The following is a 144,179-nucleotide window of genomic DNA, read 5'->3' as shown; positions in this document are numbered from 1 at the left end:
AAATGAAGTCAACTTTTTGTGATATGCCAGAATAGTAAAGATCAGTATTTTATCAACTGGGATGAAATAACGTAAACAAAACTTGATGAAAATTATGTATATTCATCTTTGCCACTTGTGCTACAGTTGTTGTGCAAATGTGTCCAAAAATATAAAATAATCATCTCTGTACAGCAAAATATACTAGAGATTTTGCTGAGAATTAAGTTTTCTACAACTGTACAGTGCTAATAGCTGTGTAACTTTCATTCAGATTGAGTGATTCAATTTTGAGTCATCACAGGCTTGCATCCTGATACACAATAACACAAAAATGATCAAATTGTTTTCAGGAATGCCTAAAACATTTGAAATTTTAACCCCATCAAATTTATGTCCCAGATTTAACATGCTGATGAGAAGAAACACAACACATGCCACTGAGCTGAAATTTAAACTTTCATTACTGAAATCTTTTGAAGTTACTAGCCATTAGCAGGCAGTGGGTGTTGTGATCAAGGACATCCGTATAGTGCACTATAGAAATATGATCAGGATGCCAGGGCAACAGCTACAAAGCAATATTCATTCTTCACAAAAGTTGTGATTATTGCAGCTGTGTTTGACCTGCATTGTCCTGCAGGAGGGTCCATTTGTATAGGTGGTGTGAGCATAGGGTCTCTTGCAGGTTCTTTTGCTCAGAGGCCAGCAGCATGGAACCTGTCAGTATCTCTTCTGTCACTGATTTCAATTTTTGTATGTGCTGGTAGTATCAGAAGCAGTATATATGGCAGACTTGAAATGATATCTGCGATGGAATTGTCAGTTGTGTCAGTCTTACTCCGGTGTTGTTATTCAGGGGCAACCAGATCTTGAATGTCTATTTGTCCTGCCAGTGGTCTGAAACCATGTATGCAGTTGTGACACAGTAGTGGGGCTTAATCCATAGTGCCTAGCAATACTGGCACATGATATATCTGTCTGTACCATGCCAATGACTCCATCACATTATAACAAAAGTAAAATAATAGAATACTGAATTACATACATAAAATTCAGGAATAATTTCATTAAAGTTGTGTGACTGAGTAAATATTGTGATTGGCTAAATTCAGCTGTGGAAATTTAATAGGTTTAACAAGTACATATTAACCCCTTAAACTATTAACTTAATTTTCTTAAACAGAATTGTCTCCCATGGATGCTGCAAGCCTGTCATCTCAGAAAGACGAGAATCGTTTGAGAGTGGTTGTTCGTGTGACTGACCATCATGTGTTCAGAGATGTGAGAATCTTTTTTTTTTCCTCATGACATTTTACACGGTATTGCTGCTTAAACAGTATAACAGTAGGTCATGTTTATAGTTACTAAATAATTAGTAGAAGATGAAGTAGTTCACTTCCTGAACAATCAGCAAAGGATAATTGTCAAAGTGCTAAGCTTTTGCAATATTTCTGTCAACTGAATATCCTTTAGCAAGTCAATCAAGATACTATCTTTCTTACTCCAAAGTTACTGGCATTATTATAACCAAAATCACTTATTAGTCTGCATTTTGGCTATTGTTACTAACTTATTTTACTATTAGGTTCATTAAGTACATTGTCCTGCGGTGGGTTGGCACCCTGCCCAGGATTGGTTCCCTGCCTTGTGCCCTGTGTTGGCTGGGATTGGCTCCAGCAGACCCCCGTGACCCTGTGTTCGGATTCAGCGGGTTGGAAAATGGTTGGATGGAAGTACATTGTAATTGGAGAACCTTAACTACTAATTTTATTTAATATATGAAGAATGTCATTTTTTATGTTTTACCTTCAGGAGGTCAAACAACAAGAGTTCTTTATTGGCTATGTGAAGTTCAGCAGCAAATCAGACTGGAGCTTTCTGGATTCACTGGTCTGTCAGGTTTTCAGGGTAATGTTTTGATTGTTTTATTCCATAAGTCAAAATATTTCAAGGTTCACTACATGACTCTGTACAAAAAATAAGCTAGAAGTCTTGATTCCTTCAAAAATGTATAATTAATCAACAGATATACCTTAATGGAAAATGAAAAGTGTTCAAGTTTTCATTAACTCACGAAGCAATTGTCTACATCACTGATTTACTTGTAGTAAACTTCAAGTTACATCTTACAGAATGGTGAATCACCCATCTCTTCACACCAAATTTAATCTTAGTTAAACATAATTCTGCAACTTCCTAGCAAAGGCAAATAACATCATCACTGTGATGGCCAGCCACATAAGCCTCAAATCCTCCTGGAACTCTCAAATCTCAATAGATGTTACAATTTTTAACAGCATCCTTCTGCTGTGATTTTTACAGGATATTATACAGGTCATCCCACCTGATCCACAGGTAAATCATTCCAGGACCCACTGCTCAGGACTTACATAAAAGCATAAGTAGTGAACACAAGGGCCGATAGAGTGCAGCTGGGTTTGCCTGGGCTTGAGTACACCATGCCTCAGCAGCATTAGCCTGTTGTTTCTTGTGCATATTTAGTAGATGCTAAATGTGTGGGGAAATTTCAGATGTTACTCTTTGAGGATATTGTGGATTATTTTTAATTTTGAACCACAGTGGTTTAAAACTGTGGATGTGGATAAGGCAGGTCAGTTGTTTTTAATAATTCATACTGATTACCCTGCCTAATAAATTACGCCTCTTAAACTAACTGTGCTGTTCATATAACTGACAGACACAGCATCAAATTTTTGATGGTATACCTAACATAGCTTTATACAGTTGTTGCCTTTTTTGTGACTAGCATGAAGCTTGGTGCTGGTTATTGTAAGTAAAAAAGACATTTAAAACTAAGCCTTTGGATATCTGGCCATGCTGATTACTTGTGTGCTAATTTTCAGGCACAATAGAAACACTGCTTCTGTGTGCTTCTTTTTCTTACATAGATTATGCCAAAAAAAACAAATCAACTTCTGTTTAGTTGCCTTGTGCATTTAATTGATAGAGCCTTATCTTACGTAGAACACTCTTGTCCTCACTCTTAATTGCCAATATAATTCTTCTTAATTCTTCTTGTGAAATTTGTTGTAATAGAGCTTGATAATTAAAATGTACTATTAAATTTGGTACTGAATGATTAAAAGAATAAAGGTGATTGCCAGTTTTATACATAATTTTAGTTTTGTAAGATTATTGATAAAGAATCTGTCTGACATATTGTTGTTTCACTCAAAATGGCTGAACTTTTAGAAGGCTTAGAGATCTTTTAAATCTTAATCTGTTATATACTCAAGAGTAGTGCATGCAATAATATGAAGAACAATTGTGTTAGTCTTATTTTTAAAGTTTGTAAGTCCAATTTTGTTTCACTCTTCTTAAGATCTCTCTCTATTCCATCACAGGATTACATTAAAAAGGTAGACCCTGCCTCGACCCTTGGCCTTTCCTCTGATTCAATTTACAGTTACAGCATCAACCATGGACGAAGGGTACTGGGAGCAGATGTCCCAGAAATGATGCCTTATCGGTGTATGGGCAAAGGAACTAGTTTTGTGGCAGTGGTACTGAAAGGTCAGTTTTCCTTTATAATGTGAGGTTAATGGAGGATTTGTAGTTTAGATGTTTTGTTAGTTGCACATATGCTCAATGATTTTTATATTAGATGATTATTCTCTTTAAGGGCATTTTGTTTGAATATAATCCAAGGAAAGATTTTAAGAGGTTTTGTAAAGTAAAATTTAGTTTTTGTAATATTAGAAGTAAGTTTTCTTTGTCCCAGTATAGGGAAGAGATGTACTGTATACAGTCTGTTTGAGATAAAGTTTTTGAAATGGTTTATAGTAGAATATATCATATTAAAATATGATGACCACATAACTACATCACAAACCTTGGTATATTTACATTTTAATGTGTAGTAAGTTAGTATATGGCAAAATGTGTCCTAATTTTTACTATAACTAAGTTAACTATTAAATATTGAATGTTACAAGCAGTTCAATAAAATATTACTTCTCTTTAAATTTAACTGTGTGGTTTCATCTTGAGTGACGTTACAATTTGGTGATTGCTTACAATTTTTAAACTTGGGCATGTTGTATGGCCAGTTTATTTTAGCTTGTAGATTAGCTTCAGATGGTCAAATTTTGTTTGTCAAAAGTTTAAATAATGTGTAAAGTATAACACTGAATTGGTAGCCTATATTTGTCATGTGTAGTGTACGTGATTTCTATGTGTGTGGTGTAGTACATAATTGATATAGATAATTTAATATGGTGTCAATTTAAAACATATGCACTATTAATTACTGTAATACATGTAATGATGTTACAAGTTTATCCCCGATCAGTATAATTCTCTTCTTAAATCATCTTCCTACACTTCTGCTGAGTGTGATAACACAGAATCAAAAATTTCTCAGTTTAAGTTTTGATTATGCAAATATGATTAAAAGAAGATTCGGCTGCCTCAAATCAAGAACAAAGCATATAAAACCGTCAAAAAACAAAAAGTTTCCTAGAGTACTGCTGTCCACTTAGATAACTCCAATCTAAACCTATGCTAAGATTTATCAGGTGGTTTAACCATCGTCATTGAGTGCTAAGGTAGACAGTTCACGTGCTATTTCAGCATCGTTATTTGAAATGAAGCAAAAATAAAGAATTAAATAGAGATGTAGTGTTTAAAAAAGGAGCAGTGATAGAAGTCACAAACAATTGATGAATGAAATAAAACACATGCTAATCTGTTGTAAAAGCATGGTAGATATATTAAGCAGAATGATGTTGTTTACATCATAGTGCTGTCTAGACCAAATTGCCACAAATAATAAAGTTTCTTGAAGTTTTATAGATGAAGTGTGACCAAAGTATTTTTTCCTTATCTGTTAAAGTCTATTCTTAGTTGCAGCCAAACAGAGACATGGAAATAGAATCAAAGTGGAAAAGAAAGTCTGAAAGTTTATGGAACTGCACACTAGAGAACCCAACTTCCACTGCTATAGAAAATAGTAACATCGGACAAGAGAAAATGAATCACGTGTAGCTCTCTGCCAGAAAGATCTTTTGAGAGCAAGTCAGTTTCCTGCACCTAACCCAGAAACGCATACAAGCAGAACTCCTTCAGATCTGACTGGAATTTTTCTTCCACAAGTTTTGCAGCTTTAATGTAAAAAATATTTTGAAACCTGTTAAACGTTTGCATTAGTCTGGTATGTGAGGGAGGCAGAAAAACAATAGAATATTGTAAAATTGTAATATAATTTCATGCTCTTAAAAAAGAGCAGCACGGTTGCTCAGTGGTAGTACTGCTGCCTTGCAGTAAGGAGACTTGGGTTCGTTTCCCGGGTCCTCCCTGCGTGGAGTTTCCATGTTCTCCCCATGTCTGCATGAGTTTTCTCCAGGTGTTCCAGTTTCCTCCCACAGTCCAAAGACATGCAGGTTAGGTGCATTGGTGATTCTAAATTGTCCCTAGTGTGTGTGCCCTGCCGCCTTGCCCAGGGATTTGTTCCTGCCTTGCGCCTTCTGCTGGCTGGGTTTGGTTCCAGCAGACCCCCGTGACCCTGTGTTAGGATATAGTGGGTTGGGTAATGGATGGATAGATGGATGCTCTTGAGAAATACATATTAAACCTGCCAGAGTTATTTCCAGTAACAAAGGTTTAGTCTCCGAGCCAACTTTTTCCGTCTTGCTGTGCAAGGGTTAATGCAGCTACAGTATTCAGGGCAATGCCCTTTTCCTTGAAACAGAATCTCAATCAATTGAATCAACCATGAAAATATATATTCAAATAGTGATTTCCTTTTGTGATGCATGGATGATCTGAACACACAAACATTAAAAAATATAGTAACAGACAGTCTTTGCAATGGAACATAACTCAAAAGTAAAATAAAAGAAAAAGCACATTTATCTATCAGAATATATTTATCGTGTGAATAATAAGATGATTAGAATATTCTGTCTTGTCCTCTGAACATATAGATAAGTTCATCTCAGATTTTACAAAGAATTGATAATGCTCTTAGAAAAAAAAGGTTTAAGATGAAGATAGCCAAACCATATTTAGTTATCCTATTAGGATATCACTGAATGTTTACTTTTGTTCACTCTTGGTTTAAATCTCAGTCTTGTTACTTCCTTCTGCCTTGCCTTTTTCTGTAGGTCTTAAGGAGAAGTGTGTGGACAGCCTTGTGTTTGAGACCCTGATCCCTAAGCCTATGATGCAACATTATATAAGCTTGCTGTTGAAACACCGCCGTCTTGTTCTTTCTGGTCCCAGTGGGACAGGTAAAACGTACCTTACCACACGACTGGCGGAGTATCTGGTGGAAAGATCAGGCCGCGATATAACTGAGGGTATTGCTGTCACCTACAACATGCACAAGCAGTCCTGCAAGGTAATTCGTATATAGAAACTATCGCATGATTCACCACCATTATCAATGAGACAATGAGTCCAAATATTGCTCAATGAAGATAGCTTTAAAGTCTTCACTACACAGCAAAATTGCTGTAATCTATAGTTTATTATCATGTTTAACAATAGGTAGGAACTGTATTGCTTTTCCATATGTTGAGATTTTTCAAGAATACTTGTATTCTTAGAAAGATGTAATAAAAATACCAGTTTTATAGAATTTGATTTATGTGTGCTTTATGTTATTTGTTATTAGATCAATGTCTTGAATGCATTTCCCTTGAATTCCTTCACTTTAAGTATGTGGTTCTCTGTTCACAAACTGAAAAATTGGAAGAAACAAGTATTGGGATACAGCTAATCAAAAATGGAAAAAAAATAGCTCTTGCTGCTATACTTCCAAATTGTTGTAACTGGTTTAAATAGTAATGTGATACATACTGTATGTTCATTAAGCTTGTTGATTACAAAAAGGGACTTTAACAAGAATGCAGAAGCACCTTATTCATTACAGGTGAACACTAAGGACCCGTTTATACTTCACGCTCAGAACATGTATGTGCACGCATCATGGCTGCCATGTATTCCCAGCATTCATTTGACGTGTACTCTGAGCACATCCTCAGAAATTAACATGACTTATGCACGAGTTGCAGTGCTAGCAAAATTCAGGAGGAGCAGTGTGCTGAAGTCTACATGTGACAGAAAGCCACTTTGAGGATTATACAGGATCGATATGCTATGCTTCAATGTTTGATGAATGGTTCAATGTGGTGAAGCAAAATGCCAACATACAAATGCATTTATGGTGTTTTAATATTCAAACGTTGCATATTCCCCAAAGTAATGACACAATACCTATCTTCTGTGCCTTTTTTTTTTTTTTTACACCTTCACAACAGCATCAGAATTGTTGGCAACGTATTTGAGCCACAGAGAAAAAAATTAAGGACACAATGAAAAGGTCTATTTTGTGATTTAAAGTTGAAATTTCGGCTTTAATCTCGAACTGTTCACTTTAATCTCATAGTTTACTTAAAGTAGATTGTCGTAAACGTTATCTTAAAACCGACCAAGTTGTTAATCGCTACATGCTTCTGAAGCTTCCTCCTGAACTGACAGCAGCAATAGATCACCACACAGAACACATTACATTTATGATATTCCAGCTCTCTGCACATTTGGAATCCTTAGATTTACACTTGCATGAAAGTGATATTATTTAAAGTATGCATGTTACATTTTACAGATAAGTCGTTAACTTCGTTTAAATAATGAATTCTGTTAATAATTGCATATGTGGGGGTGGCAGAGCAGTAGCACTGCTGCCTCGCAGGGAGTCACGTCCCTTGTGTTCCCTGCCTGGAGTTTGCATGTTTTCCTGGTGGGTTTCCACCTTGTGCTCCGGTTTCCTTCCAAAGACATGAAGGTTTGGAATTTGGTGACGCTAAAATGACGCTATTGTGTGTGTATGCTTGTTTTCACTTTGCGATGAGCTGATGCCCCGTCCGGGGATTGTTTCTGTCTCACGCCCGATGCTTTCTGGAATGGGCTCATCCCTGGATTGATGGATGTAATCATTAAATATCCTTTTCAGAGATATTGTAGCAAGGTGTCCTTGGAATTTAATAGATGTTTCAGGCAATTTACAACACAGCAAAGCCGAACATTTGATGATATTTCGCATTGCCACCTTGTGGAATCTTCCAGATTTACGTAAAGTACGCACACAAGTATAAACGGAACAATGCTTGCATAGCAGTAACATCCGCTGGAGCTTGTGTCGCGTGAAGTATAAACCCGGCCTAAGAGTAAATGTAAAGATGAAAGATTGTTAAATATTACAAAATAGATGTTGAAGATGGAATTTACTTTTTATGACAGTTAGAGAGCTAAAGCCAATGAAAAAGCATCCATTATGTGTGATATGGAACCTAAAATAATTTTTAAAAAAGTGTTCTTGATACATTCCTAGAGTGTCTTCATGATTTTTGTAGCTCTTCTGTTTATCACAAGGAGCAAGTATTATGCAAGTTCACAATAATGTTACCATATTTACTTTAATCTGGATGGCTGCTGACTTTTTGAAAATTTAAGTAGAGTAAAGGAAAGTTGGGTTGGATGCTGTTGTAAAATAACTTCCACATATTTAGACCTTTTCAGAGAGAATATTTTACACAAACGTTTTACTCAAAGACTATTAACGCTTGAAAGTAAATCCCTACTATTGTGTTATATAGAATTTTCTGATCAAAATATTTTCCATGAGATGATGCCTGTTGTAAATCGTATAATTGGTTTATTATTTTCAGGATCTGCAGCTTTATTTGTCTAACCTGGCCAATCAGATTGATCGGGAAACTAGCACAGGTGAAGTGCCCCTAGTAGTTATTCTAGATGACCTTAATGATGCTGGATCTATCAGTGAGCTGGTCAATGGAGCTTTGACGTGCAAATATCACAAATGGTAAGGGCATACAATTTTTATTTGTGTACAGGGCTGGCTATCTTAGGTTCTGTGACTGCTGCCATCTCATTTTAGATGTAGTACATGGCAACATTTACTCTTCAAGTATATTAGGATTAAGCTTTCTATCCTTGTTTGTGCTTCAAAATTAGTTGTTTGATAAATACTTCATATACATGATAAAGTGTAGTTTTGAGTGACATCACATATTCTTTGTTTCTGAAACTCATATAATCTTAGACTATTGTATCAGAGATGAAGGTAAATTCTGAGACAGTAATGTCATGGGATGCAGTGGATGGTAGGGAGTAATTTGCAATTGTTCCTAAACTCAAATTAAGCCAAAATGACAAAAATAATTAAATGTTAAGAAATGTTAATGATAGTTGAGAGAAGGGTATAGAGTCTTGGGAATACAATGATATAGAAGTAAATCACAGAATAACTAAACAAACTTCTCTCAGCCCTATTGGCCTGTCTACATAAGTATGCCCCAGACTGCTAGGTAGTGTGGCTGCTTGCTTGCCTGTCTAATGGTACCTTGTTGCACCAGTTCCTTCCTGCTTATTCCTTTCTTCTCTGTACTCTGGCTTCTCCTCCTTCCTCCAAACAGGTTCTTGCCAAAACCCATCTTCCTAGCTCCACACTCCATAGAAGTTTGAATAGAATAACCTTTTATTATTCTGCCAGGAAATATTTTCAGTATAGGCTCCAGAAACATTTCCAGCATTAGAATTGACCTCTAGAATCCCCAGGGAAACCCAGTATTCCTGCATTCCTGAATCCTACCTCCTCCAAAAATGACTAGGCATATCTTAGGTTAACTATCCATAAGGACATGTGTTAGAAAGTCATATACAGTATCTGATATAATAGCTCCTTGCTGAAACCTGTCAAACTGAGGAAATACAAACTGTATCCTGCACTCACCCCATTGACATTCATCTAATCAGTGCTGCAGATACTAGTGCTTTGGAAGCACCCTGCATAAATAGGTGCTTTCTAACAATGGCACCCAATTATCTCAGTCAGCTATGTTAAATGATATTTAGAATGCCTTCTTGCATCCTGGATGTATAAGGGTGTCCTGAAGGTACTGACACCAAGACACGTTCCTTCTCTGACCTTAAAGAAACCCTTTGTGATGAGCGGCTGGGGGTGGTACCCAGCCGGGATGCCTGGAAGGACCGGAGAAGGGATTACGCCTCCTCCAGACCACGAGGGGGCAACCACCGTGGTGGCTATGGGAACCACAGGAAAGGAGCTTGGAAGCTCAACCCTATAGGGGCCCGTGGTCACCGCCAGGGGGTGCCCAAATGCCAGAGGAGCCCTGGCCCTCAGCACTTCCACCACACCCGGAAGTGCTGGGGGAAGAAGACCAGGGACACCCGGAGTGCTTCAGGGTGCACAGCCAGCACTTCTGCCACACCAGGGAGTGCCGGCAGGCGCTCACTGCGAGGCACCTAGAGCACATCCGGGTGGACATAAAAGGGGCCACCTCCCTCAATTCGATGGCTGGAGTCGAGAGGACGAGAGACAGAGCTCAGGAAGAGAGGAGTGGACGTGGACCTGAAGAGAGGCATTGATTAGAGGCCTGGACTTTGGGTGTGAAAGTGAGATGTGTGCTGTGTTTCACTGTATATAATAATGAATAAACGTGTGTTGGGTTTTGTACCTACGGTGTCCACCTGTCTGTGTCAGGGTCATAACTCCACACCTTATTAATTAGTTCCTCAGAGTATCTTACCCTTACCTTAGTTCTTTTTGCTAGTGGCACCATCCCAATATAGTGTTTACAAGTTCCAGCTACCTTTATATAGGCTAGTGTATGTATCCACTTTCACGAATTGTCTTGCATATATTTTAACTATGCAGAAGTGTTTTTCTAGTATTCCACTTCTTTTGTTACTACTCCTTTTTCCTGTTATTAAGACCATTAATTATCCTTTAGGTGGTTCTTTGTTGAAAGTATGAAAGGAAACAAACTAACAATCAAACACTTAAACAGGATACTTGTCCATTGCAGGCTAGTTTACAGACATCATTCAGAGTTGCTACAGGAGGCACACTAAAGTACAAGAGCATGTACACCAGAGTCCAAGCCCTGTGAGGCAGCAGAACCATTTAGAGGCCCACAGGTCCACCCACACAAGTATATCAAAGAATCAAAAATCATGTTCTGCACCACTCCTCATTGGTACCAAGTGTCCTCTGAAGGACAATCAGAAGAAGTGTTGCAGTTCAGTAAGTTAAGTGCAAATAATATTTGTTTTGATTATGGAAGCAAATGTCAACTACCAGAGCAGCAGCTCAGTTCCATTCTTAGCAACTGCATTTAGTTATAATTTGACTGGAGAGACACATACTTAGTTCTGCAAATGTGATGTTTTGTTAGAAGGTATTCTTTTTTTAGACACAGGAAGGTACTGCAATAAAGTATTCCTTTTCATTTTTTGTCCTGCCTTCCGTTTTTGGCCAAAAGCACCTGTATCTTAGAAGGATAAAGATATCTCATGGCTCTTCTCCTTTTCAATTATTAAAGCTTCTTTATCACTGCATTGTAATTTTAATGTTAGTATTTTGTTTAATTTAGCCCCTACATCATTGGAACAACTAATCAGCCAGTGAAGATGACGCCCAATCATGGTCTTCACCTCAGCTTCAGGTACAAGCCTCCAGACTTTACTACTCAGATGTAAGGGTAAGAAAAGTAAACTGTTAAACACTAGAAGAAAACATCATTTATTTTGATTTTTCCTGGGATTTCTGTACTCCTTAGTATGGATGTGTATTAGTATGGTTTCCCATGCCCTCTAAGATAAATATATAATTATGTATCTTTTTGTTTCAAAGGATGGTCACATTCTCTAATAATGTTGAACCAGCCAATGGTTTCCTGGTCCGATACTTGCACAGGAAACTTATTGAGGCAGAGAATGAATCCACTGTCAACAATCAGGATTTACTTCAGGTCCTCGACTGGGTGCCAAAGCTCTGGTATCATCTTCACGCTTTTTTAGAAAAGCATAGCACTTCAGATTTTCTCATTGGTATGTAATCTCTTCTTCTTCACATCCAGTCACTACTTTCTCAGTTTTCACTTGTATTATGATACATGTTAGTACAGTGATCCCTCGCTATATCGCGCTTCGCCTTTCGCGGCTTCACTCTATCGCGGATTTTATATGTAAGCATATTTAAATATATATCGCAGATTTTTTGCTGGTTCGCGAATTTCTGAGGACAATGGGTCTTTTAATTTCTGGTACATGCTTCCTCAGTTGGTTTGCCCAGTTGATTTCATACAAGGGACGCTATTGGCAGATGGCTGAGAAGCTACCCAACTTGCTTTTCTCTCTCTTGCGCTGACTTTCTCTGATCCTGATGTAGGGGGTGTGAGCAGGGGGGCTGTTCGCACACCTAGACGATACGGACGCTTGTCTAAAAATGCTGAAAGATTATCTTCACGTTGCTACCTTCTGTACAGCTGCTTCCTGAAGCGACATGCTGCACGGTGCTTCGCATACTTAAAAGCTCAAAGGGCACGTATTGATTTCTGACTTTGTTTTTCTCTGTCTCTCTCTCTCTCTCTCTCCCTGCTCCTGACGGAGGGGGTGTGAGCTGCCGCCTTCAACAGCTTTGTACTGGCGGTGCTTCGCATACTTAAAAGCCAAACAGCCCTATTGATTTGTTTGCTTTCCTCTCTGTTTCCTTTGAAGAGGAAGATATGTTTGCATTCTTTTAATTGTGAGACAGAACTGTCATCTCTGTCTTGTCATGGAGCACAGTTTAAACTTTTGAAAAAGAGACAAATGTTTGTTTGCAGTGTTTGAATAACGTTCCCGTCTCTCTACAACCTCCTGTGTTTCTGCGCAAATCTGTGACCCAAGCATGACAATATTAAAATAACCATATAAACATATGGTTTCTACTTCGCGGATTTTCTTATTTCGAGGGTGGCTCTGGAACGCAACCCCCGCGATGGAGGAGGGATTACTGTATTATCATGAATGATTTTGTAAGGTCTAGTTTTATTTTATGAAGAATTTGATCTTTCCTGTTCTGTTTGTTTTATTTGCCCCCTTACACGCCATCACTATCTATACCATTTTACCCACTCCTAGATTTAGATTGATCTCTTACTGCTGTACTGTACAGTGAAAGAAGCCTGTAGAGTTGTTCTTTGCATTTGCATCTGCATTGTTATCTAACTTGTGGCATAAATGTGTTTGTTCAAAATCTGTATGTTTATGACACAATTTCTTACCTTAACTCCTTGCTAATAAATTGCATGAACAATAATAGTCAGTACATTGCAAAATATATCATATTACAAAGTCCTTGGCAATCTCTACCCTTAATAACCATCTGCTAATCATCTGCTAATGTGGCTCCTAAGCATATTTTAAGCACAAATATACTGAACTCTAGATTCAAGCATTCATACTGTATGTGGTTATGATCAGTGAATATCACAGATCTAGAATATCACAAGCATTCTGCTGTTGAATACAACTGATATTGCTCCGAATTTTTTCATGTGATGTTTTTTTTTTCTCTCCTGATATATTGCACGGTATAGAGATAATTTCCCTTTTTCATTTTTACCCTATTATTTATTGTTGTCAACACAGATTTGTAATTTTCCTTTTTCATTTTTACCCTATTATTTATTGTTGTCAACACAGATTTGTATGGTACATGTGATTCAATGTCTTGACTAATAGCTCATAATATCAACAGCAAAAATAATGCTTTGGCATCTCACAAGTATTAGGTATTTAACTGTTGTCCTTCGGAATGAACCGTGGTCTGAGGAGGTGTGGTAGCAAGCGAAAAACCACAATATCGAACAGTTATTCAGTATTGAAGTAACATTAGGAATTTTGAAATACTTGCATATTACCCATGCCCTGTATGCATTAACTCTGAATACATGGTATCTTTTAAGCTAGTATTACTTCAAGTGCATGTGTGCCAGCTAGTCTGTTTACTTTGAAGTTCCTTTAAAACTGTTAGGCAGATATTGCTGTTATAGGCATATACTCCATTCAGTCATTTTATAAATATTAGTTATGGGACAAATGTACTCTTGATGCTTTACCTAGCAGTTACATTAAATTATTCATTAATTTGATCTGACACTGGATTTCTACATATTTCTATCAATTGTAACCAAGAAAATTTTTGAAGAAGCATGTTAATTGAAAGGTAATGCAAGACTGAAATTAAAATATAGACTCATACTGTAGATGCCACCATAAATTTACCTAAATTTATTGAAGATGCAAAGCTTCATGAGTGGTTTTCACTTTATTTCGTCTTCCCATATACAGCATTTGTCTAAATTTTCTCGATTAGGTCCTTGCTTCTTCCTGTCCTGCCCAGTTACAGTTGAGGAGTTCAGGACTTGGTTCATTGACCTATGGAACCATTCCATCATACCTTACCTTCAGGAAGGAGCCAAAGACGGAATCAAGGTGAGATATCTTAATTCTCACCAAGTTTTTTTGTGTGTTTGTTTGTTTTTTTTTTTTTAATTAAGTTTTTTTGTTTTTTGTTTTGCTCCTGATCTTGAGGATGATTCAGTTTGTTCCAATTTGCAGGTACATGGGCAAAAAAATGCATGGGAGGATCCAGTAGAGTGGGTGAGAGGTACTCTTCCATGGCCTTCTGCTCAGCAGGATCAAGCCAAACTTTTTCATCTGCCTCCTCCAAGTGTTGTAGCCGCTGGGCCGTCTGTAGGCACAGGGCTGCAGAGTGAGGAGAGAACCCCTAAAGAGACCACACCTAGCTCCCTGGAGTCTGATCCACTTGTGAGTAATACTAAAATGTTTTTATTAGAAAGTCACCTTTACTTGTCTCTTTGATTTCTCGTTTTGGGGCCCCTGAGACTGATCTAAGGCATTTTGAAATGTTTGCTTTGCTTTGTTCAGATAAGGAATAACTTCTCCTACTTTTTGTTTTAGATGGCTATGCTACTTAAACTGCAAGAGGCAGCCAATTATATTGAATCTCCTGAAAAAGAGACAGATCTGAACACAAGCCTCCAGCCAACACTCTGAATTCTCCTGTGCAAACAATAGACTATTTGCCGCTACCATGGCTAGAGCTGTTAAAGAAACAAAGGAAAAAAAGTACCAGAGTTCCAGGAATGGTCACAGCCCAGTTTTAACAGTGGAAACACAGACCGCAGACTTCACTTGTACTTTAACTATTAGAAAGATTAGATTCTGCTATAAAGGATACACATGGATTACATCTTTATTAATTAAGGAAGTGAATTGACTGTATTTGTATTTTTGTTATTTAATCTTCAAGTGCATGGCAATCATTGCAGCTGAATTCAAACGGTTTTTCAGTTATGTTTTAATAAACATGCCTTTTATGAGAGATCTGCAAGAAGACAATACATCTGTAGAATCATATACCCTGCTGTTGCCCTTTCACATGGCTGGTGGCCATGTTACTGTTGCTACATCTAACTTATCCTTGCAGTTAACGGGCAATAAAGCACACGTAGGAAATACAAGGAAAGGGGGGAAAAAGCACATTCTGCATTTAATGTTACTTTTTGTGCTTAATCATTGGCTGATGGCAAGTTGAGCAGTGTTTCACTGCTGTAATTATTCAAACTTCTTGTACTATTACAAATTAAGAAGATGGTACTTTTTATTCCCAGATCCAGCAAGAACAAATTTGTTAAATATTATGTTATAAATGGTTCTCTTTAAGTCAGTCCTCAGGTTAACATCTTCTTAAATACCATTCCTTCAGTTTAAGCCGTATCCTGTCTCTGGGAACTACTGAGGTATGCAAGCTGGGAGCACTTAACCTAGGACACGTATGCAATTTCACTCTAACACAGTAGTTTGAAAATATTGAAGCGGTCGGTGCTTTATAACAAAGCCTTAACTAATTCACCTTACTTCTGTGAATGGAGAGCAACTTAAGTAAGTAATGATGCTAACATATAGCAATGTTTGAACATTGTATTTTATTCAGTGTCCTGGTATTATCAAAGTAAAGGTGGCTACCAGTGGGTGATGCAGGATTGGATTCCTTTTAAAAAAATTATTCCTAGTTTCATGTTCTTTTAAAAAAATATGTATTTTTTTCAATGAGATGAATTGTGACTCACACACACCCAGTTTATTCCAAAATATATTTATTCTTGGACAAAGATTTAAAAGTACAAAACTCCAAATGATATCAGTCTGGGCATACCCCTCTGAACCTAAAGCCCATATTAGCTCATTGACAGCAGCTTCTCCTTAATAGCTTTCAAGAAAAAAATCTGAAAGCATACATAGTAAGTAATTTAAAAGTTTTGGAAGCTATAAATGCTATATGTGGGGGTGCACCCTGTATGCATGTCCATCCTGACAAAGTAAACAAAAATTAATATTTATAGTAAGGTTCCAGTTGAAAATTTGTAAGACCTTTAGCCCTTTAGAGCAAGTCAGATTGTAAATTTTAATATTAGTTTTCCCAAATACCGAACCAGATTGGTGCCTTGTCCAGAGTGGGTTCCTGCCTTGTACATGATGTATTGAGGATAGACTTTGGTTCCTTAGGACCTTCAGTTAGATTAAGGAGGTTGAGAAACACTAACATATGTTTGTTTTAAATGTCTATCCCTAGTAGAGATTTAATATCATATAACCATTGAGTGCTTATTCCAAAAGGAATCCGCACACTACAAGTTAATTATTATAAGAAGAATTGGTGCTGCTGCTTCACAGATCCAAAATACTAGGTTTGGGTCTCACCACCCCACTCCACCAAACCCCCCCCCCCCACCACCCATTCACTGAAGACATGCAAGTTAGGTTAATCAGTTGCTGGCTTGAGAGTGACAGGGCTACATGAAGGACTGGTGCCGTGTCCAGAGCTGTTCCCTTTACTAAACCAAAAGTAATTGGTTTTGACATTCCTGCAGCCTTGCCTCATTGTTCTTATTTTGAGTTTTGGGTAGTGTAAAATAGCATGAGAATATAAAAAAAAATGTCCAGAAAAATGTTGAAGTACATTGTTTTCTTACTAGGTGATAGTCTCCGGCTCACCTAACTGTGCTTACTCAAGTTCACAGTAAACCACAGCCTATCCAGGCAACAGGGAGTGAAAGGTGGGAACCCACCCAAGACAGGGCAGCATATAATATGTGCATTTTATAGTTAAACTATTTAATAAAGTGGGAACGAGGACCCCAACATAGAGTGTGAGCCTGCAAAACTGTACATGTATGGAAATCTTGAATTGAAATATTAATTAGAAATTAATTTTGAGTTTTCACAATTTGAAATATTTATTGTAACAAATTATAAATCTGAACAAATAATTTGTATTATTTTAAAGAGAATTCCCTGCAAAACCACTGATACTCGTCCATCTTGAAGTCATTGCCGGTTACATTGTCGGCTCATTGGGTGACAGCATTTCTTTCAGTGGTCACGGATAGGAAGCTTACTTGGGTGAGCCCTGTGGGACTGGCAATTACAGACAGTAATAATATGGTGCTAAAATGTGTTTAGAGACAATTTAATTTCCAAAGCCTGAGAATTGTGTGATCATTTGTTGTTTCATCAGCTCATTCTCTTTGACTGAATAGGGGTTTTGGGGTAAAATCTATATGTAGTATTTGCATTATCAGACTCGAGCTGCCTACTGAGCGCTCTCTGAAAGCAAACCACTCACTATTACTGTAAGGTTAAAGTTATTTTAGTTTCTTAGAATTTGAGTAGAATGAGAAGTGAAGTTTGAGTTAAAGCAGGGTATGGGCTGACTAAAAGTTAAACTGTGGAAATTTTAAAATGTAGTTGTAAGTCTACAGTAAGACAAAAATGATAGTTTCCCCTAACCCTGCTGATCTAGAAAGATGTAAAATGTAGATAAACTACCTCAAACTTCACTTCATAGCAGCAGCCTCCCAGCATAAGACCAGAGCAGCAACAGAGACTCCTCTGTGGAGCAGCACACAGAATAGCGACTGACACATTCTCAGGCTAAGATGCCAGTCTTCCATTTGCTGAAGGTCAAGCAAGAGAGCACCACATAAGCAGCACTTGTGTTTCCATAGAATATTACTCGGATATTTACTGTGCAGTTAAAAAAAAAGTGATAGTGATATTAAATCCGTCTATTTCATGCATTCCATATTTGGAGCAGTGAATGTGTCATTATGTTCATGGTCTTTCATTTTTATCATGTTTGAAATGAGGGGAAAGAAGACAGTTTTTCTTCTATAATAATAAGTAGCCTTACCTATAAAATACACATCATGTTTGGGTATGAAGGATATTACATTGGGGTGGGGGTGGTATCTTGCCATATGGTGCATTTGTTTTGTTGGCAAATGGTGAATAGTGAAGTATTGGTCAAGATCAAGGTCTAGTCTGCACACACCACAAGTAGAAGGTCCTGAGGTCCTACACTGCACCCTTGTAGCCACGGACAGTGCACACCCTGGCAGTAGGGTGACTTTACTCTGTTCCCTCATGACCCAGAAAGCCGAGGCAGGGAGAATTATTTTGATCTCTTACTGAACACCTTTACCACTGCAACTACAGTGTCAAATATTTCATGCTGTCTAAATCTGTAAGACAGGCGCACAGATGTCTGGGCTCTTTTTTTACATCACTGACGGCATTAGAGGGTGTTTGCTTGTAACCAATTTTGGTGAGACACGTTTCTTGTGATGTCCAAAAATGAAAATAGCAGCCCAATGCCATACAACAAGAATAAACCGCTTTAAAAGAATGTAACAAGCAAAATGTTTCTCTAGTTTCAGAATCGGGCATTCATTGCACAATTTCTCTGTCTCAACGCAGTGGTGCTGCTCCTGAATTTTAGCTTTCTTTACTTAAGAGGTTCTCGTGGATGTCAAGGGAAGCAGGTGCATGGCAATCTGTCAGAAGAAAAAGGACCCCAGGTTACAGGTGCTACTGCTAGTGAAGACAACCTTCACTCCTCCTACTCTGACCAGCATTGTTCTTTACCTTGTACAAGACAGAAACATAGCAACCTCCTCATGGTGCTAAACACCTCAAATCTCTGGGACCTCCAGAAGTGTTAGACCAACTGAAGTAAAGCAAGTGCTTGAGCACAAACGAAAGCCAGGCTGTGAATAAGACCAGAGCTGCTATGTCTGAAATTTTCTGTTAATGTATTTTAGTAGTGAAGCGTAAGTGTTCTCTTTCCCAAAAAGTACATTTGACTTTCTACTGTCTATTAGACAGTGAGTAAAATTCAAATGGCAAACTTAGCAAAACAAGAACTCTCTTTTCAGAAAGCTTCCAGCATGCAGCTGGGTATGTCGTAAACTTGAGAAGTTTGTGCAGTGTGGCTCCTGATTAGAGGAATGATTTTTTTTCAGGGCAGGACCCTGTTGTGCTCGTGTTGCTACCTAGTTATAATTTGCCATCTGCACAATGATGGCGCCCTTCAGTTAGGTCTCATGCTTCCTCCTCAGAAATGGAGCTGAATAGTAATCTCAACTCAGTGTGTAACCGGGCTTGAAAGAGTCGGGTGCCATTCAGGTAGAAAGGCTGCTTAGGAAACGCAAATGAATGCACCCTGCAGGCAGACGTTTCCTCAAGTGCCTTTGCTAAATATAAGTTTGACAAGAGAGGAGCGGAGTGTGCTTGTGATCTTCAGCTGCTAGCATCCCAGTCCCAATGTAAGCCTTGCAAAATAAGAAGTCCTTAATAGAAGAAGGACCTCCTTACTGTTGTGCATTTAGCTGTTTTCTGCAAAAACAATGGAGGAAACCAAGCTTTTTTGTGGTTTGTTTTTTATTCCAGATAGTACTTCTTTTGGAAATTAAACTCCTCATGCCAACCAAAAATGAACTTCTCAGCTCATCCGAGTCCCACAAACCTACATCAGAATCCTTTGTTGTCCCTCACCCTGCAAATGATTTTGCAGCCTTAACCAGACGAGTAGCTGATCCTGACCTCATTTCCTTTGTCTCCACTGCCAAGTGATGTCTTCAACCTCTCCATGGCGTAGGTGCATTTGAATCCTTACAGAATTCCTCTTTTACATTTAGTTTGGATTTTTCTTACGCATTGTAGGTTTTAATGTGACCCCAGCCATAAAAATTGGGGGGATTTTTGCACAGTTACAGGTTTAGTATTTTTCAAAATAATGCTTTATACAAAGTAGCATTTTTCTATTGTGTGGATTATTTTTATTTCATAAACTGTGGACATTAAATGAAAAGTATGGAGTTTGGAGCAGAGTGTATTTGGGAGGACCAGGCTGCTGAAGATTCTGTAATGAACTAAATTTTAAAGAAGTAAACGGCTGCACTTGTCCTCAAGTCAGTATTCGCATTCCAGAAGAGTAAGACATAGCTGGGAAAGAAACTTAAGATTTGTATTTCTAGATTAGAGGCCTGCCGCAATTGAAGCAGCTTATTGAACCTGCCTCACATGTGTCTTGAGTCGACATGCATTGTGGATGGGAGGCCTACACGGACACTTGCACGGACCGTGGGAAGTTCAAACCATCCTTCGGAAAAGGGGAGAGTGACCCATGTCAGAAATGAAACTCCTTTGCAAATTTTTCTCTTCTGTGTAAACTGAAGATAGTTCTTCAAAAGGTAGTAATAAGAAAATTGAGAATTGTGCCCAAACTGCGGCCTTCTCCTAAATGCACTTGTGCTGCTTAACTGGCTACATACCATGTAGCTCTTCTGATTGTCAGTCCTCTCTCTCTGTGGGTTTGTGTGTTGTACTGATGCGGCGCGATTTCTCCTGTGTCCAGGCGCTATGCCACAACTTGGACTGGTCCTCCCGCGTGCAGCTTAATCCGCCATGCACGTGTCTCACTTTTAGAGGTGCTGTTTGCAGCTACTGGAGCTCATCATTCCCCCCGCTCTTTGGGGGCCAGTTCAAGTTGCTGCATAGTCACTGTGATGTCTTAACCTTCCAAAAAGGTTTTTTTAAGTAAGGAAATTTAAAGAAAAAGTGTTCTAATGTGCAACTTTGATAGACTTTGTGTTGTAAATGCATGTCACCTTGATGTTTTTGCTTAAGCCCTTCATAGTTTTTTTTTTGTGTTTCAGTTGATTTTTATTTAAAAAAAAAAAATCCCTAATATTTTGCTTTTCTTAAACATTTCTTTGTATAACTTGCTTTCTATTTTGTACAGGACATTATAATTGTAAAAAAAAAAAGAAAAAACATAAAAAAATAACCCTGTGTAAATAGTTAACACATCCGCGGCAACAATCATTTACTTGGGGAGGGAGAATACATTTAAGAAAAGCTTAGGATTTCAGTGAAGAAATTCTTTTTATTACTTAACTGCTGAGGCAGTGCAAAGAAAAGGGTGCAGAAAGGCATGTTTCTAAAAATACAAAAGAAAGTATATTCATCTGTCTAACATCATTTGTTTGTTTCAATAAAGTCATGCCATCTACCGTTTTGAAGGCCTGCTTCCTTTTTTTTCCCCCCTCAAACGATGTAAAGGCTGTACGGTTGCAGTCATAAGCCCACGGCATTTCATAGCACTGTTTTCAAATACACCTGTAACTTCTATTTGATTCCTTCCCACTTTGAGAAGAACAAAGAAGCTGAATGAATGATGTACTTTGTGGAGTATTCAAGCAAATGTGTTCCATGAAATGCACTCCTGAACAAAACAAAGAATATCGCAAAGGTTTCCATTTTCAGTGAAGACGTTCAAAACCAATGTGGTTTGGTTGTGGAGCTTGTGACAATTTTGGTGTAGCAGTACAAGAAAGACGTTAGCCCCCTAAGCACTCTTCTCTTCATAATTCAGCAACTGTCAATGTTCATTTCAAAGGTAGTGTGGAGGTCACTAAGCCTTGTGTTCTGGTAGCCTACAATAACTTGAGGTGCATGTTGGACATGCGGATCAGGCAACGACTTTCTACCTTCTTGTGTACACAGAAAAAATATAATAAAAATGCACAAAGAAATAAATCTCTACTGTCCCAATTGCAATATTGGACTGTGCTTTGGTGACTGTTTCAAAACATATCGTACTAAGGATGGGTAGTAAGTGCATCAGTACAGCCATAGGCGCTAGACATTCCTTTCCTGTGGGATTTATGCTGACATTTTGGTATTGATGTGTTTCAGTTATGCATAGTAACATTTCTTCTTGTTGAAAAAAAAAAACAGCGTTTTTGGTTTATTTTTCCAAGAAGAAACACAATGCAGTTTTCTTCTTTAAGTGTTCCATTTTGGAATGTGAAAAAGACGAAGGATGGATGCCTTCAAGTGGTTCAGAGAACAAACCCTGTGAAGTCCATCAGATTTTCTCAGAATTTGATAAAGTCTGTTGTCAGGTGTGTTAGCCAAATGACAGCATTGTTTGTCTTTGGTTTTTGTTTGTTTTTTATTTTTTGTATTTATTTAAAGTTTTCTTCTATTTTTCTGTAATTATTTATTTGTTTACCAGGATTCAAGATGGCTGTTAGGTCTTTATGTCATGCTGTAGACATTGCCAGGTGTGCCAGTAAGTAAAATTATGGCACCATGCATCATATCAGAAGACCAGAGAACTTGATGAGATGATCAGTTCTTCTGATTCTGTTTGAACATAGGTTAGGGTCAGGTTAGGTTAGATTGGGGTTAGGGAGATTTTTATTATCCCAGAGGAACATTTATTGGGAAAGTACAAACATTCACTACCAGTCAAAAGCTTTAGATCACCTCAGTTTTTTTTCAGTCTTTATGGAAATGCACATAGTTTAATGTTTCATGAAATCAAGGCATTGAACAAATAAACAATGGTAAATAAAAAAATAAGTCAAGGAATCATAAAATGTACAACATTTTATTCACATTTTTGATTCATCAAAGTAGCCACCTTTTGCTGATATAACAGCTAAACAGTGGTAAGCCTTTTTCTTCAGAATGCCAGTCACGCTAAGCAAGTCACCATCTCTGCCTCCAGCAAAAGATCCCCACACCATCACACATCCTCCTCCATGTTTGACAGTCAGTGTCACACACTGAGGAACCATCCATTCACCAATTCAACGGCATATAAACTCCCCGTGTGATAAACCAAATATTTGAAATTTTGATTCATCGGCTTACAAGACTTTTTTCCAGTCTGCAATAGTCCATAGACGATATTTCAAGGCCCTGTTTTGTCCTTTATGGGATGGTTTCCTTACTGCCACTCGCCCTGTCAAACCTGCAGCACAAAGTCTCCATGTCACAGTAGAAACTGACACTTGCTTTTCTCGACCATTGTTAAACTGCGCTTGAAGCTGTCAGGTGGCTATTACGCAAGTTGCTGACCCCCAGAAACTTGTCTTCTCATTGGTTTGTGACTTTGGGTTTGCCAGATTTCTTCCTGTCAGTATTTCTTCGACTTTCCAATTGCCTTTGAGTTGTGTAGGACACCATACTCACTGACACTTCGATTTTTTTTCTTTTTTAAAATTTCTCTAAATGAAAGGCCTATACTTCTACTATTAATAATGCTCTGTCTCATTTCTTTTCTTCATTGTCTTTTTCTTACATTATCACTGAAATGTACAACTTTCTACAGTTTAATATTTTCCAAATAGTACTACAGAGGGTGTAACACAGTCTGTTCCAACGCTGCTTTAAAACAGACACAGTTTTTTAAGTAATCGACACAAGTTGGAAATTGCTCCAACATGTAAGGCATAATGCTAACTTTAATGCCTGCAGAACATCTGTAGGATATAATCCATTAGTTGTTCAGTGAAGGAGGTCAATTTGTAATATTCTGAAATTTCCTGTTTTTCAGTTTTTCCTAACCTAAACTTTAAATTTAAATCTCTGCTAGTTTACTTCTTACCTGTTCATCATTTTACCTCATTCATTGCATTTCAACTTATTGAATTTGAAGAAAAAATGGAAAAACCGAGGTGTTCTAAAATGTTTGACCAGTAGTGTAAGACATTGTTACATAGATAAATCAAACAAATAACAATTGTTATTATCTGTAAATACAATCATACAGCAAGAATATTTCACTTTAACAGAACACAATTCAGCATTCAGCGGGATTCCTACAACAAAACCGTGTCAACGTTCTTTCTAACTAGTTTCTGGCACAGCTCAGGGAGAGGGGACTGCTGCAAACCAATATTTTTACTGTTAATTTTGACAATTTTGTTTAGACCTATTCTTAAAGTTAAGGTTTTCATGACATATAAAAATGTGTCATTATAATTTCCTTAAGCCCTTATCTCACTAAATAACTTTCCCAGTGATTTTCAGTCCTGGTCTACATTTCCATAATGGAGGCATTCTCAGTGTGCGCCCATGAAGACCAGTCGTGTAGTTTGACATTCCCAGTGACAGTCATACCAGTCTGTGACTCACCCTGAAAAAATTAAACTGAGTTGTAAGTGTGGACCTGTGTTTGTGCTAGAGCTGACAACCAATGAGCGCTCTACGGGAGGACCATGCATGTTATTTGGCCACAAAGGAAGGTGTTTTAAACTGTACAAACCAAAGAGAAGCTTGTCTGTCGCGGATAATTTGCCTTTTACTATTACACGAAGACAATTTCCTGTTAATACTTCGTTACATTGATATAGTGGTGTTCTCAGTATTCAAAGCGCTATCCACACAGGGATGAACCGGGAAGCGAAACCACAACAGAATGCAAAAAGGGAAAAGACGGGCTGAGACTGCAGCTGAACTCACCATATCTGGAAAACATTTGTGCAGACCACCGGCACATCAAATGGCAGTCAAAAAGCTTCAAGCTTACAATACTTTGAAAATTTGAAACTGCTGAGAAGTTGTAAAGCACTTGTGTAATCCATCATTCCTTGTGATTTTGAGTCATATAATCTGACATTCTGAGATCCAGAAACTGCAGGGGCTACACGTGATGTGCTTTTCTACTCGAAGTCATGTTGTGTGACACCAGCCTAACAAAAGCTACAGTCAGTCTGTGGAGAGGCACATCAGAGCTTGGTGCACCTTGTTACAGATGGGGAACAGCAGGCAATGACCCAGTTGGGTTCTCTCTGCCATCTGCAGATATCCAACAATTTCTCTGACAGAAAGTCATATAGTGTGACCCCATCCTTAAGAAGAATAGCCATTTCTGTTCTGTCTCACAGATTCCCTCTGTTGAAATCAAAGTTCAGTGTGTTGTCAATGATTGTTCATAGATATTTGCATTTTTCCAGCAGTCTACCTTCTGCAGTTTTATTTTTGCTGAGAGAGGAGGAAGGAGAAAGGAAGCACTTAAAATCTACGGCTAGCCGTATGTTCGGTCAATGATACTGTATATTTAGTAGTAAAAACAAACAATCACACTGCTGAGCAAATTCATCAGCAATATGTGCATGACCATCCCTCCATATTTTGCAAATGATGCATAATGACGGAGTCATCCTTGGATAAGCTCCTGCAGTCAAATGTGTGCAGAAACACAATGGAAGTGTCGATAAAGAGCAGATCTGAGACAAATTAGTGGACGGTGTGCGGTTATTAGTGAGAGGGCCATCAACACTCTCTGCTCTGTAAGTTTAAGAGTATAAACTCCAGCCAGCTGGAATGGAGTCGAAACAAAATCATTCAGCTGACATGTGGTAACTCTTTTAGGGTGGATGTTGACTTTTGTCGACACAAGGGGTCGAGGGCAGATGTCAACTAAAGTCAACATCCTGGCGCAGAGGGCGATAAAAGCTATAAACATTGATAAAACTCAGCGTTACATTATAGGTAGACCCTCTTTGCTAGGAGGACTGTTAGACTAGTTGACTTGACGTCGGATCCCTGCATGTGCGTGAGTAGCATAGAGTAAACAGCGTCTAGAGTGGCAGCAACATCAGACAAGAGAATGAAGCAAAATATTCTGTGCATATTATATATTTATTTTTGGTGCATTATTGCTGAATCATATTCTGGCTTATCGAACTGCAATTTTGATGCAAGTGATCTGGAGATCAAAAACGAAAATCAGTTACCTGCATCGGCTGAACATGCAGCTGACATTCACCTGAGAGGACTACACAGACATTGATCCACAGGAGGCAAGCTGGCTACTGGACTTCATCAAACGACACAGTGTGCTGGTGGACACTACAGATTACCAGCCAATCGACTAAAATGCCTTTCAGCTTATGAGTGATGAAACAAACAGGTATGTAGTAAGTATGTGGATTAACATAATGTACAGGCTCATGGGACATAAAACAGAATGACATTTGTCGTAAATAAGTATTTTATGTTGATTTATGTGTTAAACCATTGCTTTGTGTGCTTTTTAAAAAGTTTAGTTTTCTTACCCAGATCTTTGTACACACGGAACACACATGAAATGCATGTATTCCAAATAATGATATACTGTATTATTTACCCTATACAACTCCAGGCACCCCACAAGCAGATAAGGAGCCTTGGCTTGAGCTGGGAGAGTTGAGCTTCGTCAAGGGAGGGGATGGGACAACAGGCTGCTTGCTGCTTGTACTGATTGACACATTTACAAAACAAAAGATGCTGATGGTAGAGGTGCGAAGGGATTTAAGGTGGGCCAAAATTACGTTTTTTTCGTAGGCTTCGGTAATTCTAGTGTTAAAGGGACGGGACTTTAAAATGGTTTTATATATTATGGAAATGTTGCCTGAGTACTCAGGACTGATCAATATTTCTTCTGGAATAGAAATATCTGTTTGCATGGATAGAATTTAACATCATTCTGGACAAAAAATTTAAATGCCTATCAGACAGCCTTGGAGTCACAATCCCTCCTAATCCACTAACTGCTGTGTTTGGTATAATACCAGATGGACTTAAAGTGGAGAAGGACAAACAAATTGTTATTGCCTTTACTTCACTATTACCATGTATTCTTATCTTGCTCAACTGGAAGAATCCTAACCCACCCTCTTTTAAGTCAGTGGTGTTATATATTATTTGAAATTGGAAAAAATTAAACTCTCGCTTAGAGGATCTGTACAAAACTTTTTTTTAAATCAATAGCATTTTAGAATAAGAATTTACTGTATATTTGGAGAAGGACTCCTTTCCCTCTTTACTACTCTCAAAGTTTTACTCTAGCTGTTGGCCTTCCTCTCTTTCTCATGGGTGGGGGTTGAATTGAATTTAGGTTTGTTAAGTTTGACTTGATTGTATGGAATGTTTTATGCTTTTAATAAATTCAATACAAAATTTTAAAAAAACAAAGCTTGTACTTACTGTGCACAACGTCTGGTGGGGCTGTGCCCCCACTGCTCTTTAGGACAGAAAAGCCAATGATTATCACACCACTGCATAAAACAATTGTCCTGCTTCTCCAGTTTATCTTGTATTCGAATCTTTGCCAGATACCCCACCTTAACTGTTACCATCTCTGCTGAGCTGGTTTCTCCAAGCGTGACCTGTGCTTTAGCCCCTCTGATAAAAGGATCTGGAATGCCTGAACTTTCATGAATTTTTCCAGCTTTATTACTGTGTGATCAGAACTAAAGCTGGTGTTTCTAATGGGAAATGGTGCCCTCCCTTGGAATGACCCCCTGCTTTTAATTTTCCACTGATCTAGAGATGTATCCCAACATTTGGTGTGTCTTAGTGGCGTCATCACATTGCACAGAGAGCTCCCCACTACTGCACTCGTCCTCCCCTATGGGACGGTGCGCCCTGCCCTTTTCAGTTTATATCTTGTGATTCTTTATGTGACGTACAGATCTTTGTGGATTGCAGCCACATCACTTTCACTTACTTAGGTCATCTGTCGTTTCCTAAAACCAAATAAATTTGGCCTAATCTGTTACTTTTCGCACATTTTTTTTCCAGATTGAAATTATATAATTGCATCACAGACAGGAGGCTGCAGCTAAAATGCTGTGAGAAATTTAGTGATCCGATCACTGCATAATATTTAAAAAGGAAATGCCCAGCTTCAAATTGATTATATTCCTTGGTGTTTGGATCAATGCAGTATCACACAATTTGTGCTGTTTCAATCAGCAAATTTAAAATGCTATTAAAAAAAAAAAAACTATTTTCTGTCATTAGCTTTAATCATTCAAATGGATAAAAATGAGTAGAGGCTGAAACATTGAATCATGGTATAGATGCCAGCATCCAGTCTAATAATAATAAAAATGCGTTTTATTTAAGGGGTGTTTCATGACACTCAGAGTAAAATCCATGGTAGTAAAACAACAGTAAACATTAAAACAAAAGTAAAAGTTAAAGCAGTAAGTAAACATTATTCAATAGTAAAATCAGTATGACTGAGCAATAATGGACAACTGACAATCATCTTAGAATCCATTTAATTCAGAACAGGGTCACGGGGGTCTGCTGGAGCCTACCCCAGCTAGCATAGGGTGCAAGGCAAGGAACAAATCCTGGGATGGACATGTGATGCTACAATATATTGTATTACTAATGTACTAATATGGATATACTGATATAAGCAATTGACTAATATAAGTGTGTGTGTAAGTAAGAATATTTAAAGCAGGATGACAACAACTATTAACAAAAGAATGTTTTGTAATTTCCTAAAAGCAACCGTTAGCAAAAGAATGTTCTATGTCTAAGAATAAAAATGTGATGACATACGAAAAAGCTTTCAAAAAGAGGAAACACTGAATCAAATGTAAAAGTATTTTGGAAAAGGGCACAGAGAAGTAAAAAAACTATATAAGCAGCCTGAAGATGGGCAAGTTAGAGTTTTTGTGACTTGCAAGCAGAAAGCTACAGAGCTTCCATAGAACGCTCCATACTACTCACCTGTTTATTAATTCTTTTAATAAACTAATTTTGATTAATTGCACTCCTCTCTTCCTCGGTGTTCTTCTTCCACAGGCACCAGTCCTTTGCTGGGCAGACACACAAACCCACACACCAGCCACCCACCAGGGCCAATTCAACATCGCCAGTCCACCTAACCTGCACGGCTCTGGACTGTGGGAGGAAACCGGAGCACCTGGAGAGAACCCACGCAGACACGGGGAGAACATGCAAACTCCACACAGGGAGAACCCAGGCCATTAACCCTAGTCTCCTTACTGCAAGGTAGCCGCTCTACAACTGTGCCGCAGTGCCCCCCAATTTTATTAATTTAAAACTCCAAAATTAGATAGAAAAATGACAAGAAAGCCGCAAGAACTGGAAATGTCAGTTTCTGTTCAACATGGCAGTCATCACATGAGTGTGACCAACACTTACATAAGGGCTGGTTGCATGTAATATACACACAACTGGCATCTGGCTGTCGAATGCAAGCAAGTTAACTGCTTCTTAAAAAGGAAAAAAATTAACATAAATTAATAAGATCAAAGGCAATATGGTGTAGTGGTTGAGATATTTAACTTTAAAACTTGCTGGTTCAGCCCTTACTGTGCGACTCATTTGTGCTCAAAAAAAATACCCATCAGCTATTTTACTATATTTGTGTAATGTGAAACAAAACAATTGTCCAGCAGAGGGCACTAGTTCCACAGATGGACCAGGCACAATGCTGGGAATCCCAGTGTGTTCTGCTTACGGTGCCACTTCAAAGCACCAATGGTGACAACATAACCACAACAGCAACACAACTACTAAGTATATACTTAGCTTAGATTGAAGAATCATTTTGCTTACAAATTCACAATCGGCCTCTACCAGAAGATCCCCCAATAAAAGTAGACAGATGACTGGAGCAGTTAGCTGAGGGCCTTTCATTACGTTCTTCAGGTGGTGCTGTAATGTGCAGAAGTTTGTTAGATGAAAGATTATGGAGGGCTGCGATTCACAAGTCCCAGGGGTGTTAAGGGACATTGTGAGGTCTCAAATGCCTAGGCACTGTTTTAAAATGAAACTCATTTTTCTTGGTAAAGATTTAATTTGCTTTCTATAATTTCCAAGGCATTGGCATTAAAAGTGTATGGCATTACGATGGGATTGATTTACATAAGAATGACTGAAGCATCAACCTTGGTCATTTTTGTCCACAGAACCATTTGCCCACCTAACTGAATTTGGAAAAGCCGATTGGTCCTTCTGCTTCTACTATAACCAGTGGATAAGACGCTCTGGGCTTTTGTAGTTCAGGAAAAGAAAAGTTATCAAAGTGTTCATGGAGCATCTGACACCCTAGTGCAGCTCGGCACTTGTCCAGCTGTACCCCTGTTTAGAAGCTATGGAGTCTGTGTGAGAGACAAGGACAGATTTTGATTCTGTCTGTAACACGTGAAGTGGGATGCCTGATTTGAGATGAAGGTATTTGCTGGAATCTGAGTTTGCCAAATATATATGAAGTGTTACACTTGACACTATAAACACTTTTAGCAATGGTGTTCCTATTTGGCACAAAAGCTGGATAAACTGCTATTGGAGATTCCCAGTGAAAGGTAAACTGGGTTCTGTTTGTGCCAAGATGAAGCCAAAGCACTAAGGCACGCTGGGTACTGACAGCCACTACTTAATTCTTTTTAGAAGATGACACCTTCTTGCAGCGCAAGGCAGACAGTGTTAATTTATGTCTTGCTAGTTATAAATTCTTCTGTGGAACCACTAAGGCAAAGAGCAATGCTGGCAGATGTTCTGGGCACCAGCACTTGGCTATCAATTTGCCGTGCCCAGCACAAGCCACATTATAATACATGTGGCTTCAAAATCTGCCTGACTTGATGCATTTTCTTTCTCAGAACACCATGTTCCCCTCGCTTGTCACAGACGCAACAAGACATTTGTTGGCATTTCCTTTACCTTCCTACTTTCTTTGTGCCCACTGTAACTCAGGCATGCGTATGGTCAAGAAACCATGGCTGCCTTCTTATAACATAACTTATGGAATGGTGCTGAACTTAATAAGCCGCATTGAAAATCAGCTTGTGAAGCTCCTTTATTTGAATCAGTTCTTAAAATTGACATCAGTTATTAACGTAGTTAAAGAGTTGGTCGTGTCCATGTTCAGATTATGGTCATTTATATAACGAAAATTCTAAACAAATGTCAGGGACACAATGTTTCAGTTGTTTAGCCATCGGGTTTCAAAAAATAAACAAGTAGATGAAGGTACAGAGGGGGGGAAGCACACAGAATCCTATTGTTGACAAGAGTTATCAGCAAATTGACATACACAGCCATCTTGGTCACAGGCCCCCTCTTCAAGCCAGACTCACATGCCAATACGTCTCAGAAGATCCTGGTCTATATCTGGTTGTATTTAAGATCACGCAGATGCAGGGCTGGATTATGACTTTTCGAGACCCCAAGCACTTCAAAGATTGTGGTGCCCCAATATATATGTATTTCAAAATATAAACAATAATAAACTGTAAAATTTTGTTTTTTGAAATGAAACAAAATTTACAGTAACATGGAAAATAATGTTTATTTTGCAGTTTTACACCATATTGCCAATGGTAAATCTCGCAGTGGAAAATTTCTGTGGTGCCCCCTTCCTTAAATGCCCAAAGCACGTGCATGTTTGGCTTAATAGTTAATCCAGCCCTGCGCAGATGGCCTCCTGACGGTTCTCTGACATTCTTGTACAAACTCTCTGACAGTCTCCATAGGTGAAACAAGAAGATGACTTGTAGACTCTTCTAGGGAATGTGCCTAAGCCGTCTACACTCATAATACTTTGAGTCCCAAGCACTACAGACTTACAAATCATGTCTCTTCAAACACTATCAGTAATGCCCACTAGAGGGAGACGTTTGCATTCCAACAAAAGCAATTGTGAAGTTTCTTGTATCTATGACTGTGCTTTTTGTACTAAACAGGCATCCATAGAAGACACAGTGTGAATACGGTTTACGAGAGCATTTCCCAGCTTGTTGGTGGGCCGCAGCAGCATTGCAGGTGGGCCATGAATGAACAATCGTTCACAATTCATAGCAGCCGCATCACAGCAGATTGTAGCTGATGTCAGACAAAACTGCATCTACCAGTCTGATCATTGTACTCCATTTAAAGTGGCAGTGATCCTGGACGACCTACCCAACCACAGCTGTGATGATTGTGTTCGATCAACCTACGAGGAAAAGTATGGACGATCGTGCTTGATTCATCTAACGCTTTGACTCTCGTGCGGGACAATGGGATAACCTTGCCTAACCACCCCCTAAACACACACATGCACGCCTTGACGCCCACCACTTTGACAATCACTAAATTCACAGAGGAGAGTGACTGCAATTGGTGGACATGGTGGCTTTGAATAAAGAGCATTTATGGATGGATAGGTTTCGTATTTTTCAAGTCAGTTATGTTTTCACAACCACAGTTTATATGTGTTTGCCTTAAGAAATTGTGTTCAAAGGTTAAACGTTTTCTATAAATTTAAAAAAACCTCATGCTCACACTGGCACTTTAGAATGGAGGCCATGGGACATGGCATACCACCGAGAAACGAAACAAAAAAAAATTACAGATGAATCAGCAAAAGTTTCAGTATAAATAAATATGCCTTCCATGTTTCTGATGCATGTTTGTAACAACAAAGGGGTTGCGAAAGTAATCGTTTTATCACATGTTCCTGGTACTATTTTTCTCGTGGTTAGGATACATCTTCTATTCGCTTGTGTGAGTTTTCACATAAACATGGAAGTACACTAAAATAAAGCCAACCACACGTTATTCACTGTGTTTTAGTCTTTCAAGAGGAAACCAAAACTGGCTAAATCTCATAATATTGGTTATTTTTTTGTTCAAAAATTACATGTATAAACTATTTTATAAAGTGTGTGTAATCATAAGGCAGAGACCAATATTTGACAACTGTCTTGGCTTGAGGAATGGATGAATTTAGTAAGTTTTTAAGTTTTTTGCTTTGTGCCCCAAACCCTGTAAAGCACCAGTGGGGGCAAGATAACTTTTTATTTTACAGAAAATGGTTAACTTAACAAAATTTCGCATGGTGAATGCATATATAAACTGCTCAAAAAAATTAAAGGAACACTTTGAAAACACATCAGATCTCAATGGGAAAAAAATCCTCCTGGATATCCATACTGATATGTTCTGGGTAATGTGTTAGGAACGAAAGGATGCCACATCGTCTGATGGAAATGAAAATTATCAACCTACAGAGGGCAAAATTCAAAGACACCCCGAAAATCAAAGTGAAAAAATGATGTGGCAGGCTAGTCCATTTTGCCAAAATTTCATTGCAGCAACTCAAAATCATACTCAGTAGTTTGCATGGCCCCCACATGCTTGTATGCATGCCTGACAACGTCTTAATGAGACGATGGATGGTGTCCTGGGGGATTTCCTCCCAGATCTGGACCAGGGCATCACTGAGCTTCTGGACAGTCTGAGATGCAACCTGGCGGCGTCAGATGGACCAAAACATAATGTCCCAGAAGTGTTCTATTGGATGTAGGTCAGGTGAGCGTGGAGGACAGTCAATGGTATTAATTCCTTCATCCTCCAGGAACTGCCTGCATACTCTCGCCACATGAGACCGGGCATTGTTGTGCACCAGGAGGAACCAAGGACTCACTGCACCCACTGACAATGGGTCCAAGGGTTTCATCCCAATACCTAATGGCAGTCAAGGTGCCGTTGTCTAGCCTGTAGAGGTCCGTGCATCCCTCCATGAATATGCCTCCCCAGACCATCATTGACCCAAACCGGTCATGCTGAACAATGTTACAGGCAGCATAACGTTCTCCACGGCTTCTACAGACCCTTTCATGTGTGTCACTTGTGCTCAGGGTGAACCTGCTCTCATGTGTGAAAATCACAGGGAGCCAGTGGTGGACCTGTCAATTCTGGTATTCTATGGCAAATGGCAATCGAGCTCCACAGTGCCGGGCAGTGAACACAGGGCCCATTAGAGGACGTTGGGCCCTCAGGCCACCCTCATGGAGTCTGTTTCTAATTGTTTGGTCAGAGACATTCAAACCAGTGGTCTAATGGAGGTCATTTTTAGGGCTCTGGCAGTGTTCATCCTGTTCCTCCTTGCCCAAAGGAGCAGATACCAGTCCTGTTGAGGGGTTAAGGACCTTCTACAGCCCTGTCCAGCTATAATGGAGTAACTGCCTGTTTCCTGGAATCTCCTCCATGCCCTTGAAACTGTGCTGGGAGACACAGCAAACCTTCTGGCAATGTCACGTATTGATGTGCCATCCCAGAGAAGTTGGACTACCTGTGCAACCTCTGTATGGTCCAGGTATCACCTTGTGCTACCAGTAGTCACCCTGACCGTAGCCAAATGCAAAACCAGTGAAAAAGCAGATGGGGAGGGAAAAATGTCAGTGGCCTCCACCTGTTAAACCATTCTTGTTTTGGGGGTCGTGTCAATGTTGCCCCCTCTAGTGCACCTGTTGTTAATTTCATTAACACCAAAGCAGCTGCAACTGATTAACAATGCCCTCTGCTACTTAACTGACCAGATCAATATCCCAGACGTTTCATTGACACGATGCTATACTCTGATTAAAAAGCGACCCATTTCAGGGGTGGGGGTCGACTTGTTTTTCAATCCTATTTTTTGTAAAAATTGATCGATTTGTATGAATGATTACAATAAAAATAACAAAACTTAAAAAAAAAAAAGTGATCCATTAATTTTTTTGAGCAGTATATTATGCTTGTGAAGAAATAACTTTGATTTAAAAAATACCAAAGTTATCCTTCAACCTGCAGTCAAGTTTCCTTGCTATTAAACCCAGAACATAACATGCTGTCAGAAGTGACAGGTATAAGAAACAAGTAAATGAAATACCATGGCAAAATTACAGTCTCCAACGTCCTTAAACTTGCAAAGAAATCTCCCACAAAATTGGAAAAGTTGGATTCAGCGATTCAGACATTTTCACACTATCAGCGTAATAGCGGAGAAATACAAAAAGGTACAGTGCACATCTTTTTTTGGATGTCGCTGTTTAGGAACTGTAACATGTTTCATTTTGAGAAGATGAGAAAGATGTAACAAAGTAAAAGTTTAAAGCATGCTGTGAACCTGGGAATACTTACCATACATCAGCCATGTGCTCTTTTCACACACAAGGAACATCAGACACAATACACTGCTTTGTTACAGATTTTAAAGATAAAGCCAAACGCTGTGAATTTGCAGATTTACATGACTCCTTGGTATGAGAGGATTATTCAAGTAAGAGGCCGACTACTAAGAGAGTTGCATCTGGTATCTGTAGAGCAAATGAGATTATGTCCAACCAAGGCAAAGCGTTGACCGATGTGCTGAATGTGCACAAAATCAGGAAAATTGATGGCAACAAGCACAAAAATAAAAAATGCCCAGTGTACAGACAGGTATGCGAATATTGCAAAAAGAAAAAACACTTTGCTAAGATGTGCAATTTACAAAGTCAGTCAAAGCACAGTAAGAAAATGCAAACAACTGAGCACAGTGAGGATTCAGCCGACATGTTCATTGGCACAATCAACATGCAGAATGACGTGGGTATTATTTTAGAGCAGAAGCTTCATTTATAAAGCTTGTCTAAGTACAAAAAGAGCCTTGAAATATGCAAAATGCCAAGCTTTATACTTGACTTTCTTACTAAACCTGCTTTGGGAACAGGCACATATTTACAGAAACTCTGACCTAAGCATACGCAACATTTCAGGAAAAACTGGGAAATGACGACACTCTTGATCAAGTAGGGAAATGCAGCCAAACCAGCTGTGCATAATAATTCATATGTCCATGCTGTTATTAGATTGTGCATTGATGTGAAAAACATATTACACCTCAAAAGTGATGAATATGCTGTACAGACCTAATTTTCGTTTCCTTTTAAGGGGGCCAATGCTGCATATTTACACTGAAGAATGTTTTTGATTATTCATCCGGAATTCATTGTCAGGAGTTTCTCAGCCAAGTGTCTTTCTATCAAGCTCACTGTGCTGGAAGACATTATCTAAGGGATGAGGCTCTACATCCAGTTTTTGTGTGGTGTGGGGTTACACACATAAATAAACCATAACATGTTTTTGCCAACGTAAAAAGGTAATTTGCAGCAGTGTCTTGTTCCCCTAACATATTTGGAACACTTCACTGTACTCATATTGCAATAAGGGCACCCAGCGAGAATGAAGCTGCTTTTATTCACCATAAACAGTGCCATTCCATTAATACACAAGTCATCTGCAATGTCAGGATGAGACTGACACACTTAGTGGCTTGGTGGCCTGGGACTAATTATTTTGAGGTAAGGTAGTTTTGGCAGACATCATAGGTCTTTACATGGTGACTGGCTTATTGGTAACTGGCTGAACCTTCAGTTTTTCATAAGACCTGTATCATTCATTGTAACAGCAGTTGTTACAATGGCACATTACATGTGTCAGGTGATAGTGGCTACCCGCTGAGATGATGGTGCTTTGTGCCTTTCCCTGACACCCAGAACGCAGAGGAGAGGCGCTATAATGCTGCACATGACCCTGTACTCTCAATTGTGGAGCACAGCCAGCTACTCCTGAATGTACTGTAGGTGGATGGGTCTGGATGCATCAGGTGGGAGGCTGCTCTACCGGCCAATGAAGTTCTTCATCATCGTAATTGCATATGTATGAGGTTGATTAGCATGCACCATATATGGATGGTTCAGAGTGGCTTTCGAGGTGCATTAACATATGCATATTTACAGGGTGATTGGGATTTATAAACGGTAAATTGTGTAGAAATTTGCGTATGCCAGGTTTTATAAATCTGATTTTTCTTTCGGCGTATGCATTTTTGCTGTTTTTTTGGCACACACGTTTTCAACCTTGAATCCACACAAAGTTTTATAAATGAACCCTTGCAGAGTGATGAAAAATGGACTGAGAATGTGACAATAAATTGAAAGAATATAAGATTTTAACTTTACAAATACATAGAGTGTAATGTGGAATTCACTAAATATAAGAGGAAGATTGCAGTCTTTCAGTTACAAGCTAGTAACTTACTCTGGTCACTAGATGGTGCCATTGGGAAAGACAGCACTTACATGTGAACTCAAAGGACGAAAACATAAATATGAGTTTGAAACCATTCAGTAGGATGCACCAGCAATATCGGGATGTGCAACGTGTCAAAAGCTACACATGGAAAAAAGAAGTTTGAAGTTGAAAAGGAAACAGACATCCTAGAAAGGTTTAATGATCTATTTTCTAGATTGGGCTACTTAACTGGGCAGCACCACACACAAACTGACAAAACAGTCAAACCAGTCGTGCACACTGCTTGAAGAATACCAGTAGCTCTTAGAGACAGACTTATTAAAGAATTGTACCAATTACAAAAGATGGGTGATATTGGAAGACAGAGCAAACCAACCGAATGGGTCAACAACATGGTGACTGTGGTCACTACTAAAAAGATATGCATTTGATTTACTTTATTAATCCCCCTTTTTTCACGTGACTTTTAGGGGTTAGAGCACGGCACCCCAGAGCAATGTTCAGGCTAAGGGTCTTGCTCAAGGGTCTATTAGAGTAGGATCCCTTCTGGCAGTAACAGGATTTGAACCAGCACCCTACAAGCTACCGGCACAGATCCGTAGCCACAGTAATTGCATGGCTTGGTGTTTACATGGACCCATGAGATCTAAACCAAGTGATTAAAAGAGACCACAGTCCGATGGTCACAGTGGAAGAAGGGTTGCCTCGTATGCCAAATGCAAAATACTTCTCAGTGTTACATGCCAATTATGGGTTTTGGCAAATCAAGCTGGAGATGATAAACACACCAACAGAACACTATTGTTATTCTTAGATCACCATTTGGAATTTTGTCAGCATTGGAGGTATTCCTATATACAGAAATTTTTGGGTATGATACAGTATCCAGCCAAAATCATTCCAAACATCTTAGATGTTGGTGCTCCACTGAAGAAACTACTTGAGAAAGATATGGCATGGCACAGGGAGGAAGCACACATGGAAAGCTAAGAAAGCTAAATCCGCAGTCAGCAATAGTCCTACACCGATCTCCTGTTAAAAGTTCAATGACATTACCAGTAGATGTAAGCTCAGACAGTACTGGTGCAGTCATTCTACAGAAAAGAAGGCCAGTGGCACACGGATCAAAAACACACACCAACTGCCAGAGCAGCTATGCTCAAATGGAAGAGGAACTTCCTGCCGTAGTGTATGGATGTAAAAAATTTAAACAGAAGAAAGACAGAAGCTAAAAATGACCATAAACTGCTTGTGAATATTGTCACAAGCCGTCTACTAAAACAGATGGCCTACTAGTAGTTTGGGACCAACCAGGACTGAGGGGGTAATTAGAGAGGCACGAGAGAGGCAGATGTTCAAAACAAAAAGGTAATTTTATTATTCCACGATAGAGTAGTGAAAAGAAAAAGAAAAACAAAACAGTTGTTGACGTGAAAACGATGCACAGAAACGTATAAATAATCCTGTGACAAGACAAAATCAAATTATGAAGAAAAAAAAAGGACGAAAAATAGAAATTGGAAAATACAGAGGCTCTTACCCTAATCAATAATCAATTCCAGTCCATGCAAGGGCATCAACAGCCTTAAAATAATACAAAACTGGACTCTGTTTCAACCCAGGTCACACGTACAACTCCTCACAAAAAAAATCTCAGGAGTCGTTTTTGGTCCTCAGGAGTCTAACACACTCCTTTACAGCAACCAACAGCTCAGCCACCAGACACCCCTTAGTCTGGCATGCCTCGCACTCTCTCCAAACAATCGTTCCCCCTCTTGCGGTCACAACTGTACTTATACAGTAAAGCCTTTTTCATTACCAGGATCGGCTTACCTAATCATAGGGGGATACTATTTAAGACCTGCCGGGGAAATAGTACACTTCAAGTATAAATCAAAATATCCGACAACAACATATACATAATAAAACAATAAACAACAAAACCATTAATACCTAACCTCGAGGTTACTAACATATAAACTTAAACACTACGATTCACGTACACTACCAATACAACTTGGACTCCTCCTATAGCTGTCGTTTGACCTTCCCAGGCACCCGTGACTGCGTTTAGCGTCTGCGCCACCTTTAAAACACCAGTTTGGTATGTTACGTGCAAGACTTGCACCCGAAACATACTGTGAAACCTCTAAAAAAAAATTTAACAAACAACCTGATGGTAAGACCAAAAATCTTATAAAAGTTAAAAAAAAATTTTCCTTTTTCTTTCCGTTGTAAACTTGCAGGTATATTGCTCATTGTGGTTCATACGTACAGTAAAACTTATTGAAAGTCTTGCCTTGTATCTATCCGTATTATAATGTATCAGCGTCACGGTGAGGCTATAGCATCACAAATATTTTTAAAAATCCAATACATCAGGCTCCAGAGAAACTTTGGAAGATGCTCCTAAGACTACAGATGTATTTACAAGTTACACATAAACCAGAACAAAAGTCAGACATGCTGGAGGAAGAGCTGAAAGTAAACTGGGTTACATCACGGCTTCCCATATCAGAAGAAATGCTAGACATGTCCAAGAGATCAACAGTAGATGACAATGAAATGCAAACAATGAAGAGCACAACCATGAAATGGCCAAAGGTGAGTCCTTCAGCCTGCAGTCATAAAGTCATATTGACTTTCAGAGAGGAGATTAGTTACATGGACGGATTGCTGTTTAAAGCAGAGAAATGTATTGTTCCACAGGAGCTAAGACAGGACATACTACTACAGCAGAACTCCTGAAGCACAACTGAGAAAAGTAAAGTGCAAAGCAAGAGCTAGAGACATCCCTTACTGGCCAGAAATGTCCCTCTGAATTGAGGAAATTATATGCCAAGGCCTTCCTTGAAACAAGAGCAAGAACAATAACCTAAAAAAACCATTAATGCCACACACACTGCCAGGGTAACCATGGGGAAAAATAAGCCCTGACATTTTGCACCACAGTGGAACCAGGTTTTTTCTTTGTGTTGATTAGTTTTCAAGGTATCCAGAGATCAGTAAGACGAAGGATACAGTAAGTCAAGAAAAGAAAAGCACAAATCATGAAGGGTTGGGGCACCAGCAGGTGATTTCCATATAATTGTTGGCAAAAAATAACAAAGCGATTTAACAAATAGAAGCAGGAACGTTTTTCCAGATGTGAGTTCAAAGTTTAACTATGCAAAGATGATGGTGGAGCTACTTATAAGGTAGGCTAGGCAGGAGAGACTGACTCAGGTGACTGAAAAACAGAAGTAACATCATTCGTCATCCCACTGTCAGAATAACAGGAGAGACACTAGGTGACAGCTCCAAACCTCGATTTGGGGTGGAATTACTGTTTGGAAATTTGGAGCACCAACCTGGTTGTCTTGTTTAATAAAAAGAACGCTCAAAAGAAAAGTGAATGCTCCTTTGGGCCTCAAACATCAAAGTAAAGACTAGCCGTGGCTTAGGGTTATTTGCTCAGGAGGACCATTCAGCGGGTTGCTCTTGCCAAAATGACGGCTTCTTCTGGGCAGCCTGGGTGCTTATGGTCCAACCTTAACTCCAACCTTAAGGGCTGGAGTTGGGTGCCCTCACTGGGTGGTTTCCAGGTGCTCCAGGGAAAGAGGGAGAAAACAATGTCCCGGTAGGTTATTGCACATCTTGAGAAGGACTATCAGGAGATACTTCAACACGCATGTGTGACAATATACAGTATGTATATACTGCTTAATGTTTCAATCACATAATTCTTTTTCTTCACTTTTTTGAAATTGTACTTTTTTTCCAACTGTACCTCTGTGTTTGCCTCCTTTAACGCTCCACTGGCATCGGCCTCCCTATTCTGGTCCTGACTCCTGCCGGACAGACAGGTTTAGGACAATACAGCTTCAGACACTGAGAACATCATTGAACAAGCAGTGTGGAAGCTGGGCTAGGTAGTTCTTCTGGCAAGCTGATTAATGTTTTCTATTAATTTAAACAAAGTTCTATATTTTACTACATTTGACTCCATACATTATTGTGTTGCATGTTAGTCAGACAAACAAGTAAGAAATTTCACTGTACTCTGCCAAGAGGGAAGACCCTTCAAAATGCATTGTGAGCTCACAAGTGGCCACCAGAGGGCAGCACAGCCACTGCATACTGTACTTTCCTAACTCCACCTGCCAAGTCCTCCTCCTCTTATCGTCCTGGAGCACTCTGCTCTCTTACGAGGCCCATTTGAAGCCATTTAAAGAAAACATCTGCCTAAAAATGAGACTTGAGTGGCAAGAGTGAATGAAAAAGTATGAATGGGAAGTTTCTTTTAGCAGCTACCCTTTATTTTATATAGCAGCACCATTCAAATTCTTTCTTATGCCAGACTGACATACCTTTTGGGCTTGGAACTCTTCCAGCTAGCCTACAGTAAATATCAGCTTACCAAAGTTATTTAAATTAGATACTTAAGCAGGGAGAGCACTAGGGTACATTGGTGGTGTTACTGCCTCACAGCTCCAGTGTCTTTGGATTTATGTGTGCATTTTCCTTTGGATACTCCTGTTTACCTTCCACATCCAAAAATCAAAACTGACTCAGTATTAGTGTTGAATGGTGTACCAGTGTTAAACAAGCACAGAATTCCCCATTTTTTAAAACAGTACTATACCAACAGAAGTTAATGTTGTTTGCGCTCCCTGCAGCAGTATTTGTACATGTGTGTGCTTGGAACTCCAAGGGCAGGGCCATCATTACAGAATGATAGGCCTCCAGGCAAAGCAGTGCACTTGGGCCCCTACCTACACAACCACTCAGCAAGTCACAACATGCATAGATTAGCATGGGGCCCCTATGCTCGTGGGGCACCCAGGCAACTACCCAGCATGCCCATGTGTTAAGACAGCCCTGTCCAAAAGTGTTTGCTTATGTTCCTCGTTAAATTATGCGTATATCGGTATGCTTGAATTTCCCAATGGGAAAAGGTCGATTAAGATATTGTTAGGCTCAGATAGACCCTGGTAGAGCAGGGGGATGATGTGGCAGTCAGAATGTCTCTGACCTCTGTGAGTGTCACAGAGAACAGACAGGCATCCTGACTAGATGATAGCATGATGTTGGGATACAATGGAAGGTGCAAGGGGATAGACAAGCAGAAGCTGGAGGCTAGGAGCAGTTCCATCCTCCATACTTTAGGTGGCAGTGGCCCACTGGATGCATCCCAGCTTGGACATGGGGTTCATGGGAACTGAAGTCCATAAATGCAGCCCTGCTGGGGTCAACGGGTGTCACGAGGGGGCACTGTCAAGGAAGGATGACCCTGGTTCTCAAACAACCCAGAATTACTCACCACTAGTCATACCAGGTCACCAGAAGCTGATCCAGATCCAGCATAAAAGGAGCTGCTGCCTTACCTTGGAGGTAACACTCAACTGGACGAGGATTGAGAGAAGGAGTTTTATTGTTTGTATGATTTTTGGGCTGTGTTTCACTGTTTGTGTGTGTGTTGTATTAGAAAATTCATTATTTGAATTTAAAAATCCATTATTTGCAACCGTGACTGGGTTGGGTATTATTGGGTTTGGGGTTACACCCCAGGCAAGCGCAGTGCAGATGAGCTGGGAGCCATGGTTGGGGGTTGCTGAGTTGCTTTGGTATCATTTTGGCTCAGGTACTGAGGTGCAAAAGCTGGTATCGGTATCATACTCAAAGTTTTAGTATCAATCTAACTCAGTATGAGTGAAAGTGGGCTACTGGTGGACGACTGACATCCGATGCAGAGTTGGTTTCTGTCTTGGAGACCTTGCAATACATAAGATAATGGATAATTGGTTAGAAACATAAACACAGGAAGAGTAGAACATAAAAAGATGTAGTGATGGGCAGAATGAGAAGGACTGCACAGTTTGCAGAATTCCAAGCCCATAGCCATCTGTCCACTTCCTGAGGTCACTTCTTCCCTTTTTTGAGCAGCAAGGGGTCAATGCTGAGTAGATGACCATTCTTGGGCACACACAGTTTAGAGTCACCAACCAGTGGCGTAGCTAGGAGTGGGTACAAGGGGTGGTCCGCCCTGGGCGGCACATTTTTGGGGGTGGCATTATTGGCCAAAAGGCTCAGTACAATTCATGTGTAAGCAGCAGGGTTTGGGAAAATATCACTCATGAATGAAAAAAATAAAATTCTCTGATTTTTATCCACAAATGCTTCAAAAATAATTTTCAGATTGTCCTTCTGTGACAGCATCAGACACAGCAGTTGAAATTTATGAGGCAATAACAAAAATAAACATAAACATTACATCAATAATAATTTCTAGGAAGATAAACAACTAATTTACAATTTATAATTTTGTTTCGGTATCAATCAGAATGCGTTCTTGGTCTGCACAGAAAGCACCCCCACCTATCACTTGTGCACTACACTGGTTCTGGTTTTCGCAGCGTAATTATATTAAACTAATAATAAGAACACAGCTTGTCAGTGTGTCTATACTATATTCTTGTCTAGTTGATGCTTATAAATAATTATACGTGAAAAATTATTGCTGTTTCTCTATATATAACCAAATCTATGCAAAATGTATCTTAATTTTTCTCTATACGCCATTTTAATTTTCTATTTAAATAGGTTAACATATTCAGATATGTTAGAGGGCGGAAATTGAAGCACCGCCCCAACCCGAGTGGCACAAACTCAAGCTACGCCACTGTCACCAACATAGTTGCTAACTTGTCATAAACACTGTTGGGGAAGAGTATAAAATTATAGGCTATGACATACAAAATAATAATTCAGTTTGGCCTGCCATTGACTTGTATATTGAGTTTATAAATTTGTCATTGAAATCAAAAAATATGTCTAGAGTGCCTGGTTTTTGATAAACAAGGGCACAAGGGTTTGAGTACTTGGAGTTTTTTTTTTCTTTTTTCCTTTATAGGGAATATCTACAATAAGAACAGGACCAATCTAAATTCTTGGCCCAAAACTTTGTTTTATGAAAAAAGAGACAATACAAAAACAAAACAACCTCAATAAAAACAATAATAGTCTTCTAACTGCAATAGAATAGGAAACAGTGACAGAGCGAAATCAAATTACAAGAATCAACATGGCAGCATGACTGTAACTCTGGGATTTGAATTCAAAAAATGTAATTCAAAATATAAAATCTTTCCAAATGGCCTTACATTAAGACTTGCCTTAAAACAACAGTTATTCTCTGTTGTCACTGTAATTTTCACATTCATTCCTGGCTCACTAAATGTCCTCTGTAGTTGGTTTCTTGTTTGATAAACATTCTGACGTCATGCAGTGAGTGAATGGTGATATTACACTCTCTACATGTGCTGTCACTGACACAGTAAATATGATTCATGGGTCAATGTTTAAAGATCATTTTACTGTTTGATTGCACTGGATTTTGTGATTATCTTGAATAGTCAGTTTATTTCAGGAGGCCAAATTAAATCTTTATGATTATGGTTTATGATGCTGTTTTGGTAAAATTGAAGTGATTTTCCTCTCACTATCCCTGTAGGCGGCCATGTTAAGTACATGTCCACCTTTTTGGCCATCCTGCATAGACTCAGACATATCTGGTATGGACTTCTCTACCCACTCTCTACTCTCTACCTACCAACAGAGCTGTTCTGTAGCATTGCTCAGGGATTGGGGGCAAATGGCACAACACCCCTATACATGGCACCTCTCTTTGTCAGTAAAAAGCTTTAAGATGTGGGAATGAAGACGGACATTCAGAGAAAATCCATGCAGACCCAGATCCCTGTAGCTGTGAGGTAGCCACTGTCTTTCTGAGCTAGTCAAGCCCAGAGAACGCATTAAATGCACACCAGATGGACAGTTGTCTGGGTTGGCAGCATTATTTAAGTTAATTTGCTAGAGATACTCATCATGAATATCTCAGTTGGTAAACACAATACCATTTAAAGAAGGTGGGAAGAAATAAATAGGTTGGAAGTATGTGCAAATCTTAGTGGAAATGCGCAAGGCTAAAAATGTAAGTGGTTCTAGGACATCATCCAAAACTTATAGAGCCACAGATGTCCTGTGATCAGAAACAGACTGGAATGGGGAATGTAAAGCCCCCTTCCTCACCACTTACGTTTCCCAGTGATTCTAAGCCCTTCATTTACACACCGGTGACCAGGAGTCATGTAGTGTATCACTCCCAAGGGCTCATTCATACCATTTTGTGATTAATCGGTTTGATTTTGTCACAAGTTACATGGGTGGGCTTGTGTATGTGTGAGTGCTGATAACCAATGATAACTTCTGTTCAGCCAGAAGTACAATAATGTCATGCACAAAAGAGCCCAATCACATCTACAAAAAATGAAGGACAGTAGAGCAATAGCAGCCTCAAGACATGGAGGAAAGTGAGTGTTTTGAAGGGCAGGGGCTGTGGAACTCTGGTGCCAGCACAAACGTTCATTTGAAATCTCAACGTTTCTATACCGCAACAGAGTGGAGAAAAAGAAAGATGCTCCACATTGATTGGCTACCATAATGAGTTTACTTCGCAATACCTTTGTGATACATCAATAAGTGTGAAAAATAATGATGGAGCCACATAATCCCTCATCCCCTGCGATACCCAGTCATGTATTCTGATATCCAGCTACTGTTGTGGTTAAGTCTGACATGTTGTCCGACTCAAAGTCAAATGAAGTGGTAGAAGGAACATGAGAGTAAATTCAGGACAACACAGCGGTTCTCCCAAGGAACAAAAGTCCATCAAAGTGAACATCTGTAGAATAAGACAAGGTGAGATGTGCTATCTGAAGGAGATGCCCACCATCAGCCAATGTGCAACAACTGTGGGAGGCCATGGAGCCACTGTGGCAGGCTCTTAAAACAAAGTCCATGGGTAACCAAATTGGGTGAAAATTAGGTAGGTGCACTTGATAAATTGGCATACAGGAAAGGAATTTGAGAGGAACGAGTTGAACCCCACAAACAGACCTAGGAGGAGAACTCAGAAAGGAGAAGCTCAATGAGCAGCCATGCATTGGAGATTTGAGGCAATGACAGAGGATCCCAATTGCCCAACAAGCTCATACAATAAAAGTGAGATGCTTGATATTGTGATTGGTATGATTGGTGTGATTGGGATCTATAGGCAAAGGTTTTAGAAGAAGCCATACTCAACTATGTTTCAGAAGGAGCCGTGCATGTAGTGACAAAACACAAATTGTTACGATGTCACAGGTTGTGCTTTGTTTTGTAAATGTTTTTCTGAACTTTACATTTTTTCCTCTAAGCTTTAGTAATTTATTTGAAATTTTGGATGGAGAGTTTAGTTTTCTTGTTTATTCTCACTTGTGTTTTATTTTTCAAGAAGTTATTTTATTTTTCATTATGTCTTTAAAAAGATCCCTGTGTCATTTTTCTTAGGTCGCCATTTTACACAGCCTATATAAAGTATTCATCCCCTTCGACGTTTAACATTTTATTACTGTACAACCCTAAATCACATTGGATAAAGCTTGGCCTTTTTAGTATTTATCTTCAACAGAAAAAGTCACTTTAATGCCAAAGTAAAAACAGATTTCTGCAAAGTGGTCTAAAATACTGTAATTGCAAATAATTGATCACATAAGTATTCACCCTTTCATGTCAATATTTAGTTGAGCCACCTTTGGCAGCCATGTCAGCCTTGTCTGTGTGCACCGGTCTAAATCAGCTTTACACATCTGGAAACTGCCATTTGTCCCCATTCCTCTTTGTAAAATTGCTCAAGCTCTGTCAGGTTGCATGTAGATTGTGAGTGAACAGCCTTTTTCAAGTCCAGCCACAAATTCTCAGTTGAATTGACATACACAGCCATCAATTTTAGAGTCCCACTAACTATACTGGAGTTTTTCTCAGGTATTTTTCCTTGAGGTTTCATGAACCAGGAACAAAACTGAACATCACGTAAGCAGATTTGTAATTTCTGTTCAATAAAATTAAGTTTGTCATAGCAGTGGGGAGTGGCAATGTGTTGAATGTTTTTGTCAGAAAGAAACATTTGACTGGCAAATAGCACTAGTTACAAGTTTTGTTTTGTTTTTGTTCTGTTACTATTGTTTTCGAGACAAATATATTTATTGGCACGTTCAAATGCTTAAAAAAAACCAAGAAAAATAGCAAAGCCATTTATGAGCCTACAAATATTCTAATTCCTCACTGCTCCAAAACTTGATGCAGAGTTTTCACTAGACAAGCACTGCCTCCCTGCTGCCGGGCCAGACCACTACTACTGCTGGTTCAATGAACTTCCATTTACAAACAAGGAGGAATCTGTGAAGCAGAAACCTGGCTTGATATGGTTACTTTACTGCTGAAAGAGACAAGAACTCTCTAGTTTTTGAGGCAGTAAATTCTTGTAAAACATACTCCCGCTCTTGTCTTAAGCTAGTTGTTCAAATCTTTTTTTAACTGTTTCACTCACAGCAATCCCATCAGCCCATCTTGTGTAAGGCTCTTGGGGTGTTTGGAATGTAAACATAAGGAGCGTCAGGCTAGATTTTCATCTGTGAAATTATTGAAATATTGCATTTAACATTTGAATATGCCTTGTGGTTCTCCTATCTGTGAACATTTGTACAGACCGCAGTGAAATTCTTGGCTTTCACTCTAGCATCATTCCAGTTTGTGCCAACCACACATCTTTCTATTAGAAGTACTCACATTGTCAGAGTAGAAAGTATGGAGAAATTCTTACCTGCATGTTTGACTAACATGTCACCACTCTATGGGATAGACAAGAATACAATTCCATAATGTGTATTCTTGTATAGTATTATTCACTAAGCACAGGCTCCTGAGGGTTTAAATAATTCACAGCTATAATCTGATAACAGTAAAGTGCCAGTCTTTGCAACATCTACAAACATAAAAACATTTCAAATACAGAAACTAAAATAATTCAAAAGTTACATAAAGGGTAGACAATTTGTAAATAATACTTGGGGTGCTGGGGCCCTGAGTGCCTGTATGCAGGTCCAGTGCATTCAGTGCTTCAAAGGGCATGCTGGTCATTCTAGGCAACACAGTAATTGTCTCAGAATGAATGAACACTTACATCACACACACCTTTGTATATATTGTGATCATTTTTATGAGCTATCTTGTACAAGACAAGCCAAAGATAGTTTTCAAGACTGTGTAACATTCAAGCACTTGTTCTCAGATCTCCCTGGATTAAGGTGACTCATTTCTTCATCAGGTCTATGGGAACGAAACTCAAGTGGGATAACCTGCCGTGGGGAAATACACCCTCACAGTCAGAGGCCTGATTAGCCATTTAAGTTGAAAACTCAACTGAATAAGACGTAGTAAAATGTACTAACAATACTCCACCATCATATTCAGAAGTTAAATATGATGTCCTGCAACATTTTACACTTAGACCTTTACTGTTTTCATGTTACATGTTTCCATTAGGAACTATCATAGAAAACATAACATTCATTTGCACTTGTATATAGACGATACCCAACTATATATTTCTATAAGACAAAGTGATGTTTATCCAAGAATGTCCTTAATTAAATGTGTCAGTGAATTTAAAGAGATTCACAAAAAAACACAAACATTATTTATTGTAGGAATGATGAAGACTGAAATAATAGTCTCTCACTCTTTATCTAAGTTGGACCAACTATTAGTTTTAGTGAATCAGCACACAACTTGGGCATTATCATTGACAATAGTTTGTGTTTGAAAAGACATGTTACAAAACCGTGTAAAATCTGTTTTTCCTGCTTAAATATATTAGAAAAGGAAGATGTTTTCTAATTCATTCTACAATTAGTTTTATTACAATTTGGAAAATGAGTGACTGACTGACTGACTGACTGACAATTAACTATTGTAGTGCATTATTCACTGGCTGTTCAAAACTGTTCCCAGAATCATTACAAGATATAGAAAGTAAGACCACATACCTTCTGTTTCAAAGTCTTTACACTGGCTTCCAGTTAAGCTCAGAGCTGATTTCTAAATCCTCCTACTCACTTACTATATAAAGCTTTAACTGGCCAAGGCGCTGCTTACTTAACTTAACTTATCATTACTTACATTATGATCTCAAGACTCAATGCTTAAGAGATGCCCCTGTAGTCTCACCTTCTAAATCTAGGCTGAAGACTCCCTACTCTAGTGTAGCATACCCTGAATAGAGCAGCTGATTAGCTGTGCATCTGTTTGTTATGAATTTGTACAAAAATATAAGGAATACAATAAATATGAACCTTTACTAACCCTCCTGTATTCTGTTTCTCTTCTTTCTGCTCTGGCTCTTGATGCCACTGCTGTATTTTTAAGTTGTTTTCTTGCTCATGGGAAGACATCTGAGACATAGGGAGCGCTGAAATCAAACAGATAGTTAAGATTCTTTCATCACATATGTTTATTTTGTCCAGCAATGCTGCTGACTGGAGTTTTTGTTTTCATCTCATTTGTTGTCAGCTAGCCATAATTCAATGATAATGTGGATGGATATTATTAGGTTCCATTTACGTATGTTAATCAGTCTGAAAATGCTCTATTTTGCTGTGTGTTTAAGCAAATATTGTACATTTATAATTACATTTTACCTGTGAACTTGTTACAATGCTCAGAGTCTGCATTTATTGAAGAGCACCATACAAAAATAAATTCAATTGAATTGAATTAAGATGGTTGCTTTCTTCTCCTTGCACAGGATGAAAACCCAACTTTATGTCCTGAGACACCATTGAGGTCAGACCATGATGGTAGCATCATCCATGTAAAGAGAACTTGGTCATACATACAGTATCTATTGTATCAGATACTTTTTAACATTATACTAAACCCCTCTCCTCCTGACACTGCAGGTCTTAAATGCCAATTTGCATTGCCAAGTCTGAACTTAATGGAATCATGCCTCACCCCCATATTTCCTTTTCATGAGACAACTTCTAAAAGCTTCTTTGGACTAAGCTATCCTGGACTATGTTCGTCATCTAGACACCAAGTGCTTATTGTTAAATAACCCAGCCACACAGGGCTTGCTTCAGGAAGGTTTGAGCACCCATATTCTAATAAGATTCTCATATTGTTTAGTTGCAATATTAAGGAGTTTATTTTGGATTATTCTTTATGTGGTCATCTCTTTAGGCTTTGACTTCTGTGAGGACCAGAAGTAAATCATTAATTATGTTGTATAGGCACATCACAATGTTGAAAAATATTTACATGCAGCATTTTGATTTGGTAAATGATGAAGTCTTTTTGTGGCTTCTACTTGGTTGGAGAATTGTATGCCTCAATGATCCTTACAATTAGGTTGTCTGGTGATATGTGATCCTAATGGCAAACTGGTTTTAACAGGAGGATGCAGAAAAAGATCAACCCATTAATGACCCTCATGAAAGCCTGAAATAAATTAGAGGATTTCACTCAGAACAGTGATACAGGATCTCACTCCTGGAGCCAGGCCTAGGAACGGAGGTCACCAGGATGTCCACAGTCGATGAAAGGTTAAGAACACCAGCTATATAACTGGATCTGCCTCTAATGGGAACTAGACTTCTGTGTCAAAGTTGGTGTCTCTCCTACTCCGGATTTACCCTGTAGAAGAAGCACCCCTGGGAGGATGATAAAGATGACTAAGTTGCAGAGAGGAAAATGTTGCCTATTCCATGTGTGTATGAGCTGAACAACTGTTCAGAGTATTTAGACATTTAGGAGACATTGGATTTGGTGCTTGAAAGGGTACCAATAACAGACTCTACCAGCTGGGAGGCTTCACCACTTACATGGGCAATGATGAAGACACCTGGAGGTTCATGATTGGAAGGAATGGATTGCCCAAGTGGAGAACTGTTTAGAGATTTCTGTGCTAACATGGATTGTCCATGACAGTTACATTTCTAAATTAAAGGCTAGTGAGACACAACGCACCAGATGAAAAATAGAATAAAATGCTTCCCTCAGTAATTTAACTTTGTTATGTTTATATAACAATCCCAATTTTACATCATAAGCTTAATTTCTATACTGATTTGTTTCAAGAAAAATATTGTTTTTTTATAGCACATGATATGTTTTTTTTGTGCTGGGTGATGCAGGCCTGTTTCGGCTCAGGGGCTATCACTAATGGCCCTGCTGTGTTCTAGGCGTACCTGAACGCGTGTGCGAATGTGCAACCTGAGCCTGCAAGTTTAGGGATGGGGATTGAAGGCTAGGGCTCATTTGTTTTCTCTGCATTAAAATTAGAATCACCTTGTTTTTTATTCAAGATTTTCCCGGTTATGGTTATGCAGAGCAAGTCATTGAAGAGATAAAAAAAACTCCAGTGCCATTTGCTCCCTTAAATCTAGCCATGTAATATTAAAAAGAAATAAAGATATTATGTACATTAAAATAGGGCTCAGGAGAACTGGTTAACAGCATTAATTTGAATAAGCCACCAAGAAAGTTTGCTTACAAGTGCTTCTTCCACTTTGAGGAAAATAATCCAGCAGTATGATGCTCCTGTTTCAGAGAAGTGCAGAGTACTGATGTGAAAGGAACACTACAAAATGAATTTTTCAGTTGCTTTTTTGTCTTTCATTAACCAGCAAACACCTTCTTGAACAGTACTTAGCTCTGCAGCCAGGCAACCCCACAGTCTTGTGCTAGAGTCATTTAGTGTGTGTAGTCTGGATGTTCCTTCTCTGCTATTGTGTTTTTTGTTTTGTTTTGTTTTTTTTTTTTGCCACAATACCATTCGATTATATACTGTTTCAAAATAGGTAGTTCAGTGTTTAAATCTCTATGGCTGTAATTTGTCAAATGATGTCAATGTATGAGTGTATCGTAGTGATCTGATGCTAGTCTAGACAGACCAGGCATCAGCATCCCATTATTTGGTTGTTATTTGAGTCTGAACTTGCATATCTCGTTAGTCGTTAACTAAAGAGGAACAGATGGTATTAGTTAAATGAATATAACATTAGACAAATCTGCACACATCAAAGAAAATTCTGGTATGGCCCCAGCAGAATTTTCATGTATAACACATAATGATCATAATGAACTCCCTCTCTGAACACAAAAATCCTAAAAGATATACTTAATACTAGAATACCTTGGGCCAAAGATTTATGATGGACTTCTCAGTCATGTCATTGGATATGAGGCTGTATGTTAAGGACGCTCCGATAAAGAGGTGCAGAGCTGTCACCTGATGATTGCTTGGATTCTCCCACAAACTTCATCAAGTAAAGAGGACACAACAGGGTGATGTATTTTCAATAGACAAGTACAGTTTTAATAACCTGGTATATTAAGTATATTGGATAAAAAATATTTAAAGGTTGTTTCTATGCAGAAAAGGAAAGAAGGTTAAACACAATGTTTCAGCTGTATAGCCTTCATCAAGTGTGCAACTGAAAAGGAAAGAGCAAGTAATATATACGTCACGATCAGGGGAGTCCCAAAAGCACAGATATGAAAAATATATTCCAAAGTTACCCACTCTTTTGGGCGGGTGGAAACACCATCAAATACCCCGATGAGATATCCAAAGGGCCGAGACAAATCTTTATAAAAGTAAATGGCTTGTTTTAGCAAAAAGGCAGTGCAAGCCCCAAAGCACCAAATAGCACAAAGGGATTGCCTGAAAGGCAAAGGAATACACAGCAAACAAAAGTCCCAATACTGAATCCAGAAGGCAGTAGTCGAAACAGAGCAGAGGTTCAAAAAATATCAATAAACACATTCCCAATACGAAATCCTGAGGCAAGGTCAACAACATAGCAAGGGTTCAAAAAATCAATAATCACAGTCCCAAAACAAAATCCAAAGACAAAGTAGGAAAACAAAGCACAGGGTCAAAAATCCAAAAAGCACAAGCAACGGCACAGAAATTCACAAGAATTCTCCACCCGTTCAATGATCTACAAGGAATTATGGGAGGCCCTGCCTTAAATAGGCCATTCCTGCCTGTGATTGGCAAGTGGGCCTGCCCCTTGGGAAGCCACCCACAAAACACAACCTAGGTCACGTCCCTTTCCCATGACACACTCTCACACACACACACAGTAAAATGTACATTATAAACACAAGAAACATAAACAGAAATAAATTAAATAAAACAGACGAGAAACACAACTGTGAACACCAGCCAGGGGGAAAATGCTGGAAGAAACATGACAATATATAGGAGGGGGGAGGAAGGAACAAAGCCAAGGCAGAGGATAGGGGACCAGGTGAGGGCAGGTGACAAAAATCTGCTTAAGGGAAAGAGTAAAAATTATTTGGTCATTAAGACCTGGATAAATATGTGATCTCCAGCTGAGAGTGAGCTTAGCTTCTTGTTTTCTTTGAAAAGCATCTTTGAAGCCTAAGAAAGAACACAAACAGAAAGATCAGTGTAGCTATGATCAAGGGATTTGAAGTGTTCTACAATATGCCAATGGCATTGCCATGTGACGTCTTTGATTTTTACTGCTTGAATGTGTACCAAGGAGTAGCCAGACTTTTAGTGCATTTCTTAGGAGTGATTCTGAGATGCTTGATACAATACAATAAAGTTTATTTTTGTATAGCCCAAAATCACACAGGAAGTGCCGCAATGGGCTTTAACAAACCCTGCCTCTTGACATAAACGCAGTGCCAGGTACCTGTCATAATCGAGTTACTCACCGGTTTTGCGTGTGCATGGATGCACGCTGAAAGAAGAAACTTCTGAGTGCTGCATTTACAGAAATCTTCCTCATCACTGCAGTGGCGACAGACCCTAAAGGACTGTAAAAGAGTACACACAGTATATATCTGGATTTTTCACATTTTCTCACTTTTTTACTTATTTTTACCCTTGTGACCCTGATGTAAGGATGTCCAGTAAATCTGTTCATAGATTTAGTGGATGAATGTCGCGGATACAGTACATACATGACAGCAGCTTCATTTGGCAGATAATAAGCAGTTGTCACCTTCTAATAAAAATAAACAGGATTTTCTTCATTTGTTCCATCACTGCCGAAATCCATCCATTATCCAACCCGCTGAATCTGAACACAGGGTCATGGGGGTCTGCTGGAGCCAATCCCAGGGCACAAGGCAGGAACCAATCCCGGGCAGGGTGCCAACCCACCGCAGGACACACACAAACACTAAGCACACACTAGGGCCAATTTAGAATCGCCAGTCCACCTAACCTGCATGTCTTTGGACTGTGGGAGGAAACCCACACACACACGGGGAGAACATGCAAACTCCACGCAGGGAGGACCCGAGAAGCGAACCCAGGTCCCCAGGTCTCCCAACTGCGAGGAAGCAGCGCTACCCACTGCGCCACCCCTGCCTAAATCCGTTTAATCTAATTTATTCTCTTGGGATGCCACGATCTATCCAATAAGCATCGCGAACAGAGCAGAGGGAATTGTCTAGCAATGAAAAAGAGCAAATGCCTTAAAAGTATAGAGTATGCCAGTATTCGAGGAAAGCCTTCATTTATAAAGTGCCTGCATTAGCGCAGCAGTCGCGTGTTGGAAAGAACGGATTGAAATGTGACCTTTAACCTCCGCGTTCTGCGCGCGTTATTAACGGAACGAGCCAAAGAGCACAACAGGTTCGCAGCGCGGCGCCTCAGCTCTGACTTGCTATATAAAGTTCATGAGGGCCGGGCTAGTGCGGTGTCGTTTACTTGGAAGCCTCCAGCTATATAAAGAAGAAGAAGCAGCTCCGAGGCTTTCATCTAAAGGACTGGCCGTCCCGCAGGGCATTCCAGAATCATGCCATTCAAACCTGCTCCCATCAAGAAAGCCCCGGCTAAAAAGGCAGCCCCCAAGGCAGCTGAGAAGCCGGCAGCCCCTGCAGAAAAGGCTCCAGCCCCGGAGCCCGCTCCTGCCCCAGCACCAGCTCCCGAACCTGCACCAGCCCCTGCTCCCGAACCTGTCCCCGCTGAGGTGCCCGCACCGGCGGAGGCTCCAGCTGCCGAACCCGCTCCACCCGCCGAGGCGGCTCCTGCTGCTCCAGCCGAGGGAGAGGCTGCCCCGGCGCCCCCTGCAGAGGAGGCAGCGGCTCCTCCACCCCCACCTCCAGAGCCCGAGAAGCCAAAGGAAGGTAATGTGCACTTCGTAGGATTTGAGACAGAAATGAAAATCTATTGACTTTTTAGCAGATTCTCTTAATGTCATTCATTCTATGCCTACGCAGAACCCACAAGCGAGCCTGTCAGCGTGTCTGTGGAGGACGTCAATGACACGTCGTTGACAATCAAATGGAGACCCCCGGAGACTGTGGGCCCCTCAGGCGTGGATGGCTATATTGTGGAATATTGCAAAGACGGAAGTAAGTTGCCTTTCAAACATGTAGAGGGGGAGAGGGATTTGAACCCAAGTCTGTGCAGCTGCAAGCTGTGCCTTGATATGATTTATGAAATGAGCAGTATTGATAAGGAGTTTATTTCCTTAGAAATTGAACTATTCTGGGTCAAACGTTCCTTGATAAGATGACTATAAGGCCAGCTTTCAAAAGGGGTTAGCATACAGGGCAGTGCCTTTTTAATGGGTGCTGCTCCAGAAAGATAATTTTATTTGCAGATCCCTATCCCAAATGGGACTGAACAAGGCATTATGCACCTGCAGGTTTGTGATTGTCTTAGACAATGCCATGTAAGTTTTTAGTATGTCTGCATTAGAAGCATTCAATACAGGTTCTGTTCTGATTTTGCTTTGCTCAGTTCAGTGTAACCCAGCTGTTCAAAGATGCAGTTGTCTCAGTTAAATTTCACTCCGAAGCAAAAAAATAGTTAACTTTGACAGATGTCTTCACAGAAGTTGCAGCTGTTCAAACGTTTAATGAAGAACAGGAACGAAATAAAGCCAATTTTGGGCATTTTCTTTGAGTTAAATTAGCCATACAGTATATTGGGCATGGGACACCTTCCATTTTAGGATTTCCATATGCAGAACTAAACTAAATTTAGCAGAAGAATGTGGAGAAAGACATTGCAGCTGAAGTGGCTTCTATAGCAGATACTGAAGCATGAAAGTAGTCAGCACATTCCGAAATGTCTTGTAAGCACATGCTCCATGTGAGAGTCGCCTCACCTATCTGAAAATTATCCATCTTTTGTTATTGAACAACCAAAGTGTCTGATATTGATAGATTTCACACACTGAGTAATACAACCAGAGTGCTGCCTTAAGACAAGCTTGATTGTTTTTTCTGTTGAATTGTTTTTCTGCTACTCTGAACTACAGTGTGAAGACTTCATGGTACTGTTAGCATAGGGAATTACTGAAGGCCTGCCCCATGCAATGGTTGTGGTTGTGTTTCTGGTCTTGGAATTAAGTTTAGATATCTCTAAAACTGACATTATGTACATTAAACAGGTGCCTCTGGGTGTGATTAAGGTGATGGGAACATCAGTTTCCTTGGTTTGTATGATTCTATTTTGTAAGAATGTGTTGCAACAGTGGGGCGACTGCCATGGTATTCCATTAAATTAACAATATAAGTCACATGAAAGCCAGCAATTTCCCCAAAGTGCAAATTAATTAATACTTACTTGTCAGAGTAGTTATTTATTTTGTTGGTTTAAAAGAAATCTCTGCATTCAGTAACATAACATTGAAATGATTTAACATCGATGCTGGATGAAAAAATGACAAAGTAAAACTGCCTCATAACTCCAGAAACGGCAAATGTTTGGGGTTTTCTTTTTAAAAGATACACAATATTAGGCAAATAGTGTGGTGTATTGGTTATGGTGCTGAATTCTAACCTAGAAGGCTTCTGGTTTGGTTCTTGACCTGTCCATGCTGCAATTGTAAAAATATGTTAAAAATTGTAATGCATCCCCATCTTGTAATTCTCCTTGAGCAAAATGGTTCGTTAAAGATACAATAATGTCAGATTGCATCAGTGATGCCATATGGTGTATACATATTTCTTGTAAAGTGTTGTGATGTTGAATTGAATTTAGTGTAGACAATATGTTACTACTGTCCGACGCCATGATAAACAACAATGTATTTAAACACAAATATCCATTTTATTTACTATCTACACAAATACTTTTACTTGATGTACTCCTTAGCCCAGTTTCCATACCACTTGTTCAGTGTCTGAAACCATGTGAAATATGTTCCATTGCAGTAGCACTATTTTCAACCACTGTATAGAGGTCGTGGGTGGCACGGTGTCGCAGTGGTAGCGCTGCTGCCTCGCAGTAAGGAGATCTGGGTTCGTTTCCCGGGTCCTCCCTGCGTGGAGTATGCATGTTCTCCCTGTGTCTACGTGGGTTTCCTCCGGGTGCTCCGGTTTCCTCCCACAGTCCAAAGACATGCAGGTTAGATGCATTGGCGATTCTAAATTGGCTCTAGTGTGTGCTTGGTGTGTGTGTGTGTGTCCTGCGGTGGGTTGGCGCCCTGCCCGGGATTGGTTCCTGCCTTGCGCCCTGTGTTGGCTGGGATTGACTCCAGCAGACCCCTGTGACCCTGTGTTCGGATTCAGCGGGTTAGAAAATGGCTGAATGAATGGATGTACAGAGGTCAAAAGGGAAAAGTTTAAATTTGAGCATCACATCAAAGTGATCCAAAGTACCTGCAAAGAGTTCAAGCGTTATGCATTTATGTGTCTGTAGAGTTAAAGGGTATGAAGGCAGAAGTGATTCTAGGTATACAGTGGCTTGTTTAGATTGTTAGAACTGAAAATGGAAGCCTGGATTTGTTCCAAAAAACCTTTAGGCTGTTCTCATTCAAATTATTTTACCCTGCTATATTCCGCAAGAGGATTTTTCATAACATTTGTTTCTGTTATTTTATTCTGTTATTGTTGTATTGAATGGTGCGTGTCTAGGAGTTCTTCCTGTCTGGTATCAATCTGCTGCCCTTCACCCTGTTACTGAAATTGATTAATTAAATATACTGTATAGACGGATTGATTCATTTGGGCAGCGAATTGATTGGCATTGTCTACTTTACAGATACAATTTTTCAATCCTGCACCCAGGCATTTTCTGTGGATTTTTGTTTGATTTATTTTTAAGGAGATCCTCTGGGTTCCCTCCCAAATCCTAAACACATGAAGGTTAGGTTAATAAGTAATTCTAAATTGCCTAATGTGTGCATGAGTGGTTCCCTGGATGGACTGGTCCCCAGTTCAGGGTTGTTTCCTGCTCTGTGACCAATTCTGCCAGGATGGACTTCTTTTCCCCTACATTACTGAATTGTTTGAGAGTGTTATATACAGTATAATTGTTTCTTTCAGAAGTTGCCCTTACACAGTTGACTATCTTTCTGTTTCTTTTTTTCTTGCTGTAAGTACTCTATAAAAGTGTAAGACACCTGAGAACTGTTCTGGTTTGCAGACACTGACTTTAATTTAGAAATTATGAATTTAATAATTGGTTGAACCTTATTTTAAAAGCTCAAGACTGGATCTCTGCCAATCAAGACCTCATCGTCTCCAACCGCTTTGCAATCAAAGGTTTAACAACAGGAGAGAAACTGCATGTCAGAGTCAAGGCTGTTAACCCTGCAGGTCCCAGCAAGCCTGGGGCAATGGAGCAGCCAGTTCTGATTCGGGAGATTGTAGGTAAGACATAATTCCTCCAAAGCCTTAGCTTTTTTCTTTGCATTATTTGCTCAATTTTATTTATTTAAATTCTAAATTCTAAATCACCATTTCCTAATTCTTCAGTGTTTTTTTTCCCTCAATGAATTGACTTCTGATATACTGTAGCATTGCTGCCTTACAACATTGCCAAGAGCAGGGCTGTGGAATCGATGCACAACTTTCAACTCCAATTCTGAATCCTCAATTTATGGTACCATCGACTTTGACTTCGCTATTTGTAATTTTGGTCAATATACAGTACCAGAGGTCACCCAGAAATTTTCGTATTTTTGATAGAAATTCTTACCTTTTTTATCAAGATACCATTAAACTGATTTCAAAAACGTAGCTAAGACATTACTAGTGTTTATAAAGGATATTACTGCTTGAAATGACTGACTTATATTTTATTAATTATTTATATGTGGCCACAAAACCCCATTTTCAGCAGAAATTCCTTCAGTGTTGTAATGGTAAACTCCTTTAGCCTATCCTTTAATTAGTCTTGTGTTAATGATAACTGGCTAGTAGAGAAACCTTTTCTAACTGCATTAGCACCTAGATACTGGCATTCTTAAAGTTTCTTGCAGACAGATTACCAAGAAAGTAAAAATTTCATAAAAAGTTGTACATTACTGTCTTGAGAGGAGAAGGGAAAGAAAAAGGAACATTTGGCATGTATTTAAAGAAGAAGTCAGTTAAGGAGCAGAAAGGTGTTTGTTTCTTAAACTAGAGATTCTGGTGTTCTTATTCTCTTATGCAGTTGTCCATCTCAACCTTCCCTCTCCTTTTCTGTCCTGGTTAGATCAAGTCACCCTCCTCTCTCAAGACAGAAATTGATACCTTCTGCTTCTTGTCAGTCTGTCACATGGAATAGCCTTCATTCTGAAAAAAAACAATAAACCAACATGTTTCCTGAGAAAGCCGTTAAATTTTGGCTATTTTAGAACCCAGAACAGAACTTTAGAAATGCCAGTATCTTGCAATACACATGAACAGAATAACAGGTTTCAGTGGTGCTAATGCATTTAGAACGTTATCTCTAATGACCAATTAGCATGTAAATCTGACTAATTAAGGATAGGCTAAGGGAGCTTACAATTAGAACACTGAAGGAATTGCTGCTGAAAATGGGGTTTAGTGGCCATATGTAATTAATACATTAAAAATCATCCATCCATCCATCCATTGTCCAACCCGGGGGTCTGCTGGAGCCAATCCCAGCCAACACAGGGCACGAACCAATCCCACACAAACACACCCACACACCAAGCACACATTAGGGCCAATTTAGAATCGCCAATCCACCTAACCTGTGGGAGGAAACTGGAGCGCCCGGAGGAAACCCACGCAGACACGGGGAGAACATGCAAACTCCACGCAGGGAGGACCCGGGAAGCGAACCCAGGTCCCCAGCTCTTCCAACTGCGAGGCAGCAGTGCTACCCACTGCGCCACCGTGCCGCCCAGAATAAGAGCAGATCACTTCTCGAAGTGGAGCCGTGCGGGATCGAACTCGCCACTCTCTGATTCCCAGTCAGGAGCTGATACCATTACGCCACCGCGGCGGTCATTAAAAATCAGTCATTTTAAATTTTTAAAATTTCATATTTTTATATGAATTCAAAGCTATCTAAGTTATAAAGGTATACATTTCTATCCAAACATGAAAATTTCTAGGTGACCCCAAACTTCTGAACAGTAGTGTATTTACTATGTTGACTGAATGCACACAAAGTACAAGATACAGAGCATTTTATCACTGTCAATGTGAATAACCGGGCTACCTTTTAGTACCTTAACCGGTCAGTTTTGTTTTAAAGGCTGTAGTGATGCCATTGTGGCTTTTTTATACTATTTATTAAAGAAGTTACAAACATTCAGTAACATTAAACAAAAAAAAACTTACAAAATTAAAAAAATACATTATATTTTTATTAAAAGGTTAGAAGAAAAAATAGTTTATTTAAATTAGTATATGTGAAATTGGACATTTTAACGCATTATGGTACAATTTACATTTAGTCTGAGACAGTACATTTTTACCGACTCCAACTCTAGTAACCCAATAATTTCTTCCAACTCTACAGCTCTGGTCAAGAGAGACTTCATGTCTTGAATTTGCATGTCCAAAGAACTATTACTACCTCCTAACTGGTCTGGAGTGGGGGACTGCATGTGCAAGTGCATGATTATGGATGATGTTCTGTCCACAAAGGGTTCCTGGCTAAGAATTCACTGCACTGTCTTTCCATGTTCATACTACCCTAAAACTCTCAGACAACAACAAGTATTTATTGTAGTTTTACAGCATGAGCATCCATATGCAGTTACAGCTAGAGACAGGTGAATAGCAGGAGATTACATGGAACCATTTTTTTAAAGGTTTGACATATAATGCCTGAATCACTTTCTATCGTTTTTATTTGTGTCTATCTTTATACTTGAAATAATTTGGTCACGGTTATTCTTTAAGAAAATTTTCTGCGAAAGTTCAGTCTTTGAATTGAAGACATCGTAATATTAAAGATTGTCCAGAGTAACATGACAAGCTGATAATGTGACTGAGTGGCATGACCTATGAGGAAGGACTGAAGAAGTTGAATCTTTTTAGTTTAGACAAACCAAGATTAAGAGGTGACATGATTGAAGTATTTCAAATTATGAAGGGAATTAGTACAGTGGATTCAAGCCATTACTTTGCAATGAAATATTTGAAAAAAGAACTTAGACTTGAATGGACACGTGTAAAGGGTTAATTTCTCACAAACATTAGAACATTGTTCTTCACAAAAAGAACCATAGACACAGGTAATAAGCTACCAGGAAGTGTTGTAGAGAGTAGGATTTTAGGAACCGTCAAATCTTGACAGTATTTTTTGGGAGAAATTAGGTGATTACATTCTAATATTTTAATGGTATAACAAGTCACTAGTGCTGCAGTTTGATTGACAATACCTGACATCTAAAGTGATTTAAAAACTGTTAGTCTGTGTTATATAAACTCTACACTGCAGAGTTTTATATAAACATTTTCTTAAGATCTTTTTTCATCCCAGTGGTTCTAATTTACTGGTTATAGTTATAGGGCATAATAAAAATGTCCACACGCTGTTTATTCATGCTTAGCTATTTCCAAATCCATCATAGGCTCTAGTTAAATCTGATACTAAAGGACTGCTCTTGAGCTGCTGCTGAATGCAACATATAACACACATAACACACTTAGTGTGCTAAGATAGCTGCAGCTGTTACAAAGAATACATCCCATACAGATAACTCCTAAATTCATATTTCTTGAATTCTACTTCTGTTCTGACGTTTGACAATGTATGTGTAAAAGGGCATGAAATATACAAGGTGGATTTTTTTCAGTATGATTTCAGGAAGAGAGTAGGAGACTTGACTCAAAACCCAATCTGGGTGGAATGTGTCATTCTCCCTGTGTTAGAATATTTTATTGCCACATTCCAAAGATGCGCCTGTTGGTGAAATTGGCAACTATAAATTGGCCTGCTGTAACTATATGTAAATGTGCCCAGCAGTGGACTGGCACTTAGTCTAGCAGTGGTTCCTGCATTGTACTCAGTGCTGTTAGAATTTAAATAAGTAGGTTCTGAAAAATTTCTGGTTAGATGGTCAGGAGTATGAGAATGTTGGCACATGGCAAAACACATTGCCTTTCTCTATGCAACTCGGTTATGTCATGTTAAGAATAGCAATTAAGAGGCAATGCTATACTGTATGTATCACTTATTATTTTTAATGCAACAGTTAAGATTGGAGATGTTAATTTTACTGTCCAGTAATAAATTGTGACACACCTAAGTGTTCCTTAACTGTGCAGACTGTTGTTTAGTTACAGTGCTTGTTGTTTGCAATTCCTTTTCCCATAATTTGTTACAAATTAGCTGAAATGAATGTAGGAAAACAGCCATTGTGCTAAATTTGATACTTTTGTGGAAAATAACCAATTTTATTTATTTAGTGATATCTGAATTAATGAACCTGCCCCATCTTACAACAAGACAAAGCAAACTGGCCACAGTCTTCGGCAAGTTTTTGATGCACTCACCAAGGACTATCGATTTTGTTTTCTTGATTCCTGGGCACAGTCTGCACAGTTGCAAAATTTCTCATTTAATTTCTTTAAGCTGCTCAGTTATTAAGCATAAAAGTTAAGGGTTGATGCTTTTATGTTCAGTCCTTATTTTTATTTTTATAATACCTTATATATATATAATTTGTTAACGTGATTGTTGTTTATTCTATTTTTTCTTTGCCTTATTACTGGTTATGCACTAATGCTGTGAGATGACAGTACATGTGTAGAGGCCATTTTGCAGTGTGCCACCATATCATTTCTTGGAAGTATATATATCATCCATCCATTCTGCTCAAATCCACTTCGAGCTGAAGTTCATTTCTGTAGTATGTCAGTTAATCTAACAAACCAAGATACACACACTTCTTTGGGATTTTGGGTATGGGGGGCCCAGGAGAACACGCAGAGAACTCAGAAACTCGGCACAGATAGAAACCAAGCACAGTATTTAAATCTACAACTGTGGAAGTGTACATGCTTATTTATTATATCAAATATATCAGTGAATGTGTGTGATAGTAGAAAGTGACTCTGGAAAAGAGATTTCTTGATTTACTTTTGTGAAAATTGCAGGTCAGATATCATGAGTGTGAGAAGACAAGTATGCATTCACATTTATGACCGCATACAGGTTCCTTTTTTAATTTCTACACAAAATATATTTTTGCAGTTCACTCACCTTTAAATTAATTTTGTGCAAATGCTCATGTGTAACTCGTAACCATGGTTAGAAGAGGCCATTTCCTTTGCAATAACAATAAGCAAGTGTTCCTGAAAAAAACATTCCCGATTTATTTATAAATCTTTTGTTTGCAGCCAGGTGTGCAACATAACATCTATTTAAAAAAATAGTAATAGATTTTTGTTTTCTATTAAAAATACAATGCACTATAGAATGTCATTTTAACATTGGCATTTTTGGCCTATTCATGTACTTAAAAGCCCTAACTAACTTTTGAAAAATGTACTTACTTCCTTTTCTCTGTTGAGCCCCATATAAGAGGTTCTTGACACATTATGTGCTGTAGCGGATACAGGCGGCCATTAGGAAACAGGTTCACTTAGAGGTGTTTGGCTGTAGTCACTTAAAGGGGTTTACCAATTATTTCTCGTAAACGAATATCAACATATAATAGAAATACTTGGAAAATAACTGGGAAGTGTAGTGATTAACAAGGATTAGAAAATAAGAAGTGCATGCAGGTCAGAATCCTTCACTGGAATGTACACTTAAGCTGGGTCACATTTCATGAGTCCCAGAAGAGTGATAGCAGCAAGTGTCTGCTCCACTGGAAAAAATGCCAAAGCTCCTGGTGGAATAAAGGGAAGAGAGGAATCATATGTCACAAATCAATTGGACCTCTTATTTGTCTCTTCACATAGGTCTTCAGGAAGGAGTCCACAAGGTTTTAAAAATGACACTTCTCATTGATGTCATCAAAATGAACCTGTGAGCTCCCAGATTTTATGTGCCATAAAAATATCAGTATGTTTCTGTAAAGTTGTAGATTGTTGTAGCTTAATCTAAAGAAAGCCATTCTGAGATGGTTCCCTGCTGGTAAGGGGTTGTAAGACCACCAGGCTGACTACTGGTAACTTGTGCCTTTTAGCTAGGGAAACTAGGGCTAGGAAGCCCATTGGAGGTTAAGGACAGAAAGGACTGATAGAAATCGAACACTCTCCTTCCTAGTAATAGGGGTAGTACATAGCTCCTGCCTTAGAGGAGAAGGACTGTGGTTTTCTTTTTTTCTTTTGTTTTTTACAGGTCCAGCATAAGAAGGCATACTGTAAGGGCAATTGAATGTTCCAGGTACAAAGATGTTGTGAGTTGCTAGGAATTGTTCAAGTCTGATATCACTGTAGGAAAAATAGGGTCATCCCTGACCCTGAAAGTAGTGCCATTGCAGGATTTAAAAGAAATTTATAGTTTGTTATTGTAGGAAAAAGGAAGGAAATTTAACTTGCCCATGGGACTGCAAAATAATGGAAGAAAAGAAAGGATTTTAACTTGTTTAATTAATTATCAGTCTTGCCTTTGGCAGTGTCGGCAATTAATTAATTTGGTAAGGCTCCTACTTTATTTTCCTTTCCCATGTGGGACAGACAAACATGTAATACAAAGTGGCTGGCTATTTACTGCTTATCTTGACAAAAACTATTTTGCGATACCACATCATTAAGGATTCTTCCTGTGCTGGAGTGCACTCTTTCTCTTTGTGACGTGGACCGTTGTTTGTGATATGCTATGCTTTTCTCAGTTCACTGTTGAGCTTTCTGCTGTGTCCTCTGCAACTTCACTGGGTAAAGCATTTCTCTTTCTGGCACAAGAGTTTAGATGCAAAAAATTCTTGAAGTGTTTATATGCATTTCATTTTGCTCTGTAAACATTAATGCTAAGGTCTGCGCTGATTACTTAGATATCAACCCATCTTAGACAGGTAGCACAGCTAGTGACACAATAAATGTGCTGGTGATTGCCTGCAAGAGTGGGTTTAAAGCTGCCTCACTACAGAGAATGTAGAGTTTGGATGAAAGTTAAACCAAAGGTTGACTGGCAGGGGGAAGAGGTCAGGGTCCTTGAAAGTAAAAAAGAAATGAAGAAAGAGAGGGATAGTAAGAGTGACAGTAAAGGTAGGAAGTGCAATGGCAGTATTTTTAATTAAGTAGACAAGTAGCCCCACTAGGTAGACAAGGATCAAGACAAGGATCTATGTAGAGAGGCCCAACATGGCAGCAGAGTGTAGTTTTTGTTGCTTGTTTACTTTTGTCTTTGTGATCTTTCTTTTTCTGTATCACTCTAAATGTAGTTTGCTATCAAAAAAGACTTCATGTTGTAGATATTTTGCTTCTTTGGACATGTTTCTGGGTGTAGACTCAAACTCAGGACACTAACTCATGCTGCACTGTGTAAGTGAAAAAGGGCTGATATTTCCTCCTGTCAGATGCTTGTTAGTGGGTTATCAGAGCAGGCATTTCAGTGATTTGCTTTCCTTAAACCATGTATGCTGAGGTTTTGATTGCAGAGAAGTGCATTGGTTCATTTGCAGATATTCATGCCTGCTCAATATTCAGTCTTACTCTTACTATAGATGTCCAGGCTATGGTACACTACATACAGTAGAACATAACATAGGTACATAGCATTTGAGTTATGCAGAGACTTGTACAATTTCAAAAAACACCACGCTTAATGGCTGCTAGTAAACACATTTTGGGGTGTAAATGGTGATACTGTCTTTAAATTGCCTTGTTATGATACTCATGTAACAAGACACATATAGGTAAACTTGGCAGCCTCATAAGAGTGAGATTATTCTGCCCACGTTTGATAGCACATCTCTCTTGTGTCAAAGCAAAATCTGTTTATGTGAGTCCATTGACCAAAGATCAGAAGTTGTATTTTTTTCCTGCTCCGAGATTTTCATGAGGCATTTTATACTTTGTAGAAGGGTCATCTGAAACAAAAATTTTGTGATATTCTGACCTATACACTATGTGATTTAGCCATCCCTCACGCTACAGGTCCCTTACTCAAATCTGAGCCATGTATGTGGTCTAGCAAAGTTATGAATGGTATTTTAATATATTCTTGTTTATCATGGTTCCAGAGAGTGTTGATGTTTTGCATGTTAGTTGGACATATTAGTAAAAATTTCAGACAACTCAAGTGACAATAATACTGCTACTACTAGTACTACTTTGATGTGAAGTTGGCTTGGCACATATTAGAATTATGCTAGAGTGAAATTTAAGAAATTGTTTTCAGTCCACTTCATTAATATATTGCCAGTCTAAAAATACTAAAAATATTTTTTTAAATTTGGAATGTCTTTTTGAATCATTAACAACAGAGTTAAATATCTCTGAGTTTTATCCTACATACCAAATATATTTTGTACAAATTTGGAATATATTCTAAAAATGTTCTAATTGTGGTAGAGGAACATTTGTGATTAGCAGTCTCTGGACCATTTTCAGAAGGGCAATGACAGTACTTCCTCAGTGTACATCAGGAGACATAGAAATTTGTAAGGGACAGCAATTAAAAAGCCAGAGAGAACAGGTGGGCTTTCAGTCTGGATTTGAATGTCAAAACAGATGGAGCCTCACAAATAAACATAGGAATGAGCATTTGCTCTGAGTTGAAAAACTGTAAGAAGACCAGTGTCAGATGATCTCTTGTTTATACAGTGTGGTCTGTGTAGACATGTATTTATTATAGCAAAATCTGGGGCAATTTTGATTTCAATGGCCTGGCTTTTTGATAGTTGGTATTTATTCTTTTGAGAGTCACCTACAATATAATTCAGTAAGCACTGTCACAAGTTTCAACTAAGAATAACAAAGCTTTTCTGCCTTATTTTCTGATTAGACCGACCCAAGATCCAATTACCTCGCAACTTGAGAACAGTGTTTGTGAAGTCGGTTGGAGAGACCTTGAATTTGGTTATCCCATTCCAGGTATGCATGTTATATTTGTTTGAAATCATTAAGTTATTTTTAGGTGCCCTGCTCTAATGTAGTATAAAATCATAATATGGAGGCAGGTATCTGTCTTATAGTCTAAGTCTTAATCTATGAAGTAAAATCATTTTTTTTCTTGCAGGAGGTAAACCCAAAGAAAATATAATAAGATTAGACAAACATACAATGGCATTGGCCATCTTTTATGTGTCAAATCAAAGCAGCAGTTGGCATATAAAATGAAATGATAACTATATTCTAGAGGACTGTCCATTGTTGTACTGTGTTAGTGGTTATTCTTTTTATGTAATAGAATCCAAAAAAACGTCCTCCTGTTCTGGGATATTGGTGTGCTTAATACAGAGAAAGGCCATGGTGAATTGCAGTGTAGGGCTCAGGCTCTTTTTATTCAACAAAATGTTTATGTATGCTGTAAATATTTGTTTAATACCGTATCTTTCATAGATGGGCTTGGGTGCATCCTCTCCTTCTAGACCCAAGGTCTTCCTTCACTATCACTATTCTGATAGTCTTTAAGAATAAATGAAGCTAGCAATACAGCATATTAAACATTATCTGATACAGTCTGTGCAGTCTTTGTGGAGATAAATGAGGTCTAGTGCCTGAGGATGGCCTGTAACTTACTCTGTGACCCAGAGGATATTTCTTCAGCAATTGCACTTGCAAATGCTGTTTGTTATAATAGATAATTGTAGTTATTTGCATAAAATATTGTACACTCCACACAGTATAAAAGGTGTGAACTTCAGGAGAATAATGTTAGAATAATAAGTATTGTTCAATCATATAATTAAGTGTTAGAAACTATTTGGATTGGTGGAATATGGAGGAAACCATTATTAAATTCAAATGCATATTACAGTTTCCTGAAAAACTCCAAGGTTTATAAAACAGTGAATCAATATCGTATATCAGTTTTATTCACATCCTACAAAATCTCTTATTCAGTCTTCTAGAGCTTGGCAATTTCACAAAAATGTCTTGAACATTTTAGTGAAAGGACTTAGACACACCATGACAGTGATGGAGCAGTTCAAGACAATGACAGAACTCCTGCATTGGTGATAGGCTCAGATTCAGTTGGAAGTACTTTTGCCATATATTAATCAGTCTGCTTTCCTGTTTAGGGAAAACCTAAGCCACAGGTAACCTGGACAAAGAATGGACAGCCTTTAGATACCAAACAAGTTGGAGTGCGCAACAGTGATAAGGACACCATTCTCTTTATTCGCAAGTGTGAAAGGAAAGATTCTGGCAAATATGAAGTAACGGTTAAAATTGATACACTGGAAGACAAAGCTACCATTGACATTCAAATTGTAGGTGAGTGACAGGAGTGAATGCACCTGTTTTAAAGAGCTATTAAAATATTAATTCAAGAATAGTGCACTTTCAGATTTTGAATTTTTGTTGTGATTTTATTTTCCCTCTTTAAAGTACAGAGGGCGGGAAATGTGAGGTGTTCCAAATCTTGGTGCCTATCTTTAATAAACTATGTTTGGCTCTTTTTTTTCCTTTCCAGAAAAGCCAGGTCCCCCTCAAAGCATAAAGTTGGTGGATGTCTGGGGTTTTAATGTTGCATTGGAATGGACACCACCTAAAGATGATGGGAACTCAGAAATTACTGGCTACACAGTCCAGAAATCAGATAAGAAAACAGGGGTGAGTTGGAAATTTTTAAGTTTCAGCTAAGACATGTATTTGATTAAATAAAGGAGAGCCAATGTAAGTTAAGTTTTTGAAACACCCAGGTTTTCTTCTGAAGGGTTTTCTACTTCTAAAAGACTATAATGTTTTGTGTGTTCACACCTCTTGTCACGTCTCCTACTTGCCATTGCCTGAAGACTTAGTTGCTTTTGTATTCTCTTGAGCCAACCTAATATTGCCTTGTTTACAGATTTGTTTAAGCAGACTCATTGATTCCAATGCTAACCTGGATGTGGTGCCTACATCCTTAGCTTTTCTTCATGTTTTAAGACATTTGCTTAATTACAGCTTGCCTCCAAGTTTTCACATTGCCCTTTTTGTATTCAGCGAGCCTATTTAGGGTTTTTAATATTTTTAATGACATTTTCCTAAGCTTTTGCCAGCTTCCTTTACTACTTTTTAAGCCTGTTTGATAAGTTGAACTACTTGCTCTATCTTGTTTGCCTTGTAAAATGAAGTGTATCCTTAAACACAAGTACAAGGTCCTTTTTCCTTGCTTAGTTTTGTTTATTTAAAGGATGAGACATTCTGCCTCTTCTGATATGGTTCATAAAGGGATCATCAAATCACATGATTGCTTTTCATCTACAGAAAATGGTGTATTAAATGATGTAATAAAAATGGGATATAATTATATAAAAGAATAAGCTTTTTTGAATTCCACTACATATAGCAAAAAAACACAATTATAAATTGGAAGGAATACCTCTTATTGAAGTTTTGATTCACTCCAAAAGGAAAAACCAATACTGCAAAAAAAAAACCTTGCCTAACAAAACCTAAATGTCAAAATACAAAAATACAAAATAAATAATATAGATTAACAGATATAAAACAAAATCCACTAAGTTCAAACTTTAAAAGACAAAGACAAGAATTGAGGTTCACTGTAACTTTGACAATGGCAAAAAATCCACAGTCCAGAGTAAATCCGAAATGACTAAACCAAAGTTCTAAGACCATCAAAATCCAAAACGTAATGGCCAGAGACCACAAAGTTTACAAAAATGAAAAAAGCAGGAAGGGTGTGGTAGAAAACATTTGCTAGAACTAACACAACTGCAATGAAGCAGTAGGCACATGTGGTTTGAACCATCCTCGAATAACTGCAGTCAGGTTGATTGCAACACCTGTGGGAACATAATTAGAGGTCCCACCCCACTACTGTCAACAAATCCAATGACATAATTGCTGACACGTTTACTCCAGAAGAAGTTCAGTTAATTAACCACAGCCAGAAATGGGAAAATTAAGGAAAAACATCAAGATGAACAAAGATAGTCTGCAAAAGTGAAATAGGTGTTTTGAAATTCTAACAGAATAACTGTATGGGTAATGGACCTTAAAACCAAACAGCAGTAAATGATGTTCTTTGTGTCTAGATTTGGTATAATTTAAATAGTGAGCAAACCATGTTGTGTCAATGTAAAATAAAACAATTTATAGTGCCAGTATACAGCACTGTATGTGTCAGTAACACGATTACACTGATTTACTGATCTTCCTCAGTTATTACAGTCCTTTATCATGCATATCTCTCCCTTTTTAATTCAACTCAGTCCAGTTATACGTTTGTAGTGGGTGGTTGGGGTTGGTTGTCAGTTTTGAAAACAACAAAACACACAACATACGCAGTAAAAACAATAAAAATGTGTAAATATACAATAAAGCTTATGTCACATACACATTTTTTCCAGAGATTTTCATTCATAGACTTCATTCATAGTCTTCATTTACATATTCTTAGTAAGAAAGGGCAGTTGTGAGGCACCCATGCGTGACTGGCAGCTGTATAATTTTACATTCAAAGTCAATTTGTCAAATCAGTCTTCATGTGGTCAGAGGAGCTGACAATCGGTGAATGTTTTGCTGGAAGTACAATGTAGCCACAAGGAAGAGAGGGACAACAGAAGAGGGACTTGTCTGTCTGATATCTCTGAATTACCTCACCATACTGGGTGTATTTTTTTTTTTACTGTTTCTGAACCTTCTTTGATGTGTTTAGGTTCTATTTCAGATTTTAAAACTGGAGATCTCAATAATAAGGTTTATTATCCCAATCGGAGTGTTAGGGGTTAGAATTATTTTGTGTTTTATTGTGGCATCATTTTTGTTTATTGTGGGCATTCCCATTCTGTGTGATCTTCATGTATGGTTGTTCAGCTGTTTAATTCCTGGTATGCCAGGAGTGTGTGTTGTGTGATAAAGGTCAGTGCCATGCGCTTCATGGTCATCTGAGATATCTGGTACAACCTTCAGACTTTATTGAGTGTGATTACAATTTAACAATCTAATGCTCTGGTATTTTCAAATATGAGGTTTTGTTACTGATATATAAAAGTATAATTAAATTAGTAATTTTTTTATTGTCAGAACAAATGACCCACAATTATGAATTGAAATAAAATAAAGAGTATAAAGAAACAAACTAAATACGGTAAGCAAAAAAGAGAAACAGAAGTATACAGAGGATAAAGAGAAATAATCACAATATCCATCCATCCAATTTCCAACCCGCTGAATCCGAACACAGGGTCACGGGGGTCTGCTGGAGCCAATCCCAGCCAACACAGGGCACAAGGCAGGAAACAATCCTGGGCAGGGTGCCAACCCACCGCAGTAGGAGCCAATCCTAATCACAATATTCAAATGAATAAGTAAGTTGAATAAAATTGATAAAGTAAATCTGCTTAACTCACTTAGTGTAATTACTATTTTTGATACTCAAAATCCAGCTTTATAAACAGAATGTCTACAACAGATATATTTGTGCTTTATGTACATGTTTTTCTTTCCTTCCTTTATCAGTCATATTCAGGTCTGAAGTAAGTGTTGCAGATGTGTTTTAAAGCATTCTTTAGTAGGGAACATCGAACCTCGCTTTCATCTACCTGGATAGATTGCACTGTAGTAAATATGTGACACGTACACTTGCTGCTTAATACAATTGCTTGCGACTCCACTGAAATTATAGACCTGATAATTCTGATACAAAATCTTGCTCTTCTCATTGTCATTAAACAAATGCTACTTGCTCGTACAGCTGGAATAAAAGATTAATTAACAGTTCTTTTCAATAATTAAAAAAAAACAAAAAAAAACAGCACTGATGTCTCACAGAGCTATGCTTTTTTTTTTTTATATCATACTGTAAGACATTCTATTAAAGTATTATAGATGCCAACACTCCAGTTTAATTCTAGTACTGAACAATGGACATATATTTGACTTGGATTTATTAATAGGTATACTGGAGACAACTTTCTTCTAATCTTCAAAAAAAAAACCAGAAACTTCTTTTTGTCCCTGCAGATGTGCCCTACTTAGTTCTACATTTCATTTTTCATATAGGTTTGTGTTTGCCTGAACTGTCCGTCACCTGCTCCCATTGTTTAGGACCTGTAAAACCTCAATGAACATCCACTTCTCTACACAATTCTGTACAATTGTCCCCTTTCTTGTGTTGTGTTTTTTTTTTTTCATTTGATGTGACAATAGTATATTTGGCAGTTGATTTATATTGTGATTTTAATCAGTATGACTAATTTCTTCCTATATGTAATAAATAACAAAAATAATGTGACTTGGCATTAAACCATAATATCTCAGTATTGTTCTATAGGCTGTATTGACTTATATGACTTTCATGAAGGTTACCTCTCTCAAATGGGATTCCATATTATGTTGTTTGCATTCATCAAAAGCTGGTTCATCTGTAAATTCCTAAACTATGATAATTGAGAGGTTAAATCATGGTTAGAGAATATTTGGATTTAACCAGCATTTTTGAAACAGATTTTGTCATGCTTAGTTACTAAAGTCTAATTTACTGATATTTTTAGCTTTGTTATATAATTTACTGACATTAAATTATTTTTTGAGAAGGTTGGCACACTCTGACATGTATCAGTTTATTTAAAAAATCCTTCACCCAGACTTCTCATTTTCTTAAGGAATGCAAATATTGAATAATTATATATTTTTAAGCATTATGAAGTTTGTGTTATTTTGTGAATTTTCTTTTGAGAGTCATAAAAAATACTCATTTAAAGTCGGGTTTACAGGACACCTTGGATTTAGAAAAAGCTCTACAATGCTATGGACATTTGTGTGATCACTGACTTACTATTAAATGTTCTGTTGCTTATAGGATTCCTAAGATATCCTAGAATGTGCGGTTTCCTTTCTCTTTCAGGAGTGGTTCACTGTTTTGGAGCATTACCACCATCTGAACTGCACAGTTTCTGACCTCATTATGGGCAATTCCTACTTCTTCAGGGTGTTTGCTGAAAACCGTTGTGGCCTCAGTGAACAGGCAGCTGTAACAAAGTCTGTAGCTCAAATTCAAAAAACAGGTCAGTAGACATAAAGATGTTTTAGCAGCAGATATAAATAAAGGCAGTCATATAAGTCAGGTTCACAGTATACTCCTAATAGAGGCAGAATTAGTGTTGAATTTAGGAAAAAATGTACTTATTTAGTTTAAAAGCATGTTGATTTAATGGGTTTGAATACATATTTTTGTTAAACACAAGGCTCAATGAGAGGGCTTGGTAGTGTAACCTTACAAATATATCAAAAGGCAGTATACACACAACCTCATCACTCATTTTCCAGGCTGCAGGGTTTTGTTTTGTTTTTTGGACACTTACACACACATTCATTCTTACTCTATCACTGTTGCACGGGTTTGCCACTCTTTTAAGAAAGTGCTGTATGCTGAAGGAAAGGAGTAGCTTCTTTGAATTATGTATAGTGTGTTCAGTTTCTTTTGTCACACTCCTTCATTACACTGTTCTCTTACTTCACACAAAAACCTGGAACCTGTTAGCTGCCTTTAAGCTACTGGGTAAGGAATAAATTTTCACCCTCCTCTTCTGCTCATGAATCTGCTATCTTATAAACTGTACATTATTCTGAAATTGTATAATGTTATTTATAAAATATATTTGACTTTGATTTTAATACCAAACCACACATGAAACTCTATCCGTCATCAGTCAGTTATTTAGCAATGTCCATCATGGATTAAAAATATTGCTATTTAATGGATGCAGCCTACATTACAACTGTCAAACTCATAATCACTTGGCATACATACTGTACAGCCGATGTATTTTTACCCATCCCACAGTCTGATTAATTCACATAGATGCATGCCTATATGACAGATGAAAAAGAAATGCCAGGTTGGATAAAGTGTATTATTATTTTGTGCAAATATCTTCATTATTCATGTACATTAACATACATTTATTAATAATTATAATAATAATAATGATAATAGAATGGAAACATGTTTTGAAAAGCCCTGTTTTGTCAATAAATATAAAAGCATTTCTTAAAGTTTAGAATAATTTAATATTCTTAAACTCACTTTTTTCAGTTCAAGGTAATAGAGAGAAGTCCCTCTCACAGAGACATTTGAGGTTAAGCAGGAGCTAACCTTTTGACAGGTATCTGTATGTCACTTGGCCCACTTACACATGCAGTTGCGCAGGGCCAGTATAAAATGGCCAGTTAACCTAAAATACAGTTATCATCTTTGTATTGTATGAGAAAAATAAAGTACAGTATGTACACACTCAAAGAATGTGCAGAATAAATGCAGATGATGATCAGATGTGAGGTTTGAACCCAGGATACGCTTACTAAACAAAACACCAAGTCCTGTATCCCATGTTTTAGAATTTGTTGGACAGATTTTGGGTAGAGCTGTCTTTGTAAGGTAGTTTGTTTTATCTGTGCATTTATTCATTCCAGTACCAAGGCTGGCATTATAGCACCTGGTAGTGAGCACATTCAGTGGAGCATATCGGCGGCATTTGCATATTCACCCAGAATGCTGAAGTCCCAAATCAAACTGAAAGTGATCACAGACATTTGTCTTTGTTTAAGGCTGACATATTTTCCTTTTCACCAAACCTCATCAATCTTCTCCAGTCCTGCTGAACTGTAATGTAATTCATTACTCTAGAGAACATGTTCCCACTGCTTCAGAGCCTTACACCACACTGCCGATGCCTGGCATTATGCATAGTGACTTTACTCTTGTGAGCTGCTAGGTCTACCACTTCATGGCTTAGCTACTGTTGCTACTTGATGCTTCTGCTTCACAGTAACACAGATACACTCCAATGGTCACTCATACCTTGCCAGATAGTCTAACAAACCAGCATCTTTGGGATATGGGAGGAAGGCAAAGCATCTGATGAAAACCTTTGAAAATATAGGGAGAATTGGAAAACCCAGCAGAGACAGTGACCTGGTTAGAATTTACACCTAGGACTGGAGTATTATTGTGTCACTTTGAAAGAGTGAAGTTCTTGTAAAACTGTAATGTGGCATAATAGATTATGGCCCACTACTTATAATGCTCTGTTGGGATAAAAGGCACCATAACCTGTAATTTTCATACTATAGCTAATTTTGCCTTATATTTGTCAACAATTCTCCTATCTGCTCTTGGAAATTACATATAAATCTTTCCTCCAGAGACCTAATTAGCTGGGTGGTCATTACTGAATATTCTGTTTTACTAAATAATGGCAAATATTTAGATGTTTGACATAATACTGTTAAAATTGTCAACCACTGCTACTCCTGAGCATGTGCAAATGAAGGCAGCCTCTTAACACTGCTCCTTTTTATCAATTTCTAATAGCACTTTCAGCACTAATTCCCTAGACTGCCAATCATTTAGAATGCTTCCAGTTTAGAAAACACTTTGGTCTACAGTTTATTGAAATTTCATCTATTGATTTTCCCCATCGATTATGTTCTTTTTAAGAGAATGTAGATTTTAGGATAAGGCACAAAACCCAATTAAACATATAAAAAATGTGAATATAAATAAGTTTTTTTTTTTCATTTGAGCAATTATCCTGAAAATATTACATTCCTAAAATGCTATTTAGAGATGTGTGTTTTTTTCCATACTAAAGGTACATCCTTTCCCATGAGAAAAGGATTCCCTTGGTGGAACGTTCTCTCCTAGATATAATACTTCAGGGTAGTATGGATTCCAGGGGTCAAATCTACATATTATATTCAAGTTTGGCTCCCACACACTCATAACAGATCTGAAGTACAGCATTTGGATAAGGAGGGTAATAAGGTTGCACCCTGTGGTGGGCTGGCGCCCTGCCTGGCGTTTGTTTCCTGCCTTGCGCCCTGTGTTGGCTGGGATTGGCTCCGGCACACCCCCGTGACCCTGTGGTTGGGATATAGCGGGTTGGATAATGGATGGATGGGATGGATGAGTAATAAGGTTCTCTGCTAGAGTCATTCATCTTCTGTCAGTATCAGACACTCCTTCATGCAGTTTAAGAGTTTACATTGTATACACGTCTGCCAGGTAAGATTGGCTTGCATGTTGCAAGATTTTGATCCTATTTGTGATTTCTGTAAACAGGCCCCTGTAACTCTGACAGACGTACAGTATTTAGATACTGCTTCTGCCTTGTACCATAACAGCCTTTTCATATTTAAATCAATATCTGCTATTTTGCAAAACTTTTATATATTGACATGACTTAGCTTTTGGATTTCTTTATTATTTTGCCAGGTCATATTCCCTAAAACAAATTGCTTACTATTTAAATGAGGTTGTTTGCTCTGGGTAATAAAAGCAAATTCTACTCCAAATGGCAGTCATTTTTAACTCCTGTTTTAGCAACTGTTGTCCTCTTTTTTTATTTAGATGTTCTCTTCAGACAATTTCTACTGTGTTTAACCCATCAATACAAAGGAAGTTTTAATAAAATATTTAATTTAAAAGCTATTTGATATATTTATGTTTATATGTATGTATAAAATCTATAAAACACTTCTATATTATTGGAACAAGCTGCTTATACTTTGCAAACATTACTTAAGCGAGACTATTACAAAGGTGTTTTTTGATTGATTTTCTGCACAACTAATAACTTTCTGGTTGAATTAGGTTTAGTAATAGTAGAGGAAAGATGAAACATATTCATTGTAACAAAAATCTCTTTTTTGGTACTTGGTGTATTGTGCCTTCAGATACTTTATATATTCTTTATCATATTACAGGTATTGCGTACAAGCCACCCGAATATAAAGATCATAATTTCTCTGAGGCTCCCAAATTCACACAGGCTTTGCAGGATCGATCAGCAACTACTGGTTACAGTACCAAGCTTCTATGTGCTGTCCGGGGCAATCCCAAAGTAAGTGACTACTGTCTTTTAATTGTCTTGCAAGTATATTGTGCTGTCTTGTGTCTCACATGTTGGTGCAGTTTTGAGATGATTTGTTGTCATGATGAACTCTCATGCAAGTAGACTTGGGTGGTGTCACAGAGTTTCTTCTATCAAATTTATATGTGCCTTGGGTCTCTTTACGATCAATTGTTTTGTCATATGTCATTGGTATGGTATAATTTTTGTCTACCTTTTTCCTCTCATAAGGTAAAAATCATAAGAAATAATTGTATTTTCATTTTATGATTTGATTATTGGTTTGCTTTTGAGATCAGAATATGAATAAGTTTGAAAATTTTGATGCAGAAAGAAAACAATACTCCCAATGTTCTTATCAGTTTTAATAAGTTCCATTCAAATGGGCTTGTGTGTATGTACTGATCTTGCTGTCAGGTTTAGCAGGTTTATTATTAGCAATTTAATTATAGGAAAGCCTGTGCACAGCAATATTGCCATGTGTGTTTATTGAATGCAGAACTGGAAATGCTTAACCTTTTTTTGTCAATTACCATAATGAATGTTACATTTTTAATAGTATGTCATGCTATACGTGTCACTTTTTGACGGTCTTAGTTGGTTGCAGCTGCCACACTCCTTGCACCTGGGACCGTCAATAGTCATAACTGAAGATGAGCTGTGCAATGAGGACACAAGCAAGAGTAAAGTGCAACAAGTGCTTAGTACTTTTATTGAGACAAAACAAACTGTTCAAAAAGCGCAGTACTCCATCCATTATATTAAATCAATCCAGGATAAAAACAGTGTCTTTAATAAAGGTTAAAAAGTCAATTAATAGAATCATAAATAAATCTATAAAATTGAGGTTAAAATTCATCAGGAGAAGTCCATCTTTTAAAAAACAACCCTGAGCCACAGTTCTTTGACTCATAAAACCGATGTCTTTTCTGCTTACCCTTTTGGAGTCTCTGTAGCCAGAGGATATATCGTCCATCAACAAGCACAGCAGCAGGATCCTTAGGAGCCAGCCTGATCATGCATTCACATACATATAAGGGCAGATCAGTCAAGTGGTTTGTTTTACACCTCTGAGCAGGTGGAGGAAAGTGGTCAGGAGTGAGCTTCAGAGGGAGGCGCATGTGGCCACCACACAACGGAGCTGAAGATGATTCTCCTGCTGAGCACCTTATGGAACAGGAGTGACCCATAGACTTGGAGTAGGCTTCGGCAGATTTTGGGAAGTAGCAGCAAGAGTAGGAGCAGGGCGTGTGGGGTTCCCTTTATAAGGCCAATGAATGACAGCGAGGGACACAAGCTGGATTTTGATTGTTGAGTGCACCTTTCAGCAGGCATCTTCTTGTACTGTAGGGCACTTACAGGATAAGCAGAGGAAACACTGATTTTTAGAGTGATGCACTGGGGTTCAGGGTTTAAGAAGATCTGTCTAGGTTTTTACTTGTTTTTATGGATATATTCATTTACTTGCTTACTTTTAATCTCCACAACCACTTCATTTTATGGATTATTTATGTATGGAAGAGCACTGCACTATTTACCATGTTAGTTTTGATAAAAGCAGTGAACCATTTCTACATCTACCATTGCTGACTATGTGTGTACACATTTGCTCGGCCCATTCTTGGACATGTTATCGACTGTACCGGGTTCAACCTGCCATGGACCATGGAGCTAACCTAGACTATCACATTTAGCAGCATGACTCTTTTTGCTTGGTGCCACCACATCTCTGGTTTTTCAGCACCCAAATCTCTCTGTCTTATTTGTATATTTTTAGTCTCAAAAATAGCATAACACAATAGGTTAACACTTCACAAGTTGACTTATGCATAATTCATATCAGATGTTAAAATTGATTGAGTGATAAAGGTCTTGTGAGCCTTGGCTGACTAGATGCACTGGTGTGAGGTTTAACCTGATTTTCTTCCCTTTCCAATTCCATACGTTTCTGTCTTGAAAGTAGTTTTTGTGGAGTCTAAAGAGGTGGCTGTCTCTTTTATTTTTAGTTCTATACAACTATCTCTTAAAGCAACTGGTGAGACACTCAGTGACAGCATGTAACAGTTTGGCACACTGGAGTCCAATTTCCACAGCTGTTGTAGTTCAAAGGTCTTGTGGCCCTTTACATTTTATACTGAAGATATTTTAGAATCTCCAAATGCTAAATCTGTTTTTCCTTTTTCAGCAGTTCAGTTGAGTTATTTCACTTTAGCCCAGGTTTGTTGGAGAGAATAGGAGAGTTTTATTTACACTGCCAAGCCTGCCATATGTTTTGGTATGGCTTATAAGATAACCAGAGGAAGCCATCTAAAAACCTCAAAGTCCACTCAGTCCAAAAAATCACAGTGAATGAATGTATAATAATAATTATATAACAAACATGTACCTTTTGTTCCACGCCCAGGTAAAACAGAATTAACATCCATCTCAAATCACGAAGCACATATTAAAGTCTCTGTGCTAAACCCTATTAACAAGTACAACTTTTACTTACCCAACCAATTTTTAAACCTATTTATTGCAGTACTGGTTTACTGGAGACTAGGCCCAGTTTTGGCAGTACTGAAAGCAAAACAGATGTGTGCATGAGTAAACTTAAGGATAGACTGATGCACTACAAACACACTCACACTGGGGCCAACTTAGAGACCTGATGGGCATAACGCATTGATTAAAAACACGGTGAACCACTTTTTTTCTTGTGATTGTTTCTGGTTTGAGTGTGAACTAGAATGTAGCAGTATATCAAGGCAACATCCTTAAATTACCATATTTACGCATACACCAAAATCAGACAACTTTAAAGATCTTAGTTTGCTTAATCCATACAGTATGTTTTCATGATGTGAGTGTTAAATAGAATAGTGAGAACATAGGGACAGTGCCAGGGAAAACAGCCGTGCTACACTTTAGGGTCATCAGCAGTCAGTCTGTAATAAATGTTTCATAGTCTGGAATGAGACAGAGTGTTCTTTACAAGAATTGAGAACTACCACTGCCGCAATTAGCTGAGTGCACCCAGGGGATCAGAGCCTATCTTAAAAGCATATTTTGGCATTATATTATCTGCTAAAAAGAGTGTTAAACAATGGAGTTAGATAACACATTATGACAAATGACATTGTGCACACATCTACCATGTGTGCAAGCAAAGAGAGATTGCTGCATCTGTCATCAGGACAAGACTGAGGGAAAAAGCCCCCCTGCCAGCTTTGCAGTTGTAGACACACTTCTAAATACTTGAGTTCTATTTAAGGGAGAAGTCAAATCACTGGGAGAGCTTGATTAGCTAAAAATGTCAGTATGGAGCACCTGACAGCTGTACTTTTGGCAAAGTATGTAGGATGTACATCTTGTATGGTGGTAAAATTAATTTTGTTTGTATGTCTGTGTTTTAAATTCAGGTCATGGCCTTCCTTACTTTAGTGTCCTTAGTTTTCTACCCTGAATCAGACCATAATTGTATCAAATTACTGTACAGGATATCTGTCTCATTAGATTTGTATGAATAAGCATGTTTGGCGGACCTTGTTGATTTCAATAGTAAAGTCATAAAATTAATTTGGGATCACAGAAAAAGCTGGGCCAGGTGAGGTGTCAAAAAACTGGGAGCAGCATTGCCATTACCAGTCTGAGTCTATTAATCTTTTTCCTTTTAAACTGTATAGGCGAGAAGTGCACTAATCCAGCTGAGATATAATAAAGGCCAAGTAAATTATTTTCTAATTAATGTTGGGAAAGGTAAGGTCAGACTGTGGAAATATTAAGGTGGAAATACTGAAGCATTTGAATTACACAGTGCACTTAACACTTGTTCAAAAGAACTCCATACTGTGACAAGGCTTATGGAGTCTCAGACCCTATTATGAGCAGCATAGGAATACTCAATCCCTTCCAAGAACATATAGCACTAATGAGAATAGCATCTGGGGGAGTGGATTAGGTGTTTTTACCTCAGAAATTAAAGAATCAGAACTGTATTTACTATGAGCCTCTGTTTAAAAGTTTGACATTTTTTCTTGTTTTGGATTTGGATATAAAGAGCGTTACAAACTATTAATTTTGTTTGGTATTTTCTGGTTATTGAGACTCAGTTTTGTTAAGAACTTACAATTTTGGCCCAGGAGAATAAGAAATCATTCTCAATAAAAATCTGTTTCATTCAAGATAGACCACCATGTCAAAATAAAGATTTATCAGAAAAGGTCAACAGAGATTCCTGAAGTTGTTTCCCTTTAATTTTTTTCATTCTGTAACATTATTAGCATGTTATGCTGCGAGAAACATTCAGGCAAATGATCTAGTGATTTGCTTTTCTACATGGTTTTTGAATATGCAGAATCTAAATTTGTAAAAATGTTTTAATTTCATTGTCATTTTGATGTTATGGTTGTTTTTTATCATTATTTTGTTTACATTTTGCCCATTTCATTTGGGTCACTCTCAGTTAGCCTTTCTCTCACAGGTACCAGCATTTTGTGCATTTACCTGTCAGATGCAGCCATTCTTTGATACCCCCAATATTTAAGTTGCTGTTGCTTCTTAAATCTTAAGATTTTCAACTTTCAAGTATCTGGATTCAAAAAACTATTCTTCCATTTCATAATTCTCTGAAGCTAAAATAATTTTTTGGGGGGGGGGAGTGAAAAGTTTGCTCCCCAAAATATTGGAATTTGGTATTTAGGTATTAATTTTTCTGTTATTGACTGTTTGTATCATTTGACGTTTTTTTTTCCATAAGTCATCTGTGAAAGCTTGTTCTTGCCAATCAAAAAAGACAAAAGACTGTCTGGTGTGGCCAGTTTCTTTGTATACACATGTGCTATGGACATCCTGTGGTGGCTAGTGAGGTACATTTAAGGATGTGCATATGTGCAATCAAGTGACAACAGCTGAACAGAAGTCATGGGTGTACATTTAATTCTGTATGTGCTGAGGGTTAAATTTAATTCACATAGTTTAGGGTCACAGGGAAGCCAGTGATCATTGCAGTAGTACTGAGTACAAAGCAAGAAGCAACCTGCTGCTACCAGTGACATGTAGTGCATGTGCATAGAGAGAGGTGAAGAAAGTATATATCTTGCAATCAAGGAAAAATAACTGAACAAAAGTTATAAGCATTCATTTTATTAAAAAAGGATTCAAGTTTAGTAAGCTTGGTACAGAAGTTTGAATATAGGCAGAGTGGTAATGCAGAGCTAGCATTCCTGACTCACTGCTCCACAGTTCACATCAGGTTTGTGTATTCTCTCCATGAATGTCAGTTAATTGGATCCTACGTACCTGTTTAATTTCTCTCTTCACACATGTGCTGATGTTACTGGCAGAAGCAGGCAAGATCTTTGAATACTGTAAATGTGTCAGGAATATTTCTCAGTCAACATGAAACATTTTAGTCCTTCATGTGTTTTGAAGTAAATAACATCCTTCCCTTTTTCCTGTCCCCAACCTGAACATTCACTGTGTGAACGCTGCTGCTGCGCCAAAAATAATCACACTATTTCAAAGATCTATAGTAAATAACTAACTAGATTAAAACTAAACAGATGCTTTATTTATTAGTTTCTATTTGTGTGATTGAACTGTGTAAAGGACAGGCATATTGTTCACCACAGTTGCTTCTTGCCTTATACCCGTGTAGACCCTGGAGCGATGAGTCAGGAATGTTACCGCTATGTTACCACCCTACGTATATTAAAACACCTGTACCAAATTGACTAAACTTTAATCCATTAAAATTAAACGTATGCCTATATAACTTTTGTTCAGTTATTGTCCCTTGATTACTAGCCTTTTTTTTTTTTTTTTTTTCGAATGGTGAGAATAAGTTTCTGTACTCATCTCCTGCTCCTTTTTTTATGTCTGCCTAATTTCCAGCAGTGGCAGAGTAGTTAACAAATTATGTACGTTTAATAAAGATGTCCTTAAAGTATTAATTTCAAAAAGGGTTGCAAAACAACTTTTTTTCTGTGTAATACTGTCTAATTTGTAACAGAAAATTAACAAATGATAAATGTCCTGTGAAAATATTGGATTTTTTTGTTCCCAGTTTTAAGAACAACATAAATTTGTCAAAGGAATATAAAGATATAATGAATTTGGGCCAGTTGATTGGCTTTATTATTATTAAAGTTTGGTGTACTAATAATAACATAAGAGGTTTACCTCTCTCTACATTTGTTACACAGTAGATCAAAAATCAACTAGATGACATTTTAGAAGTACCCATATTTCTGAATTGAGTGTCTGTATGGTTGAATTTCAGTTAATTCCTTCATTACTATATGTAATACACTTCGTTAATCAATATTATGGCTTGTGACGTTTTACACAATAACTTGAATTGACAATTGCAACATTTTTTTTTTTTCAAACTACAAAAATGAACTGGATATGAATACTGTTTCAACATTTTTAGACAAAAGTAGAATGATTTTAAAATAGAACAAGTAATTTTGAGAAATTATAGGATAACACATTAAGTTAATCTAATCTTTCTGTGTTTATTCATTACCTCATTTTCTGATGCTGCTTATTTCTAACTTTAGTGTATCGTTTAAAGATGTAATCTTACATAAAATTAGGTATATTTGCACAATAAATAAAATAATACTAGTTATGGGTATATCCTGTAATTTTCTAACCAGCTTAATCCACATCAGGGTCACAGGGGGGTGCTGGAGTCTATTCCAGCTAGAATATGGCTCAAGGTAGGAACAAAAACTGGACAGGGTGCCAGTCCATTGAAGGGCGAACCCACACACATAAAAAAAGACACACAAGGACAAATTTAGCATTGCCTAATCACCGTACCTGCATGTCTGAGAACAGTGGCAGCACCCAGAGGAAACCAGCAGAGACACAAAGAAAACATGCAAACTCCACGCATCGAGACGCCGGGATGCAAACTCTGCAAGGCTGCAGTGCTACCATTGCACCACTGTGGTGCCTAGTTTCAGATATGAAGCAAAAAATTTGAAATGACACCAGTTACAAAGTACATGGCTTCAGTTTTAGACAGTTCAAAAGTAGTCGCGAGTCTGCTGTTCTAAATATTATTTCAGTAAACTCTACAGTTGTTTGCTAAATTTATATAAAACTGTTTTAAAATTGTAACTAAATAAAGCTTCTAAAGGAATTAGAGGAGTTACTATGTTATTGTTCATTGCAAAAGATAAAGTATAAAATAACTCATATTTATATAAAAAAGAATACATTTAGAAACCTTCATTATCTGGTGTATCTGTATCTTGACTTTGTGTAGTCAGAATACACAATAATTTAGTGCCTCTAGATTTTGATTAAAATTTAGTTTGAATAACAATTTTTGCTCCAAACCCCCTCTGTTACTATGCTTGTGCAGTTCTTCCTTATTTAAAACAGGGTAAGTTTCCATTTAGTGATTGGCAAAGTCTGATAAATCTGCTACTTTAAAGATGCCAACTGTTGCCTCCCATTTTAAAGCAGAGTGTCAGGGTTTTTGGATTCTTTCTTCGTTATTGTAAAATTCTCAAACAGGTTAATGCAATCTAAGCTGAGGCAGGCGTTGGGCAGTCCCTCTCCACATATATGTATAGAAAGGAGCATTACTTTGTTTTAATTCATACACTGTACAAAAGTAGAGGTTCCTTCATGTGCAGTAATACATCTCTCTGTTATAAAAAAAAAAATCCTGGAGAGAAACAGTAGGGCATCGAGACGTGATCTTCACGTTAAAATCACGGAAGACAATCTATCAAATAAGACAACAGGGCAGCAAAACATTCAGTCTTGTGAAGGATTTGAGCACACACAAATCCAGGGTCTCAGCGCATATGAAAGACAATACGTTATAAATGAAACGTCGACAACTGAGTGAAGAAGAAAGCAGCACAGAGAAAAGAAACTCAAAAGCGTTGGAGAGAAAAAAGAGCAAAAAAGAAAAAATAATCTAGGCGCAAATTCAGAAAATAAGGAAAGTAATTATCAGCCCGTAACTAGTGGAATTGAAACAAAGCACGTCCAATTGGGCTCAGAATTAAAAGACAGAGTAAAAGACAAAGTAGAACTTCATAAACATGTTCACAATCGTTGGTGCTATACACATGCAGAGCAGATTATGAAAACAGTGGAATTCGAAAGGCTCAAAAAAAAAAAAGTATACACGATACAAATGTGGAGAAAGTTAAAGAATATGAAAGTAGGAAAATTAGAAAGTATAAAAAAAAGAAAGTAAAGATCGCATTAGCGCAAACAAATGGAAATTATTACTTGAAAAAGGGAAAATAATCACCACGGACCAGGTGTCATTGAAAAAAAAACAGGACAAAGCGAGGTCAGAAATAAAAGACAGAGTAGAAAACAAAGTAAAACGTCATAAAGAAGTTAAAAAACAAGGGGGCCAAATACATGCAGAGCAGGTTAGAGATAATCCATCCATCCATTTTCCAACCCGCAGAATCCGAACACAGGGTCACGGGGGTCTGCTGGAGCCAATCCCAGCCAACAGGTTAGAGATAATGAAAACTAGAATTCAAAAGCCCCAAAAAAATGTAGGCGCGAAACACATGCAGAGCAAGATACAGAATATGAAAGCAGAAAAAAACGACAGTGTCAGAAAAGAAAGTAAACATCGCATTAGCGCAAAAAAAGAGAAATTATTACTCGGAGAAATAACTAAAAGGCGAATAGAGATCGAATATATGGACACAGGTGATATGTCAGAAGTATGTAAATATTGTAAGGCTTTGAAGTTTAAGTCAGAGAATTTCAAAAAACGGAGTTTACCTCACATGCATTTTATTGGTTACTTTGTAAAAAAAAAATTATTAACTGCTGATGATGTAGATCGTTTTGTCTGTGCTGAAATTCCAAACAGAGAAACCTATCCTGAATTATGGTACAAAGTCATTAAACACACGTCTCACTGACTTCATTAAAAAGATTCAGCATATTGGGACTCGAAAGATTCCAAATATTGTTTTTACAGAAGTTCTGAAATAAAAGTGAAACTAATAAAATAGCAACAATTCAAAGAAAAAAAAAATCTTAAAAGTGTGTATCTGGAAAACCAAACACGGGGGTTGGCGAGCGAAGCGAACAAGGGGCGAAGCCCCCTAGTTTTATTTAAAAATGGAATAAAATCTCCTAAATTGGCATTTTTGTCCTTAAAAGACAGCAGTGAAAAAATTCTAAATCTAATCTCTCGCCTGTTTTTCTTGTCAAAAGGGTTCAATAATAACTGAACAGAAAAATGATGTCTATGGCAACACAGCTGTGCCCACAGTGGGGTTTCCATAATTGACTCCTTTCTTTATCCAAATTGTAAACTGTAAAGTTGAAAACTGATTTGTTACAATAATTCAGGTTTTAGCATGTTTTATAAAGGCTAGAGATTCTTAATTTACAATGTCTGATAACCATTGCAAATTTTTAAGTGAATTTATTTTTAAATTTAGTTTTTTTCAGCTTTTTTCTTTGGATATATCACCTAGGTCTAAGTAATTAACATGTCAAGCAATTTAAAGAGGTTAACATGTTTTCCCTCTAACAACAACTTTCATCCAGCATGTTTTCATTGACTTGTTTGTTTGTTTGTTATGCTTCCAGCCCAGAATTGTATGGATGAAAAATCAGATGGAAATTAGAGATGATCCTAAATTTATGCAGATTTCCAGCCAGGGTGTGTGCACTCTAGAAATTCGGAAACCATGCCCATTTGATGGAGGGGTGTATACATGCAAAGCCGTCAATGCCCATGGGGAGGCAGCAGTTAATTGCAAACTGGATGTCAAAGGTAAGCAACCTTCCTCAATCCTGATTCAAGCAGGACTTGAAACCAAATGATCTCACTAGCTGTCATATATTACCAACAGACAATTTTGACAGTAGTCAGTCAATCAGGAAAGTCTGCCTTAAAATAGATACTTAACATATCCTTTGTCTCAAAATTAGTTATTCCTTTCTAGGTTTAAGTAAGATATGGTATGAGAGACATAGTTTACACCCCTGAGGAGGCAGAATCACAATACTATAAATTCTTATTTTTATTCCAGTTTATCTTTTAATCTTGGAAATTCCTGCCTTTACTTGAGCTGTTTGGATGTTACATGCTTCCTTAGTTCCAGATTTATCCTAAAGTTTTCATATATGATATTCCTGCCAAATTCCACATTTTTTATTTGTTCTACAAATAAAGTTCAGATACTTGCGGTATTTGCAGCTTCCTTTTGCTTTTCTTTTTTGAGGAGCATTCAGTTGACAGTATTCTGTATTTTCACACGTTTACAGGAGATGCAGAATAGGTAGAATATCTGTATAGTCCATTATTACTTGAACCATTTTTTGCATTGTAAATCAAACATTTGCATCATATTCTTAAACCCCTTAATTCTGTTTGAGGTGGTGGGGAGGGCGAGAAGCTGGTTGAGTGTATTGTGGCAGCATCAAAATAATAATAAAGAACTGGTGGATTAGGAACAAACTCTGTAAAAAATACAACAGGTTTGTTGTACCATCTAGTCGGTACATTTTTGAATGATATATTGCAGAAGCAAAAATTATAAATAGTAGATTGTGTATCCTTTTATTAAGGAATTTGTCACTGATTAAGAAGTTGTCAGGAATTAAACCTGCAACCAAGCTCTTGGTTTGGGAAGATTTGAAGGGAGAATATCACTTGAACCTTAGTGTAGTGCACCACTGCAAGTAATAGAGAGTCTCAGGAATGCTGTCCAACCTTAAATAAATAACACAGAGAAACTCAAGTCTTTCTATTCAATGAAGAGTTTTATTTGATATAAAGTATATATCATTGCTAATTTTAATTATTTTGTGCTTTTATTCTTATTTGTTGTTGCATATGGTATTGCAAAAGGCAAATTAGAAAACAAACCTGGAAAACAACAAGTTTCTGTAACTACAGAAGTATACATTTATTTATATTTAGCTGCAGCTCAATATGTTGAAAGGCACTTATATTTCTATATTATGTGCTATTTTTTCAAGGAACATATGGTATAGTTACAATATCTATTTTTTTCTTGTGTTTATAACAATATATATCTCTGCAAAAAGTCACATAAAGTTGTCAGTTGCACTGCTCTGATATTAAAACTCTGTTATAGTTCAGGAAGTGTTAAATGCAGTATCATAACAGAATCACTATGTGTGGGTTGTAGTCAAAATTATAAATATGAATGAAGTAAATTAACAAAAGCTATTTTTTTTTCTTTATGTAAACTTGAATAAACCAGGTGAGTCAATTGAAGCCCAGTTTTCAGTTCTGTTAATGTATATAACAAAAATAATTAAAACCCCTTAACCTCTCTATATTTCTTATGCTGTAGATCAAAAAATAACTAGATAACATTTTAAAAATAGCAGTATTTATGAATTCAAGTTCTGAAGTAAAAATGTACAGAGAATTTGTAAAGATACTTCATCTAGTCTCTATCCTGGATGACACTACCTCAAGAGACTTTATGTGCTGTCAAGTGTGCTTTACAGATTCACACAGTATAATGGCTTTCTGATCGTGACACATTGAGTTAAGAGGTGGATTTAACCCTGCTTAAAATAGCAAGGCCAAGAGTGTAGAAAGACTCTGCCAGACTGTTTCTGCAAGCTAAGTGGATATGCAAGCCTCTCTTTTTAACCTTGTACAATACCTTTAGCATCTCCAGCATAATGAATTTAAAGACAAATGGGGTTTAATTGGTCAAGTGATGGGGAGACGGAGATGTTACACTCTTTTCACGTTATTTGCCAAAAGAGTACCCCATCATGCATTTTAAGCAATATAGGGTCAGGTTCTTCTAACCATTTTGTCAGAACTGTTAATCTGTAGTATATATTTACATCATATAACTGAAGGAACTAAATTGTTTAAGTAAAGAAACCGTAAGATGCAGCAGTTATTAACAAGCGCACTTTGCAAATAAAAAAGCATAATAGAGAAGATACAAGATTCCTTATACTGGTATAAGGAGGAGTGCAATTAATGACACTAGAGGAGACCATTTAGCCTGGTGTAGTCCATCTCTGCTCCAGCATGTTGGTAAAGGGGTGAGAGAAAGGACCCTGTAGCCTTTAGACTCTTGCATGGTGTGCAACTTTTTTTACAAATATTTCTTTATAATTTTCAGCAGAATTCTAATTAAGATTGCAGTGTTGTGAAGTTTGTATGGGCAATTTGCATAGAAACCAGAACTTTATTAAACCTCAAACTAATAATTAACTATCCTGTCTGATAACCTATGGAACTGCAATATTGTCTCCTGTTATCCATTTGTTCTGATCATTTTGCATGGATTTTGTATTGTTATGACCATCTGTATGAATTGCATCTAAACTCCATCTCCATCTGCTAGCTGCCCAGCCACCGCCAAGCAAATAAGATACCATCTGTGTCTAATAAGGTCAGTAAAGAAACTAATCCTCTGCATGTGATAAAATCTCAAGCACCAATTATGTCTGCATTTCCTTATAACACTGCATCACTCTCTTGATGTCTTTTTGATTGTACACATGTACATTCTAACTGATTTTACTGATAAACATGTCAACCGGATGGCTCCTAGTGTTGTTTTGAGCCCAGATTCCCAATCATTTTAATTTTTGTCATACTCTACTTTAGATTAGAGATTAGTGATTTTCAAAAGTACATAAATGAGTGTCCAAGTGTTAAGAATTTTAAAAATCAAATTCCCTTTTACTGGTCATAATAGGATTGTTACGTTACCTACAATGCATTATTAGTGCTCTTTTAGGACTATACCAAAGAGTCCTTATTTAGAACATTCAAAGAGACACCCATTACACACAGAAAACATCCTCATAAGAAATCTGAGGAAGTTATGGTAGCAAGGTACAGTTTGTGCAGTTTTTTATCTCATGCGGACTACATTTTGTGGACACCACAATAGTGGATGATAAGCAGCTGCTGTATAACACAGTCATGAACGTAAAAACCATATTCGTAGACGCAGAATTGAGAGTCAAATCTCATGCGACTTTATTAGATGTGGTAGTAAAGGCCATTTTGAAACTGCAAAGCACACAGGTCTAGTTATAGTGTATAGAGAAGCCATCCTACCTCTACAAATGACAATGACATTGTGTTGCTACTGAGATAAGTATAATGGCATGATCCACTATGTTGTCCTTGTCAGTGCCAGTGCAACCCTGTGGTAAAGACCTCTACTTGCCAATTGTTTTTTATTTTATACAGTATTCTTCACAGGGCCTATCATCACAAGACAAATTATAGATCAAGCAAGCTTCTATATATGGAGTCTAAATGGAAATTTCTTCTCCACTGTCTTCTGGTATAAACCTGCCTATGTTTAAGGAAACTTTGGAAAAAATATATCATTTATTTTGCAGGTATATAAACGGTCATAACATTTTTTTAACATATGCTTGGAGGCTAGATCTGAACTCTGCAAACCATATGCGAAAGCAGAATCGAACCCTTAAAAAGAAAAGCATTGAAAAACAAGCCCTATTTGTTCACGATAAGATGTTGCTCGTGCTCAGATCCCTTACTTGGCCTTTTCGAGTGACAGCTTCTCATATTTCAATTGATGTATGGGCTTCAGCCGCTGCTACTCAGTACAGAGTGCCTGCTATCGTCTTATCACATTACGTTGACTCAGCCACCCACTTCTATCCTACCGCTGAGTCATCACTGTATTCCTGGGATGCAGAAGGACTGCCAATTCCAGATGGTTGAGCAGTTACAAAAAAGTTGTTGAAAGCCAAAGAGGTCCTTCATTATTTCACTAAAAAAATAATTCTGTCACCATAAAAAGGACAACTAGAGCTAAGTGGAGGTTCTAAAATGGTTTTTACTCTAAATTATGCACTCTTCCAGATAATAGACCACAGTACAATAAACAAATGTACATCCAGGGTTACTTGTTGCTTTGCAGTCAGTGCTGCCAGTACAGATGCTGGCACTCTTTATTGGAAACTGATGGATAATTGGAAGAAACCCGGAGTATATCAAGCTCTGCTTTTTAATTCCTGTTGTTAAATCACAGGTACCTGATTTGGAACATAACAGGGGCCGCAATGTTGGTTTTAGTAACCAGTTAGTACTAAAAATGGAGCAAACATTTTTGCCTTAACACTAATTAACTTGCTTTTTAAGAATGAGAACTCTAAATCATTTGTTTTTTTTAACCAGCAACCAAACAATAAAGAGATGCAAATAGAGCCAACAGATGACCAACTAAAGTTAGCTTCTTGAGAGCCTTCATTTTTTTGTTTCATCCAAATTCTTAATTATATTACTTCTTAGTGCCCTCACTGAGCATTTCCACAATTGTCTGTTTATGTTAGAGGTGGGGGGTGGTTGTTGTACTATTAACAGGTGTTGTGGACCTGGTCAGATCAGTATTTCTCAGACCCTGCCAGTTTTCTTTTCAAATATTTTATTGATACATCTATGTTTTGAGCACAAGGGTGCAAGTGGGATTGAGTTACCAGTTCATCTGTGGTTATGAAAAGTAGCAGCCACTGTTGCTATGCACAGTCAGATATTGACATTTCTGCTTAAAATCTGGTTGCTTCAAAGTGATTATTTCCACATACATTGAAGAGAATAAAAATAGTCTTCACTGAATACTCCACTGGAGTTCAATGTGGAATAGCTCAAATTTTATATTACCTCATTAAGCCACAACAGTTAGACCTCAATGTTCATTCTGCATGTAGTTGACAGTACTATTGTAGTTAACAGTACAGCTGTATGTCGGGCAGGACTCTTCTTCTTGTAGCCTCTTCACATCACACCAGGCATCATTTTATCCCATCTTGATTCAGCATCAGTATTCCAAAGCCTCCTCAATTCCCAGTAGTGAAAGTTACTTGTTAATTATATAAATGGCTGTCTCATATTTTAATATCAGAATGATAGTCTAACGTTTATCAAAATATTGGGTAAATACTGTCAGTTAAGGTAATTTTACACACTTTTATATTTTATGATTATTTACATTTAAATGTTCAAATTATTTGGATTTGGTCTAATGAACTGAATAGGACAAGTCTACGCACTAGACTGATTTTTTTTCAGGAAAGAAATAGTATTGTAGTGAAATCTTTGTAAACAAGTGAAAGTGACTCTGTGAGTGGAGCATTGATGCATTTAAATTTACATCTTTTATTTGACTAAATTCTTCATTTTCTAACCCACATATTTCAGGTTTGCCAATCCTTCACTCTATCCAAGATATTCTCTTTTTAGACTCACTATTCAGAATGCACATACTGTAGGAAAAATGGAGTACCTAGAAAAAAACCTACACCGATGTGGGGAGAGCATGCAAACTTTACCCAGACATTGGCCAAGCTGGAATTGAGACTGCTAAGCTGTAAGTCAGGAGCAGTAGTTACCAGCCATTTGTAACCGTAACCACCACACTGCAATTTCTATTCACATTTGATCTTTCAATATAAATTATAATATTTAAAGGAGATAATTTAAAAAAAAGTTTCACGTTTCTATTGGCTCACTCATACAGTATGTATGACTTGAATCCACTCTTGTGATTATTAGGAGGTAATGGTGTTAGTGCTCCCCTTGTAACTTAAACAATGGAACCAAAGTGATCAGTGGCATTTTCAGAATTATATTTCCTCCCAACTGTTAGCAGGATGTCAACCCTAAAATAGAAGCAATGCTGCAAAGTAGCAGACATACAGTGCAATGTGGCCTGTACAGGACAAGCTGACTGGCTTCTATCTCCTGACAAACTGGTATTCATAACTGTGCCAGGTTCTAATACAATAAAATAACAATCTACTAATATAATGGACTTATTAAAATGCGTTACACTGTGAAACACAAACTTACAGATACTACAGTGCTTTGGCAGGCTCCACACTGCATCATTATTGCCATGTCTACATGTGAAAGTAATATTCAGTTTCAGCAGCGTTATGTTCAAAAGCAGTTTTACTTCATTTCTTGTGATTGAATGTTTATCTCAAAGGGTGCTCACATGCAGATGTGGTTCTATTTCTGAACTTCTGTCATACATTGTGATGTATAAAGTCCATTCATCTGTATTCACCCCAGTTCATGCCTGACTGGCTGAGTAAGCAGTACCTTCACAAGTGGATGGGAGTGGCTGCACAAGATAGTAGGAGGCATGAGCATACGATGGCAGTACACACCTAGGGCCTCATATATAAATGGTACGCATGTTTCCATGCTCACTTCGAGATGTATAAAATCTAAACTTTGTGTAATGCCACATACATATTCACGGCAGCCTGTGACCATGCGTACGCACGTTTCTGCTCAATTTTGTAAATACGTGGTACCCAGTGTCAAAGCAGTACTACTCTTTCTGTGTGGTTCTCTTCCTTTTTTATATTCACATCCATGATGCAAGATTTATTAAATACACCAAAAATAATTGCATATTATTTACAAATTTAAAGCACTTGATTGTAACAATATAATGGTGCACAGAATGGCCAAGCTATTCCAACTACCATGACTGCTTTAGCATTGTTAGAAGACACTGCAAATGGAAGAATTAGAAGAGAGCGCGTATTTAGAGATCATACTGATTTCTTGTTTCATGATGATGACTGGCTTTTAAGTTGATTTATTTTCCCAAGAGCTGTCCTCTTGGAACTGTGTGCTGAACTCGGGCCGGTATCACAAAGGCAGACTTTAAGGAATTGTGCTCTACCTAGTGCTTTGCAAGTTCTGTCCACCTGTAGGTTTTTAGCCACAGGAGATTTTCAATGTGAACTGGCTGACCGATCAAGTATTTCTCAGTGATCATGGAGTCACGCTATGCCAGCTGTATGGCATGGTATTATCTGTTTGTCATCCAGATATATAAGGTTTCCTTACACTGTGGATGAACAGCCAAATATCAAAGCGCAATTCACAGCCATGTCTGGTTTTCCAAATGTAATGTGAGTGGTCAACTGCATGTATATTGCTATAGGCAACCCTCGGAAAATGAATTTGCTTATATAAATAGAAAGTATTTCCAGTCTATTAATGTGAAAATTACCCGTTATGTGATAATCTTGTGCTGAGATATACAAGTGTCTCACCAATAATTACAACAGCTTGCTGCTCAAAATGGTGTGAGCCCCAGAATTCCGCTGCTCCCTCCAGTGGTGCTGACACTTAGACGGTGGGCTGAAAATCACCTTTTCATGTTGACTTTCATCTCTGACAACTACTTTTTTATTTCAAGCTCTTTGCAACTTTCTGAACTTGAACTTTTTGAGTGCCTCCACCACGCTGTGACACTCTTATCAATTTCCTTTTGTCTTATACCACTGCTTAAGCCACCAAATAGTATGTTTTTCTTTGCCTCCACTTCACTGAGCAAGACCTCCATTTTGCATTCACTGAAATTCTTCTCTTTTATATGTGCTTTTGCTATTGTCTTTTAAGAAAACACTGAACGGGGTTATTTATATTGATTTGCATATTCAAATAGGCAAAATTCTGGGAGCAGTCGGGGTGGGGCTGTAGACTCGTGAATGTGCATTAAAATTCACGTTGATTGTAATTTTTAAAGGGAAAGTGTGTACAACTTTGCTTACGCACAGTTTTATGCATCTGATTTTTTTTGGGCGTACGCACATTTCTAGTTTTGTCTATATGCCATGTTTTAGTGTGAATTCAATGCAAGAAATAGATGAAGAAAAGCACCACAAATATATTTGTATATCCGCAAGTTTGATGATTTGCTTCACCGCATTAAACCATTTATTAACATTGAAGCATGCCCATTGATCCTGTAGGCTGTCACATGTTGATAGTAAACAGAGACTCTGACGTCACATTCCATCTTGAACACACTGCACCAACCACCCCATCCCTGTATTCTTGACGATACTGCAAATCATGTACTTGTCGCGTTAATTTCTGAGGACATGCTCAGAGGACATGTCAAATGAGTACTGAGAACATTTGGTAACCATGATATGTGTGCTTTATGCTTCTGAATGTGAAGTATAAACCAGCCCTAAGTCCTTCACGTTACTCGCAATTAAATTCAAAGTTCTGGGTCTTTCTGTGATGGATTCCTGTTTTTGTGAAACATTAACACATTATGGTTTTCACAAGTGAGCTTGCTATTGATTATGGAGTATTGTTTTGGATAAGTTAAATAAACAAACACTAAAAATGTTGTGAAATGTGATCATAAATAAATAAAAACACAATATGTGAGCATAAATAATTAAATTTGTAATGAAATATATGTTTTGTTGCTTATTTCTGTATGTATTATTTAAAAAAAAAATTTGGCACTGCATGAAACATGAAATGCAGCTTGGAATGAAAAGTAATTTTCATCCCTCAAAGTTGATGGGATGGGCTGCGTTTTTGTTGGTGAATTGGCACTAGAGTGCAAAAACCTTCATGTTCTACATTTACTGTATAGGCAGTCATCACACATCAGATGCAGACACCCAAGTTTCTTGCATTAATGTCACTGCTTTCTGCTGTAATTGTGGCCAACTTTTTCTTGCAGTCATATCAGCCGTACACATACACACACAGTCACACCCTTTAGTCGTGCTTTGCTTGCCTGTGGTGCATAGATTTGTGCAAAGTTACAACTGCAAGTGTCCACTGTACCAGCGATCCACCAATCAGAACACAGCACTCACTAGAGCTCACCCTGTCAACTCTGAGGGATGAAAATGGCAGTTTTCATTTCATTCTGCATTCCTTGTTGCATGTGGTGTCACTGAAATAAATAAATGAAATAAGTAAATGAATAATTATCTACTGCGGTGGGTTGGCACCCTGCCCGGGATTGGTTCCCTGCCTTGTGCCCTGTGTTGGCTGGGATTGGCTCTAGCAGACCCCCGTGACCCTGTGTTCGGATTCAGCGGGTTGGAAAATGGATGGATAATTATCTAAAGAAACAAGCAACAAAAAGTATATTTCATGGCACATTTAAACTCTTGCGCTCACATAACATTGTTTTTATTTATTTGTATTATATAATTCATTTATTTATGTGCTTATGTATGAAAATTTGCAAAATAATATAAATATTTACATACATATGGAGCCACTTGTGAGGCGTTATGCTTCTTCTGGACCTCTCAGGTCTGCTGTTGAGTGGTGTCGTGTGCTGTTTCCTCTGTGTGGTATCAAATCTCAGTCCAGAGTCTTCATTCGTAGCTGCTGACTGGTGGAACAAGCAGCCCACCACCATTCAAGCTGCTGAGTACCTGAAGGTGTGAAAGAAATGTCTGAAGAATCTCTTGTTTGGTAAATTTCTGTCTAACTGATAATTGTTAGGTTTTATAACTTAGAAATTGTAACTAGCTTTAATTATGTTACGAGATCTTCACTTGAAATGATAAATTCTGTAACTCGTCCTGTAACACTAGCTCCCAAGCAGTCCCACAGACTGATGTTTACACGATTATGTAATTTTTTTTTTTTTTGTAATTTGCTTTGGATAAAAGCATCTGCTCAGCAAATAAATGCAAAATGACGCAAATGGTGCAAAGTAAAAAAGATGAATGTGTGGGTTTTGGATTTTCAAGTTTAGTCATTTCAATAGATTTGTACTTCAAAATGGCAGATAAATAAACACAAAATAAAATAAATAAACACAAAGCCATTTAAAAGTCAATGTGGGGCCAGAACAAACCAAACAGAAGCCTAATAAATATAAAGGGACATTACAAGGTATGTTGAGTATGAAAAAGACAGCAGATAGCAGGTCCATCGCAGACAGCTCAGCACACCATGTAACGGTATTGTGACATTGGAGACGTGATGTTGACACACACAAGGCAGACAAAGAGGAGGGCATTCGCTACTCGACTGCTTTTGGGACTTCTGCTTTTGATCTTATGACAGCAGTGTTTGGTGCAGATCTCTGCTAATGATGCCAGTCCAGTCCTGAGCTGAGCTGACCTTCAAAGGTTTGTTCAAAGTTACAACTGCAAGTGTCCACTCAACCTGCAATCCACCAATCAGAGCACAGCACTCACTAGAGCTGAACTTCAAAGGGTCCATCTAGACTTACCTCTCTGTGATGCCACTAGTGTGGGTACTTCATATGGTGCAGAAATAAGACTCCAGGAGCTCTCTTCACTTAGCGTTCCTTGAGGCAAACTGATTACAAGAACCCATCATAGCTGTCACAATGTGTAAGTAATGTATTGGTCATTTTGTTTTGTTTTGTTCTGTTATTGTTTTATTACTTCAATTTTTCACCATTTTCCCATCAAAGTCATTGTATTAGCATTTTGATTCTGTGTCTGGTTTAGCGTCTTGGTCCAGAGTTGGTATTCTTTCTTTGTGTCTCTTATTGTAGGCCCAAAGACGTATCCTAGGTAAGCTATGGGTGTACATGTGAGCATGCCTGCTGGGGTCCTGTCCAAGGCTGTGTTTTGCATTGGGCTAGAGACTCTACAATGGCAAAGGGGCTTCAGGAAGCTAACGAATTGAATGGAAGTGTTTAAACTTGGCATAGGTCTGTCTGCCGCTTTTCCCATGTGATCACACTGCACACCCAGTCTGTCAAAATAAAGCACCTGCAGAGAACTGGCGGACACAGCCAGTGAGGGTCTCAGTTTGAATTAAGTTTTCACTTTAACTTCAACATTTTTTTACAGTTCCGAATTAAGGCACTCAGGAGAGATGAATGTAAATTACAAGGTGAGTCTGCAGCAGTCCAAGAAGAAAGGAACAGACTGCTCGGTAAAGAGCTCAGCGGTGGCTGCAGCCTCCAAAACAAAAACGTAAAACTACTGCAAAAGACCTCAATCAATTTCACAACTTTTGGAAAGTTATCAATATGAATATTAAGTAATGTCATTTTTTTCTTTTTTCCTTCTTTATAGAAAGCATATGGATATCTCCGAAAACCCCAGTAAAAAATTGAAAGGCGATGGGATGTGCAATGAAGCTGTTGTATCTGTTGTTCTATTTATGATATGAAGCTTGTGCAGTTTGTCTGTAGTGCAGGGAACAGGGATGGCATCTCAGTTGGGTGAATGTCCTTTTGTTGTCTTTCGGAATTTCATTGTATTCAATAAAAGTCAGTTAAACTGAACTGGTTCTGCAAGTAAGAGAGACTGTTGAAGGTGACGCATATTGAAGTGGTTTATGTCACGGTTTCACACGATTGTGTGCTGGAGAGCAGGAAGATGGGTTGTGCTGTACAAAAAAAGTCATTTCAAACTCCATGGCCTGACTTAGGGAGAATCTGTCATATTGAACTGGGTGAAGAAAAAAACAAACAAACTGTAAATCTTGTCCGGGATTTTTCTGTGTCGTGCAAATTTATATTTTATTTTTTAACATATTTTGTGGCCATCTCAACCTTATATACTGCATAGATTTGTGGGGTTGATTGGCACAACTTTAAAGTGGAGAACCCAAGAAAAAAAAAGTGTAGGAGCCATGGAAGCTGCAGTCGTACTTCAGCATGTTGGTCTTTGGCCCACTTAATGCAAAGGGCATATTCCTGAATTAATACAGGCCTGTCCCCTCGGCTGTTCCAATGTGATCAGCCCAGGCATGGAGAAGAAACACAAGAACACTTAAATCAGTTACAGTTATTCATACACACATACAGTATATGAATGCCACTGCCTCTTTATTTCGTCCACTTATCTAGTATGAAGTCGGACCCCCTTCTGCCACCAGAACAGACCAAATGTTAAATGTCAAGGATTCAGCAGGGTACATAAAACATTGCTTAGACATTTTGGTAAGTTCTGACTCCCTAGCATAGACACCCTGTAAATTCTTGGACCACACCTTCATGCTGTGAGCCTCCTCATCACAACTAGGGTCATTGAAATGGTGTGAGGTGTGTAATGGGGCGCATTATCTTGCTGGAAGGATTCATTTGAAAATGGTAGGACAGCAGCTGTAAAGGAGTGAATATGGTCAGCAGCTCAACAACAATGTGGAGGTATGGAGTAAAAGTCGGAATTAAGAGGCATAATGTGCTCCACCTCCGGCAGTTTGTTCCAATAAAGCCACCACACGGTTTACAACACAACACCATCTGCATGTCTCAGCAGAAATCTCTTTATCAAAGAGGAGGACACTTTTTTTAATCAAATTTTTATGGAACCCTCTGTGGTCTTCTGCTGCTGTAGCCCATCGTCTTCAAGGTCCAGAGTGCTGTGCTTTCAGAGCTACCATTCTGCATGACAGTCTCTTGTCAAGAATATTTATTTGAATATCTGTGGCGTTTTGTTAGCTTGAATAAATCTGGCCATTCTCTGACGTCTCAGCACAAAAGAACTGGCAGTCTGTGGGTTTATTTATTTGTACCATTAACAGTAAACTCTGGAGGCTACAGCTGTTTAAGAGAAGAGGGAGCCACCACTTGTAGCCCCACGGACACTTGGATCACACAAAGGAGGCCACTCTGATGTCTAGTAGGTGAACTAAACCTCCTGGCCATGTCTGCATGTGATTTAAGGAAAATGTCAGCCAAGTGCTTGGTGGTGTGCGTTAAGGAGCTGCTGTACCTAATAAAGTGGCCACACACACATACTGACATAGAAAGGACTCACTGGATCATCATTTCTGTTTGAATCCTTGAAGACAGAAGGCAGCAGCTGCCATGTTTGTTGTGTTTGAGTGAAGACGCTCCTAATCTCTTAACGCTAATGTCAATAAAACTCGAATATTTGAGGTGTTAGTTCACTTTGTTTGCTACCACTAGTTTTTATAGTGGGGAAGGAAAAACGCGACCTTTTAGTGAGTACAACTGCCACGTTTCATACAAATATGGTTAGATTGCTCTGCAGCACAGCAAAGCAGAAATATTTGTTTCCTATTTTTTCAAATACATAATAAAAAAAAAACTACCAAAAATGCACTGAATATCCAAATGAGCAGGCTGACGTGGGGGGCCCTGGCTCCACTATGGCTGCAGCTTTTCATCCAGACCCCCTATCTTAATTAAGTAAGCTGTCACTTCCCAGTTTGCATTTTGCTTCCAGTCAAATTACAGCACTGGGTGTGCTAAACGCTTCAGGGGACGTGCCAAGCGTTTATGTCTGGATGAGCTGAGCTAACATACGAGACGGGCTGAAATCAAAGTAATCGACGTAGTCCTCAGCATTGACGTTTGCAGTGCACCGTCTATTGGAATGCATTTTGTAATGCAAATAGTAATAAATTGCATTGCTTTTGTTATAACAACAGGTGGCCAATCACAAACATTTGTACTAATAAAGCGCATTGCTGCAATTGTTTGATATACACCATCTGTTAAAATGACAAACGCAATGCATACGTCTTTGTTGTATGCCATTTGGTATGGGGTTCCCAAAATAAATGCAAATGTTTGAGATGCGCCATCTGTTGGATAACAGGGACTGGGCAGCTGGCCAGACCCACAGACTCTTGTCCTTTGTATTAAGGTGGACTATGGAGATGATTGCGTGTGTTTTTTACAGTTTTATGTCATCGTCATGATTTTCCTTTTGCATTCCAGGTGTTCTGGCTATCCAAGTCATTATTTTCCACTTTAGTAGACCCAACACTGAAGTAGCTGCAGTATTTCAGCATTAAGAGTTTTTTGCCCCCATTTCTGCTTTACTTGTCATTAATTGTTATTGTTAGGTTACAATGGGGTCACAGAAAAAAGTAATAAATGGGTAAATGGCAGAGAGGGTTAAACATTTGAATCTATGAAAACATACAAATTTGTGTAAATGTCTTAAATACAGTAGAATAACGAGCCAAAACATAAAATGGCTGGCTAATGAAACAATGAGATCCCTTTGCAGTGAAAAGCTTCACAGATTATGAAAATGGTCAGAACAAAAAATGTGCAGCCACAAGGGGCCCATAGCACTAAACTGGAGAACTTCTGCAATGGGCAAACCAGGAACACACTGGAGAGGATGTTAGGAACGTCAGCAGGGGGTCTGAGGAAACGTCAGCAGCTTCAGAATAAAAAGTGACTAAAAGGGAATCCACTAATGAAATGCTGGCCACGGAACTGTGCCATATTAATGTCTTCCCTTGAGATTTGGCCTTCAGGGTTTCCTGGTGCAAAACAGCGTTCTTGATGGGGTGCATTTTATTGGCTACCTGATGGCTAACAAAGGTGGACCTCATGTGTTATTACAAATGTACCTGTTTGACACAAAGTTTCACACACGAGAAGATTGACTTTGGTTCCTTAATCACAGCCAACTCACTTTCGCAGAGTATGTCACTTTATGACATTCATACACGTGTTAAGTTGCTCACATATTTGTATCCTGATTACACCACCGGCCACCACAGCTTAGTCAACTTCTAAAGGGATGGACCTAAAAAGCAAATTGTACTCCAAACAATCAGATATCTTGCTTTTTTAATTTTGTTTATGACTGTTATGTGGCCAGTTACAGAGGTCCACTAAGCCTTGTGGATCATCGCCACGCTGCACTCCTCACAGGATGTTGCCTCACATTGATGAAATCCTTTTCTGAGCTCAGATGTCAGCCACTTCTCAGGGCAGGATGTGGACATTTAGCGTCAGCTCTCCTTCTATTGATTGTGACTGAGTATTTTTTTTTGGTAAATTTACAGTTTTCTTCATTCTTCACATCACTGCATATGGCACATGTATCGACAAAGCGACCACAAAAAATGCGCTTACCTTTGAAGCTGTATCTGCACACACAGACACAGGGGCTGGCTTCCTGAGACAGAAATTAATAAGCACCGACAAAGAGAAAATCCATGGTGCTGCTTTTAGGACAATCGAATTTAAACAACTGTGACATTTCTGATTGATAATAACTGGTGATGGACTCGCTGGTGGATCAAGCTGACCACTTTCAGGCCTTCCGTGAAGTCTCTCGCCTTTTTAAAGAAACGCCTCTGCAGACGCCCAGTCTTCTCACTAATACCATTTCAGTTTAGGGTTCTGTCGTGGAGTAAGACAACAATTTGACCTCCAGTTTGAATTATAGTTCAGTCAGCTGACAGTTTTTATGAATGACGCACATGTACAGCTATCTAGTACTTAGTACAAACATCAATGTGTCCTCTGACCCATTCTTAAAATAATATAAGATGCCTCGCACATAATCATTGCATAAAGGCCAAGTACTCGGGGTCTCAGGTGTGAATGGGGTAAGTTACCTTTCAAAGAGTGGGCTCAGAGTCTTCTGTTGCACATTTGTTCATGAGGGTCATTAACCTTTGGGTTCCTTTGTCACGGAATTACCTGACAATACAGGGTTCAGTGCAGGCAGGATGAACTTCGACATTTCTCGCAGTAATGACTACAGCTCCTCCACGTATCTTCTTCCAGCTGCTCCCATTAGGGGTTGACACAGCGGATCATCTTCTTCCATCTCCTCTTTTCCTCTGTATCTTGGTGTTACACTCATCACCTGCATGTCCTCTCTCACCACATCCATAACCTCCTCTTAGGCCTTGCTCTTTTTCTCTTGCCTGGCAGCTCTATCCTTAGCATCCTTCCCCCAATATACCCAGCATCACTCCTCTGCACATGTCCAAACCAACGCAATCTCGCCTCTCTGACTTTCTTTCCAAAACATTCAACCTGAGCTGACCCTCTAATGTACTCATTTCTAATCCTGTCCATCCTTGTCACACCCAATGCAAATCTTATTATCTTTAACTCTGCTATCTCCAGCTCTGTCTCTTGCTTTCTGGTCAGTGCCACCGTCTCCAATCCATATAACTTAGCTGGTCTCACTACCATCCTGTAGACCTTCCCTTTCATTCTTGCTGATACCCGTCTATCATAAATTACTCCTGACACTCTTCTCCACCCATTCCACCCTGCCTGCACTCTCTTTTTCACCTCTCTTCCACAATCCCCATTACTCTGTACTGTTGATCCCAAGTATTTAAACTATGTTGAGCACTTAATGTCATGGGTCTTGCAATTTTTTGATGACATTAAAATTATAAAAACAATACAATGCTTACTTGAAGACATAAAACACTTCAGTAGAGTAACAGCACCAGAGAATCATTTTGCAACAACTTCCCACACAAAGTTTCCATTTCAGTGATTAGCACTTTTATGTGTTCATTCTTTCTGTGATATTCCTCCACATCATCTCTCTGCCATGTTTCTCCTCTATATTCTTCTTGCACTGTTGCCATTAAGGTTGTCCCCTCTAGTTCTCAGGCCTGTAGTCCATATTTGATCCATCTGTTCAGTGATCGTCTTATAAGGCTTGTAACATTTTTAATGCATGCTAAACGAGATCAACCTATCAGGGACTGGGTGAGCCAAATGAATTGGTTTTCTGAAACAGTCATATCTGCTGGTGAGACATCTCGCTAACGTGAGATCCGGGATCATCTACTCACACTTTCTGTAGCAGACCACAGGTTGTGAATCACCAGACCTGAACTGCGAGGAACCATCGGTCAGCATTGGCCAGCCATGACCAAGAAGCGGCTGTTCCATTGAAGTTCTCTTCCACTTGCTTTGGGTAGTCCAGTAAAGCAGGCATAGAAACAGTCAAATAGATTGTTAAACTTGGTGTGTGTCGCACATCTAACATTAATAGCAAGAAAGAAAAACAAAAAGCAAACCCACTGAAGCCTTCCTAACATTCAAGGCCAGCGACTGCCATGATGGCTCCTGCTTGCACTCCCAGGGCCCACTGCGGCTGCAGGCCTTCATTGAGACCAATACCCACCTGAATTAAGCAGACTTTCGTTTCGCAGTTTGTGTGTTTCGCTATCGATCCAGAAATTGTAAAAATGTGTTGGAACGTTGTGAGCATTTCCATACGTTACATAGATGATAAAATTTTGCTTATTATTCTTTTGAAATTTTCATTGTGTTCTTGACTTTCCTTCTGCTTATTCAATGCTTTATGTTCTACAGAGCCCACTAGTGCGGCCGACAGTGGGATGGTGCTAGCCTTTCACTTTTTGGCATTGTTTGCCTGGGTGATCCAATGCCTCTGTATTGCCTTTTTATTATTTGTCATTTTTAGGGTGCCACTAAAGGCGGTGGCACATTTGACAACTTCTAGTCTGAGGGGATGGCACACTTGACCATCACAGCGGCTGATCGTGTCACCTTGAGCATGCCAGATGACACGTCTCCATTTTGATTTTTTTTTTTTTAACTGCACCCCATATTCTATTGTGATACGTAAAATGCGAGACATCAGACAGACGAGTGTCTCTTCCTCTTTCAAGGTCTAAAACACCCGTGGCCCTAATTCCTCATTGCTATATTCTATGCATTGCACATTTGGACGAGCATTCATTGGTCGTCAGCCCACCACACTGCCTTGTGTCAAAGGTGTTTGGTTTTATCAGGGGGAGACGCCAGGCCCATCACATTACACGACTGCCTCCAGTTCATCAAGACTGGGTAATGAAGTCTGCAACTGAAAATCACTGGATAAGTCGGCTTATGTGACATGGCGCTTATGTGACACGGCCCCTGGTGGGGTGCAAACGCCTTACAAAAAAAAGTTGAATTAAGAAAACTGTTAAAAGAAAACTGGGAACTTCAGCCTGTGGCAAAAATGTAAATCTCACACTATTGCTCTTTATTTAATGTAGAATGAGGGAAAACTATATTATCAATTATAACACTGAGATCAAATGAAGGTAAAAAGAGATTTCAAAACTGGAGGAAACAAAGATCTACAGCTTGGACCCCCATGTGCGACGCTCTAAACCCGCATTTTAGAAACCCTTTGGAATTGTGAAATGTGGCACCCTGGGCGGGTTTGGGTCCTGCCTTATTGCCTGATGTAACTTGGAGACGCTCCACTCCCCAGACAGGACGTAGCTGCAGTTGAGAAGTTGCCAGCATAGCCAGAGGATCATACAGGGCCTTCCATACTGTTGGGACAAACACATTTTTTTTAATTTACCCCTATGGCTACACAGTTTAAAATCCAACAGATCAGACGTTATTAAAGTGCACATTGCAGACTTTAATTTTAGGGTATGTGCATACGTTTCGGTCCCACCATGTAGAAATGACGCTTTTTATACATGGTCTCCCATTTCAAGGCACCATAATGTTTGTGATTCCTCTTTGCTATATTATTGCTGTCATAAGTTCTACCCTTTGGAGCCTTTAGTTGCCGTTGTTCAACAGGAGGACAAGAGCTATGCCAATGAAAGTCAAAGAAACCATTATAAGGCCGATAAACAAGAATAAAACCAGTAGAGACATTGGTGAAACCTTAGGATTACCTAAATCAACTGTCTAGAATATCATTAAGAAGAAGGAAGGCAACGGTGAGCTCAGTAATTGCAGAGGGCCTGGTAGGCCAAGGAATACCTCCAAAGCAGATGACAGAAGAATCCTCACTATGGTCAAGAAAAAACTCTAAATGCCTGTCCGACAGATCAGAAACAGTGTACGGGAGGCAGATGTGCACGTGCAGAAGACTTCATGAGCACAAATACAGAGGCCACACTGCAAGATGCAATCCACTAGTCAGCCACCAGAACAGGATGGCCAGATTACAGTTTGTGAAAAAGAACTTAAAAGAGCCTGCAGAATTGTGACAAAAGGACTTGTGGACAGACACGGCGATGACACTGTGTCAGAGTGACGGCAAGAGCATAATGTGGAGACAAAAAGCAACTACTCAAGATCCAAAGGAGACCACCTTATCTGTTAAGCATGGCGGTGAGGTTGTTATGGCTTGGGCATGTATGGCTGTCACAGGTGCTGGCACTCTTATCTTCATTGATGATGGAACTGCTGCACAATGAATTCTGAGGTGTACAGAAACATCTGCTCCAGTTAATGGTTCCAAACTCATTGGACGGCACTTCAACCTATAACAAGATAACGATCCAGAACTTACTGCTAAGTCAAAGCTCAAAAAATAAAAATTCTTGAGCAGCCAAACCAGTCACCCAATTTAAATCCATTTCAGCTTGCCTTCCATATGCTGAAGAGATAATATAAGGGGTCAAGTCCCCCAAATCAAGCAGGAGCTGAAGATGGCTGCATTAGAGGCTTGTCGGAGCATCACCAGAGAAGCTCCTCAGCCCCTGATGAGGTCTTTGAATTGCAGACTTCAAGCAGTCATCACATGTCAGGGACATGGAACAAAGACAGACCTTTAATGGACCTGCCATTGCCCTGTCACAGACTCTATGGTGCTTTGAAATGGGGGGGCCTATTTATATATAAAAAAAAAAAAAAAAAGTGTCATCATTTCTACATGATGTGACCTTGTGGAGAGTGCAGTGTCCCGGTACGCTGCTGTTCATTTTAACACTGAAAACCGCCCCAAAGGAGGCTTTGCACACACATGGCCACCCCTCAGAGTTGGGCTCTTTCACAAATGTAGCCCGTAAGCCACTTTATGCGTGAATTATGTACAAATGCAGTAATTATTATTAAAAGCAACCCCACTCATCCTGTTACTGCTCTTGTAAAGTGTTAATAAATGCGTCACACAGTCATGGCCACCACCCAGAGGTCGAGCAGATTCCTTGCGAGCAGATAGCATTCCCACACGGCTAAGTGTTTCAACACTCCTCACCGCAGGCGATGGCACCATCCCGGGAATGTCGCCCAGTCTCAGCAACATGCAACGCTTTCTGATCACCAGCTATTTTAAAGGCACAAGGCCACCAACTGACTATCTGGGTGGCAGCACATGCTGTGCAGGCACAATTTGAATGTCAGAAGCCTGAAGTTCTGTTCCTCTGTGCTGCCCCATCATCCCGACTCTCAAACTGCGAGGCCAGGCTCTGCTTTCTTCACAGGTCTCCAGGACTGTATGTGGCTGCCTGACCGGATACCAATGCAAAGCGCAGGGCGCGTGTGGTCATCCAGTTCTGGGGGTCTGCGATTCCTGCTACCTGTGGTGCTACTATGGAGTTCAGGAGAGGCCTGGCTGACAATCTGGGCAGAAGCTGTTCTAAGAGAAGCTACCAGAAGAAGCCCCTCTGGTGCCCCTACAATTGATGCCAGCCTAGTATGGCAGTGCCTAAAGGCCAGGGTCGGCAGACTGCGGGTAGACAGCAGCGGGCATGTCACTGGCAGTGCATGGCCAGGCCAGGGCAGGGCAGTCGCCTTGGCCACTGCTCAGAGCGCCACCCTGGCACATGGAGTTTTAGATATGAGATGGCCGATACGGTGGCCAGTAAAGTGCACTTTGGGGGTCTCGACCTGCCACAATCTGCAGACACGAATGAGCACACAAAACTCAGCCATCGCTCTTTTCAAATGAATTTCAATGTAATTCTCCTCACAAACGAAGTGAATGCGTTTTGACGTCAATGAATACACAGCGGCCGTCACAAATGGCAAGGCGCTATACAGTACGGTGCGTCACAAGGCCAGCCCCCGGTTAGTGGTGCATTTTCACACCACTTTTAATATTCAATGCTGTTACATCAGGATGTTTAAAGCTATTTTGTTTTTAAATAAGCAACAAATTTTTGCTGAATTTCCATGAACGGATGGATGTGTTTCAGTGCACTGGGCTACAAACGTTAGCAGGACAGGACATCATTTCTAACCAGTGACTGCCTGGTCTGCCATTGATAACAATTATTTGAGAAGGACATCTCTGTGTAAATCAGTAACTGAACAGCATCCTGGCAGGCCATTAAAGATCAGAACACTGAATGAAGGTGGAAGGCAGGAGTATCAAGAAACCCGTTGGGATGAAATATGCGGTGAATGCGTGAAAAACTTGCCGAGTTATTTAACTAAAAATGACCTTTTACTCGTACACAGTCTCCCAAACTTCTGTTAATTGATTACTACTTTGAACACTTATTGTGAAAAAGTAAGAGCACCCCATGCAAATTGTTGTCTTTTTCAACATATTTGAACAGGCAAACAGTACCTACAGATAAGGGCGAGATACTTGAACAAATGACACAAGAACTTGACGTGGGGTATTCATTCTCATAATCAACAATGCAGACCTTCCACATGAAAAAGTATGTCGACTCCTACATTTATCTCCTCTTCAAATCCCTATCAGGTCCTCCAGATTAGCTGTTGGTGATTAGAACTTCCCAAGGGAGTATGCAGGTAGAACCCGGAGGTCCTGGTGTTCTCTTTCCTATTGATGTGTGTGGTCTCATCATGCCAAGTTCAAAAGAGTTCTCTAAGGTCCTCACAAAGAAGGCTGTGGATGCCTTGGAGTCTGGCAAGAGATTTCAAAAAGGGTGCCAGATCATTTGAAATCAATTATTCCAGTGTAAGAAAATCATCTGCAAGTGGCATAGATCTCAAACGACTGGCAATTTTTCAAGCACTGGTCTCGCAGCGCCAGACATAATTCTCAAGCAAAAATACACGTTGAGGGACAACTCATGAAAAAGTGTGGAATGATGAGCAGAGAAATCCGCTACTGCAAAGGCTCTGCCCCCAACCTCTCAAGTCGAGGGGCTTCAAAGAGACAGCAAATGAAACTGAACAGAAGACTTGATGCTGAGATAAAATTAAAAGTTTAAAGAGACGGTCTGCTACGATATCTATCTGTCATTTTGACTACTGCATCATTATATGGCACAACAGCAGCAAACAGAGTTTAAATAAGCATTGTAGTCTATTAATATCCATCCATTATCCAACCCGCTGAATCCGAACACAGGGTCACGGGGGTCTGCTGGAGCCAATCCCAGCCAACACAGGGCACAAGGCAGGAACCAATCCCGGGCAGGGTGCCAACCCACCGCAGAGTCTATGGATAAACGTCGTGTTGAAACGCCGCGGCCATATTCTGGCAGAGTGTGTTTACAATTCCAGACAGTGACGTTAACTCAGTTCAGTTATTCGTTTAGAGGTGTAGTCAGAAGGTGGACATTGTGTAGCATCGCCTATGCTTTTACTGTTGTGGTTAGGCAGATATGTTGATTGGGGTGTTTCGAGTATTGAAATCTGTATCTCCCATGGCTCTTCATTATCAGCTCTTTTAAAGTAGGGGGTGACACATCGTTTACTTTGAATGTATATTTTGCAGTTCAAATTTTCATGAATGTAGCTGCCACTTCTTTCCCCTTTACATCGACTCTGAAAAAGAGAGTACGCACAGTACCTGTCAGCGTATTGTTCACTTCAACCACTAGGCCATTGGGGTCTTTGAATGCCAGCGATAGTTTTAGAATAGTTTTTCCCTTGCAGTAGGCTATGCTTGTTTTTAAACACATGCAATGGGCTCTCCACACGCTTCTACTCTTAATGAGGGTCTTACTAGGTGGCTTTGAGGCCAAGGCCAATTCATCGTAATCTTTAGCTTTCTGTCTGTCAGACCAGGTCAACAAGAGCACCTCTGACCTCAGCAGTTCAAAATCTCTGCCCCCTACTCTTAATGAGGCATTTGATTGGTTTAGAAAGGTGACACTCAACGAGCCATCTACTCGTTCCCTCCCAGTTTAAACCAAACTCACTCACGGTTGTCTCCACACATATATATATTATACATCTGGCTCAGAGAGGACTGCCTGGCCCAGTAAATTCACCCCAAGAGCTCACCATTTGATAGTCACCAAGAATACCAGAATTTCACTGGGAGATCTACTGGTAAAAGTTTGTAGCTGCATGCACTTCAACACAATCAGAAATTTGCCAAATTTGACCTGCATGTGAGGTTGAGAAGGGAAAAAGCCTTTGACGTCCAAAAAGAACATTAGAGGAAGACAAGAGTTAGCAATGATTCTGGAGCAATGTGCTCTGTCCAGCTGAATCAAAGATAGAGCTGTCTGGCCACATTAACAGTAGACATGTTTAGTGCAGACTGAGGACAGCATTGCTGGTGAAGATCCTCACACCAATTGGGAAGCATGGTGGTGGAAATGTTATGGTCTGGGCAACTTGCAGTCATTAAGTCAACTATGAACTCTGCATCAGGTCAAAGTTTGCTTGAGAAGAACTCGAGGCCATCTGCCGAAAAGTTAAAGTCAAACTGGAAATGCACCTTTCAACACAATAATGTTTTCGATTACACTAGACAAATCCAACAAGGAAATACTCAGAAAGAAGACATGGAGGGTTGTAAGGAGTGGCCAATTCAAAGTCCTGATTTGAAATATTGTGGGGAGATTTGAAATGGGCAGCACATGCAAGAAAATCGACAAACATCTTGCAACTGAAGGAATTCTGCATGGTCGAAAGATTTCACCGAGTCAATGTCAGAGAGACTGGGGGGCAGTTATACAAAATGTCTACAAGAAGTCATTCCGCTAAAGGGGGCAGTATCAGCTTCTGAGGCCAAGGGAGGACTTGCTTTTTCCCCCAGTATACCATTACATCCACTATTGTTGAATAAATGATTGAAAGGGCCGGTTTTCCTGGTGTGTTATTCAAGTACATCACCGTTATTTGTACGCACGGTTTGCCTGGTCAAATATGTGGAAAAAGGCTTCCTTTTTCACAGGACTGTATGCTGCCCCTTTAATACTTTAAAACATATTACAACATTTAGAAATGAGGACTCATATTTACTGACTTACTACTTGCGTCCCCAACGACAAAGCCTGAGAGTTACTGTAACTTGCGCCTTTTTCAAAAAGTCATTCTGAGGCCCGGCACAGTGCAGATCTGACAAGTCTGCGAGGATGAATACCAGTTAAAAACTAAAAAGTCCATCTGAATTAGTAAGCTAGCTATAGATAAACAAGCAGTAAAAGTCTGAAATGTAGAAAACAATACTTGGAAAGCTGAGGTCTGGAGGCCTGGTGCATGATGAGGTTGTCCAAAGCCTTTTTTACACAGTAAATCGATCCGGGGTGCCACTTCAAATGTTTCCGTTAACTTTTTCGAAGTTTCATGTTGCATGAAGATCTCTGCTCCTGATTCCATTCATTTACCTTAAACATGAAATCAGAACTTACAATCCCAGCTCTTCAGTTTCCACTACTGCTCTGGGCTTTTGTCAGGAGGCCTGCCACAGGATGAAAAGCCAAAATGTCACTTGGCTTACTGCTCCATCTAGTGGGGGGAAAGCAAAGCTGCCACCGTAAAGCAGTAAAATATGTGAGCACCACGGAGAATCATAATGACCAAGGAAAAAAAAATTATCAGCCATGTCATAGCAAAAGCTCTTATGAGGAAGACTTGTCTCTTGAACTCAGGAAGAGCAAAAGCCCACAAGAATCCATGCAGGACACACGGATTCCTGGTCCTGCCATCAGGCGCATGAAGATCCTGAAGTGATTGTAGGAGCATCACGTGAATGACAGACTCCATGAAAATGTGCACAGGACATGAAGAGAAAGCTAGGCAGCAATGGAGGCACAACGTAAAGCTCAGCCACTGCCGTATTTTCTTTTCTTTTTTTTACAGACAGCATTTCCACTGATCAATAGACACAAATGGCCTGATGGGATTTAAAGAGGCATTCTTTGACACAGCTCCTCTTCTGCTGTGGCCGCCTGTCTACAATGCATGGTAGAGTTCAACAAGTCGATCACCTCCCCGTGAATGCCATGGCCGTCACATCCACTTGCCTCTCTTTCCTGCACTGGTTATCTCCACATTTAATTTTGACCCTTTTTCTTTTCCCGTCCTTACTTCACCAAACCAATAGCTAATAAGTGTGCTGACATTTCATCGAGGCATGCGGCTTGACTTGTTGGTCACTGTCAACGATAGGCTCCATTCACTGCCCGGTCATCACATCCCAGTGCCCTAGAATTGCTGCCTTGCACCCTACTGGATTTCCTGGCTGGCTGTCCCCTGAGTAGAGTTCTCCAGTGTTCTGACGTCACTCCATTGGAAAATCCTCACATAATGGCAGCGGAGACTTGCATCTTGAGCTGCATGTCTGGGTGAAAGCGCACACACCTCTCATTTATAATGGTATTAACAGGGGCATTCATGGTGAAAGGCAGTATATACTTTACAATACAGACGACCTGTACATCGGACTGAAAGAAGCAGAAATTTAAAAAGTGGCCGTGGAGGTCAGGTATTCCCGTGCCAACATGGAGGGCAAAATGCAAAGCAAAGAGTTTAGTTGAAGAGCAAAGCACTGCGGTGTTGAAAGCACAATGCTTGCCATCTGTCTGAGTCTGCCCTCAGAATTGTTGGGCCATGCTGGAAAAAAGTTCAGTGTATGCCACTCTGCACAGTAAACACATTGGAGCATAATGAGAGCCAGGCAGCTGATTTGATTTTTCTTCTTTTAAACGGACAGAGTCTAAAGATGGCTGTCTGATCATCGGAATTCAAAAATGGATTTTAACGTCCAGTCACAGCAGATCCACTACAGCTGCCATTTTAAAAGAATGCGGAGCAGCAGGCCATTTCTTTTTGAACTCTTTTCTAAAGATAAAGGCCCACTGCATGTTGCAAACCCATGAGCTTCTTTGAGAAATGTTGGAAAGTCTGACTTGGCCTTCATATGTAAAAAAAAAACCAAAACCAAAAATAAAAACAACGGAGAGCTGTACTGCACGGAGGGCATTGCATATATCACCTTTCAAAGAGAGCCAAGGTGATGGCAGAGATGGGGACTTGTCTGAACCTGTGTCACAGTGCCTGTTTCTAGTATCACTTTCATTTTTCAAGAAATGTGAAAATTGAAATGAAGGAGATTGCAGATGCACTGTGCAGCCCTCATGAGCCACTGTCACCAAATTCAAGGTTCCACCATACTACCTGGAATGGGGACCACGACTTGTCACTTGCTCCTGAAGTCGAAGGACTGCCAGCCTCATCTGCTCCTCCGTGCTGTGCAACGCCTTCACCTGAGTGGAGTAGAATATGTAGAGGACGCCTGTGAGCACCAGTGTCACAAGGGAGAGTGAGCCTAGCAGGTAAAAGGTGGCCCGAGGAAAGCCCTGCTCTGTACTGACAGCCAGCCAAGGCACGAGGGCAATGAGCATCTCCAGCAGGAGGAGGGCCAGACCCATGATTCCCATTCGCATGGCCGTGTGCCGCATTCCCTCCATGTGGTGCAGGCCCACCTTCACCTCTGTACGGGCCTCATTCACGGTGTCGATGAGGTTGGCAAGCAGCTCTGAGAGAAGAAAAGAAAAGAACCTTTAGAAGCTTTGACTTGCAAAAGAACACAAGCGGGAGAACAAAATGGGCCAGCACCTGAGCTCGCCATGGCCTCCTCCTCCTCCTCCTCCTCTTGCTTCTTCTGTTGTCTCTGTGCCAGCAGCATGACTGACAATGCCTCATGGTCTGAATAAGGAAATGGCTGTCCGGGTACATGGCCCATAGTTGTTGAGAAAGAGTCACACTTAGCTGCAAGCGTGGCAGAACCCTGCAATAAAACAGGATGGATAGCATGAGAAACTAAAATATGTCAGACATGACATCACAAAGAAACTGTCCGTCTCACAATGACACATAGCAAAAGCAATTTACCCAGAATGCAGCCTGCCTAGAGACCTTGCTTCTCACGTCCTTATGCCAGAACTGTCAATGCCCTCACTTCACTCGGTATCTCCCCAGAATTTTTAAATATTGTGAGCTGCTTGCAGTAGAGGTGACCTTCATCTCCAACAACCTCGAGGAGCGCAGCTACCATCACTTGCATGTTTCTCTGTGCTGACAATAGTGGACATCTGCCTGTGAAAGGGCCATCAAGACTGGCTGCCACAGCTCAATCTGTCTCATTGCACTGTACCAGCATGGGGAGACAGAGAGGACCTCCAGAAGGGGGCTTGCATTGCTGTGGTGGTCTGTCCTCTGCACACTTAAGGAAAGCACTTGAAGTGCAAGCACCAGGACAAACCTAAGACAGGAAACACAAGTTCCAGAGAGCCCAGTATGGCCCTGGATAGGTCACAAGGTCCAAAGCTCAAGATGAAACAGCTATTCACTTGACCTACACAACAGGACCTGAATTCTGATGAAGGTCTTCTCAGAAATCATAGAAGGGAAAACAAACTGCAGCCCAGAATGGTAGAGGTACCACAGACCAATAAACAAGGCAGAATGCATAAACTCAAGGAAATGATAATCAGCATCTCGTTTTGTCAAACACCCCATAGCGGTCACTATGGTACAAACAGCTCCAACATGCACTTGAACACTGGGATAGTTGACATGAGAGAGGGTCTAAAACAATGAAAAGGACCAGGGGTGCTCAAGCTTTACTGTGCTAGTCTGTGGTCTGAATCAGAACTTCCTTAATTCTAATTTGTCAATGGTGTCCTCTAAACCCCAAACTACATCAAATCAAACATCCTGGTGAACAGCACACGTCCGGCCTGTCATAACAAAGGGACATGCTCTACCTGATTAATGTGATTTAAGGCTGTTGGGAGACAGCACTGGGCACAAGTTAGGAACCAAGTTCATGATGGGGCCAACCGTCACCCACATTCTGATTTAATTAACAAGAAAAACTTTGGGATATGGGAAGAAATTGGCATACAGGGGAACAATAAAATTCCCAGATACAGGACAAACATATACAGAATAATCCACAGAGACACTGACTGGCATAAGCCAGTGCATCTCTGTACTTTCAGTGCCTGTTACTGCTGGTCTCTAATGATATCGAACCTCCTTGGCACATTATTTCCAGTTCTGAACCCTCTGCCTGCCCTCAAGAACAGTATTCCAGAAGTCAGATCAATATTTTTCTGGATGAACTTCTACCATGTAACTCTGACCTCTACTCTGAGTGGTCATATTATGTTTAATGATAGCTCACCTTAAATAAAATGTAGTCGATGCGAATCCCATTTGGGAAAGTCTCCAGTTCGCTCTTGCTGGTGAAAGGGTTCTGAGGAATGTATGTGGCACCATCGGGGCAACCCTGCAACAGGAAAAGAGGGGCAACCATAAATCAGAGGAATGTAATGGTCTACAACAGCAATGCATGCAGACTCACTCTTCACAATTCACTTGTGAGCAGTTGGGGGCCACTTAAGGACCACGGCTTCTTATTCAGGGTGTTGTGATTCCAGAGTGGGGTCGGTAACTTCACATTTAAATACAACTTTAACAATTATCACTCAGCAGTGTCTACTAGGAGTGTTGGCCTTTCACACACCTCGCCATCAATACTGGAGAACTTAAGGAAACTGCAAACCTGAAACCCATTTACAGGCTCAGGGAAACTGTGTGCACACCAGCAGTGACATGCGAGGGGACTGCAGAGAACAAGAGATGAAGACGACAAGGTTACTGCCAGAAGCAAGTGGAGAGCACTAGAAGAAAATGTCTAAAAGTTCAAGCCTCAGAAATAGAAGTGCCCAACTCTGCCACTTCTCTAAGACAGCAGAATCCCAGTATGAGGAACCCCATTATGTCACATCTACAGTCATCTCCAGATAGAAGGAGTTTGTGAAAATAAAAGGCTGTGTTATTAGGTGGGCACCAGCAGTGGGGTCTGAGCGCCACTTGCTTTGTATACACATGCAGATGAGCTACTCCGAGATAACAAGGACTCCGTTTACAGATAACACGCTACAGGTCAGTGGTTTTCAAGTTCAGGTCCAGAGACTCGGATGGCTGCAGTTTTTACTCCAAGCAAGGTCACAGTCAGCATGCCATTATTTTTAAATTATTTCATTGTTTAGTTTTTTGTGGTAGAAATATTTCTAAGAAATTGATAAACAGTTGCATTCTTTTCCATACCTTAAATTCATTTACTCTCTCTCTGTATAATTTGCTGCCTAAACGGTACCAAAATACTGATGATTAGGAATGAGCAAGGCAGACATGGGTACAAATAACATTAAATGCTTAAGGTAAGCAGTTACTTCATACCCACAATTGTATTTCAAGTTTCAGCAAAAATATCAGAATTTCTATTAAAAAAAAAAAAAAAAAAAAAAAAATTTTTGTAACGAGGACAGCTTAGGGCAAATAAAAACACAAATAATACACTGATTATGAAGTTGGTTTGAATTAAAACCTACAGCTATGGGGGTCTCCAGGACTGAATGTCATAACCGCATATGACATATTAGTTAAGAGAGAATGCCAATTCTTCAAGGAAAAAAATCGAACAGCTTTAGCAATAAAACTGGAACCTTCCGTAAAGCGTGATTTACATAGGTTAATTGTGCATTTTCTATTTATATAAATAAACAGTACATTTGTGAGGTCCTCAAATTATGAAATTTTATTTTTGATGCTGTTTGTTATTAGACGTCTATATAGCATTGTTCCACAAACCTTAAGGCCTTAGAACACAGTATTCCGGATTAATTTTCACTGACAACTCCATTAGGGTTTCTCACTTGCAGCGATCCAACGGTGGCCTGGGGAATTTGTTTCCCCCGTATACAAATAAATGTTGTTTGAAAGGGGAAATAAAATAAATCGAAGAGCATTAGTGGTGGAGTGCGGGTGGTCCCCCCTTGTAACAGGACACCGAATAAAATCAAAGAGTTAGGGGGAGGGGAGTAGATCCCCTTTGTGAAATGATCACGAATTGAAAGAGGAAATCAAATAAAACTAATTGGTGACATGAGCATAATTAGAAATTGGGATAAAATATCAGACAGTGCTGAAGAACCCTTTGGTAGAACGTCGTTGGTGTGTTATAATGTGAGCAAGTCAGTCACTCCAATGGCTGTTTTTTATGTGCATGCAATCCAAAGATGGCAACTCACAACCCAGTGACTGAGAATCACCGCTATATGCCAGTCAAACCCGGTTATTAAAACAAATGCTTTTTGTTGGCCCAGATAAACATTCATACAACATCATGTTAAATGGATTTCATTTTAACGAAATGAAAATTTCAGTATAACAAATGTTTATTCAACCAAAAATTACCGTAGAAGACAATAATGCAATGCTAAAAATACTTAATGCCGTGCCTACACTTTCAAGTCCAGGAAAACTTGCAGCAGGCGGTCTCTTTCTTGTTAGACCAAAAGAAAGTCACAGTGTGTTGCGAAATTTCCCATTTTGGGCAGTCTTGACAAGGCTCGGCGAGAGTGTAGGCGAGACATCACACACGTAGCGAATTCGAAGTCACTGCTCCACCGAGTGTTCGTGTGGGTAGTTGTGTCGTGTGTGGATACTGTACTGTTCAAGTTTCATGAACACAAAAAAAAAAAAAATGTGAGAAATGGCATGAGTTTATGCTGAAAGAAAAATTAACAATCCTGGAAAAAGCTGATTCCAGAATGGAGAAAAATGACAGGGCAAAAGCAATGAGAATCTTACACTTTCAAAACTGTCAACAATTTGCAGGATCATAAAAAAACTGAAGACAAAATTAAAGATCGGGCGTTAGAACGTGAACAAAACAAAATTAGAAGCATATTTGTATTTCTTTAAAAAAAAAAGTTATATCTAATGTCTCATTTTCATTCTGTATTCATACCTGTATTCTGATAAAGAAAAAAAAAAAGTTACATCTAACTCATCTCATTGTCAAATAAAATTTAAGAAGCGCCTTTTTTTTTTTTTTTTTTTTAAATACACAGGTATTGTCAAAAAACAAGAATGTTACGCGGTAAGATGTAGCTACAGGGCGGTCTTTACACCGCTGTCATTAGAAAGGGTGAATTGCTGATGACCCCAGTATACAGTATACGCTATAATGAAATTTATATTATAATGAAATATTTTCTGCGGTGGGTTGGCACCCTGCCCAGGATTGGTTCCTGCCTTGTGCCCTGTGTTGGCTGGGATTGGCTCCAGCAGATCCCCCGTGACCCTGTGTTCGGATTCAGCAGGTTGGAAAATGGATGGATGGATGGATGAAATATTTTTATGGTTTCATGAATTTCGTTACAATGGGATTCCACCTGTAATATGAACTGGCTGTATAATTAAAAATCTCCACAGTCCCAGCTAAAAATGTTCTTTTCAAGCAGCTACAGTACTCACAATTTAAACTTCAAACCAATCTATGATATAAAATAGTATGTAAATAGCACTTATCTCTTTGTCTGTATAACAGTAAAAGCTACTTGTTTCATTAAACATACACTTCAATAATTGATTATACTTCAGTATCCTCCCAGGCATAAGGTGCTCACTGCAATGGAAGCCTCACATAAAGCTCATGTTAATGTGGTGCTAAAACACTACTGACAGGCTCACCTCAATCATAAAGTGCACAGATGATGACAGTCAGTCAGAAAAAGAGACAGTGAACAGTTGTGTCCTTAAAATATACTTCAACTATTAAGGACAGGCACTCCAAATAAAACAGAAACTCATCCAAATATTGTTAAGATGCTTAATGTCCAATTGATCCAAACAATGTCATTTTGCATTAAACCATTTGGAGTATCTCTGTGGCAAGTGTGAGCAGCCCTTGGCCAGTATGAGGACAGCCATTAAAGAGAACAAAAGAATTCAGGCGCCAGTTAGCACAGCATTGACAGTTCAAGTACTGAAAAAATGCACAGTGGTTCTAGTGGTAAGCAGCCAGCCCGAAAGAGCGAGTGGCAGCCTACGTCTCAGATTTAACCTCCAAGGACGTTTCCAGAGTATGGACCATCTGAAGAGGAAGTTCTTCAGTGTATTCAGGCTCAATGGAAACAACGTCTGTAGCTGGGCCTTGCTCAAAATAGGCATCAAATGGTCTCAGTTTATGTCTACATCATATTAGCATGGTTACAGCCATTGGTCTAATGCAAAATAGTACTGGTGAGAATAACCTGGTATTAGGCATTTTAAAAAATAATTGGGTAGCTTCAGACTTTTTACTTGATATGTATTAACACAGTGGCCATAGAAACATAAATGCTTTAGTCACATCCAAATTAAAAGTCATTGTCATGGAAAACAAAAAAACTGTGACACTCCTCCTCCACTGTCATTTGAACAGAAGAAAAAGTGTTGTCATTGGATGACAAAGTCTTAATATATTTCATTCGGGGCTGCTATGCACCCTAACGTGTAAGAACCCCACCTTGGAGTGGATTACTAAAATGAAAAGAAAATTAATCATTAGCTTATTTATAATTAATTTAAATGAATTTAAATTTAAATTAATTAAATGAAAATAATTTAATTAAATTAAATTAATTAAATTCAATTAAATCTGAAATCAAATTAAATCTGAAATTTAAATTAATTTAATTTATAATTAATCATTAGCTCATTATTCATTCCTTAAGTAACAAAACTGAAGTAATTCAGGCTGACCAGACTTATTTTAAACGTGCCTGTGTACACTTCTCTAGTTAGCAGAAGGTTTACATTGTCTGGATGCTTGATATCATATCCTGAAGAGAAGGAGTGAAGTGTAGCAGCTACCAGACACTGACTAGTGATGACAATTATGATTAACTTCACCGATTCGATTGTTTTGAAATACTTAAGTGAATTAATTCAACAGCAGTTAAAAAAAAAAAAAAAAAAAAAAGAGCAGGGGTCTCCTCTGACTAAACATACTGATAATTCATACACTGTGCTGTTTGAAAGCACAAAGCATGACAATATAAGTCAAAAATTAAAATTAGAACACATGTTACATAGGTGAATGAGAATTGTGAGACACAATGTGGGTTCAGTTTGTGAATCGTGCATCTTGTCCTTAGTTCACGATTAAGTTTGAACTGAAAAAATTAATGAGTGACATTCCCTGCATTACCAGAACACCCTCCATGAAACTAATGGCTCAATTATCTGAAGATACCTGGAAATTCTGAGTAGCATGATAGCAATCCACAAGGCCTGTGTAGCCTCGGAGCAATCGGATTCCAAGGTCACTTGGGTGCATGTTCAGATCACCTCCTAATATGACAAGGTCAGCAGCAGCAGAGGTTAGGCTAAAACAAGAGACATAACAAAGGGATGGTCAGAATGCTGAGGGAGAAAGGACGCTAACTCATTAACAACACCATCTGACTTTAGAGTGAGGGTGCACAACAATCAAAGGTCTTGTGCTGATTCCTGCTATCTGGACTCAGAGGTCAGGCAATTGGCTTCCTGCAGCAAAAAAATGTGTTTGCTAAATCAAGTGTCATCATTTGGGAGCTGCTGAAGTCAGCTGCTCTTCACTGCGATGCAGGCTTCTGCTTGATGACAACTGAACTCAAGTTATTAGGATGGCAGCAGTCACCTGAACAGTTAAGTCCGGGCAGCTCCACTGACGCAATGATCTTGTCTTACCCACTAATCTAGATGAACATGCAGACAGTCTTACCGTACAAACTGCACCAACTCCCAGGTCTGTGCCACCCGGTGTGGAAGGTAGGCATCCTTCTCTCGACTGTACTCTGCATGTAGCTGCCACAGACACAAAAAATTAGCTTGCGGCCCTAAGCCGCCCCACTTGTTAGAAATACATACTTCTACAGACATCCTCACATCTCTAAAAGTCCAGCATATACCTACACCCGAGTACTTCGAATACTTACGTGTGTGATATAAACATGTGCTATCATTCCACCAATGTTGACAACTACCATTCCAACTGCTTTGCCTGCATACCAGTCTCCGTGGAAAGCCTGCAATGTAGAAGTAAAGCGAGTTCCAGATACATACAGAAAAAGAGGTCAATATACCACTGAGGTTGATATGTAGCCAAATGGTCAATGCTGACCTAGGACTGCTGGTAGTCAGGGTGTAATAATAATTAAAAGATGGCATCATCTACTGGGGGTATTTGATGGAGACGTTCGAAGAGCAGGTAGGAGGGTAAAAGATGAAGCACCTCCATTCTAATCATTAGTCAAAAAACAGAACACTGGCAACTTCCTTGACTTGTACCATCTATGTTAGATGACAGAAGCTTGATGGCCAGGGGGCAGAGAGGACGTTAGGCCACAGGTTAGGATTTGGTCAAACAGTTACGGATTAATTATGAACACACTGAGACAAGGCAGCAAATATCTAAAGGCCACTACTTAAGATAATTGCTGCAGCAGACATATTTGCTCACCTTGTAGGGGAATCCATTGACAGAATAGCGGTAGAGAAAGACATCGAGTAGCTTATGTTTGGAGAAAAGAGCTAGTCCACTTCCTATGACACCACTGCAAAGAAAGAAAACTAAATAGAGATTAGAGTCGCACACCAAGAGAGGGAACACATTCTCTGCTCATCCTGGATTAGATGTGACAAAGATAAGTGTGGTTAAGAGGACGTCTGCACATACTGTAATAACACATCGATGTTGGACTGGCTGCTCTCAATTTGGGCAAATTATGCAAAATAAAATGTGGTAACCAGGAGTATCTGATCATCACTAGTGATTCTGTATCACATGTACAATGCAAAACTCAAATCCCAAGACTACGTATAATGAGCTCCACAGAGAGCAACACATTCTCAGTGGCTCAAGGTCATTGGTTATCTGCAGAAGTAGAGGGGTGCAACAGTAGACCAAGGTGGTGAAGAATGGCTGTGTCAAGCACTGCTCTCCCTTGAAATATGACATGCAGTACTTACTGTAATTCATAAATCGTAATATTAATAGAGCTTATAGTGCCTGTCCAGGGTCGGAATGGGAGTGTGCTGGAAATGGCAATTTTAGCACCAGAGCGCAGCACTGATGACATTGAATTACGTCAACGACCTTATTAGTACATGAAATCAGTATGTAAATTCACACACATAAAATAGTATTTAACTTGAATACCTTACAGTCTTAAAATGTTCTGGTGTCCGCAATCAACCTTATCTGATGCATCTTCATCCCCACTGCCTCACTCCTGTTCCTGTCATCTCTCCACCTCCATCCACATTTGCTGCGCCACAATCATTCTTTTTTTTTAAGCTACATTGACCTAACGATAATTATGCATTGTACACTGTGCATTAAAACATTATAAAAAAATAAACACATTTGAAGATTTTGGGGTCTTGCAGAGGTAATCCAGCTGAGCCCCAGTGAGATCTGGCACAAATTAAATACCAATGATTTATCTGACTTTCTAGTTAATAGATGGCGGAACAGAAGCACACAATAAAGTCAGCTGATCATCTTACTTAAGACGTTTACAAAGAAGAATTGATTGGCTGTGGACACACAATGCAGAGGGACAAGACAGAGGCTGGTCCAAAGTAAGGTGCAAACCCTGGATGGGGTGCCAGTCCATCTCACACAATCACTCTTACACTCCCACAAAGCCAGTTAATTTAAAATGCTTATCAATGGGACATGAAAGTAAAACAAAACATAACTGTCTCAGGGGTCCAATCCACGTCTAACCGTTGCAACATCATGCCATCTAATTGGGGGATTTGTAAAAGGCAAATGATTTACTAATGGGGTCCAAGCAAGAAAGGCCAGATGTGAACTAATGTTGATTTAGTTTTATTAATAATTGTCAATTATTGAAAAATGTGGTAACACAAAGGTCAACTTTCAGAGGCAGTTCATTACTTGAGCAATAAATGTGATTTTGTTTTGTAAATGCACTGAGAGCAAATTAATTAAATAAATAAAAAAGTTTTAATTGCAATCTTAGCCTAGTTCCAAAGGTGTCTCTTAAGCTAACTTCTCTTCAAGCTTCAGTAAGGTTATATCCAGCTTTATCAAACAACGGCTATTTAACTAGCTGTTCGGGTGACTGCTACCGTCTGTCAGCATGATTGTTCTGTGGTCCACACACATCTCACCTCACACACATTGACCAAAATTAGCTGACTTGGCAGGTGATTTAAAAAAAAAAGTTTCTAATCCCCCATAGGACCCTCTGCTGATGGCAGGAAATTTAAAACCACTGACATCATCACTGATAAAACAGCAAACATAATCTTAACAATTCTTTCAGGATTCATAGCTCTGAAATGAGTTTTACACTCCATGCTTAAGGCGTTCAATAGGACCAATGGGATGTTCCAGGGAACAAATGTCTCTACCTCACTACTTAGCAATTTATTTCATGTGTCCATGGATCCCTTAACAAGTTTTCAAATGTGTTGCTATGTTCTTGGAATTTTTTCTTAACTTCTTATAAAGCAATTTGAGCTTTTGACTACTTCACTTTCTTCATATTTCATTGTGTTTCATTTTAATGAGATTTGCAAAAGGGTTTGCAAATTTATTAAAAATCAAAAAGTGGAATCTCTAATTCACATAAGCATTCAAACTCCTAATTAATTTGTAGAAGTCCCTTAGGCAGCAATTACACCTTTCAGCCTTCTTGTGTAAGTCTCTACAAACTTTGCACACCTGGTTCTGGGCAGTTTATCCCATTCTTTCAGGCAGATCTCCTCCAGTTCTATTAGATTGGTTGGGAAGCATCTTTAAAGTGCCATCTTTAGGTCTCTCCACAAATGTTCTGTGAGGTTTAAGTCTGGGCTTTGGCTGCGTCTCTTCAAGGAGGGTCAGAGACTTGACCCAAAACCATTCCAGAGTTGTCCTGGCTATATGCTTTGATTCTTTGTCATAATGAAAGGTGAACTGTTGCTCCAGTCTGAGATTGCGTGCACTCTGGAGCAGGCTGGCTTCAAGGCCTCTCTGTATTTGACTGCGTTCATCTCCTGTCCTCAATTCTGTTCAGCCCCGCCTGGCTCCCCACTCCTGACGTCAGGCTTCCTCCTCCCCTCGGCCCGCAGCCTCCATCTCGGATTAGCGTGAATATTTTGCTTCTGCAAGCAAACTATGATTCTTAGTGCGATGACAGAAGTTGCAAAATCAAACAGAATGTTCAAGCAAATTATAGAAAAAAAAACATTAAGTAGTTCCCTTGTTCGCTAGCTAAGTGGAGGTAAGGTACACCCTGAGGCTGGCACGTGATTGAGGAGGCCGAAGACACCCCCCCCCCCCCCCCCCCCCCCCCAAACCCCTTGGCCAACTGTGTGTCTCTCAGATTCGCGCAAATAAATTGGTACAGCAAGCGAATTATGATGCTTAGCACAATGAGAGAAGTCGCAAAATCAACAGGAATGTTCAACCAAATTATAGAAAAAAAGCCGATCTAAATCAGGTATTTCTCTTGTGAAAAGCGGACAGACGTACAGACAGACAGACGTTGAATTTTATATATATATATATATATATATATATATATATATATATATATATATATATATATATATATATAGAGAGAGAGAGAGAGAGAGAGAGAGAGAGAGAGAGAGAGAGAGAGAGAGAGAGAGAGAGAGAGAGAGAGAGAGAGAGAGAGAGAGAGAGAGAGAGAGAGAGAGAGAGAGAGAGAGATGGATGGAGACCAAACACTGTACCCAGAACTCACTAGTGAAGACACATCTGGAGTACTACCACCTAACACCCTATTAACTTTCCTTATTGTTTCTGCGCAGTATCTGGATGTAGAGAGTGATGAGCCCACTATGACTCCTAGATCCTTTTCATGTGGTGTGCTTTCAGGCTTTACACCTCCCATTGTGTATTCAAATCTAACATTTCTACTTCCTATATGTAATATCTTACATTTACTTAAATTAAATTCCATCTGGCACAATTCTGCCCAAGCCTGTATGTCATCCAAATCCTCCAGTAACGATTAGGCTGATTCGACATTATCTGCCCTTCCTCCCAGTTTAGTATCATCTGCAAACTTAGCTATCTTGACATTTATACTCCTATCCAGATTATGTACTTCTATTAAAAACAGCAGGGTCACCTGTTGTAACGTCACCTAATTCTGAAAATGCTCCTCTTGCCAAAATCCACTGATTCTGGTGGTACACAGGAGTAGTTTCTAAACTTTCATCATGCTACTAGGATAAAACCTGAATCAAAATCATAAACTGAAGCACATGTCAAAACCACAATTTTCTTTATTGGGTTTAATTTTTTGTTTGTTGTTCGAATGCCCAAGTCTCTCATGAACATTTTTCCTTTGATTGAGTCAAAACTTTTAATTTTTTGTACATTAAACATTGAACAGTACAGTAAATGGAGTAAACTAATCTAATTTATCAAAAAAATAAAAAAACAACTAACAATAAATCCTGTAGTGCAACCCAAGAGATCCTATCAGAATTGTCAAGGTGTTCATTGGTCCAACTTGTACAAAAATACATTACACAAAGATCACACGGGATAAGTAGATGTGTACAGGTGGAAGATGTGTCCATGATATTGTACTTTTCTTCATACAAAAGGACCCATAAATGAATACAACAGTAGTTTGTAAAATGTAACCAAGGACAATGAAATTCTATCTTTAAAAGTAAATACAAATACTGCAAATGACTATTACATAAAAATTAAACCTCCACCTTCAATAATGAACAATATTGACTGTTCCAGTCATGAGAAATCTCTTCATGTGTATAAAACAAATGAAGAAAACCACAGGATGTATCAAAAGGGCGAGGAAGAGGGATGGAGAGCTCCATTTGGAGGAAGAGCGTAGCTAAGTAGGGCTGGCATAAGGTTTCTAGTGCTCAGTGGCAGCAATGGGGTTGCTCTTCATGAAGTGAGAAACAACGCTGCCAATTTACAGGCAAGAAATCACCTACATAGGGAGGGCAAGACCACCTGACTGCTTGAGAACATACCAGAACAATGTCCTACTGACTTTATAGCAGAAGAATCCATAAAGAGTAGCAGCCAAATTCTTTTCTCTTTGTGATTAGTTGTATTTTGATTTCTCTCATTATTCTTTCCTCCTTTATGTGCTTGATTTACAATAAACAAACCATTTTTGATATTTTTGTCCTCCTTTGCATCATTTGGAGTGTGGACAGACACCACAATGGTACCACATTATATTACAGCCTGATTATCTTAATTCAAGCAACATTTGACCCCTTAGGTTGATTGAACAGTACAACCTGCAAACAGCGGCTAGCCAGCACTGACACCGTACAGCACAATGTATTCATTCTTATCGTATTCACGTTTAAGTCCAAAATATGCTATTGGGGTCTTTCCATTGTACCAGCAGTTCAAATTAAGATGATGATGATGTCAACGCTTTCCTTGCCCACTTACCTTTTGAAATAGTGGGAATGTGGATTGCAGTGTGACAGGGCCCTTTTCAGGAACAGATAGTCCTTTTCACTGTAAACCTAGGAAAACACAAATCAGAGGCACAGATTAGTGCAGCTAAGCCAGCACTTACTAACAGGCCTGTTTGATTAAAGCACAAGGTCCCCAAATGGGAGAAAAGAAACCAGGATACATTTTTTGAGACAAGCAAAGCTAAAAGTTGACTGTAGATGTTCCTAATGGCTCGACTGCACAGGGACACAGCAGGACACCAAAGAGAGATTTAGTTCATCATCGATTTAACCAAAAATAGCTAATCTGCTCCAGACATAACCTTTGGAAGGAATGTAAAGTCAGCTCAGACTAGAGGTCCTATTGATTTTAGGAATTAGGAAAGGTAGGACAAAGGCTCACTGGCAGAAGGAAGAAGAAGCCAGAGGCAAAAATGGGGGACATTCAGAGGGGAAGTAAGATTCTGCTCATTTGTCTTAGTATTTTGAAAGTTGCACCTAATAAACACGTCACTTTTTATAATTGTGTTTTATTTGACATTATTCCAGGTATTGGGGAGACTCCCATGTGCTAAGAAGGCACGGCCACCACAAAAGCAGAACCAAGCAGATAGCACTAAGAGCCGTGTTATCTATCCCAGTGCTTTCTCAAGCCTCAGTTACTGCAGTTCTCTCTTCAAGGGTGGCTGAGACTTTAACCTTCAGCTGGAACGGAAACAAAACAAAATCAGATCTGGAATGACCCCGGCAGAATTTTACTGCAAACAGTTCTGATTCAAACTTAAATATTCCTCCTGGACAAGTTGTATGGCCCCAGGTAATTATGATGCAGTAGGATTTCACAGGGCAGTGTCAACAAATCTCTCCACAGCATGTCCAGCAAGATGCCAGAGCTTCCTTGTTTGATACATTATAGATAGAATGAAATATGACAAATGGATTTATTGAGAATAAACTGATATGCCTTACTTCGAAAAGAACACGGTTTATATTAGCTGAAGGGGAGAGACAATTTTCATGTAGCAGTTGAATGAAGGTCCACAGAGGAGAAGGCCTTGAACAGGAGAGTGGGAGAGAGCAAAGACTGACCTCTAATAATAATTGTCCTTAGTCCAGTAGGGCTGCCAGCAGTGTCCTCCATATTAAGTGCGTCTCTGGTCAAGTAAGGGTAGCCATCCAGGATTGGGCTCAGTTGGGATATCAACTAGGGGCCATAACCCAATCCTGGGCATGCAAATATTTGAGGAAAAAAGTCCTTGTGCAAAGCGGCACTGGATATTCATATACACCCAAAGGGAGGCATTACTTCTTGGGATAGCAAGGTGTGGCATTGTGCTTGCATATTATCAAGAGATAAGCCGAACCTTCTCCCCAGCCAAGGAGCAGTAGGATCACCACAAAGAAAAGTAAAGGCATTCTTCAAAGTGTAGACAATCGTAGGGGTCCTACATCTGTGTGAAAACACTACTACTAGCCCATGCACAGCTCCCGAAATGTGAAAGCTGGCACAGGGTGCGCAGGGGCCACCAGCAGGGAATGTGAACGGCTCCACTGAGGCAAGTCCTGATCCCAGCTGGATCTACTGGTGTCATTTTTAAATGGCTCAATGTGCCAAGATTTTGGTTAATGTGAATTGTATCTTTGCCTGCTTTGTGTTCTGTAAAGTGTGTTGTTTAAAATTAAAAATTGATTCATTTTTGTTCTGTGTATCGGTCCCCACAAGTGTCCAGAAGAGTATATAAATGTTCAATACATTGCAAACAATTGTTAGTAATTTGTATAGTATTTGTATCTCACCCTTTTGTGCTTAAGAATTCAAGTTTGTGTCAGTCAGGGCCGGCCTGGGTCACATCCTCTCAGACCACTAGACTGTCAACTTTCCCCCAGTAATTTTATTGCATGTGTACTGTACGAATAGTCATACAAGCTTGAGGTGTGTAACTCTAATTGGCTTTGCGTCTTTAACCTGTTAAAGATATAATTCAGTTTATATTACCTCTTGCAGCAGTATGAGATCAAAGTCTTCCTCTTTAAGCAAGTCAGCGATCATCTGGTAGCGTGGCGTACAGTGCTGGCTGAGATAGCGGACACCCCTGGAACCACAGAACAAGCATTAGATTTGGGAGAAGTGACAGAGACTTCCAAAAATGGCTGAGCGCCTTCTGCTATCTGCCAGCAGGGAGCTGGGATCACATACATGGTGGCAAAAATGCACATACTAACACAGCTTTCATTCACTTTTCATCTAAAAGGAAAACATAATAAAAAATAAAGTGACACAAGAAAGATCGATGTAAATGGAGCAAATCACAAACTGGACCACTCAAGCAGTAAAGCCAGAATAAAGACAGTATCAGTGGATATGAACAGCCAAGCAGAGGGCTGCTAATGCTGCACCCAGGGGTTCAGGACTGTTTCATTCTCCCTTATGACAGATTTGGAGAACTCCACCACTTCTCCAAAGGTGTGCCAGTTTAAGACTTCCAAGGATTTCAAACAAATGTTTTATACCTACCTTCTAAAGATACAGCGAGTGCAGTACACATCACTGGCTCAAATGTATTTTCTACTCAACCCTGCACAGGTCACATAATCAAAAGACACAAAAGCTGCATGTCAGCAGTGCCCACTGACTGCAGCTTTAGATTGTTTGTGTGTAAAAGCTCTCAGCTCATGCATTACTGGTTTTTCCCGTCATTCTTCCTCTAACTTGTTTTACATCCTAGTGAGTCATGATCAAGGTACACACACAAATCCGGTCTGCAAATGAACACGGGTTTTTGTACAAAATGTCTCAATGTTATGGTGTGACTACTTATTGTTTACATATTTCAATTATACAAATAATAAAAAATTACAAACAACACCATCCTATGCAAATGAAAAGTCAGCTTACAAACCACCAATGATAAAATATTAAGTAGGCAAATACAGAAAAGGGAGCAGGAGGTTTAAGAATGGCTACTTTCATATATTCAGAAAACACATGACATTACTGCTGCAAATGAAAAAGTCACCAATCAGACAACAACAAACAAAAACAAAAAGGGCAGACACACACAATGACTTAGCTAAATGGCTGAAAGAAATCAGAACCATCCTTCTCTTTTCTGAACCCACGCTGCTAACTGAGACGTCACAGTAAGCTGAAGCAAATTCACCTGAGATAAATATATATATATATCCATATTACTAACCGAGAATGGTAAACCGGATGGCATGGACGCAGGGACACGGCGACGGGACCATGAGACGTACTGCACAGGCGCGTACAGCGCGCGTCTCATAAACCGCACGCGAAGTCTTATCCACCGCACACGAAGGTGTCACGGCACAAAAACGAAAGAGCTCAACTGACGTGAATGAGTAATGAAGCAACAACGCGTCCATGGCTAACGACTACCGACACAGCCACACAAATAAGAGGACTCTGCGCTGCAGCCCAGATTCAAACGGAAGAGGCTACGGAGGCCCCACGGGTCCATAAAGTACGGAAGGCGCAGGCTTCACCGCCATATTGTGAGTGGCACTACTGCGGAGTGAAGGTACAAGCGTCACCGCCATATTGTGAGTGGCACCACTGCAGAGTGAAGTAAACGCGCGTCTGAAACTGCGGAAGCAAAGCAGGCACAGGTTCACAACGAACGAGCTCAACTGACGGATATATAAACAATGTATTTCAGGATACCCAACGCCGGGGGTAGGCGAGCGAAGCGAGCAGGGGGCGGAGCCTCCTTGTGTATATATATATATATATATATATATATATATATATATATATATATATATATATATATATATATATAGAATTAAAGACGCTGACACTGTCTGACACCTCTGTAAATGACAGAGTGAAAAGGAGTTTAAGGAATAATGGGGTGGCAGGAAGCCTGGACTATTACTAATACAGTGGAACCGCGGTTTGCGAGTATAATTCGTTCCGGAAACGTGCTCGTAGTCCAAAGCACTCGTATATCAAAGTGAATTTCCCCATAAGAAATAATGGAAACTCAGATAATTCGTTCCACAACCCAAAACTATTCATATAAAAATGAGTAATACAAAATATAAAGTAAAAATACATAAAACAAATTAACCTGCACTTTACCTTTGAAAAGAATTTGGCTGGTGTGAGTGAGTTTCTACACTCTTGTGGGATTCCACCCAACAGGACAACACGCGGAAAAGCATCCCAAAGCAATCGCAGTCTCCCAGCGCTGCAGCAGTTCGTCATAAAATTGAATCCGAAAAGATCATGGACATGCTATATGCGCCTACCATCGATTGGTGATACAAGGAACAAGGAACATTATAAATGCGCAGGGCACAGTACTACTTGGCCACGACCCTGCCTGACTGCTGTGTCTGTGTATAGGAGAGTGGCAGATCCCGCTACAATAAATAACCGCGCTGTTGCTGTTTCAAGCTGAATAAAGCTGGTTTTGCAAAACTACTGAGACTCAGCTTCCTGTTTTGGGATGCAAGATGGGGACTCGCACATCACAGTACACCCGCGCACACACACAGTCACAATGCTGTAGTAAACAGTATACGCTCGTACAGATGTTGACTATATGAATGAGGCACGCCGACTCAGATGGAGAATAGGAGATGATTGCCCACAATCCTGCAGCGAAAGAGAAGAACCATCAGCTCAGTTGTGATCACATGACGCTCAGCAGACAAAACGTATACATACTACTCGTATTGCAAGACCTCGCTCATTTATCAAGTCAAAATTTATTAAAAATTTTAGCTCGTCTTGCAAAACACTCGTAAACCAAGTTACTCACAAACCGAGGTTCCACTGTATTTATTGCTATTGACACAAAGTATTTCTCTCTATTATATAAAAAAATCTTGGGACGAGACGAGACTGTTTCAGAGAGATAATTTCAAGTCCCACGAGACGAGACTTTGTGCCAAGAGATGAACTGAAGACCTAACAGGTCTGAGCTGGGGCGGAAATAAAAGACAAAGAGTAGAAGACGAACGTCATAAAGAGGTTGAAAAACGTTGGCGCGATACACATGCAGAGCAGGTTAGAGATTATGAAAGTACTAAAATATGAAAGTCTCAAAAAAATGATAGTGAAGATCACATTAGCGAAAACAAATGGAAATTATTACTCTGTGAAATAACGGAACAGCGAAAAGAGATTGGATATATGGACATAGGTGATATGACAGAAGTATTTAGATATTGGTCGGCTTTAAAGTTTAAGTCAGAGACTTGTAGATTATCTAATTCGTGTTGGCATCAGGGAAAAGTAGTGTTTTTCTTCCCAATGAAGAGGCGTTTCCACGAGAAATAAAAGATTTGTTATTTGGTGAAAGTGAAATCCACAAACACTATAGGCAAAACATACGAATCTACAATAATCTGTTCGCATCATTCAATGCTCAAAACGTAGATTTACACGATTCAGGACCATACGCTATGAGAATCTGTGGTCCCGCAACAATTAAAAGATACTACAAGTTTAATTTCAAAGAAACCACAATTTGGTCATGTTCATATTTATAATCACGGAGAAGCAATGTTACAGAGAATTGAAAGAGTTAAACGATCCGGCATATTAGAAATTCTACAGCCAATAATGGATACAAATCCATATGTCCAAAAGTATTGCACTTTACACGAAATTTATCTGAAAATCACGGACAAGGAAGGTTTCTTGAATTTCTATATGAATCTGAAAGATCACGCTTGCATATATAATAAACCAACATGTGACGAACTGTCAGCAATAATAGTTTCTAAAGATGGAAATATCAAAGATAGAGATGATATTCATGTTTATCCAAAAGCACAGCACAATTTGTCACAAATCTGGGAAATGACTAGCGCATAGGTCATGCACGGGGGTTGGTGAGCGAAGCGAATGTACAAGAACATGTACTAAGGGTGGCTGGCACATGTAGGCCATGCAATATGTGACACTAGTATTTATTATTTTGTTAGGTTTTGAGTTGTTTTAATGGAGAAAAATCACAAAAGCATGAACTGACCTAACAGAACATCACACAAAATCAGAGAATCACAACTGCAATTGGTGACAGCAGGGGATTCAAGTAAAGTCCTGGGAACCCTGCAGCTGTGGGTTTTTCTTCCAATCAATTTCACAATGCAGCGCATCATCCTTACCTTTAATTGATCTCATTGTTTAGCGGGTTCATCTTTTTTATTTTCTTTTTCTAAGAACTTCTGAAATATTTTTGTATTCTTGCTCAAACTTAAACTACTTAAGCTTCTGTTTCCATTTTCTTTTTGGAATAAGCCTTCTTTGCATAGTTTGCACCCTTCAAATGCTGACAACACTGAATGTTAAAGGACAGCAGTGACTTCAATGCCCCCATTCACTTGTCGGCTCATTTATATTAAATATTTCTTAATGAACACAAAAGTGAAAATGGCAGCGAAGTAGCTGCTCTGCTTTAGCTTTCAATGTTGTTTGCACCCGTGTCTGCCCTGTTCAGTTCTAATTATGAGCATCTGGATGCAAAGAAGGAAGTAAACTAAAAAGAAATGCCAAAGAAATAATCATTTCAAGTTACGGCAAAGATTACAAATATTTACGAATTTCTTCAAAATATTTCTAGGCCGGATAACTAAACAATGAGATGGCTTAAAAGTAAGAATGACACACTGATTGTGAAATTGGTTGGAACAAAGCTTGTCGCCATGGGGGTCCCCCAGGACTGAACCTAAAGATCACTAGAGTATCTCATGTTACTTGAGTGGCATAATCCTCATGTGAAGTCATTCAGTCATATACTCACAAGCTCCAAAATACACATATTTTTACTAAAATAAATACATAAATTAAATAAACCACATCCAGAAAATGCTTTTATGAACAGAAGTGGAATGTGCACAAATGCAACAGACTACATGAATTGAAGATCTGCCTAACCCCTCATTCATTGGTCAGGAATCGAGCCCAGTAAGAGCTTATTATTTGGCTAACATTGTGCTTCATGGCATATCAACACACCAAACTGCACAATGACGTGTACAACTAAAGATTAAAAACTAAAGAAAAGCATAGTAAAAATATTATCAGGAGAATATACCTCAAACTTGGGCGTTACCGAAGGGCTCCAAGCAGATCAAGTCACCCTTGTAGTTTTATAGACTGTTGCTAAAGTTCTCTGACGACACTGCTATCGTGGGCTGCATCAGGAGTGGGTAGGAGGAGGAGTATAGGAACCTAATCGAGGACTTTGTTAAATGGTGCAACTCAAACCACCTACACCTGAACACCAGCAAAACCAAGGAGTTAGTGGTGAATTTTAGGAGGCCCAGACCCCTCATGGACCCCGTGATCATCAGAGGTGACTGTGTGCAGAGGGTGCAGACCTATAAATACCTGGGAGTGCAGCTGGATGACTGTTCTGCTCCACTGACAGACTGAGGAGATCGTTCCTCCCCCACACTATGTGACTCTTCAATTCCACCCGGGGGGGTAAGCGTTAACATTATACAAAGTTATTGTCTGTCTGTTATACCTGCATTGTTATCACTCTTTAATTTAATATTGTTTTTTGTATCAGTATGCTGCTGCTGGAGTATGTGAATTTCCCCTTGGGATTAATAAAGTATCTATCTATCTAAAGAATCCCCAGGGTTCTCCAGTCCTGACATGTGGATTATGCAACACAAGTAATGGCAGTATTCACCAATCAAAACACAGTATGTGCTAGAGCCCACCCTCTCAACTTTGACGAGTGAAAGTGACAGATTTATTTCAAGTTGAAGCAAACAATTCACACAACCTGTCTTGAGAAAAGAACAGTGGTGAGAAATGTGCACTCAGCAAAGTGGTAGTTACGACAGGCCCAGGAGCCTTGTGCTGCAGCCCACAGACACGTGAGGAGCAGACATTTCACAACTGTCAGGATGTGAAGCACAAACCGCATACACTTTGACAAGGAAGGAAAGGTGATAAAGCCAGTGCATGGGTGCCCGTCCATATTCTTTTTTTCCTTCTCTCTTGCATATTGTATATATGAGGGCTGCTATCTACCCTACATTACCGACACTATCGCATAAGCTAATGCTGATGGCTGCCAGACTCACTTCAGGGAAGGTTGCTAGTTGGCATTCAGCAGCTTAAAGTTTAAAAACGATCTGATTAGTAAAGATACGCAGGTCTTTAACAAAAAGTTTTAATTCCTACATGGCCGTATGTTGCTTCTTGTGGGGCTCATTTCATGTGCAGTTAAGTTTTTTTTTTTTTTTTTAATTTGATTTCAAATGACACCATTTGTATGATGCTGAATTAATGCCACCTGTTACCTCCTTCCAAACTTTTAATTTGGTTCATTTGCTGCTTTTTCTTTCTTTTCCTTCGGCTAAAATAACCACTAACTCAAAAATCCATAAAGCGTTTTCATTTTCTCTTGGGATATTTTCCCCACTGTGGTGGGCTGGCACCCTGCCCGGGGTTTGTTTCCTGCCTTGCGCACTGTGTTGGCTGGGATTGGCTCCAGCAGACCCTTGTGACTCTGTAGTTAGGATATAGCGGGTTTGGATAATGGATGGATGGATGGATATTTTCCCCAACCTTATATCCCTAATCACCACATCCATGTATGGAAAATAAACTAGGAGTTGATGGCCATGGATTTCTGTTATTTGAGTAATAACGTGAACTTGCTGGCCAGCTATGATAAAACTCAAGTTCAATGCAGCATTTATGAATCCAGTGTGAGGTTTTATTAGGACTGTCACTCGCATGCAAATATAATTAAAAAATGGTCCAAGAATAAGGCCAGCATCTGTTTTAATGTTTGTTCATCTTGATTTATGAGTTTGTGTATGTAAATGTTCTACTGTCACATACTGTATTGCTGCCATATTGTGTTTGTGTATGTAAATGTTCTACTGTCACATACTGTATTGCTGCCATATTGTGTTTGTGTATGTAAATGTTCTACTGTCACATACTGTATTGCTACCATATTGTGTGCAGAAGCACTCGGAACCAGCACTTTAAAAAGCAATTTATAGAATTAATAGGATTAAAAGTGAATCTTTGCTTGTGATTCAGGCCTTTGTTTAACCGCAGTGTTCCTGTGGTCATTCTGCAGAGTCAGAAGTCCATGGCTGAGTAGGATTAACCTCTAACAGAAGTACATAAAGATGAGATTAAATGGTGAACCAGCCTACACATCGGGCTCACCGTCATCGAGTCTGCTTTAATAAACCTGTGCGTATATATTTCATCAGTCTCATTCAATGCAGTATATAAAGGAGGGGGGCCGACTTACCAGCAATTGAGAGAGAAAACTCGCAGCCTCACATCTTGGGTGGTGGCCATGGCAAAGGAAGATACGTACGAATTTTAGCCTGTATAATAAAACAAAAAGAGTTTAAAGGGGAAGGTTCAGACATGTAATATTTAGTCTTTAATAAGAGGGGCAGAAATAAAGACAACATGTATAACTAGAGATAAAGTATAGCCATAAATGCCCATAAAACACCTGAAGGTCTACAGAAATCAGGAACAAAGGTAATGCACAGACTGTAAGAAAACGTTAAGGGATTTGCATCACCGAAGCCCTCTACCATATGGCACTGCCAGCCTTCCTCAGTCTGGAGCACATTAACTCAATGAATCCACTCGTCTTCAAATTAAAATCAACAGGACTCCTCTGAAGACACAATGGTCTGAAAGTCTTGTCAAGTCTACATGAACGCTAACTTTGACATTTCCAAATGCTGCTTTTATTTTAGAGGTTTTTCATCCACAGTGGTGTTTTCTAAGTACTTGTTATCCACACTGCAATGTCAAACATTCCTTCTAGGCATGTACAGTCTGTCGAGTAAAAGCATTTTGCCATTTCTGCTAGATGGCTTTGTGTTGTATTATAATGTTTCTTTACAGAGGAGCTGTGAATTACAGTTTGGGCAAAATGCCAAACGCACAAGGGAAACAAACAGCACCTCAAAAAACATCAAACTAGACTTCCTAGTCCAGAAGGATGACAAAGTACAACTGCATAATTTACCAATGGTAGCCAAAACCACGGAGATTTAAAATAAATACGGCAAAACATTCAAGTGTTCAAGGCACGGTATCAGTTGAAGTTAGGAAAGGCCTCTCCCCACATTAAGAATGAGCTCACAAAGTGAAACTGGAATCAGCGCCTCAGCACGTGACTATCACATCCATGTCAGCTGTTTTCAAAAGCTCCCCATCCAATCTGCCATGCGAGAATCACTAAACTTATACACTTTAAGGAGTGTTTTCAAAAAGATTTGTTTTCATTAATCGAAAACGCTGTTTCAGTTTTAAAATGTGTCTGTGTCAGTGGGGACTAAGTCACTGTCACTCTGTTCATAAAGCTCCTCTAAATATTCAGAACCAGGCTGATGATCTGCTCTGAGACACTGGAAAACGCAGGAAAATAAGATTCAAAGGAACTTAATACTTACTTCATTTGGGCTGCCAGTTTTGCACTCCTAATGCTCAGGCCCTGCACACTGGCTTCATATTGTTGGGATGAGTGACAGACTGGTTGCACTAAGTTGCTGAGTATGTCTCACTATACAATTGCAAGTCACGGTAGATTATGTACGGATTAATATTATTTATATTAAATCTGTAACTGAAAATTGCAGTAAAAAATGTGTGCTAAGGTCATTAGACACATTCACCGCAAATTTCTGTAATGACATCTCTAAAATTTACTACTTTTGATGTCCTTTGTAAAAAGAACTGGAGAGAAAAGACTTTCTGGAGGAGATTGTGTAGGACTTTAAAGTGCCTGTCCTCCCTGACGGTACTCATTGTAAGATGTAGGAGACTGCACTCCGACGCTCACTTACCACGCCTGCCTGCCTGCCTGCCAGGTGAGCTGTTGAATTCATTTTCATTTTCGATGTGTTAAACCATTAAAGTAGGGTGCGGATCTGAACAGAAGGTTGGACTGGATAAAAGGACAGCATAAGGTCTTTATCTACTTTGAATGGTCTACGTTTATGCAGTACAAAGGGGGCACTAATTACATTATAATTCAATATTTTCATATTAATATTCCATGTTCCTAGACATCATATTCAGCCACTAAGTCTACCATAACTCAGATATGATATGAAATCACCAGGAGGATACCTCGAGAGGACACAGTCGGAGGTATTCAGACATTCTAAATGCTCAGTTTTTCACGGGAAAGGCAGTGAAGTCGGCATGACCTCGTAACTTTAAGGCCTGGGGTAATGACCACAGCGTAGGGAGCAGTTAAAAAGCCCCCTGGCTTTCGTACACCTAGGTGGTATTCTCAAAGCATCAGCTCGGTGCCCCGCTAAATGCGCCCAGTGCCTCCAGTCCGCACATTGCTCGCATCTTTTGTGAAATACTAAGGCAGGACCTACCATGGCAGGACTGTGTGCCACCAGCCTAATGTGAGTTTCCATGTCACCTGCAGTGATAAGGGACACACGGCTCTGGGACCCATCACGGCTAGCCTGGATACTTAATAGTTATATATGCCGAAGATATGGTACACTCCCTTCCAGTGAAAAATTTCCTTTCAGCTTAACCCGCTTTTGTTTGGATAACTGATATAAACTATTTTCTGATTCTTCACACAGACAATCAAACAAGACAGATTCGAAAAATAATAAGAAATCAAAACGCCCGTTCGGACGCCCGCCCACCCGCTCAAACTGACAGAAGTAACCGTCTTTGTCCTCAGGGTACGCTACCTGTGCTTAGCTGCTTTTAAGTGATCCGTAGATGAGTGGCTTTCTGTCGGTGGCCAAACAATGGAAAACTTCTCCTTCAGTTGTTATAACGTTGTCCTAGTTATGCGTCTGCTTCTACTTCCGCGTGACAGGTAGCCCTTCTGGTTCAGTAAATCAGTTCCCCACTTCAGTTTTTCTGCACCAGCAGCAAAAAAAAAAAAAAATGAATACGTGTCACGTGAAGCAAAGACGGAAGTTTAACACCTGGGAAATGTAGTCAGTAACGGGAAAATCGCAATAGAATACATTTTTACGTTATTATATTAAAAATTATATACAGTATACAGTATCAGAAAAAGTTTAAAGGATGATGAAGCAGTAGACACTTTGTTTGTGTGTGTGTGTGTGTGTGTGTGTGTGTGAGAGAGAGAAAAATCTTCTCTATAACGACACAGCTTTGCGCATTCCCACTTTGGGAGACAACGCCACGAACGATCGCAATGCACTTTGGGGATTGTAGTGCAACCAGTTTTTGTTTCCTTATCCAGGACTTGAAGCTAAAGTTTGGTCACAATGCACTGACGGAACCAGTACTTGCACACATTACACATCTATTAACCACGATTTCGTTCTGAACGATATAAAATCTTTATAACAGCTGAGAGCGACTGACAACGGGAAAAGAATGTTCACCTACACTAAAAGATAGGGGAGGTGAATGCCTTCTTGTTTTCAAGTCCAAAACTGAGAGCACTTTCTTCTCCACTCGTCATAATAAGCATGGAATCTCGAGCTGCCGCAGTCATCCGCAAACTTCATCAGTCAACGAAAACATCCAGCGCGGCAGAACTGCCATTGCCTTTGTTAGAGCGCCCACTGGTGCGAAAAGCGGAATCAACAGTCAGTGCTCAGTGTTGGTGTCAAAGTCGGTGGGTCTCTGCTGAATGTCCAGTGACATTCATTTATTGGATCAACGGAGTGTTCTGATAAAGTACCGTAATGACATTTTGTAAATTTTGTAACACGCTTATTCCAGCGACGAGTGAGGGTCTTCTTGAGGCTGGGGACTGTTTCAGTTAGTTTAGGGCGCAAGGCCAGCGGCGGACGAACATTCAAACACAAATAACACTCACACTCACACACTCTCGGGCCAATTTAGCGTCACCAAATCTGCTAATCTGAATGTCTGCTGTCGATTGTGCTAAAGGATTTCGTTATTCAGTTTCCATATGTTTATATAGTACACTTGTAGTAATAAACCACTATATAAACACATCACATTCAGAATACAACAAATAGTGATATAAAACACACAGACACAAATGTAATGCTGAATGAAGGAAAAGCCATTTTTGACCCAGAAAATAATTGAATGAATTAGTGCATAAAATCCACTCACCCATAGTTTAGCTGAAATAAGGCATTAATTCAATTGACAATAGCAGCAAGTTATTTGTTTTCTTCTTCTTCTTCTTTTGGCTGCTCCCATTATGGGTTGCCACAGCGGATCATCTTCTTCCATATCTTTCTGTCCTCTGCATCTTGTTCTGTTACACCATCACCTGCATGTCCTCTCTCACCACATCCATAAACCTTCTCTTAGGCCTCCTTTTTTTCTCTTCCCTGGCAGCTGTATCCTTAGCATCCTTCTCCCAATATGCTCAGCATCTCTCCTCTGCACATGTCCAAACCAAGGCAATCTCGCCTCTGATTTTGTCTCCCAACCGTCCAACTTGAGCTGACCCTCTAATGTACTCATTGCTAATCCTGTCCATCCTCGTCACACCCAATGCAAATCTTAGCATCTTTAACTCTGCCACCTCCAGCTCCGTCTCCTGCTTTGTGGTCAGTGCCACCATCTCCAACCCATATAACATAGCTGGTGTCATTACCGTCCTGCAGACCTTCCCTCTCACTCTTGCTGATATCTGTCTGTCGCCAATTACTCCTGACACTCTTCTCCACCCATTCCACCCTGCCTGCACTCTCTTTTTCACCTCTCTTCCACAATCCCCATTACTCTGTACTGTTGATCCCAAGTATTTAAACTCATCCACCTTCACCAACTCCCTGCATCCTCACCATTCCACTGACCTCCCTCTCATTTACACACATGTATTCTGTCTTGTTCCTACTGACCTTCATTCCTCTCCTCTCTAGAGCATATCTCCATCTCTCCAGGGTCTCCTCAGCCTGCTCCCTACTATCGGTACAGATCACAATGTCATCAGCAAACATCATAGTCCACGGGGACTCCTGTCTAATCTCGTCTGTGAACCTGTCCATCACCATTGCAAATAAGAAAGGGCTCAGAGCCGATCCCTGATGTAATCCCACTTCCACCTTGAATGCATCCGTCACTCCTACCACAGACCACCACTGTCACACTTCCCTCATACATATCATGTACAACTCTTACATACTTCTCTGCCACTCCCGATTTCCTCATACAATACCACAGCTCCTCTCGAGGCACCCTATCATATGCTTTCTCCAGGTCCACAAAGACGCAATGCAACTCCTTCTGGCCTTCTTTAAACTTCTCCATCAACATCCTCAGAGTAAACATTGCATCTGTGGTGCTCTTTCTTGGCATGAAACCATACTGCTGCTCACTAATCATCACCTCACTTCTTAACCTAGCTTCCACTACTCCTTCCCATAACTTCATGCTGTGGCTCATCAATTTTATTCCCCTGTAGTTACTGCAGTCCTGCACATCCCCCTTATTCTTAAATATCGGCACCAGTACACTTCTTCTCCACTCCTCACGCATCCTCTCACTTCCCAAGATTCCATTAAACAATCTGGTTAAAAACTCCACTGCCATCTCTCCTAAACACCTCCATGCTTCCATAGGTATGTCATCTGGACAAATGGCCTTTCCATTTATCATCCTCTTCATAGCTGTCCATACTTCCTCCTTGCTAATCCGTTGCACTTCCTGATTCACTATCTCCACATCATCCAACCTCTTCTCTCTCTCGTTCTCTTCATACATCAGCCTCTCAAAGTACTCTTTCCATCTGCTCAACACACTCTCCTCACTTGTGAGTACGTTTAATTAGACCAAGGGATAAAACCAGACCCTCCACCAGGGGCATCTGTAATAGAAATTTACTACAAATTAAAACAAAAAGTATATCACCAATTCAGAAAGAAGCATGTCAGTTTTAAATGCTGCTTATTGAACATTCGCTCTCTTGGCACTAAAGCTGTTTTGGTAAATGATATTATATTAAGTACAAAATCTGATCTGTGTCTTCTCACCGAAACCTGGCTTAGTAAATGTGACACTGTCCCCCTAGCTGAGGCGTCACCAGATGGATACTCGTTCCTTCATAAGTCTAGAGATTCAGGTCGAGGAGGAGGCCTTGGAATAATTCATTGTAACAAAATGCAAATCACTTCTAAAAATTTAGGCAACTTTACATCCTTTGAAGCATTCATTTTAAATATTAAAACAGATTCCAACACAATTATAGTGCTAGTCTACAGACAGCCAGGGCCATATTCATTGTTCATGTCTGAATTTAGCAACCTTTTATCTGACTTGGCTATAAATTATGATCACGTAGTACTGATGGGAGATTTTAATGTACACATTGATGTGGAAACTGACACTTTTAGCAAATGTTTTACTTATTTTGTCAGATTGTCAAAGGTCCAACTCATAATCATAACCACACATTAGATTTAATTATAACTTACAAAGTTGAAATTCAAAATTTAATTATTACTCCATTAAATGAAGTTATTTCTGATCACTACTTAATTACATTTGATTTAATCCTGCCCTTGCCAACACACTTCCAGATTAAAACAAAGACAGTGCGACATCTACATTGTAATTCTGCTTCAAAATTTATAGATACTTTGAGTAAGTCGAGTGTAACTGTGGAAAACCATTTAGATCAGTTAACATCAAATGTAAACATGGAAAACAATTTAGATCAGCTAACATCACATTATAATGTGACCTTGAGAGATGCTCTGGACACAGTGGCTCCCCTTAAAACAAAAGTGATCAAAGCACATAGAAACTCTCCCTGGTTTAATGAAAACACTCGAGCTCTTAAATTAGAGTGTCGAAAACTGGAACGCAGATGGAGAACAACAAAGCTACAGGTCTTTCAAATTGCATGGACAGAGAGTGTTAATAAATATAAAAAAGCCCTCTTTAAAGCTCGGTCAGAATATTATTCTACATTAATAGATAGCAATAATAAAAATCCTCGGGTACTGTTTAGAACAGTGGCTAAATTAACAAATGGAAATTCAGATCAACAGTGCAAAATACCAACAGACATTAGCAGTACAGACTTTATGAACTTCTTCAATGAGAAAATTAAAAATATAAGATCCCAGATCTCTGCATCACAGTACAAACCAAATACTAGCTTAGCAGACCCTGCCTCACATTGCACTCAGCACTTTAGTAATTTTAATCCTGTAACTGAGCAGGAAGTCTTAAGTTTAATTTCTAAAATGAAGCCCACTACTTGTTCCCTAGATCCAGTGCCAACAAAACTAGTAAAAAGTGCAATGGATGTTCTTGCAGCACCTATTCTAAACATTATCAGTAGTTCATTATTGCATGGCACAGTACCTGACGCACTAAAAGTGTCAGTCATTAAACCATTACTTAAAAAGTCAGACTTAGCCCCACACATACTAAATAATTATAGGCCTATTTCAAATTTACCGTTTCTCTCTAAAATACTAGAAAAAGTAGTCGCCAGTCAGCTTCAGTCACACCTTACGCATTACAATTTATTTGAGAAATTCCAGTCTGGTTTTCGCACTGGTCATAGTACAGAAACGGCACTAACACGGGTTGTAAATGACATTCTGATATCCTCTGATGAAGGAAACTCCACTATAATTATGTTGTTGGACTTAAGTGTAGCATTTCAGACCATCGACCATTCTATTTTACTGCACAGGCTAGAAAATGATGTTGGGCTCACAGGCACCATGCTCGCTTGGTTTAGTTCTTACTTATCAAATCAATTCCAATACGTACAGAAATGTGCTGACAGCACTCCATCATTATACACAGAAGTTCAATATGGTGTCCCACAGGGCTCAGTACTGGGACCTTTACTGTTTTCACTTTAATTGCTTCCACTGGGATCTATCATTAGGAAATATAATGTTAATTTTCACTCGTATGCAGATGACACCCAGTTATACCTTTCATTTAAATCAAATTAAGTTTCTCCGATGTTGTCTTTAATTAGTTGTGTTAGTGAATTAAAGGAGTGGATGAATAAGAACTACTTGTCTTTAAATACAGATAAAACAGAGATGTTAATTGTTGGAGGGAATGATGCTGATCACAACAATATTTTGTCATCATTTAACTCAGTTGGAATCCCAATTAATTTTACTGAATCAGCCCGCAATCTAGGAGATATCTTTGACTCTAGCATGTCATTTAAAGCGCATATTACAAAGTTGTCCAAAACATGTTTCTTCCATCTTAAAAATGTTAGGAAATTAAGGCGCTTTTTAAATAAACAGGATTCGGAGAAATTAATTCATGCATTTATCTCTAGTAGGATTGATTACTGCAATGCGGTGTTCACTGGATGTTCAAACTGTTCTTTATACAGCCTCCAGTTAATCCAAAATGAGGCTGCGAGAATTATTACAAGAACAAGAAAATACGAACACATAACTCCAGTTCTTAAATCCTTACACTGGCTCCCGGTTAAGTTTAGGGCAGATTTCAAAATCCTTCTTTTAACATATAAAGCATTAAATGGCCGCGGTCCGGCTTACTTGTCTGAACTTATCATGACTTACAAACCAGAGCGCACATTAAGATCTCAAGATGCTGCTCTGCTTATGGTTCCAAGGATTAATAAAATAACAGTGGGAGGTCAAGCTTTTAGTTACTGGGCCCCTAAACTGTGGAATGGTCTGCCTGCTACTATAAGAGATGCCCCTTCGGTCTCAGCTTTTAAATCCCGGCTGAAGACTCACTACTACAGTTTAGCATATCCTGACTAGAGCTGCTGATTAACTGTACATACTGCATCTCTGTTGTTAGTCATTAGCACTTAAACATAAGTAACATGACAGTTATAATTATATACTAACCCTCACTTATTCTGTTTTTCTTCTCGGTACTCAAATGTGGCACTTGGTGCCATGGCCCACCTGCCAAGTTGTTTTGCCTGCCTAACGAAAAGTCATCCCTGATCGAGGATCGCAGGAATCGTGGGAGAGAGGGGTCCTTTCATCGGATTGGCTGGCCCAACACTGTTTCAGCTGTGGAATGGCCAAATGGGGGAGGCAGCTTGAAGGATGAGGGCTCCAGGACTCGATACAAATCCAAATCTTATTATGGGATATATCATCTACTGTTAAATTCTAGTCTGTACTTCTAAAATTTATATTTTTTATTTCTTACTATATTGAGAAATTGTTCTGTTCTGTGTATTGTACTGTATGGTATTGTATTGACCCCCTTCTTTTGACACCCACTGCACGCCCAACCTACCTGGAAAGGGGTCTCTCTTTGAACTGCCTTTCCCAAGGTTTCTTCCATTTTTCCCTACAAGGTTTTTTTGGGAGTTTTTCCTTGTCTTCTTAGAGAGTCAAGGCTGGGGGGCTGTCAAGAGGCAGGGCCTGTTAAAGCCCATTTGGGCACTTCCTGTGTGATTTTGGGCTATACAAAAATAAACTGTATTGTATTGTATTGTATTGTTTCCATCTTTATCCTTTATCACCCTAACCTGCTGCACATCTTTCCCAGCTCGGTCCCTCTGTCTAGCCAATTGGTACAGGTCCTTTTCTCCATCCTTAGTGTCCAACCTCTCATACAACTCATCAAATACCTTTTCTTTAGCCTTCGCCACCTCTCTCTTCACCTTGCGCCTTATCTCCTTGTACTCTTGTCTACTTTCTGCATCTCTCTGACTATTCCACTTCTTCTTTGCCATCCTCTTCCTCTGCATACTCTCCTGTACTTCCCCATTCCACAGGTTTCCTTTTCCTTCTTCCTCTTTCCAGATGTCACGCCAAGCACCCTTCTTGCTGTCAC

At 39.2% G+C, this 144,179-nt stretch overlaps 3 protein-coding genes across 6 annotated transcripts in view; 2 read left to right on the top strand and 1 right to left on the bottom strand.

Annotated features, from left to right (window-relative positions):
• The window catches only part of LOC114648132 (neuron navigator 1-like), a 249,027-nt gene extending 232,542 nt beyond the window's left edge, over positions 1-16,485 (top strand). Inside the window, 10 exon segments of the mRNA XM_028796973.2 lie at positions 1,166-1,263; positions 1,795-1,890; positions 3,348-3,516; positions 6,108-6,343; positions 8,676-8,830; positions 11,424-11,495; positions 11,684-11,880; positions 14,192-14,310; positions 14,437-14,646; positions 14,800-16,485. Coding sequence (XP_028652806.2) covers positions 1,166-1,263; positions 1,795-1,890; positions 3,348-3,516; positions 6,108-6,343; positions 8,676-8,830; positions 11,424-11,495; positions 11,684-11,880; positions 14,192-14,310; positions 14,437-14,646; positions 14,800-14,895 — 1,448 coding nt within the window. The 3' untranslated portion in view covers positions 14,896-16,485.
• Positions 16,486-54,291: 37,806 nt separating this feature from the next.
• On the top strand, positions 54,292-97,768 carry mybpha (myosin binding protein Ha). Of its 4 annotated transcripts, XR_003715655.2 has the most exons (12): positions 54,293-54,711; positions 54,805-54,939; positions 58,024-58,191; positions 66,689-66,777; positions 67,929-68,124; positions 68,324-68,463; positions 72,704-72,863; positions 76,567-76,703; positions 86,301-86,487; positions 89,063-89,110; positions 97,329-97,371; positions 97,557-97,768. XR_003715655.2 is itself a non-coding variant. In XM_028796965.2 (11 exons), exons 1-10 carry the CDS (start codon positions 54,381-54,383, stop codon positions 89,086-89,088), a joined length of 1,569 nt encoding a protein of 522 aa, XP_028652798.1. In that variant the 5' UTR covers positions 54,292-54,380; the 3' UTR covers positions 89,089-89,110; positions 97,557-97,768. The 4 variants fall into 4 exon arrangements, 3 of the variants coding, with proteins under 3 accessions (XP_028652798.1, XP_028652797.1, XP_028652799.1); XM_028796965.2 differs by lacking the exon at positions 97,329-97,371 and having other exon boundaries at positions 54,292-54,711; XM_028796966.2 differs by lacking the exon at positions 89,063-89,110.
• A 14,004-nt stretch (positions 97,769-111,772) lies between these two features.
• On the bottom strand, positions 111,773-137,339 carry smpd2a (sphingomyelin phosphodiesterase 2a). Its single transcript, XM_028796963.2, has 11 exons — positions 137,147-137,339; positions 134,707-134,785; positions 127,428-127,524; positions 125,424-125,500; positions 120,453-120,546; positions 119,929-120,018; positions 119,715-119,797; positions 119,205-119,337; positions 114,300-114,404; positions 112,727-112,898; positions 111,773-112,646 (listed from the first exon to the last, which is right to left on the bottom strand). Exons 2-11 carry the CDS (start codon positions 134,754-134,756, stop codon positions 112,282-112,284), a joined length of 1,266 nt encoding a protein of 421 aa, XP_028652796.2. The 5' UTR covers positions 134,757-134,785; positions 137,147-137,339; the 3' UTR covers positions 111,773-112,281.
• Between the last annotated feature and the right edge of the window lie 6,840 nt (positions 137,340-144,179).

The sequence above is a fragment of the Erpetoichthys calabaricus genome, chromosome 3 (genome assembly GCF_900747795.2).
Source record: "Erpetoichthys calabaricus chromosome 3, fErpCal1.3, whole genome shotgun sequence".
In the NCBI taxonomy this organism is placed as follows: domain Eukaryota; kingdom Metazoa; phylum Chordata; class Cladistia; order Polypteriformes; family Polypteridae; genus Erpetoichthys; species Erpetoichthys calabaricus.
This window is presented reverse-complemented; position numbering and strand designations above follow the sequence as displayed.

Bases quoted from the DNA above. Each gene is read 5' to 3' on its own strand.
- mybpha (XM_028796964.2), top strand. From the start codon at position 54,381: ATGCCATTCAAACCTGCTCCCATCAAGAAAGCCCCGGCTAAAAAGGCA. The intron at 54,712-54,804 runs GTAATGTGCACT...ATGCCTACGCAG, and splicing joins GCCCGAGAAGCCAAAGGAAG to AACCCACAAGCGAGCCTGTC. The intron at 72,864-76,566 runs GTCAGTAGACAT...ATCATATTACAG, and splicing joins AGCTCAAATTCAAAAAACAG to GTATTGCGTACAAGCCACCC.
- smpd2a (XM_028796963.2), bottom strand. From the start codon at position 134,756: ATGGCCACCACCCAAGATGTGAGGCTGCGAGTTTTCTCTCTCAATTGC. The intron at 127,525-134,706 runs GTAAGTCGGCCC...CTGTGGTTCCAG, and splicing joins GTTTTCTCTCTCAATTGCTG to GGGTGTCCGCTATCTCAGCC. The intron at 125,501-127,427 runs GTAATATAAACT...GTGTTTTCCTAG, and splicing joins ATCTCATACTGCTGCAAGAG to GTTTACAGTGAAAAGGACTA.